Here is a 122,157-nt window from a genome sequence, read left to right as displayed (position 1 = left end):
AAAATATGAATGCTTAGGTAACACACAGTGCCCAAGTTCAGAGAGAACAAAACTGAATGGACATTAATACAAGTTACAGAAGGGAGAACATTGATAACTCTAGGTTCTGAAAAGAGCCCTTAAGTTGTTTAGGATTCCAACTGATTCAGAGCATGTGATGTTTTCAGAAAACAAGAGGAAAATACAAAATAACTGGTGTCACATCTGTTTAGCTCCTGCTCCAGTGATTCTGTGGTTCTTTGTTGTTGTTGGTACAGTGATAAATACAGCAGCATCTAATTCTGTGGTTGTTTCAAGGTGGAGGATCCTAAACCAGTTCTGCAAAGAGCCAAACCAGAATTACTTAGAAAGAATATTCAGGAAGATCAAGATGGAAAGGGATCAGTTCAAAATAGTTTAAAACCCTTTCCTGGAGGGCCAGGCTGCTTCACCTAACACTTGTTCTTGCGTTTATACAAAAAATGATTACAAGTGGCCAACTTAAAAGAGAAGAATGGCATAACCCTCAAATCAATGCCTACAATTCTTCTGAAACAATGAGTGCACACCCCCAAGAGCTTTATTGTTTTGCACATTCAGTTGTCAGGACTGGCCTTTTGCCTCAGGCTTGCAGTGCAGACAATGACTGCCACCTGCAGCACTGGGGACAAACTATGGCCCCAAAGGATTTAGCCTGTACCTGTGATCACTGCAAGCAGAACCTTTCTCACCACCCTTCTCCAGGAACAGAACAGCATTCCACTTCACTTTGCAAGGAAAATTTGTGTTGCTGTCTGTGATTTAAGTAGCATTTGGAGGTGTATATATATACACACACACACACACACACACACATACAAGAGTATCTCAGTGGTAGAAAGTCACTTGAGTAAAATTTACAAGTACTTCTTTAATAATTTTTAGACCAGCAATGAGGTTTCCCATAAACAAATCTGACTTGGAAGACATTCTGACTTGTGCCTGTGCAGAGACAGAATTATCAAGACACTATAAACTTGATTTTCATTTCATCCCTACACTCTCATATTTAAGATGCCTCTTAACTTCCTTAGCCTCAGAATGACACACAATAAGCAAGTTAAACTCAGGAAAAACAGTTTGACTAGCAGTTCCACTACATAGGAGTCTTTCTATTCAAATGTTCATCTACCAAAAAGAAACAATCTAAATTTGCAGCTAACCTATGACATGACTGCTTAGCAAAGTTCCCCATCCAGTGGCCAATGTCGTCGGTGCAGCTCACGTTTCTGGCTCAGAACACGACCCTGCTGCGTGCAACACTTGGCAATGACAGAATGAATGGCTGGACATGGAGAACTATTAGTTGCAGGTCATTTAACACCTGTAAGGGAGCAGAAACAACAGATGAATCACTTTAAACAACTCATTGCTCTCCTAGTGGCTCGTGGATAAGTTGATGTGGAAAAAAAGAGATTTAATATGATATACTATACATTTTAGCTACAAGAAAGGAGACAGGCAGCAAAGCTGGTGAAGGATCTGGAGAATTGGTCTTATGAGGAGCAGCTGAGGATGTTTAACCTAGAGAAAAGGAGTCTGAGAAGACACATGATGACTCTCTACAACTCCCTGGAGGGGAGTTGTAGTCTGGTGGAGGTTGGTCTCTTCTCTCCAGTAATGAACGACAGCACATGAAATGGATTTAAGTTGCGCCAGGGGAGGTTTATATTGGACATGAGGAAGCACATTTTCACTAAGAGGGTTATTAAGCTTTGGAATGGGCTGCCCATGGAGGTGGTGGAGTCACCATCCCTGGAGATATTCAAAAGGGATATGAGGGATATGGTTTAGTGATAGGCTTGGCAGTGTGAAGTGACTGCCTGAACTTGATGATCTTAAAAGGTCTTTTCCAAACATAAGAATTCTGTGACATCACTGGGATTTTTCCCCTTCCCCAGCCCTTCTCAAAGGTTTAACAAACTCCTAATGGGTAGTTTGTTATATATTGACTTCTTATCCAGTGTGCTGCACACACCTTACACATCCAGTTACTATAGGTCAATGTACTCCTATTTTTTTAATAAAAGGAGGCAAGAATCTAGTTACACCCTTAGTAATACCAGGAAGAAAGTGAATTGCACTGCAACGAGTGCAAGGAGAATGTTCCCAGCATTTTCTGAGCAGGCCAGAAATCTTTATAGACACACAGAGCTTAAGCTAGAAATGTACCACTATGCAGACAACACCAAGCAAATGCTTTGAAAGAACCATCGCAGAAAGAGGTTCCATAGGTAAAAAAGAAACCAATACAGGACACAATATGTCTTTGAGAGGAACACATTCCATCTACAAACCTGGAAAGCAGTCTGGAAAGGCCTGCCACATATGGCCCAGGTGTTCTTAGCAGAGCAGTCACTCCCAGGCACTTACTCAGTAGCTAGCTTTAAGGTTTCTCTGCACATTCACGCTCTTCTGGCCTCAGCACGTTGGCTGCCAGTGGCCAATGGCTTGTGTCACGTGAAGGTTGAGCTTGACTAGTCTGTCAGGAGCTGCTGCTGGGGACTTTCACTGAAAACTGCTTCAAAAGTCAAGCATTAGAATTTATGAGAAATTAGGAAGGTGACAGATATCACAGATTGGACACTGCTGTTGATAAACACACTGCAGTTGTGCTAATATATGATCAAAATGGCAGCAATGCTTGTCCTGGGGATTGTCACCTAGACAAAAAGCATGATTCTTACCAAGGTGTCCCTGGCTTGGGTGAGGAAGAAGAGTACAGTCCATCACCTGCCTCACCTGGGTCTTCAGTCTCTTTGGTCCTGCTGCATCTCTCTGAAGCAGCAGAGCAAAAGCATTCAAAACACTAAAAAGGCTAAAAAGCCAAAAAACCTCTCCTCTCCCCTAGGGACTTTGACTTCTCTGTTCATCCCTGGGGTGACATTTGACATGATTTGGGTGGAGAGTTGAGGAACAGTTATTTCTGGTTTAGCACATCCCTCTTTTTGCTCATTTTCATCGTCAGGGGTGTCACGGGGGTGCTAACCTGAGTATCCATTGCATGGCTCATGCAGTTCTCTCACTCTGGGCACCTGTGGCCTTGCTGAAACTGTTTGGAAGCTGCTTTTCTCTCAATCCCAGCATTTGCAGCCAAAACAGAACCATCTTGCCTCCACAAGGCTTCCTCACTCGGCTACTTTTCAGGCTGATCTCTCAAGGCCTCCACCTCCCAGCTCTGCATCACAGAAGCAGGTACTGGCAGTTTTAACCCTTTGAGTGCGATTCCCACAGCTTGCCATTAGCACCTGTTAGTGCCTGCAAGTCCATCACTGCATATCTACAATCATAGAATGGTAGTGTAGTATTAGCCCTATGTAAGCCCAGATGGAAACAAAAGCTTCTGTAGTAGAACAGGGAAGATATTCTGGCATGAAGGCTAGAGATAAAGCAGTGGAAAGTAATCTTTATTATTAAAGAGAATAAAGTCCTTAAAAAGAAGATGGCAGGTTACTACAAAAACATTGATGGTTTTAATAATTCATTTCCAAGACAATCAGCCACAAAGTTAACAAAGTTTTCACTTGGTGGAAGTGACCAGGCTCTTTCTGATCCACTGGCGTTCTCGTACACTGCCCTCTAAAGAATGCTACTTGGGAAAAAGATGGAAATCAGTCTGAAAAGTCTAAATCAGTCTTGGAGCTACTTCCAAGAAAGGCAAACAAGAACTTTAAGAATACATAGGTCATATTTGCCAAGAAAATACTTTCAGTGTTGTCAAAGCAGAAGGTGTCAAAGAAATTTGCACTCAAAAAGGAGGTCTCCTTATGGGCAGAATGCAGAAGAAAACTCCCTTTATTTTAGGAAGCACACATGCTTACAGTGCTCACACAGCCTAAAAATGTTGGTAAGTTGTATGACTGACTGAAAATTGGACAAGTTGTATGTTCACACAGAAGCATGGTCTCGTTGCTTTAGAACCCGCTCGTTTGTCAAACAAGACACAAACTTAGCCGAAGTACCAGTCTCTTACAACATCTGGTCCATGCTGCTCTTCACATTTTCTTTGGTTACACAGAGAAACTTCTTTACTAACTTCAAACGCCAGGTTCTGCACTTGTGTGGAGCTCCTGGAATAAATGAAGCTAAATCAGTTACTCTAAAGGATAACAACTTCTGCTGAACCCCAAAGGCTATGGACATTTGACACCTGGACATTTGTATCATTCTCCTACCATGGAGCCACAAGAAAAACTGTCATATATATTATCTACCCAAAGGCTAAAATTTGGTGAAGGGAAGTCTGCAGCAGGGGGAGATGCTTTATGGTCTATTAATCTTCAAAGTTTTTACCTGTCATCTATTATAGCGAAATGAAGGAAGGGAGGAAAGGAAATAGATCATGCTTCATCTCTTCCTCCTGCTCTCAGTGATACTTTGTATTTGTTGACTCAATACTTAAGGAAAAAACCTTTTCTGTGCACCCTGTCACTTCTAAAGGGTGATACATTTCCATGGTTATTATTTAAGACACACTGCTTCCAGTTTGCCTTTCTGTCTCCTGCAGTTCTCATCTCCTATATACTTGCACTTTCCCAGGGCTATTCTTGGCCATTGAAATTCTCAGTGGAAGTGTCAGGGAATGGCACACAAAACTTGGCCAATTAGAAGAAACAAACAAAATGAAAAGTCCAAACGTCTTTCCTTTGACAGTAGGTAGGGTAGGGATGGAAATACAGATGCCCACTACAGACAGAACTAAACTCGGTGTTGTTCCCTCAGTTAATCCTCTTCCAAGACACATTCTACACACGGTCTGGCAAAACTATGGATTTTCCTCCCAACATTTAGCCAATAAGTCTTTTCACCTGATTCGCTGTAAATACCTTTGAATCTCTTGATCCAGTTTCTGAGAGACTTCTTTAAGGTCTTTCAGTACCCCAAACACTTGTGTGCTTTCTTCTGAGTAGCGTGGCATAATTTCTGCCAGAAGTTCCTGTGTGACAGTTAACTCCTTCTGCAGGCCATCTACAATATCAGATGGTAAAGATCTCATTCAAAAATACAGGCAGTGGCATCAACTCATACAAGATTACTTAACAGCCAAATATCCACAGAAACAAGTGAACTAGGTAATGAAAGCTACTGTTTGTTCAGCTTTCACAATCACCCCAAGAGAAAACTGGGAAAGCTAAGTTATTTTTAGCTATGGAGACTAACAGCAGCAAAACCAGGGGACAGACCTGCTGGAGAGCAGCTCCAGGAGAGAGACCTGGGAGTCCAGGTTGACAGCAAATTAAACGTGAGCAGCAATGTGAGCTCATGGCCAAGAAAGCCAATGGCATCCTGGGGCATCAGGAACAGTGTGGGCAGCAGGTCAAGGGAGGTTCTGCTGCCCCTCTACTCTGTGCTGGGGAGGCCTCATCTGCAGTCCAGTGCCCAGTTCTGGGCTCCCCAGCTCAAGCGGGAAAGAGAACTGCTGGAGAGAGCCCAGCAAGATGCTGAGGGGACTGGAGCATCTTCCTTCTGAGGAAAGGCTGTGGGATCTGGGGCTGTTCAGTCTGGAGAAGAGGAGACTGAGGGGGGAGCTCATTCATATTGACAAGTATCTAACTGCTGGGTGTCAGGAGGTTGGGGCAACACTTTTTTTTCTGTTGTCTCCAGTGACAGGACAAGGGGTGATGGAAAGAATCTGGAACACAAACAGTTCCACTTGAGGAAAAACTGTTTCAGTGTTTGAGTGAGGGAGCCCTGGCCCAGGCTGCCCAGGGAGGCTGTGGAGGCTCCTTCTTGGGATGTTTCCAAACCCACCTGGACACGTTCCTGTGTGACCTGATCTAGGTGGGAGCTGCTTTGGCAGGGGGGCTGGACTGGATGAGCTCTAAAAGTCCCTTCCAACCCCCACTGTACAGCGATTCTACGAGCAGCCTAATAAAATTGCTAATCAAATTTTCATTTAGAATATGTAAAAGACTTTCACATGACAAATGCAAGAGAAAAGCATATTTTATACATCCAAATTTCCCTGGCCACTTACATACATTGCTTTTTGCATATAATCCCAAAATGGAACTGATCCAGTCCTTTCCTTCAGCATTCACCAACCAAAAATAAGTATTTCTTTCAATCTTCCTTACAAAAAAACCAAGTTCTTCAATAAATCTCCTCCATTTGTTTTAAAGTGTAAGCAAGATCGTTGTAGATGGTTTAAGAATCTCATTACTAGCAGATCAGCAGTTTAAAGATATCTTTTTTGTCCAGACTTCAATACAGAACACAAGTACTCATTTATCAAACAAGCACTCTCTGGCTCAAGATATCCCAGGGCACATTTAAACTCTAGTTGTACAGGAAATGTGAGCACGTCTACCCACGTGACTTTATCTCTCAAACACAGAAACAAAAAGAGATCACAGTATGTTTGTAACTCTATAACTTGCTCACTCATTAGGAACTAGAAAGGAAGAGGAATGCCACAAATAGGTAAAACACACACTTTCTTTAGCAATTTTCTGCATGAAAGCTGCCCCAGTTTAGACAGTTTTTCCTGCTGCAAGATAAAAACCTTGTTCAGGTGTGGTTTAGTGGTTAAACAGAGACAAAAATTACTCACAGCAAAACATGTGACTACTGCTGCAGCCCAGTGTCCATACAAGCTGTAAGAGCACATAAATTCCTGCAGTGGCCAGAGAGCCAGCATACCACAAAAAGCTAGCATATCACAAAATCGCTATTTTTTATAAGAAGTTTGATGAATCCAATTGCCATACCAAGGTATGTTTGTGCATCTCCTTCTATGTGAATATTCCTGATGGGTAATTTATGTCTAGCGGCATCCAGCGAAGTAGCAAAGTTTTTATATTGCTCCTTAAACTGTTCACAAACAGCAACAAGGGGGGAAAGTACATCCATCTGAAAGAGAGGCACAAATAGTTTATAAAAAACTCCAAGTACCGCTCTGAAATGCTCATTTACAGAAGAATTTGAGAAGTTTGTGGTAGGATACTCCTCTAATGCTGCTTACTAGATTTTCCTCTACCACCCCAAAATGTCTATGTCAAAACCAATTTCCTTGTTACTGCTGTTGAGAGCTATTAGCAATAGATCAGGTGAAGTGTACTATACATGACACTACAGTTAAGAGTGTATTCATCAGAACACTGAAGTCTTGTTGAATTTTTGCAATGCATATTTATTAAAAGCAAACCTAAGATCAGTTCTGAACATTTGTTATTCCCAAAGAACTACCTTTTAATGTGATGCAACAGAACTAACAAAACACTGACAAAGAGGGGAAGACTTAGCTTCTAAGATCACCTGTTACCAAGAACTTAATTAGAAACTTGCCTTCTTACAATCAGGCCACAACTATCGCTGATGTATAAAAATAAATCAAAGTACAGATGTCCACCTCTCATCTAAAGGTCAACATCTCAAGCTCTAGCTATAACTGTCATTGCCCAGCAGCAGGGTGTTCACACGGCTTAAGACACTTGCAGAGCTTGTAAAGTACTCTGGTGATCAGTGCACTACTGCTGCCCCTTGCAGCTCTAACTTCTCCTTGCCTATGTACACGACACAACCAAGAAAGTGACAAAAGGTCTGTGTTTAGGTTACTAGGAAACATTTCGTGCTACAAGAAGTCAATCTTTATTTTAAGATGCATAAAACCACGTCCCAGGAGACAAGAGAAGCAGAAGAATCTTCTCTGGATAAAGGACTACTTCCTAAGTGAGCTTGTTTCAATAGAGAAGAGGTCCAGACTGTAATAAAGCCTACCTGTTTGTCTAATGCTTCCTCTAGTCTCTGCTCTCTCTCTTTGAGTAGAATTTCACGCTTCAGCTCCCAGAGCTTCTCCTGCTGTCTCTCCTTTTCTTCACATAACCTTAACAAGTTCTCTTCTGTTTTTTTCTCCAGCTCAGCAAGATTTTTTTCTGCCTATTACACACACACACACAAAATATTAACTCAAGTAACACTAGTCTAAGTTACTCTGAATAAACAAGTGTAAGGACCAGACCAGATCAAAGAGCTGCAGTTAAGGAAGCAAAGACCTCATGCAATAAGCACAGGACATTATAGTTAGTGCCCCCTCCATCATCTTCCCTCAACCTCCCAAATGATTTTTGTAAAGGAAAACCAGACATAAAAAGCACTGAGTGAACAAAGAGCAAAAAGTCATTGCTACAACCATGAACCCAACCAAACGCTCTCCTTCAGTCTTCTCAAGACTTCTGCATACCCCTGCTTTGTGAAGAACAAGACCCAGCTTCATAAACTGGCACTGCATTCACTCTAAGAGAGTTTTCAAAGCAAGGAAAATGGTTTTACAAGCATAAACATAGAAAGTCACAAAAATCTAACTGTTACAGGTCAGAAAGCATAGACAAGGCATTAAACAGTTCCTCAATATCAAGTTCTTCCGTCTGAAATACCAAATACTTGACTGACTCTCACCTTTATTCTTAGGTAAGTTAAAAGCAGTGTCAGAGACTCCAGCTCTTCAATCACAACATCATCATTTCCCTTCTAGAAAGAAAAGAACATACTAGAGCAAATTTGGTATTTCAACAATTATTCTTCTAATGTTCAAACAAATCACTGAAAGTTCCATTTGTGCCCAGAATCATCATCGAGTCATCAACAACAGTCTGCTCCAAAGAAGGCTGGGTTATTAAACAATGCACATTCAATACACCTCTGTGCTTCACCCTTTTCTGTAACATTCTCAGCACATTTTTTCAGTGCTAGGTTGAACAAGATCTGCACTTTGAGTCAGGTTGAATCAATGTTGGTTTTCTGAGTAAAAAGGTCAGAAAATATTGAAAGATCTGATCTAATTAACAAGTAGGACAGAAACACAAGAAGAATACACTTGAGGAGATGCTACAAGTGGAGCAGGTTCTTTACCACAGGGAATGGAAGCAAAACTTCAGTCAGTGTTAAGACATCTGATAAACAAGAACATCACCAGCAACACAACAGACATAGCCTCTGACTTCTTCCAGAGGGCTTCAGCTGATTCCAGGACCCCAAAGTTGTTATGGAGATTAAAGATAAACAGAGAACCTTCATTTCACACATTTCAAAAGACACACATGAAAGCAGTGAGACTCACCTTTTTTGCTCGGCTTTTACGTGTCCCAGTAGCTCCTTTGCAAACAGGTTTTGAATGATGAGTCTCTTCACAAGCACTTTTATCTGTGTTGCAACAGAAAAGTTATTGCTCTCTTCTACCAAAGTATACAGGGTGGAACAACACACCATCAGGTCCTTCACATGCAAAGACAACTTCAAGATTATTATGTGTGCTCTGCTTCTGAGTCTGATGACAGGAGATGTGCATCGTGGGAGCATTAAGCTGCAAGTGACAGTTACAGATCCCAGGGAAACAACTGGCCAAAGGGCTGATAATCTGACACTCATCTGTCACAGGAACAAAGAATGGAGAGCACTTTGTTCTTGAAAACTCAATGCTAAACAAAAAGAACCGAGCACCCAGACGATTAAATAAAACAGATGATTAAAATTAAACTCCAAAGGTCTTAATAGCTCTGCTTAAGGACACTTGCAACAACATTCAACTTCCCTTCAGAAGTCCTTTCATGAATCTAGAAGAACAGAAGGTTACTTATCATCAAGTCATGGCACAGACATGAAAAATAATAAACCTGGAACCTGAGTATGAGTGGAAGCTTACCAGTAACAGGTGAAAGATCAAGCTCTGGTCGACTACTTTTATCTTCATCTAATAAAGTGGATTGCAAGTCACCTTTCTCAAAACTGCTTTGGTTTAATGAGCCAGGGACACGACCTGAAGAAAGAAGCTGTTGTCAGACTAAAAGAATTAGAGTAGATTCTGCACAAAGTCACAATTCTGTGTGCTTTCACTAATATTTGGGCACCTTACACAAGCTTCTACATATTTTGTCTCTCTCTCTCTCATTTGCTTCCTCCCTGACTTATCTCAAGATAAGGTGGCTCAGAATGTTATCCTCTGAAACATTTCACAGCTCAACAACAGAGAATAATGTTATTAACTCAGGATTTTCAAGTCACCTGGAGAAAAGTTTTGTTAGAAAATTCTTTTGTGACTCTTGCAAAAGAAACAAAAATGGACTGTCCTGCAGCCAGAGATTCTCAGTCATTTACTCTTGGTTTACTGAAAAGATTAAATAGAAAAGCTGGGTAACTGTGAGGGCACAGTGAAAGCAGAGTTCAAAGTCTTGTGCAGGAGGCAAGAAATAAGGTTAGACAACCCAAAGACTTCATCACAAAACAGTCTCCTATCAGAACATTAACTTTCTATCAGAAGATTCAAAGGAGACTTCAATGCACTTGAGTTTACACCTCTTAATCCCACATCATTTATTAATTCCCTCTGTATCCAGATGCGAGTAAAACAAAAGATCATCTTGTAGCAGCATTTTAGAGTTCTTCAGGGTACCATCAAGTTCTTAAGGGCTGGAAATAAATACACAAAAGAAGAGCTCTTAAATTCTGGTAATACCTACCAGCCGAAGCGCCACGTTTCCGAGGCACTGATCTGGGTTTAGTGGCAGCGGATGTTTTAGCAGTGGATGTCTAAAAAGAATGTACTGAATTACCCTGACAATCAAGAAATGAGTAAGACTGAATATCATTGTCACCGGCAATCTATATTCACTCCGACTTGAACGCTGACAATAAACAACTACAGGCCCAGCTCGTCTTGTTGCTTCGCAAGTCACCTCGAGCTGCCATCCCAGACTGCATCCAGCGCTACACCACGACTCGCTCCGAACCGCGGCGGGTGCTGGTATCGCTTCGGTCTCGCTGCCACACGCCCCAGCCGCCCCTCGCACCATTTCTGACCCCGCGGAGCGCCCCCGAGAGTCGTCCAACTACCTTCTCGCCGTCCTTCTGAAAGCACTGCAGATAGCGCGACTTCACGACCCGTCCTCCTGAGGAAGAAGCGGCGAGAGCTCAGCCGGGCCCGCCGCCCCGCCTCGCCCCTCAGGCGGACCGCGCTCGCCATTCCGCCCAGGTACCTTTCGGCTCCGTCTCGGACACTCGTCCGCTCGCCCCCCTGGCGCTGCGGTTGGGGGCCTGCCCGGACATCCTGCAAACACAAAGCAGTAGACGACAGCGGGCGCAGACGGGGAGCGAGGAGCCGGCCGGCGGGCCGCTACCCCGCTCTCACGCCGCCGCCTCGGCCGCCATCGCGTTCGAACCGCCGCGCGCGCAGCGCCGGCCCCCGCGCGCCCCCTGGCGGCGCGGAGCAGGGACACGAGCCCGGCCGGGCCGCAGGGTCACGGCCCGGGCACGGAGCCCTCCCGCCCCGGCACAGCCCCGCCACGCTCCCCTCGGCGCCAGGGCAAAGCGCGAAGCGACGGGCTGACAACGCCTAAACGTGACTGACCTCGCCGGTTTCGCCTCAGGTCTTGGGCGGGAGGTGGCCATGCTCTGCAGACTCAGCTGACGAACGGCAAGAACGCTACGGGAGGGAATTTCTGCGCCGCCCCACTGAGCTACGGAATCGCTGGAAAAGCGGCAGCGACACCACCGCCTCTGCAGCGGGAGCCCTCACGGTGCCAGGAGGCGACGCTCCCGGCCAGGAACGGCACCGGTGTAGTTTGGTTTTGACAGGAACCTGGCCACTCCCTCTTCCCGCCGCAGGGCCCAGCCCCCGGCTCCCGACATCACCCTTTCCCGAGCCGCGCAGGGAGCCACAGGCGGGGGCGCGGGCCGGGCCGGGGCGAGCCCGGCGCCTCCTCCCGCAGCTCCAGGCGGTGCTTTGCGCCTCCCGGCCTGGCGCGGGGCTGCGCGCATGCGCAGTGCGCTCGAGGCGCTGAATGGGCGCCGCCCTGCCTCCCTGTACCCGGAAGTGGCGAGCGGGGCCTGTGGCGGGCGGCGGCGTTAGTCGCTACCGTTTGACACGGCGGCTGAGGTAAAACAGAGGCGGAGCGCGCCCCTGGGCATCCAGGTTCCTTCTTCCCTTCATTCCCTTCTTTCTCTTTCGTCTCTGTAGCCGGCGTGGTGCCGGTGGCGCTCCTGACGGACGGGGTGCCATCACAGCGGTGCTGTCCCCCGAGGCCCGTGTGGTGGGGCGCTGTGAGGCAGGTGCGGGAGTTCTCGGGCGGGGGGGAGGCGGGAGACGGGCGGGAAGAAATCGTGGAGCTCCAGCAATTCCCTCAGGGGTCTGGAGCCCGGGAGCAGTTCTGGGAGTCCCCCCTTGAGGCGGTGGGTGCTGGAGCGGAGCGGTGCCCGGGAGCAGCAGACTGAAGTTGTGTGGGCTGGTAACCGACGCGATGGCAGATGTGTTGCTGCTCTCTTGTTTTGCGTCTGATGTACCCGAAGAGCCGGCCGTGCCTTAGGGAAGGGACGTGCCTCGCTGCCCGGCTGCGTCTTCGGTCTCTCGGGAGACGTGCAAGGGAAAATCTGCCCATTGATCAGGGCAAGACGCTAATTTCTGTCTCCTGTTTCCTGATCTCTCGACTATGCAGCGTTCTGCTTTTTCGCATGATGTCTTTAACTCTTGGTACGAACAGCCTGTAAGCTTTCATACAAATATCCCAGTGTCTTCCAGAAAGAACCCGTTAAAACTCTCTGGATTCTTTTGTTTCTTTGTTTTATTTTTGGGCAACTCTTGGTGTCAGTGCTGCTGCTGTGTTGAGGTTGTGCTTTATTATGGTGACTGTCGTTGCCTGTCATGTTGTATGCCTCTAGATGGTAGTGATATGGTTTTTAGGTAAGTTTGAGTTAGCAATCTTTGCAAAGTAAAACTTCTGTAATCTGGGAATATGTCGTTGTTGCATGTTTATAGACTAAAAGCAGCAGAACATTATCCTGATTCATTACGGTTGTTACCGTGTGGTTGATACAAGTATGTGTGATCCCTAATGCAAGATGACTTCCCAGTATCATTTTGTTTGTTTTCTGTTACTCCATGAGTATTTTGGCAAAATTTTTACCGAGTTTTATTTGCAAGTTCTTTTTCTGAAAAGTCAGAAGTGCTTTGGATGCAGATAAGTTCAGTATTCCTTGATTTCACCTTCTGGAAATGTGTGGCAGTGTAGCAAAGGGCTGGAGATGATCTCAGACCTCCTGCAAATGCAATTATCCTTTCCAAGATGTCATCAGCATCCTCCCACGTTACTCCTAGAGGTGGACTGGTATCAGTTTATCTACCTCCCTGTTTGCAAATAAGAGTTTGTCATGGGTAATTAGATGCTCTCTGATTTCAAGTTTCTTAGCTGGAATACATGGCTGAAGTACTTGCCCTGAAGTAACAGAGTGAGGTAACCCTGTGTTCTGTTTTAGTACATTAGAGTCACACCCATCCCATTTTAGTAAGTCTTTAGTGTTTTTAACTCAGAATCTTGTCAGGAACAAATCCATTTATTGTAGGGAAAGCAACATGGGGAACTTCAGTTCATAGCAGCTTCAAGATTCATTGTGTGTCTTTTAGAAAAAGAGTTGTTCTTGATCTCTTCTTGTCTTTGAACTCACAGTGAGATTCTCTATCTACTCTACATAAAGTCCAGTAACATTGTCTGTGCTTTTCAGGAGGATGTATCTAAGGCCATTTCCTTAATCATTAGTGTTTACTTACTACCATGGAACTCAGGAGTTGCTGCAGTAACTGGAACTAGTTTTATACAGCTGTACAGTTTGGGTTATGCAAGGTTTGGCTTGAATGTTTTTCTCAATGAAAAGCTTTTTCAGTAGTTGAATGTTGTAGTTTCTGCAGTGACTGGGCACCTGTCTGTGCCAATGGATAATCTAGTCAGAGTGGGAAGACTCATCTGTTTCTGGTTTTCTGTGGAACCTAAAACACTTACAGAACTGAATAATTTAGGAAGACTAAATGCAGCTGATGATAAATCTAAATGAGGTTTACCTAGAAAGTAATGCTTAGTGCAGTCTGGGTTTTCTGACAAATGATGATTCAAACATTAGACCTCTTGAATAATCCTGTATACGATTGTTTGACTCATATGCACGTAGCTGAGTATCACTTAGTCTAACATGGTCTTTCCTTAGCTAGATGGTCCAATACCATGATTCACATATCTCAGGCATTTAAAAAGGAAAAAGTCCTAAAAGATGCAACAGTATGAGCTTTCTCAACAGTCACGGAAAGATTGAAAAATTAGGATTCCACAAAAAGTTTGTGGTTCGGTACTCTTTTTTTTGTTACATTTGGATTTTTGTACTTTGTTCTGTTTTGAAGACTGAAGATGTTTATTAATCAAATTTCTAAGAAGTGAGACCTGCTTATTTTAATATTGAGAAGTGTGAGATGCTGCTAAGTGTTTTTCTCAGTGGATGGCTGTTTTAGTGGGTAACCTGCCTTCTGAACAGTGTAGGAGTGCCTTTATTTCAGAAAAGGAAAATTCAGAGATTTTTGTCTCTAGTATATCATGTTTTCTTGATGTATCACATGACTTCAGTGTGACTTGCCAAGTTGCTTTTATCTAGGCTTTATTGTGGTGCTTGTATCCGATTACCAAGCGAAACTCAATGCAGAGCCTAGAAAAAGATGCATTTCCTTTAATGACCAACAATGTTTAACAATAAAAGTGGGTTTAAAGGTATTTTTGTTGTGTGTACATTCTGCTGATGAACCTCTTTTGTATGAATCGGAAGGAAAAAAAGTAGTTAAACCTCAAGTTTCTTAAGAAAATTTCTTATCAGAGGAAATGCAGTTTTGGACCAGAGAAATTTTTTACTTCCTTTGTTGACAGCTGTAATGCCATTAAGGATAAAATAAAGAAAACTGCAAAAGGTGGTAGAATAGCCTCCAGGGTTCTTTTGGCTTATGTTATTTCCCTCTAACACTCTTGGTTGTTTTGCCTTCTTTCCCCGTTTTCTCAACAAGGCCACATTTCAGTTTCCTCTGAATCATACTGAAGTGTGTGTCTGTAACTCTGACACAACACGTTTTTTGTAAGGTAGTAAAGTTTCACAGGCCTTTAGTGTCACTGTAAGCCTGATAAGGTGTCTTTGTCTTGAGGTTAAACTGCATTTGAATCATTAAGAGGAAGCAGACCTCTGCATCTTTAGGTGCTTTGAGGGCATAGATTGAGATCAGGGTGTCAAGGGTTACAGGAGAGCAGAGAGAAGGTAACTGAGAAGGAAATGTTGTAAGGAAGGTAATTTATTTGACTTTTTCCTGTATTATGTTGCATTACTTGCATTGCAGTGCAGTTTCTCCTTTGTTAGGCATCTGTGGCAGTAACTTCTTTGGCAGGATTGATTACCAAGAGTAATAAGAAATGTATTGTAAATTTGCATGCTTCATTCAGAGCTACTGCTTTTGGAGTAGAAAAGGCCAAGAGCTTCTACTTGAAGAAAACTAAGGATCTAAACTTGTTTAGCTCAATAAAATTTTGATGAGCAAGAAAAATAATGATGTGTTAGTAGAATGCCAGGCAATTTTCAGGTTATATACGAATGTACAAGTGTCTGGAATACTGGGAAAAGAAAGAGTTAAAATTCATTATGCTCAACTAACAGCAACTGTACATCCTTATGATGTAAGGCAAGGGTTGAGGCATTTGCCTTTCTTGTAATGCACAGTTAATTGTGGAAACTTTAGGGTGCCTCCAGTAGCCATTTGGCAGGAAATTCCTTGCTTTGGAAATCAAGGACAGATAACAGCTGATTAGTTTTGAAATTGCAAAATGCTTTCCATTTAAGCAGACTGAGGTGTCTCTTTTCTGGGTAGTCATTGATTTTTCTGATATTTAATAATATTAGAGATCAAATACTCGTGTTTTTACTTTTACGTTGAAAATTACTTCATGAGCAATGTGAGAAGCTTGAATCTTACATCTTGAGGAACACAGCACTGTAAATACATGTGAAAATGTGAAGAACTGGAATATTGTAAAGTTCATCCTCAACCATTTTGCTGTAATGGTAGCTTTCCTTTTTTAGCTTCACTATGATTCATTGACTAAATATGTGACTTCAAATTATGGCCTTATTTAAACTAAACAGATATCCTGAGCTGATTGGGGCAAAGTCCTCTTCTAGTACATTACTGCATTATTAAGTGGACAACGTTGGCTTTAATGTAATAAGAAAGTAATTGGTTTAATGGAGACTTGAACACACTTAGAAAATACCATCCAAATTACCATGTAGAATTGAAATATTTGGCTTTCTATTTCTATTAACAGCAGCAAAAAGTAAAATTCCAGATTCATGATAAATTATGTAACCTACTGCATTTCTTCTGCAGAGTACTGAAGTAGTTACGTGAAGTGTTGCCGGCTTGGTGATTTAAGTGGCAAGTGTAATCCTTCCTCCAGTGATGGACTAAAGAGTTCATCCCCACAATCATTTAGATTATTTTTTGTAGGACCAGTAGATTTTTGTTTTTTCCAAGCAAATGCAAATACGAATTGATAGGTAACATAAAAATAAATGTGGCATTAGGCCATTGCCTTGCCAGCTCATTTTGTTAGTGCTGTTTGCAAAGGATAGAGTAGGGAAAAGTAACAAAATCCTGAAAAGAGGTTTTTAGGTTGGTTGGTTTTGCTTCCATTTTTCTTGACTTGTTGGAATTATCCTTCTGGGATAGTTGGGTAAAGGTGGACTGTAACTGTTACCTTATACCTGGCACTATTTCAGATTTACTTGTCTTCAGTCTCACTTGAAATAAGTCATGTTAAATTGTGTATGTTATACTGGCACAAAGAAACCACTGTCTCAAGGGTGCAAATCATATATCACTCTATCCTTTGACTCACTAATGCTGTGCAGCTGCTGCTCCACTCCTGCCCACAGAACTGATAATCTAATGTTTTGGATAAAAGGTTACCATCAAAGGCTTTGCATGTCTCAACTTTTTCTGACTTTTTTTTGTTTGTTTTCCCTGGCTTACCTAACTCTGCTTGCATCTGTGAAACAGTACTATGGTGAGAAATAATGCTTTGCTGTGTTTTGTGGATGCTGATGAATGTCCTTAGTAAATTTTATGTGCTGTTAAGGGCTTGTGACAAGTAAAATATTTGAAGGGAAACAGGAAGGAGTCTGAATGTGAAGTCTAAAATTAGTTGATGTGCAGCAAATGCCAGCTTCTGCCTCCCACTTATGAAATTCTTTACTATACACATCTTTGGGTTTTCCCATGCGTTGGAAAGGAGCTTCTTATAAAAAAGGTACTGAAAAAATTGAGATAGCTTTGCAGAATTTCCATCTACAGAAAGAATTCAACAGTGGTGGTTGTGCTGCTGTGTTCCTGAGGTTGCTGTTTCACCTGCTGACCAGTATGGTTTCATTATTCCCTTCTACTCCAGTATTTCTCCTTTTGCTTCCAGCCTTCTCTGCACCTGAATTCAGGCTTGTGCTTCCTTGATGAGCCAAATGGCATCAAATAGATATTTCAATTGCTTAAAAAAATGCTAAGTAATTAGAGATAATACAATTAGAAGGAATCCTTCTAATCATCTGTTCAGACCACTCAACGTAAACAAGAGAGTGTTACGGTACCTAATTAACTGTTCTAATGAAGATGTTCATCTGTAATTGGGGACTGGCTAATTTTCTAAACAGGACCTTAGCAATGACGTCTCATCTTCAGTGCCATTTAACTTTTCGCAGTGTAGGGTAGCTTTCTGGTGATGTTTATGTTTTACACTAGCTTGAATGTTTTTAGCTTTGAATTCCAGCAGTGGCTTGTTCCTCCAGACTGCTGATGGTTGCTAAACTCTAGTCCTCCGTGCAAGGACTTAAACTGATAGCAGTCTCCTCTGTGTGTTTCTAATAGACAAAGCTTCTAGAGTATTTTGCTGTTAGGGAGTATTTTCTATCAGATTTTGTAGTTATTGTTGCCATTCTTACTCAGCTACTTCAGTGAGTTTTGGATATATTCTAGATTGGTCACATACCTTTTGAGTACAAGGATAATGTGGCCACCTAACCTAATACTCATGTGATGTTTTTCTGGGAATAAGGTTCACTGTCATGCTTGTAGTGTTGTATTAGAATGCCATTTTAAAATAATTACTTGCTGTGGTTTTCGAACCTATTTGAGACAGCTGCCATCCCTGTGGTATGGGCTGTTTCTTGGATAAATTCCGTGTTACAGATCTATGAACTGAGCTGAAATTTGTTCAGCATTTGTTTTCTTGCTCCTCTACTAACAAGCTATAGAGTTTATCTGGCTTTTTATTGCTTGCTGCCTTGTTAATCTCTCTGTGATATATTTTTTTATTAGTGACTATTTTATTTCCTTGAGAACCATCATGAAAATGTTTACTTGGTCAGGAATCCAGCCTCACTAGGATTTAATCCTCAGTTGCTTGACGATACAGTCCTTATTACCAGAATTCATTAGGTAACCAACTTAGGATCTGGTCAATGTGTGCTCTTTTGCTTTTATGTTCTAATTTGTCACTTGGAATATTGTTTAGTATGAAGTCAGAGATCTGTCTCTTAGAGCAGTATTATGATCATATTTTATGTCCTTTATAGTAAAATAACAAGTAGTTGGAGACCAGCAGGTTTCCCTCAAAGCTCTGTGATGACTAGGTATTCTCAGACAGAAGAATTTAAGTATCATGTTATTTTTTTCTGGGACTCATGTAGTGCATTTTCAGGTAAATAAACTGGCTAACAAAAGCAGAATTGGTTGAAAGGAATCAACATTAATTGAGTGATACTTTTCCTTAAGTGACTTAGAGAATGTAGAGTTTTTTTTCTTCTTAAAGCCTCATAATGAGTATTGAAAGCCTCATAATCAGTATTAAATAATTCAAAGTAGCCTATCTGTTTGAAGTCATTGTTTGCAAGAGCAGTCTCAAATCTTGATGCTGTTGAAAGCAAGGAAATACTGTCTGGATTTGCTATGTGATTAAAAAAAAGGGCAGTGTTATGCCAACTGACTGTTTACTACTGATGTGATTCTATGCTGAAATCATGTTTCAGCAAGTTACTTCTACTGTAATCTTCCATATCGTTGCTATAGAGTGATGGGTGCCTGCTTCAGCTTCCATCAAGTTGTATGATGACTGCATAATCTAGAAGTCTATATGTAGCATAAATACATTAAGGTTGATGTCTGCATGTTACTTTGTCAGAAATCTGCCCTCTTAAGGTTCAGGGGTCTTTCTCTTTCTTGTTTTTCAGTTATACTCACCTGAGCAGACATTATACCAGCTACTGCCATTGCTGCTTACTGTAACTGGCCTGGGTTTTTTACTGATAGAGAAGAGGCCATCTGTGTTCTCTGGAAAGTGTAATACAGGAGTCTTGAGCAATGTACCAGAGACACCTTGGCAGCTGACACAAGGTGAGGTTAAGAAGTGTATACGAGTAAAGTCAGAGGTCAATACCTAGGTTCAGCTCTTCTATACAGGCAAAAAGTTGGTGCCATATTTTATAGGGTGCTCTTTTGGCAAAAATGCTCGCTGAGGGGACTTCCTCTATCATACAAGACAGTGTTTCTGAAACTAGTTGCTGAGGGGGAAAAAAGGAAGTCTGCACAAGGCTGTCTTCCTTGAACCGGCTCACAGACTTGAGAAGAAAATGGTCACTGGTTTGGGTTTGTTTTTTTTCCCTCTGTGCTTCAGATTCATTCTTCCCCATGAGCAGCAGTCTACTGTAGATTCTGCTGTACATTAAGGTGTTTGAGCTTCTAAAGATTAGGAATGCTTACACTTGCATAATTACTTCAAGATACTTCAGACTTGCTGGCTACTGGTCACTGATAGTTAAAGGAAATGGACGAAGGACATTGAGCGCACTGTTCCACCCTTTGTATGACAGTTATTGCAATAAGCTCTCCTTGGTGAATGAAGAAGGAAATTTAACAAGGGAAAAAAAACCCAATCATTGTCAGAGGGATCATACAGCTTGACCAGAGAAGTGCTGTGGTTTGACTTGCTGTCTGTGGCTTGCTCAGCCTTCCTCTTGATGAGTAGCCGGTAAAAATGGTCCAGCTTGCATAGTAGTATTGTCTGTAATCTAACTATTCAGAGTTCCCTTAAAGCACAGCTTTCTACTCTGAGGCTGTTCATGAGGCAGAACTATGTCATATGTTTCTGTGAAGTGATTCATTACTTGCAGTGGAAGTGGCAGCTAAATACTTCCAACTCTACTGATTTTAATTTTAAATGATTGCTCTCTGTGGCCTTATGCAAGTTCCTGTGCAGTTGTTCAGTAGCAAAAAGCAACTTCATTGGCATTTCTCTGCATCTTTTTTTAATATCTGGCATGTAGGTGTATAATTAGAGCATTTTGTTCTTGAAAAAAAAAATGCAACTGATATTCTGGGTATGCAACTTTACAAACTGTTAAAACAAAGGAGGTACTTCATTTTCCTTTGACTATCCATTGATAAGCTAATAAACTGGTGAGCTAAAGCAATATAAGCAAACCTAGTCCTGGTGATGTGAGTGCACCAAATTGCAGCTGAGACAAAAATCACCCATAAAGGCATAGAATGTTACTAAGTCTGGAGGCTTTTAACTTGGTGGTGAAGAGGAAGTTGACTTCCGTGAGGTTGATGTTAGGTTGAAGTTAGATTGCTGGCCTACATCAAGGATGAAAGGAGGAAAAAGCAATGAGAAAGGGTTACTATTGGAGACTCATGAATGAGGCTCCTGAAACCCAGTGAGGAAAAAGTAGATGTGAAAGGCGTAATGGCTTGTGAATTGAGTGGTTTGGTATCTTGTTAACTGAACTGAAAAGCAGCTGCAGTAAGACTGCATTTACGTTGTTGCCTAAAATTGAAGCTAAAAAACATGTTTGAAGCTTCCTACAGCAAGGATGTGGCTTACACAAGTGAGATTATCAGTCTCTTGTCTGGGTAAATTATGCAAGTTCGAAAAATCACTACAGTGTATAGGGTTAGGAGGAGCTGACAGCAGTATTTGCACTGGTCATCTGTAGACGCTGTTTCCTTGAAGCTGTGTGGGGGCAAATACTGTTCCTGACTTGTACCTTTCATGAAAAGTGGTCAGCTGGGGGAAACTAGGTGATGACTAGATGATCTCTAAAGGTGCCTTCCAACCCCTACCATTCTATGAAACAAACCAAAGTGTGGATCTCAGTGTCAGAACTGTCTTCCTACTTGCATCTATGGACTGCTCCTTCTGTCATAGTTATGGCTTCTCTAAGCTGTCACAGCTGATTTAAGAACTGATCAAATTCTGTTTCTACCTCAAGCTGCTTTTGTAGCTTTGTAGGAGGATTTACGTGGGAGGATGAATAAATGTTTGTGTAGCCAAGTGGTGAATTCAGCCAGGGAAATGATCTGGGTGTAAACTAACCTGGGGAAACAAGGAACTTTCATTTGGACATTTTTCCCAGTTCAGTTTGCTTTGTGGCTGTATGAATGTATGAATGCTTGTGCTACTTTAACAGGGAAGAAAGGATGGCATGGAAATAGAAGGAAAGTGAGAAGAGGATAGATCCTGGGGCAGCTGTCCACTCCTTGGGATATGCTAAGCAGACTGAAATAATATCACTTGTGCATGAATAGTGCGTGTGTTCTTTAATAATTTAACTATTTAATAACTTTATTCTCCCCCCCCCCCAAAATAATACCTTGTCATAAACCTCTTGTACACATTTTCTTTAATGGTGTAAGGACCTGACAGATGAGCTGTGATGGATTAAGCTTTGTTCTTTTCTGTCTCCATTCTTACTCTTGTGAAGGTTGCTTCCTCTTTGGTGTGTACACCAGAATGTGGCATTTGTGCTGCAGTTGCTCAGGGAGCAATACCTGCTGTGGTTGAAAGCAAGTCCCTCATGTTTTCACCAAAACCATCTTAAAATAATTGATACTCACCTTCAGCTTAATTGTTCCTTTATCTAAAAAGAGAGAGAGAGAGTGTGTTATTCTTGCCAAGCTCAGGTACTACCCTTTTAGACATTTGTAGTTGAATGAAACTCCCACATCACGGAGCTGCTGACTGCAACACCCCTTCAGTATGATTTCACCTGAAGTAATTTTCTTGCATTGTGCAAAACTATCTCCAGGGTGAGCAAGTTGGGCCCAGCACAGTTCTCTAAATTAAACTATGTCCACATTTATTCACAGCTTTTGTACAAGGTAAACTACAAAGTGCTTTATGGTTAGAGTACCATCAAGGCTGAGGTTCCAGCACAGAGCATCCTGTACTCATTGAAGTATTTTGCTGTAAAAAGGACATGTTCTCTTTTTGGAGTAGGATAATTCTCAAAACAAACAGTCACAGAATTTATTTTGATGGCTGGATACAGCCATATCTAAGATTTCTCTCTAGCACAGGTTGTCCACATGTGGAAGCATCACCCCCTTTGAATTACTCAACAAGTGTCAGCCAGTTTCAAAGACAAGGGGAGGATGAAACCAGATACAATCTGTTCCAAGAAAGGAAATGGCTTTTATGTAACTCCCAGTTTTTACACAGAAAAGGCTTAAAACATGATGGTTAAAAAGCCTGATTGCCTGAGCCCTGTCTACACTACAGCTTACACCAGTGTGAGCAGTGGAAGAACAGTGCTACTGGGTTTCATTTTCCATAATGTAAACACATTCAGTAGTAAGTTGGACATAATCAAACACTCTCAGTCCTTACAGGACAGAGAAGAATCTGCCTTTAAAACACAACCCCACAAAATATTATCCAACTTATCCAATTCCTCAAACATTACCACATCTTTCAGCAATACTCAGGCCTGAAGATGGAGAGGTTGCATTTCCCACACTCAGCTTAAAACAAAGGTAGGAAATGATGATGATGATGGTGGTGTCATTTTTTTATCCCTTCCCCAGCTGCCCAGGGTCACTCATTCAGATTTCAAAAGAAAGGATATTCACCGTAAAACATTTCAATAGCAGTTATCTGGGGTCTCTGCATGTCTTGAGGTTCCAAAATTATTAGTCTTGGATGTTTGAGATCACACACATCTCAAAATCACAGTAGCACAACCACCTGAGAAGTTTTACTAGATAAGGAATTAATTCATTTGGTTCCAGTTCCATTATCATCTAAAGCAACTCTCCACGAGACTCTGATGTGCTCTCACTGCATCTCAACTTAGAAACTAGTTCTCAAGCTCAGAATTGTAGGAACTTACCCAGAACTGTTCCATGGCTTCGTGACACAGTTTCTCCTTTCACCACTAACTGAATCTGAACTGTTGTCTCCTTGACAGAGTTAAAGATGGTTACACTTATCGCTTCCTCAACACCAGAGCGGAAAACAGAAGGTGCTGCAATCAAATAGCCCCTGAGAAGCAAAATTGGAAGCAGACAGTCAAGAACAGCAACAAGAGTGTGATTCTTATTTGTATGTCACTCTATGCATAACATAAACAACCCTCAGTATTTAAAGGCAGTAATAGTGACCTTTACTGCACACGTTATAAATACATTCATTTATACACTCTGTAGAAACACACTAAACCTGTAACTAACCATAAAAAAGCTGAAGTTCGGGAAAGAATAAAGAGATACCTGAGCCTCCAATAGAGTTTTGTAGATAATGTCTCATTTGGAAAGGACTCAGATACTTCTAACATTTTTATCTCAGTTACTTTTCATCACTCCCCTTACAGAGTTAACTTGTCACAAAGAAGAGGAGACTCTCAGTGATGATATTCAGCACTTTCTGGATGTCAGACTCACATCAACCTACCACATCTAAACTTCCAATTTCTACAGAAGGAGCTCAGAAACTACAACTACAAGACTGGGCTCAAATTCTAACATGTTTTTGTTCAAACAATTCTATCTTCCAAGTTTAAAAGTGGGCAAAAAGGACTTATTTTAGCTGGCACATACAGAGTTTTAAAGCCACCCCAGACGACCTCCCATCTGCACTACAGTCCTTGTGCTGCTGAATGGAATCTATACCATTCCTGAATGGCACCATGCCATGGACTTGTCAACTCGAAGGATTACAGACTCTGAGCTCTTTGATGCACTGGGCTGTAAGCAACACATTTATATTCTCTTCATGACACACCTTTCTGCTTTTTCTTCAGCCCCAAAGGATTTTTTACATGAGGCAATTCCTCATATGACTCTTGAAGCCCTATTTCTCAGCCCATGCCTTTTTACAGCTCCATGAGACAGTTTGGTTTAGTTCATGATTCATTGTCACTCTGGGATGAAGATGATGATGATTTACAGCCCTTAAATCACCTTTTATCAAATTCCAGCCCCCTGTTTCTCACTCAGCAGGCCTCATTGCCATGGAGATCTCATTACCCCCAAAGGAAGTTCAGATCTCTGTGGCATTTGAGTTTAATTGCACTGGGTATTTACAGATTCAAAACCTTGTGGTTGCCAGGTTTGAAAATTCATCAGAACAATAACAAATAACAACTAAAAGTTACTACTTTGTCTGTAAATTCTTGGTAAGAAAGAAGCTGCAGAGGGAGTACCATCTGCATCCAGGATGAAATGATTAGATTAAAACTGTCAGAGAAGCACAGCACTGCAGTGCCATATGTGAAGCACATGTATTCACATTGTTCTAAACTGCTGTGGCTCTTTCTGAAGCATCAACCCATCGGCACAGATACTGAAATCACTTCATGAGGAGCGTTTGGACATTAAATATTTAACTTGGCAATTTAACAGTTAACTTGACAGTGACTGGACAGATCCTTGAAGCACATTTCACTAACAGCTCTGCCAGATCACACCAAAACTTGGTAGAAAGAGATATTTACTACTAAGCAAATGAAAATAGGCTGTGGGTGGCTCTTCATTAATGCAGCTATTCATGGTGTTGATGGGCTAGAATAAGCCATAGATAAAGGAAAGAAAGCAGCAAACCTTGATCAACGTTAACCTAAACACTCCAGAAGGAGCTGAGGACTCAATTCCTAAAAGCCAGAAAGCTTTCCCCGCAGGGAAATGTGACTTTCCACACAAGAATCCTTCACGTGCTCTTACGGAGCAACCATCATTACCTTCAACCATCCCAAACCCAACAGCAGCCCCTGCGCAACACCCCGGATTCCTTAAAGAATTGTTTGCAGAAGAAAGCTTTGCAGCCGCTTGCTGGAGCAGCTAGAGGCAGGTATTTCTCCGGAGACTTTCTTTTCTTCCCCCCTCTCCTTTCTCTGTGCTGTGCACTTTTGCACCGGCGAGCACAAACGTGCTGCTGGGCTCAGGAGCAGCCGCCGCTCGCCTCCCCGACCTCAGCTCCTCGACGTGACTTTTCGCAGGCTTTGTTAAGTAGCTGGGGCAACCACTCCCGGAGCCCCTCGCAGAGAGGAGGGAGGCTCATCCCTTCCTCTCCTTCCCCATCACCCCTTCCAGGGAGCCCGCCGCAGGCTGCGCGACCTTCTCTGGGTACTTACTGCCTCTCCCGGGGCTGGGCTGCGCTCAGGCTGCAGAGGGTCAGGAGGACCCCCCCGACGCAGCCGGGCTCTTGGCGGGGCATGGTGCTGCGGGGCCCCAGGCCACGGCACTCTCCGAGGCCAGGAGGAGCCTTTTGTTCGCGGCGAGCGCAGCCCGAGCCTCCCCCGCCGCCCCGCTCCCGGGCTCGGCTCCCCGGTGCCTCCGGCCCCCGCCCCCGCCGCGTCCCCGCCCCCGGGCCGCCCCCTCCTGGCCCCGGTGCCCGCTCGGCTGCGGCCCCGGCTCTTTGTCTGCGGCTCCCCGCCTGCTCCTGACGGCGTGCACCGGGGGAGGGGGCCGGGCCCCGCACCTCCGCCTCCCGGCGCCGGGGCTCGGCTTGGCGCTGCCCGCTCCCAGGTGCGCTGCGCGCCCGGCCCCCGCGGGCTCCCGGCTGCAGCCGCCGCTCCTCGCCGCAGCCCCGACAGCCGAGCCCGGCCGGCATCTGCTCCTCAACTGCCGCGCTCAGCAGCACCGGGAGACCATCTGCCCGAGCGCTCTGCCTTCCTCCTCGACGGTGCCACACGCAGACTCCGCAGCTGCGAGAGCTGAGGTGCCTTAAAGCTGCCGTCAAGCCGCACCAGGCCAGAGCAGCCCCTGCGCGCTGCTCCCATCGAGCGAGCTTTTGCACTCCACTGAGCCCCACCAAAGAGCTGCTTTCCAACTGAAAATCCAGTGCCAGGGCTGATGCGACTCCATCCTCCTCTATTCCTAGGCCCTCTCTGTCCATCTCCATCCCTCGGGCCTGACCCGTGGTTACCGGGGTTTGAGACAGGAGGGGGAGCTCTCGACTGCATCAGGCTGAAGAAGGTGAGTCGAGTTGACACAAATGGAGGAAAAGCACACCCAAAGCAAAAGCAAGGATGCAAGGTGACAGAATCAATGCCGTGTCTCACGGAGAGGGATTAAATGCCACATCAAGGAATGATTTCTCCATCCCTTGCCAGAGACAACATGGGCAAGCCAGGATCCCAGGTGTGTGCTTCAGCAGAGCTGCCCTTGCCCCAGCAATAACTGAAAACCCTTAATGTAGGTAGTTTGAACGGATTCTTTCCTCCAATCCTCCACACCTGGCTTAATGTAAACTACCAGGAAAACTGGAAAAAAATATTGAATGCTATTCTTTTCTTTCTCTGTCAGCTCCAGTGTTTGAATCTCAGTTTCATTTCTTCTACCAATCACTGAGCAGCATTTCGTTCAGCAAAAACACAGATTTGTATCCAAAAGGCAGCTCGATTGTTCACCAAAGGCCCTTTCCTCTGGCTTCCAACAGGAAAAACAGCAAATCAAGTTGTTAAAGCTGCCAAATGTGTCAATTACTTTTCACTCTCTTAAAATTATTTCAGTCACCAGCCATTTTATCAGGATCAGTACCAGCAAACATTTGCTGCAAGTCAGTCTCACCCAGAGGAGTGAGGAAGTTTCCCTGACTGCTTCAGCAAATGGACTTCAGAGGCTGATTGGTCCACAGCCAGGAGAGCAACAAAACAGTGCCTCAGGTTTTATCTTGTTTGAAACTTATACTGATTTTAGTATGACTTCTCTTTAGATAAATCACTGACTCCATAGCTTTTTGATAAGTTCAGGTTATCTTCACTAATGGCTGTCACTGCTAGATGTGACTGCATTTCCCTACTTCAGTCTACCTTAAAGCAGTAGCATCATATCATTACTGTGCTGAGGCATAACAAAAGGGAACAGGTTTTATCAAATGAAGGAAAAAATCCCCAAAGAAACTAGGCTATGGCTTTAAAAAGTCTGCCTCACCTGAAAATTCTTTATACCAGGTGACATTCTCAAATCAAAAGGATGATGTGTTTTGCAAGGCTCATCCCAGCTCTTAGGATTGGACACAACACTTAAAAGCCACAGCCACACAAGTTTGGAAGGTTGTAAAGAAATCACCTACATAAACCACTCATCACAGCAACAACCCTTGACTAATTTTTCTCTACAGATCTTGTTTCCAGACTTGTCCTAATTGTCAAGACCAGGGTGGAGAACTAAAGGAGTTTTATTCAATAGAATGATAACAGCAGATTTCTGCTCTCACTACTGAACAAGAAGTTTTTACAGACTGTTCACCACCTTGGGAAAGGCCATTTGGATTTCTTTTCAATGGGATTTTTCTCACTAAAGCTCATCTGTGGGAGGAGCTGCAGAATGACTTGGAGCAGTTTCCAGCCTTTAATATGACGTAAGCTGAATGAATTTTGCTCACTGTTGTGCTATTTAAGCAAAACTGCTCCTCTCTTGCTCACTTCACTGCTCATGTATCTTTACAAAACAACTCTACAGCACCGACCAGGAGACTCTTTCATCTGCCCCAAATCGAGGGCACATGAAAGAAAAGCACAAAGTCAACCAGAGGCCCTCCCAACACATCTTTTCTCTCCATGTGTAAAGTAAATCACCATTCTGTGATTCTGGGATGTATTTTGCTAGATTATGCTTATTAGTTGGACAGGAATGCTCTCCACAAACCCTGCGGTGCTATTCTCTGGGATGATGTCAGGTCAGTTGACATTAGGCTGTTTTTATGTAGAATTAAGCACAATGGCCACCATTCTGTCTTTTTGAGAGCTGTATTTTTCCACAAATGTTTCACTGGAACATTAGTTTTCTTTTTCTCTGTACTAAATGCAACGATGGCACAGCTGAGATCCAACATTTGCTTTTGCCAGCTCTGTTAAGCCTGGGTTGCACTTCTGTTTACAATATTCTTAATAAAATAACTCTGGTTTATAATGCATCTGGGCCTTTGAAACTCAACTAGAAATGGAAATAGCCTGACTCATCTACATTTAAGAGCGTGGATTCTTCCTTACTGCTGGATTCTCCTTCAGCTTATTCAAACTCATTCAGACTCTGGAAGCAGAAAGATCATTTCCCAACCAAACCAGCTAAGCTCTGAGAAGCAACTTAGAAGAGCACATTGAAGTGGGAATGTTGGGGGTTTTTAAAATCAAAATAGCAAAGAGAAAGCAAAATGTGGTGTGTCCAGATTCTTTTTCAGCTTCGTCATATTCTCATATAGAACCACAAAACCCGTATATCTCAGTATTTTCCTGCCTGCAAAGTAGCAATACTGATGTCAGCCTCCTCCCTCAGAGTGATACTTAAAAGCATGTTGGAATCCTTTGATTGAAGACAATAAGGAGGTAAAATGAAAATGGAGCACCTCTGCTGCTGTCATGGTGTGGCAGCCTACAACTCGTGTGCAATACCTCACTAATCTAAACAAGGCCTTTGATAGTAGTCCTGCAGAGATCAGGTATGTTCTGGATGAAACAACACTATGCTTGCAAAAGAACAGTTACCTCTACACCTAATGCATGTCTCTATAGAGCAGACCCACAAACAGCTCCTTATAGACTCCTGCCCAAGATCTAAGGGGTACATACCAAAAAACCCCATAAGGTGCCACTAAACAGCCATTCTGTAGCCATCCACGTTGTATCTCTGAATAAAGCTCTGTGGATAGAGCAGTGACACGATTCAGCAACGAATTCATCACTGCAGCAGAGCACACTTCTAAAATGAAGCTCCAGCACCTTCAGCACAATGCTGTAACAGTTTTGAACACAGACCAGTGTATTTCTACACCTAAGAAATCACAGCTAGAAATTATCATGACATGGCATATGGCCTTTTAACTCATTGTTAACTTTTTTTAAAGGAGAAATTTCTTCCAAATTGAAGAGTTTGTATTTGATGTTTAGTGAGTACAAGAAATACCAGGCAATGATAGTCTCTAAAGACTGCAAACTCATATTCTAATTATGAAAGTATGTGCAATGCTGCAAATAAGGCTAGAACCAGAGATACCATTTCAAACCATTTAGTTACTGAAATGGAATTTTCTGTGCCTGCCAAATGAATCCTATTCAGTGTGATGCAACAGGTGTTGGAATTCCAGCAGCCGCCTGCAACCCACATCTGGTAATAGTTAGGGGTTTAAAGGAAGTTCTGTAAGAACTGCTTATGTATAAAAACTATTCATCAGTCAAATCTGTGAGCCACATTCACCCACCCGTGTGCACAGCACATACTTCACATTTTTATTTCATTAACAACAAAAAAGGTGATTCTGGTCCTCAGGAAATGTCAGGAATGTCAGGCACTTGTCCAGGTGGAAAGCATGCAGGGGGTTGCTGTGGCTCTACTGGTGTGGCAGAAAGGTGAGGGAGGGACTGCAGTTCATTGAAAAAGGTGTGAATGCCTCTGTATTGGTTCTGACAAGGTCTAACTGACATCCTGACCACTTGTACATTCTCATCCTTATTCTGCAGAAACAAGAATTCCCCCACTGTGTCTCATCCACCCTGCAAAGTTAAAACCACCAGCCAGGTATTTGGCAAACAAAACCCAGTTAACACTAAGCTGTAAATGACACCAATTCTTGAGTGCTGTTACCCTCAGCCTCCTTTCACTTTTGTCCCCCTCAACTGCAAATTCCAATCAATATGAGTACTCATAAGAATCAAGTGGTAGGATGAGGATATTAATAATGAGCCTTTGTTAACTGCCTCTGCATGAGTGTTATCACTAACTTCTCACACAAATAACCAGACCTAAAGGCACAGGAGGTAATAATTAAAGACTGTGAGAATACACTTGTAAATGGTGCATGTAAGAAAAGATGCTGCAATAAAAACAAGACTAGCAGTTATTCATGTTTGCATCAAGTTCTGTAAACACTAGATTTCAGCAGAAGGTGAAAAATAAACAACAGACAAGTCCTCAGCTTTAGGGAAGCCAGAATCACTCGTCCCCCTTCCCAATAGAAGTACACTCATGTCAGTCACTACGTACCACCAGCCAAGATTAAGGTCTTAGTTAATTTTTACAGCATTATATTCATGGTAAAAAAACCCACCAAAACCCTACACCCATTGCTTTAACTCTTAGGTTTGTTCTCCCTTTCTGTTTCTGTGACAGCCTCCTTTCTGTTAGTCATAGATATCTGATATAGAAACTGATAACTGAAAGAAGTGTCCCACCAGCCTGGCCATCCTACTGCAAGCTTACCAGCAATGATGATGTCTTTAACAGAAATGACATCAGTCCAGAGACAAAGCGGTAGAAACAAGACTGATCCTGCCTCCTGGGAATACAAGCACCTGTAGAACAAAATTACAAGGATCATTAAAGAGCCCACTGAAATTAAGAATGTATTCTGAGTAGCATATCACATGATAATGATATCAAGGATGGAATTATTACCTAGTTGTGTCAAAAATACTTATTAATCACCTACAGAACGGGAGAGGCTGATCTTTCACAGTAATGTAACATTTTAATTCCTTACAAAATGACTTCAAAAGTCCTAAGAAATCATTCATCTGGTCAGATGCTCACTTAGAACAGAGCACTGTGCTTAATGAGACAGCTGTCAGTAAGGAATTACTTTCCAGTTTTCTTTTCAGCCTCTACATATGACTGATGCAACAGAGGTTTGTGCATAGTCTGGTGTTTTATACAGAAGTAAGGGATCTAGAAAGGTTGTGACGTCTCCATACCTGAGAGTGATTGAAAATTCAACTGGACACTTTTATAACTAGGAAAAGGAGAGGTAGAGGTAGGAAGGGGTAGAGGTGTCCTTTTACCATACAAACCATATTAAGGTGAGCAATTGGATCTTATTCAGTTATGTCAAGACAAGTTTCTCAAAACAAAGAGTTCAAGGCTCTCGACATCTTTGGGTACTTTGGCCTGTACAGACACTGCCTATGCTCTGCCCACGATACACTGAAGTTGTGGAAGTGTACTGACATCACTTTACACTCCAACTAATAAGCTTCATCCTGGTTTAGCAGAGGATCAGTGATGCACTCCTAGAGTTGCTCGATACCATTTAACTTCCTGAAATACTGTCTAAAAAGTTCTGAAGAAATACACACCAAAACCTCACAGCTGAAAAGTGCCACACAGAGAATATAATCACGGGTAGTAGTCCTGAAAACTCTATTGTTCAATCACGTTTAACTTCCCATCCCCACATAGAATAGATATTAAACCAAGGAATTAAGTTTTGATATCCTACAGGTCATCTCCAAGTACACATTATCTGTAAAAACAAAAGTTCCATCTTGAGAGGCAGCTGACATTTGCTCCCCTACCATAGGACATTTAAGATCTTGAAATAGCAGGAAACTTGAGAGCTCTTGCATACACATTATCACAGGAATACTTTAAAAGAAACTCATCATTTTGAGACTATTCTGCAAAACTTATCCTCCATCCCCGTGCTTGCTTTACAGACCACACACAAATGCACTGGAAGAAACAACTGAAAATCATTCCTGAGAGTTGAACAGGAATGTAAGCACTGGAAATGCTCTTAATCAGTGTGGGTCAGTGGTGCCTTTCAGAGCTGTTCCATCTTCTGTTGCTGTGGAGCTCTTCTCATGTCCTGAAAATCACAGTCCAGCCAGTAGTTTTGTTTATCACATTCAGTATGAGTTTCCAGATCTCTGACAGAGGGATGTCTGCTCCAAGGCAGGGAAGGCTGCAGTAATCCCAGAAGTTCTCATTAGCCTAACATGCAGAAATATCTGCTGGGGCCATGAGCTGCTTACTTGCTGCTGATGAGCAAGGATTCAGCTCCATTTGAAGCTAGTGTGAACAAGGAACTGTAGATTTGGGAGTAATGGTGAAGAGACAAGTGAGGCTTCAGCTATAGTGTGCCAGAGGCAAGAGAGATGCTCCTTCCTGTTGATTCCTGCTGACCCTATGGCAGAGAGCAGAAGAATTACAGTAAAAAAGGCTTTATCTCAGTCCTCTCGAGCTGGTGGTGGGCAAACAGTCAGGCAACACCAGTGCAACTGGAGAGCATGTGGTCAGAGCTCCCCAAGAAAGAAAAGAATGCAGGCAGTGCAAACTTAGCTTAACATGATCTTTGCCAACTGCTTTTCAGACCATTAGAGTTTTGCAGGAGGTAAATGCATTTCAGTGCTTCTCCCTTCCCACCCAGGCACTCAGCTGCCTCATTTCACAATTGCTTTCAGTTTTTGGAAGAGGAAAAAAAGCCCCTCAACCCACCACCTTAGGAGACAAGAAAGTTAACAATTACTCAATAAGAACTCTGGCCTAAAATATGAATGCTTAGGTAACACACAGTGCCCAAGTTCAGAGAGAACAAAACTGAATGGACATTAATACAAGTTACAGAAGGGAGAACATTGATAACTCTAGGTTCTGAAAAGAGCCCTTAAGTTGTTTAGGATTCCAACTGATTCAGAGCATGTGATGTTTTCAGAAAACAAGAGGAAAATACAAAATAACTGGTGTCACATCTGTTTAGCTCCTGCTCCAGTGATTCTGTGGTTCTTTGTTGTTGTTGGTACAGTGATAAATACAGCAGCATCTAATTCTGTGGTTGTTTCAAGGTGGAGGATCCTAAACCAGTTCTGCAAAGAGCCAAACCAGAATTACTTAGAAAGAATATTCAAGAAGATCAAGATGGAAAGGGATCAGTTCAAAATAGTTTAAAACCCTTTCCTGGAGGGCCAGGCTGCTTCACCTAACACTTGTTCTTGCGTTTATACAAAAAATGATTACAAGTGGCCAACTTAAAAGAGAAGAATGGCATAACCCTCAAATCAATGCCTACAATTCTTCTGAAACAATGAGTGCACACCCCCAAGAGCTTTATTGTTTTGCACATTCAGTTGTCAGGACTGGCCTTTTGCCTCAGGCTTGCAGTGCAGACAATGACTGCCACCTGCAGCACTGGGGACAAACTATGGCCCCAAAGGATTTAGCCTGTACCTGTGATCACTGCAAGCAGAACCTTTCTCACCACCCTTCTCCAGGAACAGAACAGCATTCCACTTCACTTTGCAAGGAAAATTTGTGTTGCTGTCTGTGATTTAAGTAGCATTTGGAGGTGTATATATATACACACACACACACACACACACATACAAGAGTATCTCAGTGGTAGAAAGTCACTTGAGTAAAATTTACAAGTACTTCTTTAATAATTTTTAGACCAGCAATGAGGTTTCCCATAAACAAATCTGACTTGGAAGACATTCTGACTTGTGCCTGTGCAGAGACAGAATTATCAAGACACTATAAACTTGATTTTCATTTCATCCCTACACTCTCATATTTAAGATGCCTCTTAACTTCCTTAGCCTCAGAATGACACACAATAAGCAAGTTAAACTCAGGAAAAACAGTTTGACTAGCAGTTCCACTACATAGGAGTCTTTCTATTCAAATGTTCATCTACCAAAAAGAAACAATCTAAATTTGCAGCTAACCTATGACATGACTGCTTAGCAAAGTTCCCCATCCAGTGGCCAATGTCGTCGGTGCAGCTCACGTTTCTGGCTCAGAACACGACCCTGCTGCGTGCAACACTTGGCAATGACAGAATGAATGGCTGGACATGGAGAACTATTAGTTGCAGGTCATTTAACACCTGTAAGGGAGCAGAAACAACAGATGAATCACTTTAAACAACTCATTGCTCTCCTAGTGGCTCGTGGATAAGTTGATGTGGAAAAAAAGAGATTTAATATGATATACTATACATTTTAGCTACAAGAAAGGAGACAGGCAGCAAAGCTGGTGAAGGATCTGGAGAATTGGTCTTATGAGGAGCAGCTGAGGATGTTTAACCTAGAGAAAAGGAGTCTGAGAAGACACATGATGACTCTCTACAACTCCCTGGAGGGGAGTTGTAGTCTGGTGGAGGTTGGTCTCTTCTCTCCAGTAATGAACGACAGCACATGAAATGGATTTAAGTTGCGCCAGGGGAGGTTTATATTGGACATGAGGAAGCACATTTTCACTAAGAGGGTTATTAAGCTTTGGAATGGGCTGCCCATGGAGGTGGTGGAGTCACCATCCCTGGAGATATTCAAAAGGGATATGAGGGATATGGTTTAGTGATAGGCTTGGCAGTGTGAAGTGACTGCCTGAACTTGATGATCTTAAAAGGTCTTTTCCAAACATAAGAATTCTGTGACATCACTGGGATTTTTCCCCTTCCCCAGCCCTTCTCAAAGGTTTGACAAACTCCTAATGGGTAGTTTGTTATATATTGACTTCTTATCCAGTGTGCTGCACACACCTTACACATCCAGTTACTATAGGTCAATGTACTCCTATTTTTTTAATAAAAGGAGGCAAGAATCTAGTTACACCCTTAGTAATACCAGGAAGAAAGTGAATTGCACTGCAACGAGTGCAAGGAGAATGTTCCCAGCATTTTCTGAGCAGGCCAGAAATCTTTATAGACACACAGAGCTTAAGCTAGAAATGTACCACTATGCAGACAACACCAAGCAAATGCTTTGAAAGAACCATCGCAGAAAGAGGTTCCATAGGTAAAAAAGAAACCAATACAGGACACAATATGTCTTTGAGAGGAACACATTCCATCTACAAACCTGGAAAGCAGTCTGGAAAGGCCTGCCACATATGGCCCAGGTGTTCTTAGCAGAGCAGTCACTCCCAGGCACTTACTCAGTAGCTAGCTTTAAGGTTTCTCTGCACATTCACGCTCTTCTGGCCTCAGCACGTTGGCTGCCAGTGGCCAATGGCTTGTGTCACGTGAAGGTTGAGCTTGACTAGTCTGTCAGGAGCTGCTGCTGGGGACTTTCACTGAAAACTGCTTCAAAAGTCAAGCATTAGAATTTATGAGAAATTAGGAAGGTGACAGATATCACAGATTGGACACTGCTGTTGATAAACACACTGCAGTTGTGCTAATATATGATCAAAATGGCAGCAATGCTTGTCCTGGGGATTGTCACCTAGACAAAAAGCATGATTCTTACCAAGGTGTCCCTGGCTTGGGTGAGGAAGAAGAGTACAGTCCATCACCTGCCTCACCTGGGTCTTCAGTCTCTTTGGTCCTGCTGCATCTCTCTGAAGCAGCAGAGCAAAAGCATTCAAAACACTAAAAAGGCTAAAAAGCCAAAAAACCTCTCCTCTCCCCTAGGGACTTTGACTTCTCTGTTCATCCCTGGGGTGACATTTGACATGATTTGGGTGGAGAGTTGAGGAACAGTTATTTCTGGTTTAGCACATCCCTCTTTTTGCTCATTTTCATCGTCAGGGGTGTCACAGGGGTGCTAACCTGAGTATCCATTGCATGGCTCATGCAGTTCTCTCACTCTGGGCACCTGTGGCCTTGCTGAAACTGTTTGGAAGCTGCTTTTCTCTCAATCCCAGCATTTGCAGCCAAAACAGAACCATCTTGCCTCCACAAGGCTTCCTCACTCGGCTACTTTTCAGGCTGATCTCTCAAGGCCTCCACCTCCCAGCTCTGCATCACAGAAGCAGGTACTGGCAGTTTTAACCCTTTGAGTGCGATTCCCACAGCTTGCCATTAGCACCTGTTAGTGCCTGCAAGTCCATCACTGCATATCTACAATCATAGAATGGTAGTGTAGTATTAGCCCTATGTAAGCCCAGATGGAAACAAAAGCTTCTGTAGTAGAACAGGGAAGATATTCTGGCATGAAGGCTAGAGATAAAGCAGTGGAAAGTAATCTTTATTATTAAAGAGAATAAAGTCCTTAAAAAGAAGATGGCAGGTTACTACAAAAACATTGATGGTTTTAATAATTCATTTCCAAGACAATCAGCCACAAAGTTAACAAAGTTTTCACTTGGTGGAAGTGACCAGGCTCTTTCTGATCCACTGGCGTTCTCGTACACTGCCCTCTAAAGAATGCTACTTGGGAAAAAGATGGAAATCAGTCTGAAAAGTCTAAATCAGTCTTGGAGCTACTTCCAAGAAAGGCAAACAAGAACTTTAAGAATACATAGGTCATATTTGCCAAGAAAATACTTTCAGTGTTGTCAAAGCAGAAGGTGTCAAAGAAATTTGCACTCAAAAAGGAGGTCTCCTTATGGGCAGAATGCAGAAGAAAACTCCCTTTATTTTAGGAAGCACACATGCTTACAGTGCTCACACAGCCTAAAAATGTTGGTAAGTTGTATGACTGACTGAAAATTGGACAAGTTGTATGTTCACACAGAAGCATGGTCTCGTTGCTTTAGAACCCGCTCGTTTGTCAAACAAGACACAAACTTAGCCGAAGTACCAGTCTCTTACAACATCTGGTCCATGCTGCTCTTCACATTTTCTTTGGTTACACAGAGAAACTTCTTTACTAACTTCAAACGCCAGGTTCTGCACTTGTGTGGAGCTCCTGGAATAAATGAAGCTAAATCAGTTACTCTAAAGGATAACAACTTCTGCTGAACCCCAAAGGCTATGGACATTTGACACCTGGACATTTGTATCATTCTCCTACCATGGAGCCACAAGAAAAACTGTCATATATATTATCTACCCAAAGGCTAAAATTTGGTGAAGGGAAGTCTGCAGCAGGGGGAGATGCTTTATGGTCTATTAATCTTCAAAGTTTTTACCTGTCATCTATTATAGGGAATGAAGGAAGGGAGGAAAGGAAATAGATCATGCTTCATCTCTTCCTCCTGCTCTCAGTGATACTTTGTATTTGTTGACTCAATACTTAAGGAAAAAACCTTTTCTGTGCACCCTGTCACTTCTAAAGGGTGATACATTTCCATGGTTATTATTTAAGACACACTGCTTCCAGTTTGCCTTTCTGTCTCCTGCAGTTCTCATCTCCTATATACTTGCACTTTCCCAGGGCTATTCTTGGCCATTGAAATTCTCAGTGGAAGTGTCAGGGAATGGCACACAAAACTTGGCCAATTAGAAGAAACAAACAAAATGAAAAGTCCAAACGTCTTTCCTTTGACAGTAGGTAGGGTAGGGATGGAAATACAGATGCCCACTACAGACAGAACTAAACTCGGTGTTGTTCCCTCAGTTAATCCTCTTCCAAGACACATTCTACACACGGTCTGGCAAAACTATGGATTTTCCTCCCAACATTTAGCCAATAAGTCTTTTCACCTGATTCGCTGTAAATACCTTTGAATCTCTTGATCCAGTTTCTGAGAGACTTCTTTAAGGTCTTTCAGTACCCCAAACACTTGTGTGCTTTCTTCTGAGTAGCGTGGCATAATTTCTGCCAGAAGTTCCTGTGTGACAGTTAACTCCTTCTGCAGGCCATCTACAATATCAGATGGTAAAGATCTCATTCAAAAATACAGGCAGTGGCATCAACTCATACAAGATTACTTAACAGCCAAATATCCACAGAAACAAGTGAACTAGGTAATGAAAGCTACTGTTTGTTCAGCTTTCACAATCACCCCAAGAGAAAACTGGGAAAGCTAAGTTATTTTTAGCTATGGAGACTAACAGCAGCAAAACCAGGGGACAGACCTGCTGGAGAGCAGCTCCAGGAGAGAGACCTGGGAGTCCAGGTTGACAGCAAATTAAACGTGAGCAGCAATGTGAGCTCGTGGCCAAGAAAGCCAATGGCATCCTGGGGCATCAGGAACAGTGTGGGCAGCAGGTCAAGGGAGGTTCTGCTGCCCCTCTACTCTGTGCTGGGGAGGCCTCATCTGCAGTCCAGTGCCCAGTTCTGGGCTCCCCAGCTCAAGCGGGAAAGAGAACTGCTGGAGAGAGCCCAGCAAGATGCTGAGGGGACTGGAGCATCTTCCTTCTGAGGAAAGGCTGTGGGATCTGGGGCTGTTCAGTCTGGAGAAGAGGAGACTGAGGGGGGAGCTCATTCATATTGACAAGTATCTAACTGCTGGGTGTCAGGAGGTTGGGGCAACACTTTTTTTTCTGTTGTCTCCAGTGACAGGACAAGGGGTGATGGAAAGAATCTGGAACACAAACAGTTCCACTTGAGGAAAAACTGTTTCAGTGTTTGAGTGAGGGAGCCCTGGCCCAGGCTGCCCAGGGAGGCTGTGGAGGCTCCTTCTTGGGATGTTTCCAAACCCACCTGGACACGTTCCTGTGTGACCTGATCTAGGTGGGAGCTGCTTTGGCAGGGGGGCTGGACTGGATGAGCTCTAAAAGTCCCTTCCAACCCCCACTGTACAGCGATTCTACGAGTAGCCTAATAAAATTGCTAATCAAATTTTCATTTAGAATATGTAAAAGACTTTCACATGACAAATGCAAGAGAAAAGCATATTTTATACATCCAAATTTCCCTGGCCACTTACATACATTGCTTTTTGCATATAATCCCAAAATGGAACTGATCCAGTCCTTTCCTTCAGCATTCACCAACCAAAAATAAGTATTTCTTTCAATCTTCCTTACAAAAAAACCAAGTTCTTCAATAAATCTCCTCCATTTGTTTTAAAGTGTAAGCAAGATCGTTGTAGATGGTTTAAGAATCTCATTACTAGCAGATCAGCAGTTTAAAGATATCTTTTTTGTCCAGACTTCAATACAGAACACAAGTACTCATTTATCAAACAAGCACTCTCTGGCTCAAGATATCCCAGGGCACATTTAAACTCTAGTTGTACAGGAAATGTGAGCACGTCTACCCACGTGACTTTATCTCTCAAACACAGAAACAAAAAGAGATCACAGTATGTTTGTAACTCTATAACTTGCTCACTCATTAGGAACTAGAAAGGAAGAGGAATGCCACAAATAGGTAAAACACACACTTTCTTTAGCAATTTTCTGCATGAAAGCTGCCCCAGTTTAGACAGTTTTTCCTGCTGCAAGATAAAAACCTTGTTCAGGTGTGGTTTAGTGGTTAAACAGAGACAAAAATTACTCACAGCAAAACATGTGACTACTGCTGCAGCCCAGTGTCCATACAAGCTGTAAGAGCACATAAATTCCTGCAGTGGCCAGAGAGCCAGCATACCACAAAAAGCTAGCATATCACAAAATCGCTATTTTTTATAAGAAGTTTGATGAATCCAATTGCCATACCAAGGTATGTTTGTGCATCTCCTTCTATGTGAATATTCCTGATGGGTAATTTATGTCTAGCGGCATCCAGCGAAGTAGCAAAGTTTTTATATTGCTCCTTAAACTGTTCACAAACAGCAACAAGGGGGGAAAGTACATCCATCTGAAAGAGAGGCACAAATAGTTTATAAAAAACTCCAAGTACCGCTCTGAAATGCTCATTTACAGAAGAATTTGAGAAGTTTGTGGTAGGATACTCCTCTAATGCTGCTTACTAGATTTTCCTCTACCACCCCAAAATGTCTATGTCAAAACCAATTTCCTTGTTACTGCTGTTGAGAGCTATTAGCAATAGATCAGGTGAAGTGTACTATACATGACACTACAGTTAAGAGTGTATTCATCAGAACACTGAAGTCTTGTTGAATTTTTGCAATGCATATTTATTAAAAGCAAACCTAAGATCAGTTCTGAACATTTGTTATTCCCAAAGAACTACCTTTTAATGTGATGCAACAGAACTAACAAAACACTGACAAAGAGGGGAAGACTTAGCTTCTAAGATCACCTGTTACCAAGAACTTAATTAGAAACTTGCCTTCTTACAATCAGGCCACAACTATCGCTGATGTATAAAAATAAATCAAAGTACAGATGTCCACCTCTCATCTAAAGGTCAACATCTCAAGCTCTAGCTATAACTGTCATTGCCCAGCAGCAGGGTGTTCACATGGCTTAAGACACTTGCAGAGCTTGTAAAGTACTCTGGTGATCAGTGCACTACTGCTGCCCCTTGCAGCTCTAACTTCTCCTTGCCTATGTACACGACACAACCAAGAAAGTGACAAAAGGTCTGTGTTTAGGTTACTAGGAAACATTTCGTGCTACAAGAAGTCAATCTTTATTTTAAGATGCATAAAACCACGTCCCAGGAGACAAGAGAAGCAGAAGAATCTTCTCTGGATAAAGGACTACTTCCTAAGTGAGCTTGTTTCAATAGAGAAGAGGTCCAGACTGTAATAAAGCCTACCTGTTTGTCTAATGCTTCCTCTAGTCTCTGCTCTCTCTCTTTGAGTAGAATTTCACGCTTCAGCTCCCAGAGCTTCTCCTGCTGTCTCTCCTTTTCTTCACATAACCTTAACAAGTTCTCTTCTGTTTTTTTCTCCAGCTCAGCAAGATTTTTTTCTGCCTATTACACACACACACACAAAATATTAACTCAAGTAACACTAGTCTAAGTTACTCTGAATAAACAAGTGTAAGGACCAGACCAGATCAAAGAGCTGCAGTTAAGGAAGCAAAGACCTCATGCAATAAGCACAGGACATTATAGTTAGTGCCCCCTCCATCATATTCCCTCAACCTCCCGAATGATTTTTGTAAAGGAAAACCAGACATAAAAAGCACTGAGTGAACAAAGAGCAAAAAGTCATTGCTACAACCATGAACCCAACCAAACGCTCTCCTTCAGTCTTCTCAAGACTTCTGCATACCCCTGCTTTGTGAAGAACAAGACCCAGCTTCATAAACTGGCACTGCATTCACTCTAAGAGAGTTTTCAAAGCAAGGAAAATGGTTTTACAAGCATAAACATAGAAAGTCACAAAAATCTAACTGTTACAGGTCAGAAAGCATAGACAAGGCATTAAACAGTTCCTCAATATCAAGTTCTTCCGTCTGAAATACCAAATACTTGACTGACTCTCACCTTTATTCTTAGGTAAGTTAAAAGCAGTGTCAGAGACTCCAGCTCTTCAATCACAACATCATCATTTCCCTTCTAGAAAGAAAAGAACATACTAGAGCAAATTTGGTATTTCAACAATTATTCTTCTAATGTTCAAACAAATCACTGAAAGTTCCATTTGTGCCCAGAATCATCATCGAGTCATCAACAACAGTCTGCTCCAAAGAAGGCTGGGTTATTAAACAATGCACATTCAATACACCTCTGTGCTTCACCCTTTTCTGTAACATTCTCAGCACATTTTTTCAGTGCTAGGTTGAACAAGATCTGCACTTTGAGTCAGGTTGAATCAATGTTGGTTTTCTGAGTAAAAAGGTCAGAAAATATTGAAAGATCTGATCTAATTAACAAGTAGGACAGAAACACAAGAAGAATACACTTGAGGAGATGCTACAAGTGGAGCAGGTTCTTTACCACAGGGAATGGAAGCAAAACTTCAGTCAGTGTTAAGACATCTGATAAACAAGAACATCACCAGCAACACAACAGACATAGCCTCTGACTTCTTCCAGAGGGCTTCAGCTGATTCCAGGACCCCAAAGTTGTTATGGAGATTAAAGATAAACAGAGAACCTTCATTTCACACATTTCAAAAGACACACATGAAAGCAGTGAGACTCACCTTTTTTGCTCGGCTTTTACGTGTCCCAGTAGCTCCTTTGCAAACAGGTTTTGAATGATGAGTCTCTTCACAAGCACTTTTATCTGTGTTGCAACAGAAAAGTTATTGCTCTCTTCTACCAAAGTATACAGGGTGGAACAACACACCATCAGGTCCTTCACATGCAAAGACAACTTCAAGATTATTATGTGTGCTCTGCTTCTGAGTCTGATGACAGGAGATGTGCATCGTGGGAGCATTAAGCTGCAAGTGACAGTTACAGATCCCAGGGAAACAACTGGCCAAAGGGCTGATAATCTGACACTCATCTGTCACAGGAACAAAGAATGGAGAGCACTTTGTTCTTGAAAACTCAATGCTAAACAAAAAGAACCGAGCACCCAGACGATTAAATAAAACAGATGATTAAAATTAAACTCCAAAGGTCTTAATAGCTCTGCTTAAGGACACTTGCAACAACATTCAACTTCCCTTCAGAAGTCCTTTCATGAATCTAGAAGAACAGAAGGTTACTTATCATCAAGTCATGGCACAGACATGAAAAATAATAAACCTGGAACCTGAGTATGAGTGGAAGCTTACCAGTAACAGGTGAAAGATCAAGCTCTGGTCGACTACTTTTATCTTCATCTAATAAAGTGGATTGCAAGTCACCTTTCTCAAAACTGCTTTGGTTTAATGAGCCAGGGACACGACCTGAAGAAAGAAGCTGTTGTCAGACTAAAAGAATTAGAGTAGATTCTGCACAAAGTCACAATTCTGTGTGCTTTCACTAATATTTGGGCACCTTACACAAGCTTCTACATATTTTGTCTCTCTCTCTCTCATTTGCTTCCTCCCTTACTTATCTCAAGATAAGGTGGCTCAGAATGTTATCCTCTGAAACATTTCACAGCTCAACAACAGAGAATAATGTTATTAACTCAGGATTTTCAAGTCACCTGGAGAAAAGTTTTGTTAGAAAATTCTTTTGTGACTCTTGCAAAAGAAACAAAAATGGACTGTCCTGCAGCCAGAGATTCTCAGTCATTTACTCTTGGTTTACTGAAAAGATTAAATAGAAAAGCTGGGTAACTGTGAGGGCACAGTGAAAGCAGAGTTCAAAGTCTTGTGCAGGAGGCAAGAAATAAGGTTAGACAACCCAAAGACTTCATCACAAAACAGTCTCCTATCAGAACATTAACTTTCTATCAGAAGATTCAAAGGAGACTTCAATGCACTTGAGTTTACACCTCTTAATCCCACATCATTTATTAATTCCCTCTGTATCCAGATGCGAGTAAAACAAAAGATCATCTTGTAGCAGCATTTTAGAGTTCTTCAGGGTACCATCAAGTTCTTAAGGGCTGGAAATAAATACACAAAAGAAGAGCTCTTAAATTCTGGTAATACCTACCAGCCGAAGCGCCACGTTTCCGAGGCACTGATCTGGGTTTAGTGGCAGCGGATGTTTTAGCAGTGGATGTCTAAAAAGAATGTACTGAATTACCCTGACAATCAAGAAATGAGTAAGACTGAATATCATTGTCACCGGCAATCTATATTCACTCCGACTTGAACGCTGACAATAAACAACTACAGGCCCAGCTCGTCTTGTTGCTTCGCAAGTCACCTCGAGCTGCCATCCCAGACTGCATCCAGCGCTACACCACGACTCGCTCCGAACCGCGGCGGGTGCTGGTATCGCTTCGGTCTCGCTGCCACACGCCCCAGCCGCCCCTCGCACCATTTCTGACCCCGCGGAGCGCCCCCGAGAGTCGTCCAACTACCTTCTCGCCGTCCTTCTGAAAGCACTGCAGATAGCGCGACTTCACGACCCGTCCTCCTGAGGAAGAAGCGGCGAGAGCTCAGCCGGGCCCGCCGCCCCGCCTCGCCCCTCAGGCGGACCGCGCTCGCCATTCCGCCCAGGTACCTTTCGGCTCCGTCTCGGACACTCGTCCGCTCGCCCCCCTGGCGCTGCGGTTGGGGGCCTGCCCGGACATCCTGCAAACACAAAGCAGTAGACGACAGCGGGCGCAGACGGGGAGCGAGGAGCCGGCCGGCGGGCCGCTACCCCGCTCTCACGCCGCCGCCTCGGCCGCCATCGCGTTCGAACCGCCGCGCGCGCAGCGCCGGCCCCCGCGCGCCCCCTGGCGGCGCGGAGCAGGGACACGAGCCCGGCCGGGCCGCAGGGTCACGGCCCGGGCACGGAGCCCTCCCGCCCCGGCACAGCCCCGCCACGCTCCCCTCGGCGCCAGGGCAAAGCGCGAAGCGACGGGCTGACAACGCCTAAACGTGACTGACCTCGCCGGTTTCGCCTCAGGTCTTGGGCGGGAGGTGGCCATGCTCTGCAGACTCAGCTGACGAACGGCAAGAACGCTACGGGAGGGAATTTCTGCGCCGCCCCACTGAGCTACGGAATCGCTGGAAAAGCGGCAGCGACACCACCGCCTCTGCAGCGGGAGCCCTCACGGTGCCAGGAGGCGACGCTCCCGGCCAGGAACGGCACCGGTGTAGTTTGGTTTTGACAGGAACCTGGCCACTCCCTCTTCCCGCCGCAGGGCCCAGCCCCCGGCTCCCGACATCACCCTTTCCCGAGCCGCGCAGGGAGCCACAGGCGGGGGCGCAGGTCGGGCCGGGCCGGGGCGAGCCCGGCGCCTCCTCCCGCAGCTCCAGGCGGTGCTTTGCGCCTCCCGGCCTGGCGCGGGGCTGCGCGCATGCGCAGTGCGCTCGAGGCGCTGAATGGGCGCCGCCCTGCCTCCCTGTACCCGGAAGTGGCGAGCGGGGCCTGTGGCGGGCGGCGGCGTTAGTCGCTACCGTTTGACACGGCGGCTGAGGTAAAACAGAGGCGGAGCGCGCCCCTGGGCATCCAGGTTCCTTCTTCCCTTCATTCCCTTCTTTCTCTTTCGTCTCTGTAGCCGGCGTGGTGCCGGTGGCGCTCCTGACGGACGGGGTGCCATCACAGCGGTGCTGTCCCCCGAGGCCCGTGTGGTGGGGCGCTGTGAGGCAGGTGCGGGAGTTCTCGGGGCGGGGGGGAGGCGGGAGACGGGCGGGAAGAAATCGTGGAGCTCCAGCAATTCCCTCAGGGGTCTGGAGCCCGGGAGCAGTTCTGGGAGTCCCCCCTTGAGGCGGTGGGTGCTGGAGCGGAGCGGTGCCCGGGAGCAGCAGACTGAAGTTGTGTGGGCTGGTAACCGACGCGATGGCAGATGTGTTGCTGCTCTCTTGTTTTGCGTCTGATGTACCCGAAGAGCCGGCCGTGCCTTAGGGAAGGGACGTGCCTCGCTGCCCGGCTGCGTCTTCGGTCTCTCGGGAGACGTGCAAGGGAAAATCTGCCCATTGATCAGGGCAAGACGCTAATTTCTGTCTCCTGTTTCCTGATCTCTCGACTATGCAGCGTTCTGCTTTTTCGCATGATGTCTTTAACTCTTGGTACGAACAGCCTGTAAGCTTTCATACAAATATCCCAGTGTCTTCCAGAAAGAACCCGTTAAAACTTTCTGGATTCTTTTGTTTCTTTGTTTTATTTTTGGGCAACTCTTGGTGTCAGTGCTGCTGCTGTGTTGAGGTTGTGCTTTATTATGGTGACTGTCATTGCCTGTCATGTTGTATGCCTCTAGATGTTTGTATCTTGCTAGTGATATGGTTTTTAGGTAAGTTTGAGTTAGCAATCTTTGCAAAGTAAAACTTCTGTAATCTGGGAATATGTCGTTGTTGCATGTTTATAGACTAAAAGCAGCAGAACATTATCCTGATTCATTACGGTTGTTACCGTGTGGTTGATACAAGTATGTGTGATCCCTAATGCAAGATGACTTCCCAGTATCATTTTGTTTGTTTTCTGTTACTCCATGAGTATTTTGGCAAAATTTTTACCGAGTTTTATTTGCAAGTTCTTTTTCTGAAAAGTCAGAAGTGCTTTGGATGCAGATAAGTTCAGTATTCCTTGATTTCACCTTCTGGAAATGTGTGGCAGTGTAGCAAAGGGCTGGAGATGATCTCAGACCTCCTGCAAATGCAATTATCCTTTCCAAGATGTCATCAGCATCCTCCCACGTTACTCCTAGAGGTGGACTGGTATCAGTTTATCTACCTCCCTGTTTGCAAATAAGAGTTTGTCATGGGTAATTAGATGCTCTCTGATTTCAAGTTTCTTAGCTGGAATACATGGCTGAAGTACTTGCCCTGAAGTAACAGAGTGAGGTAACCCTGTGTTCTGTTTTAGTACATTAGAGTCACACCCATCCCATTTTAGTAAGTCTTTAGTGTTTTTAACTCAGAGTCTTGTCAGGAACAAATCCATTTATTGTAGGGAAAGCAACATGGGGAACTTCAGTTCATAGCAGCTTCAAGATTCATTGTGTGTCTTTTAGAAAAAGAGTTGTTCTTGATCTCTTCTTGTCTTTGAACTCACAGTGAGATTCTCTATCTACTCTACATAAAGTCCAGTAACATTGTCTGTGCTTTTCAGGAGGATGTATCTAAGGCCATTTCCTTAATCATTAGTGTTTACTTACTACCATGGAACTCAGGAGTTGCTGCAGTAACTGGAACTAGTTTTATACAGCTGTACAGTTTGGGTTATGCAAGGTTTGGCTTGAATGTTTTTCTCAATGAAAAGCTTTTTCAGTAGTTGAATGTTGTAGTTTCTGCAGTGACTGGGCACCTGTCTGTGCCAATGGATAATCTAGTCAGAGTGGGAAGACTCATCTGTTTCTGGTTTTCTGTGGAACCTAAAACAGTTACAGAACTGAATAATTTAGGAAGACTAAATGCAGCTGATGATAAATCTAAATGAGGTTTACCTAGAAAGTAATGCTTAGTGCAGTCTGGGTTTTCTGACAAATGATGATTCAAACATTAGACCTCTTGAATAATCCTGTATACGATTGTTTGACTCATATGCACGTAGCTGAGTATCACTTAGTCTAACATGGTCTTTCCTTAGCTAGATGGTCCAATACCATGATTCACATATCTCAGGCATTTAAAAAGGAAAAAGTCCTAAAAGATGCAACAGTATGAGCTTTCTCAACAGTCACGGAAAGATTGAAAAATTAGGATTCCACAAAAAGTTTGTGGTTCGGTACTCTTTTTTTTGTTACATTTGGATTTTTGTACTTTGTTCTGTTTTGAAGACTGAAGATGTTTATTAATCAAATTTCTAAGAAGTGAGACCTGCTTATTTTAATATTGAGAAGTGTGAGATGCTGCTAAGTGTTTTTCTCAGTGGATGGCTGTTTTAGTGGGTAACCTGCCTTCTGAACAGTGTAGGAGTGCCTTTATTTCAGAAAAGGAAAATTCAGAGATTTTTGTCTCTAGTATATCATGTTTTCTTGATGTATCACATGACTTCAGTGTGACTTGCCAAGTTGCTTTTATCTAGGCTTTATTGTGGTGCTTGTATCCGATTACCAAGCGAAACTCAATGCAGAGCCTAGAAAAAGATGCATTTCCTTTAATGACCAACAATGTTTAACAATAAAAGTGGGTTTAAAGGTATTTTTGTTGTGTGTACATTCTGCTGATGAACCTCTTTTGTATGAATCGGAAGGAAAAAAAGTAGTTAAACCTCAAGTTTCTTAAGAAAATTTCTTATCAGAGGAAATGCAGTTTTGGACCAGAGAAATTTTTTACTTCCTTTGTTGACAGCTGTAATGCCATTAAGGATAAAATAAAGAAAACTGCAAAAGGTGGTAGAATAGCCTCCAGGGTTCTTTTGGCTTATGTTATTTCCCTCTAACACTCTTGGTTGTTTTGCCTTCTTTCCCCGTTTTCTCAACAAGGCCACATTTCAGTTTCCTCTGAATCATACTGAAGTGTGTGTCTGTAACTCTGACACAACACGTTTTTTGTAAGGTAGTAAAGTTTCACAGGCCTTTAGTGTCACTGTAAGCCTGATAAGGTGTCTTTGTCTTGAGGTTAAACTGCATTTGAATCATTAAGAGGAAGCAGACCTCTGCATCTTTAGGTGCTTTGAGGGCATAGATTGAGATCAGGGTGTCAAGGGTTACAGGAGAGCAGAGAGAAGGTAACTGAGAAGGAAATGTTGTAAGGAAGGTAATTTATTTGACTTTTTCCTGTATTATGTTGCATTACTTGCATTGCAGTGCAGTTTCTCCTTTGTTAGGCATCTGTGGCAGTAACTTCTTTGGCAGGATTGATTACCAAGAGTAATAAGAAATGTATTGTAAATTTGCATGCTTCATTCAGAGCTACTGCTTTTGGAGTAGAAAAGGCCAAGAGCTTCTACTTGAAGAAAACTAAGGATCTAAACTTGTTTAGCTCAATAAAATTTTGATGAGCAAGAAAAATAATGATGTGTTAGTAGAATGCCAGGCAATTTTCAGGTTATATACGAATGTACAAGTGTCTGGAATACTGGGAAAAGAAAGAGTTAAAATTCATTATGCTCAACTAACAGCAACTGTACATCCTTATGATGTAAGGCAAGGGTTGAGGCATTTGCCTTTCTTGTAATGCACAGTTAATTGTGGAAACTTTAGGGTGCCTCCAGTAGCCATTTGGCAGGAAATTCCTTGCTTTGGAAATCAAGGACAGATAACAGCTGATTAGTTTTGAAATTGCAAAATGCTTTCCATTTAAGCAGACTGAGGTGTCTCTTTTCTGGGTAGTCATTGATTTTTCTGATATTTAATAATATTAGAGATCAAATACTCGTGTTTTTACTTTTACGTTGAAAATTACTTCATGAGCAATGTGAGAAGCTTGAATCTTACATCTTGAGGAACACAGCACTGTAAATACATGTGAAAATGTGAAGAACTGGAATATTGTAAAGTTCATCCTCAACCATTTTGCTGTAATGGTAGCTTTCCTTTTTTAGCTTCACTATGATTCATTGACTAAATATGTGACTTCAAATTATGGCCTTATTTAAACTAAACAGATATCCTGAGCTGATTGGGGCAAAGTCCTCTTCTAGTACATTACTGCATTATTAAGTGGACAACGTTGGCTTTAATGTAATAAGAAAGTAATTGGTTTAATGGAGACTTGAACACACTTAGAAAATACCATCCAAATTACCATGTAGAATTGAAATATTTGGCTTTCTATTTCTATTAACAGCAGCAAAAAGTAAAATTCCAGATTCATGATAAATTATGTAACCTACTGCATTTCTTCTGCAGAGTACTGAAGTAGTTACGTGAAGTGTTGCCGGCTTGGTGATTTAAGTGGCAAGTGTAATCCTTCCTCCAGTGATGGACTAAAGAGTTCATCCCCACAATCATTTAGATTATTTTTTGTAGGACCAGTAGATTTTTGTTTTTTCCAAGCAAATGCAAATACGAATTGATAGGTAACATAAAAATAAATGTGGCATTAGGCCATTGCCTTGCCAGCTCATTTTGTTAGTGCTGTTTGCAAAGGATAGAGTAGGGAAAAGTAACAAAATCCTGAAAAGAGGTTTTTAGGTTGGTTGGTTTTGCTTCCATTTTTCTTGACTTGTTGGAATTATCCTTCTGGGATAGTTGAGTAAAGGTGGCCTGTAACTGTTACCTTATACCTGGCACTATTTCAGATTTACTTGTCTTCAGTCTCACTTGAAATAAGTCATGTTAAATTGTGTATGTTATACTGGCACAAAGAAACCACTGTCTCAAGGGTGCAAATCATATATCACTCTATCCTTTGACTCACTAATGCTGTGCAGCTGCTGCTCCACTCCTGCCCACAGAACTGATAATCTAATGTTTTGGATAAAAGGTTACCATCAAAGGCTTTGCATGTCTCAACTTTTTCTGACTTTTTTTTGTTTGTTTTCCCTGGCTTACCTAACTCTGCTTGCATCTGTGAAACAGTACTATGGTGAGAAATAATGCTTTGCTGTGTTTTGTGGATGCTGATGAATGTCCTTAGTAAATTTTATGTGCTGTTAAGGGCTTGTGACAAGTAAAATATTTGAAGGGAAACAGGAAGGAGTCTGAATGTGAAGTCTAAAATTAGTTGATGTGCAGCAAATGCCAGCTTCTGCCTCCCACTTATGAAATTCTTTACTATACACATCTTTGGGTTTTCCCATGCGTTGGAAAGGAGCTTCTTATAAAAAAGGTACTGAAAAAATTGAGATAGCTTTGCAGAATTTCCATCTACAGAAAGAATTCAACAGTGGTGGTTGTGCTGCTGTGTTCCTGAGGTTGCTGTTTCACCTGCTGACCAGTATGGTTTCATTATTCCCTTCTACTCCAGTATTTCTCCTTTTGCTTCCAGCCTTCTCTGCACCTGAATTCAGGCTTGTGCTTCCTTGATGAGCCAAATGGCATCAAATAGATATTTCAATTGCTTAAAAAAATGCTAAGTAATTAGAGATAATACAATTAGAAGGAATCCTTCTAATCATCTGTTCAGACCACTCAACGTAAACAAGAGAGTGTTACGGTACCTAATTAACTGTTCTAATGAAGATGTTCATCTGTAATTGGGGACTGGCTAATTTTCTAAACAGGACCTTAGCAATGACGTCTCATCTTCAGTGCCATTTAACTTTTCGCAGTGTAGGGTAGCTTTCTGGTGATGTTTATGTTTTACACTAGCTTGAATGTTTTTAGCTTTGAATTCCAGCAGTGGCTTGTTCCTCCAGACTGCTGATGGTTGCTAAACTCTAGTCCTCCGTGCAAGGACTTAAACTGATAGCAGTCTCCTCTGTGTGTTTCTAATAGACAAAGCTTCTAGAGTATTTTGCTGTTAGGGAGTATTTTCTATCAGATTTTGTAGTTATTGTTGCCATTCTTACTCAGCTACTTCAGTGAGTTTTGGATATATTCTAGATTGGTCACATACCTTTTGAGTACAAGGATAATGTGGCCACCTAACCTAATACTCATGTGATGTTTTTCTGGGAATAAGGTTCACTGTCATGCTTGTAGTGTTGTATTAGAATGCCATTTTAAAATAATTACTTGCTGTGGTTTTCGAACCTATTTGAGACAGCTGCCATCCCTGTGGTATGGGCTGTTTCTTGGATAAATTCCGTGTTACAGATCTATGAACTGAGCTGAAATTTGTTCAGCATTTGTTTTCTTGCTCCTCTACTAACAAGCTATAGAGTTTATCTGGCTTTTTATTGCTTGCTGCCTTGTTAATCTCTCTGTGATATATTTTTTTATTAGTGACTATTTTATTTCCTTGAGAACCATCATGAAAATGTTTACTTGGTCAGGAATCCAGCCTCACTAGGATTTAATCCTCAGTTGCTTGACGATACAGTCCTTATTACCAGAATTCATTAGGTAACCCACTTAGGATCTGGTCAATGTGCTCTTTTGCTTTTATGTTCTAATTTGTCACTTGGAATATTGTTTAGTATGAAGTCAGAGATCTGTCTCTTAGAGCAGTATTATGATCATATTTTATGTCCTTTATAGTAAAATAACAAGTAGTTGGAGACCAGCAGGTTTCCCTCAAAGCTCTGTAATGACTAGGTATTCTCAGACAGAAGAATTTAAGTATCATGTTATTTTTTTCTGGGACTCATGTAGTGCATTTTCAGGTAAATAAACTGGCTAACAAAAGCAGAATTGGTTGAAAGGAATCAACAGTAATTGAGTGATACTTTTCCTTAAGTGACTTAGAGAATGTAGAGTTTTTTTCTTCTTAAAGCCTCATAATGAGTATTGAAAGCCTCATAATCAGTATTAAATAATTCAAAGTAGCCTATCTGTTTGAAGTCATTGTTTGCAAGAGCAGTCTCAAATCTTGATGCTGTTGAAAGCAAGGAAATACTGTCTGGATTTGCTATGTGATTAAAAAAAAGGGCAGTGTTATGCCAACTGACTGTTTACTACTGATGTGACTCTATGCTGAAATCATGTTTCAGCAAGTTACTTCTACTGTAATCTTCCATATCGTTGCTATAGAGTGATGGGTGCCTGCTTCAGCTTCCATCAAGTTGTATGATGACTGCATAATCTAGAAGTCTATATGTAGCATAAATACATTAAGGTTGATGTCTGCATGTTACTTTGTCAGAAATCTGCCCTCTTAAGGTTCAGGGGTCTTTTTCTTTCTTGTTTTTCAGTTATACTCACCTGAGCAGACATTATACCAGCTACTGCCATTGCTGCTTACTGTAACTGGCCTGGGTTTTTTACTGATAGAGAAGAGGCCATCTGTGTTCTCTGGAAAGTGTAATACAGGAGTCTTGAGCAATGTACCAGAGACACCTTGGCAGCTGACACAAGGTGAGGTTAAGAAGTGTATACGAGTAAAGTCAGAGGTCAATACCTAGGTTCAGCTCTTCTATACAGGCAAAAAGTTGGTGCCATATTTTATAGGGTGCTCTTTTGGCAAAAATGCTCGCTGAGGGGACTTCCTCTATCATACAAGACAGTGTTTCTGAAACTAGTTGCTGAGGGGGAAAAAAGGAAGTCTGCACAAGGCTGTCTTCCTTGAACCGGCTCACAGACTTGAGAAGAAAATGGTCACTGGTTTGGGTTTGTTTTTTTTCCCTCTGTGCTTCAGATTCATTCTTCCCCATGAGCAGCAGTCTACTGTAGATTCTGCTGTACATTAAGGTGTTTGAGCTTCTAAAGATTAGGAATGCTTACACTTGCATAATTACTTCAAGATACTTCAGACTTGCTGGCTACTGGTCACTGATAGTTAAAGGAAATGGACGAAGGACATTGAGCGCACTGTTCCACCCTTTGTATGACAGTTATTGCAATAAGCTCTCCTTGGTGAATGAAGAAGGAAATTTAACAAGGGAAAAAAAACCCAATCATTGTCAGAGGGATCATACAGCTTGACCAGAGAAGTGCTGTGGTTTGACTTGCTGTCTGTGGCTTGCTCAGCCTTCCTCTTGATGAGTAGCCGGTAAAAATGGTCCAGCTTGCATAGTAGTATTGTCTGTAATCTAACTATTCAGAGTTCCCTTAAAGCACAGCTTTCTACTCTGAGGCTGTTCATGAGGCAGAACTATGTCATATGTTTCTGTGAAGTGATTCATTACTTGCAGTGGAAGTGGCAGCTAAATACTTCCAACTCTACTGATTTTAATTTTAAATGATTGCTCTCTGTGGCCTTATGCAAGTTCCTGTGCAGTTGTTCAGTAGCAAAAAGCAACTTCATTGGCATTTCTCTGCATCTTTTTTTAATATCTGGCATGTAGGTGTATAATTAGAGCATTTTGTTCTTGAAAAAAAAAATGCAACTGATATTCTGGGTATGCAACTTTACAAACTGTTAAAACAAAGGAGGTACTTCATTTTCCTTTGACTATCCATTGATAAGCTAATAAACTGGTGAGCTAAAGCAATATAAGCAAACCTAGTCCTGGTGATGTGAGTGCACCAAATTGCAGCTGAGACAAAAATCACCCATAAAGGCATAGAATGTTACTAAGTCTGGAGGCTTTTAACTTGGTGGTGAAGAGGAAGTTGACTTCCGTGAGGTTGATGTTAGGTTGAAGTTAGATTGCTGGCCTACATCAAGGATGAAAGGAGGAAAAAGCAATGAGAAAGGGTTACTATTGGAGACTCATGAATGAGGCTCCTGAAACCCAGTGAGGAAAAAGTAGATGTGAAAGGCGTAATGGCTTGTGAATTGAGTGGTTTGGTATCTTGTTAACTGAACTGAAAAGCAGCTGCAGTAAGACTGCATTTACGTTGTTGCCTAAAATTGAAGCTAAAAAACATGTTTGAAGCTTCCTACAGCAAGGATGTGGCTTACACAAGTGAGATTATCAGTCTCTTGTCTGGGTAAATTATGCAAGTTCGAAAAATCACTACAGTGTATAGGGTTAGGAGGAGCTGACAGCAGTATTTGCACTGGTCATCTGTAGACGCTGTTTCCTTGAAGCTGTGTGGGGGCAAATACTGTTCCTGACTTGTACCTTTCATGAAAAGTGGTCAGCTGGGGGAAACTAGGTGATGACTAGATGATCTCTAAAGGTGCCTTCCAACCCCTACCATTCTATGAAACAAACCAAAGTGTGGATCTCAGTGTCAGAACTGTCTTCCTACTTGCATCTATGGACTGCTCCTTCTGTCATAGTTATGGCTTCTCTAAGCTGTCACAGCTGATTTAAGAACTGATCAAATTCTGTTTCTACCTCAAGCTGCTTTTGTAGCTTTGTAGGAGGATTTACGTGGGAGGATGAATAAATGTTTGTGTAGCCAAGTGGTGAATTCAGCCAGGGAAATGATCTGGGTGTAAACTAACCTGGGGAAACAAGGAACTTTCATTTGGACATTTTTCCCAGTTCAGTTTGCTTTGTGGCTGTATGAATGTATGAATGCTTGTGCTACTTTAACAGGGAAGAAAGGATGGCATGGAAATAGAAGGAAAGTGAGAAGAGGATAGATCCTGGGGCAGCTGTCCACTCCTTGGGATATGCTAAGCAGACTGAAATAATATCACTTGTGCATGAATAGTGCGTGTGTTCTTTAATAATTTAACTATTTAATAACTTTATTCTCCCCCCCCCCCAAAATAATACCTTGTCATAAACCTCTTGTACACATTTTCTTTAATGGTGTAAGGACCTGACAGATGAGCTGTGATGGATTAAGCTTTGTTCTTTTCTGTCTCCATTCTTACTCTTGTGAAGGTTGCTTCCTCTTTGGTGTGTACACCAGAATGTGGCATTTGTGCTGCAGTTGCTCAGGGAGCAATACCTGCTGTGGTTGAAAGCAAGTCCCTCATGTTTTCACCAAAACCATCTTAAAATAATTGATACTCACCTTCAGCTTAATTGTTCCTTTATCTAAAAAGAGAGAGAGAGAGTGTGTTATTCTTGCCAAGCTCAGGTACTACCCTTTTAGACATTTGTAGTTGAATGAAACTCCCACATCACGGAGCTGCTGACTGCAACACCCCTTCAGTATGATTTCACCTGAAGTAATTTTCTTGCATTGTGCAAAACTATCTCCAGGGTGAGCAAGTTGGGCCCAGCACAGTTCTCTAAATTAAACTATGTCCACATTTATTCACAGCTTTTGTACAAGGTAAACTACAAAGTGCTTTATGGTTAGAGTACCATCAAGGCTGAGGTTCCAGCACAGAGCATCCTGTACTCATTGAAGTATTTTGCTGTAAAAAGGACATGTTCTCTTTTTGGAGTAGGATAATTCTCAAAACAAACAGTCACAGAATTTATTTTGATGGCTGGATACAGCCATATCTAAGATTTCTCTCTAGCACAGGTTGTCCACATGTGGAAGCATCACCCCCTTTGAATTACTCAACAAGTGTCAGCCAGTTTCAAAGACAAGGGGAGGATGAAACCAGATACAATCTGTTCCAAGAAAGGAAATGGCTTTTATGTAACTCCCAGTTTTTACACAGAAAAGGCTTAAAACATGATGGTTAAAAAGCCTGATTGCCTGAGCCCTGTCTACACTACAGCTTACACCAGTGTGAGCAGTGGAAGAACAGTGCTACTGGGTTTCATTTTCCATAATGTAAACACATTCAGTAGTAAGTTGGACATAATCAAACACTCTCAGTCCTTACAGGACAGAGAAGAATCTGCCTTTAAAACACAACCCCACAAAATATTATCCAACTTATCCAATTCCTCAAACATTACCACATCTTTCAGCAATACTCAGGCCTGAAGATGGAGAGGTTGCATTTCCCACACTCAGCTTAAAACAAAGGTAGGAAATGATGATGATGATGGTGGTGTCATTTTTTTATCCCTTCCCCAGCTGCCCAGGGTCACTCATTCAGATTTCAAAAGAAAGGATATTCACCGTAAAACATTTCAATAGCAGTTATCTGGGGTCTCTGCATGTCTTGAGGTTCCAAAATTATTAGTCTTGGATGTTTGAGATCACACACATCTCAAAATCACAGTAGCACAACCACCTGAGAAGTTTTACTAGATAAGGAATTAATTCATTTGGTTCCAGTTCCATTATCATCTAAAGCAACTCTCCACGAGACTCTGATGTGCTCTCACTGCATCTCAACTTAGAAACTAGTTCTCAAGCTCAGAATTGTAGGAACTTACCCAGAACTGTTCCATGGCTTCGTGACACAGTTTCTCCTTTCACCACTAACTGAATCTGAACTGTTGTCTCCTTGACAGAGTTAAAGATGGTTACACTTATCGCTTCCTCAACACCAGAGCGGAAAACAGAAGGTGCTGCAATCAAATAGCCCCTGAGAAGCAAAATTGGAAGCAGACAGTCAAGAACAGCAACAAGAGTGTGATTCTTATTTGTATGTCACTCTATGCATAACATAAACAACCCTCAGTATTTAAAGGCAGTAATAGTGACCTTTACTGCACACGTTATAAATACATTCATTTATACACTCTGTAGAAACACACTAAACCTGTAACTAACCATAAAAAAGCTGAAGTTCGGGAAAGAATAAAGAGATACCTGAGCCTCCAATAGAGTTTTGTAGATAATGTCTCATTTGGAAAGGACTCAAGATACTTCTAACATTTTTATCTCAGTTACTTTTCATCATTCCCCTTACAGAGTTAACTTGTCACAAAGAAGAGGAGACTCTCAGTGATGATATTCAGCACTTTCTGGATGTCAGACTCACATCAACCTACCACATCTAAACTTCCAGTTTCTACAGAAGGAGCTCAGAAACTACAACTACAAGACTGGGCTCAAATTCTAACATGTTTTTGTTCAAACAATTCTATCTTCCAAGTTTAAAAGTGGGCAAAAAGGACTTATTTTAGCTGGCACATACAGAGTTTTAAAGCCACCCCAGACGACCTCCCATCTGCACTACAGTCCTTGTGCTGCTGAATGGAATCTATACCATTCCTGAATGGCACCATGCCATGGACTTGTCAACTCGAAGGATTACAGACTCTGAGCTCTTTGATGCACTGGGCTGTAAGCAACACATTTATATTCTCTTCATGACACACCTTTCTGCTTTTTCTTCAGCCCCAAAGGATTTTTTACATGAGGCAATTCCTCATATGACTCTTGAAGCCCTATTTCTCAGCCCATGCCTTTTTACAGCTCCATGAGACAGTTTGGTTTAGTTCATGATTCATTGTCACTCTGGGATGAAGATGATGATGATTTACAGCCCTTAAATCACCTTTTATCAAATTCCAGCCCCCTGTTTCTCACTCAGCAGGCCTCATTGCCATGGAGATCTCATTACCCCCAAAGGAAGTTCAGATCTCTGTGGCATTTGAGTTTAATTGCACTGGGTATTTACAGATTCAAAACCTTGTGGTTGCCAGGTTTGAAAATTCATCAGAACAATAACAAATAACAACTAAAAGTTACTACTTTGTCTGTAAATTCTTGGTAAGAAAGAAGCTGCAGAGGGAGTACCATCTGCATCCAGGATGAAATGATTAGATTAAAACTGTCAGAGAAGCACAGCACTGCAGTGCCATATGTGAAGCACATGTATTCACATTGTTCTAAACTGCTGTGGCTCTTTCTGAAGCATCAACCCATCGGCACAGATACTGAAATCACTTCATGAGGAGCGTTTGGACATTAAATATTTAACTTGGCAATTTAACAGTTAACTTGACAGTGACTGGACAGATCCTTGAAGCACATTTCACTAACAGCTCTGCCAGATCACACCAAAACTTGGTAGAAAGAGATATTTACTACTAAGCAAATGAAAATAGGCTGTGGGTGGCTCTTCATTAATGCAGCTATTCATGGTGTTGATGGGCTAGAATAAGCCATAGATAAAGGAAAGAAAGCAGCAAACCTTGATCAACGTTAACCTAAACACTCCAGAAGGAGCTGAGGACTCAATTCCTAAAAGCCAGAAAGCTTTCCCCGCAGGGAAATGTGACTTTCCACACAAGAATCCTTCACGTGCTCTTACGGAGCAACCATCATTACCTTCAACCATCCCAAACCCAACAGCAGCCCCTGCGCAACACCCCGGATTCCTTAAAGAATTGTTTGCAGAAGAAAGCTTTGCAGCCGCTTGCTGGAGCAGCTAGAGGCAGGTATTTCTCCGGAGACTTTCTTTTCTTCCCCCCTCTCCTTTCTCTGTGCTGTGCACTTTTGCACCGGCGAGCACAAACGTGCTGCTGGGCTCAGGAGCAGCCGCCGCTCGCCTCCCCGACCTCAGCTCCTCGACGTGACTTTTCGCAGGCTTTGTTAAGTAGCTGGGGCAACCACTCCCGGAGCCCCTCGCAGAGAGGAGGGAGGCTCATCCCTTCCTCTCCTTCCCCCATCACCCCTTCCAGGGAGCCCGCCGCAGGCTGCGCGACCTTCTCTGGGTACTTACTGCCTCTCCCGGGGCTGGGCTGCGCTCAGGCTGCAGAGGGTCAGGAGGACCCCCCAGACGCAGCCGGGCTCTTGGCGGGGCATGGTGCTGCGGGGCCCCAGGCCACGGCACTCTCCGAGGCCAGGAGGAGCCTTTTGTTCGCGGCGAGCGCAGCCCGAGCCTCCCCCGCCGCCCCGCTCCCGGGCTCGGCTCCCCGGTGCCTCCGGCCCCCGCCCCCGCCGCGTCCCCGCCCCCGGGCCGCCCCCTCCTGGCCCCGGTGCCCGCTCGGCTGCGGCCCCGGCTCTTTGTCTGCGGCTCCCCGCCTGCTCCTGACGGCGTGCACCGGGGGAGGGGGCCGGGCCCCGCACCTCCGCCTCCCGGCGCCGGGGCTCGGCTTGGCGCTGCCCGCTCCCAGGTGCGCTGCGCGCCCGGCCCCCGCGGGCTCCCGGCTGCAGCCGCCGCTCCTCGCCGCAGCCCCGACAGCCGAGCCCGGCCGGCATCTGCTCCTCAACTGCCGCGCTCAGCAGCACCGGGAGACCATCTGCCCGAGCGCTCTGCCTTCCTCCTCGACGGTGCCACACGCAGACTCCGCAGCTGCGAGAGCTGAGGTGCCTTAAAGCTGCCGTCAAGCCGCACCAGGCCAGAGCAGCCCCTGCGCGCTGCTCCCATCGAGCGAGCTTTTGCACTCCACTGAGCCCCACCAAAGAGCTGCTTTCCAACTGAAAATCCAGTGCCAGGGCTGATGCGACTCCATCCTCCTCTATTCCTAGGCCCTCTCTGTCCATCTCCATCCCTCGGGCCTGACCCGTGGTTACCGGGGTTTGAGACAGGAGGGGGAGCTCTCGACTGCATCAGGCTGAAGAAGGTGAGTCGAGTTGACACAAATGGAGGAAAAGCACACCCAAAGCAAAAGCAAGGATGCAAGGTGACAGAATCAATGCCGTGTCTCACGGAGAGGGATTAAATGCCACATCAAGGAATGATTTCTCCATCCCTTGCCAGAGACAACATGGACAAGCCAGGATCCCAGGTGTGTGCTTCAGCAGAGCTGCCCTTGCCCCAGCAATAACTGAAAACCCTTAATGTAGGTAGTTTGAACGGATTCTTTCCTCCAATCCTCCACACCTGGCTTAATGTAAACTACCAGGAAAACTGGAAAAAAATATTGAATGCTATTCTTTTCTTTCTCTGTCAGCTCCAGTGTTTGAATCTCAGTTTCATTTCTTCTACCAATCACTGAGCAGCATTTCGTTCAGCAAAAACACAGATTTGTATCCAAAAGGCAGCTCGATTGTTCACCAAAGGCCCTTTCCTCTGGCTTCCAACAGGAAAAACAGCAAATCAAGTTGTTAAAGCTGCCAAATGTGTCAATTACTTTTCACTCTCTTAAAATTATTTCAGTCACCAGCCATTTTATCAGGATCAGTACCAGCAAACATTTGCTGCAAGTCAGTCTCACCCAGAGGAGTGAGGAAGTTTCCCTGACTGCTTCAGCAAATGGACTTCAGAGGCTGATTGGTCCACAGCCAGGAGAGCAACAAAACAGTGCCTCAGGTTTTATCTTGTTTGAAACTTATACTGATTTTAGTATGACTTCTCTTTAGATAAATCACTGACTCCATAGCTTTTTGATAAGTTCAGGTTATCTTCACTAATGGCTGTCACTGGTAGATGTGACTGCATTTCCCTACTTCAGTCTACCTTAAAGCAGCAGCATCATATCATTACTGTGCTGAGGCATAACAAAAGGGAACAGGTTTTATCAAATGAAGGAAAAAATCCCCAAAGAAACTAGGCTATGGCTTTAAAAAGTCTGCCTCACCTGAAAATTCTTTATACCAGGTGACATTCTCAAATCAAAAGGATGATGTGTTTTGCAAGGCTCATCCCAGCTCTTAGGATTGGACACAACACTTAAAAGCCACAGCCACACAAGTTTGGAAGGTTGTAAAGAAATCACCTACATAAACCACTCATCACATCAACAACCCTTGACTAATTTTTCTCTACAGATCTTGTTTCCAGACTTGTCCTAATTGTCAAGACCAGGGTGGAAAACTAAAGGAGTTTTATTCAATAGAATGATAACAGCAGATTTCTGCTCTCACTACTGAACAAGAAGTTTTTACAGACTGTTCACCACCTTGGGAAAGGCCATTTGGATTTCTTTTCAATGGGATTTTTCTCACTAAAGCTCATCTGTGGGAGGAGCTGCAGAATGACTTGGAGCAGTTTCCAGCCTTTAATATGACGTAAGCTGAATGAATTTTGCTCACTGTTGTGCTATTTAAGCAAAACTGCTCCTCTCTTGCTCACTTCACTGCTCATGTATCTTTACAAAACAACTCTACAGCACCGACCAGGAGACTCTTTCATCTGCCCCAAATCGAGGGCACATGAAAGAAAAGCACAAAGTCAACCAGAGGCCCTCCCAACACATCTTTTCTCTCCATGTGTAAAGTAAATCACCATTCTGTGATTCTGGGATGTATTTTGCTAGATTATGCTTATTAGTTGGACAGGAATGCTCTCCACAAACCCTGCGGTGCTATTCTCTGGGATGATGTCAGGTCAGTTGACATTAGGCTGTTTTTATGTAGAATTAAGCACAATGGCCACCATTCTGTCTTTTTGAGAGCTGTATTTTTCCACAAATGTTTCACTGGAACATTAGTTTTCTTTTTCTCTGTACTAAATGCAACGATGGCACAGCTGAGATCCAACATTTGCTTTTGCCAGCTCTGTTAAGCCTGGGTTGCACTTCTGTTTACAATATTCTTAATAAAATAACTCTGGTTTATAATGCATCTGGGCCTTTGAAACTCAACTAGAAATGGAAATAGCCTGACTCATCTACATTTAAGAGCGTGGATTCTTCCTTACTGCTGGATTCTCCTTCAGCTTATTCAAACTCATTCAGACTCTGGAAGCAGAAAGATCATTTCCCAACCAAACCAGCTAAGCTCTGAGAAGCAACTTAGAAGAGCACATTGAAGTGGGAATGTTGGGGGTTTTTAAAATCAAAATAGCAAAGAGAAAGCAAAATGTGGTGTGTCCAGATTCTTTTTCAGCTTCGTCATATTCTCATATAGAACCACAAAACCCGTATATCTCAGTATTTTCCTGCCTGCAAAGTAGCAATACTGATGTCAGCCTCCTCCCTCAGAGTGATACTTAAAAGCATGTTGGAATCCTTTGATTGAAGACAATAAGGAGGTAAAATGAAAATGGAGCACCTCTGCTGCTGTCATGGTGTGGCAGCCTACAACTCGTCTGCAATACCTCACTAATCTAAACAAGGCCTTTGATAGTAGTCCTGCAGAGATCAGGTATGTTCTGGATGAAACAACACTATGCTTGCAAAAGAACAGTTACCTCTACACCTAATGCATGTCTCTATAGAGCAGACCCACAAACAGCTCCTTATAGACTCCTGCCCAAGATCTAAGGGGTACATACCAAAAAACCCCATAAGGTGCCACTAAACAGCCATTCTGTAGCCATCCACGTTGTATCTCTGAATAAAGCTCTGTGGATAGAGCAGTGACACGATTCAGCAACGAATTCATCACTGCAGCAGAGCACACTTCTAAAATGAAGCTCCAGCACCTTCAGCACAATGCTGTAACAGTTTTGAACACAGACCAGTGTATTTCTACACCTAAGAAATCACAGCTAGAAATTATCATGACATGGCATATGGCCTTTTAACTCATTGTTAACTTTTTTTAAAGGAGAAATTTCTTCCAAATTGAAGAGTTTGTATTTGATGTTTAGTGAGTACAAGAAATACCAGGCAATGATAGTCTCTAAAGACTGCAAACTCATATTCTAATTATGAAAGTATGTGCAATGCTGCAAATAAGGCTAGAACCAGAGATACCATTTCAAACCATTTAGTTACTGAAATGGAATTTTCTGTGCCTGCCAAATGAATCCTATTCAGTGTGATGCAACAGGTGTTGGAATTCCAGCAGCCGCCTGCAACCCACATCTGGTAATAGTTAGGGGTTTAAAGGAAGTTCTGTAAGAACTGCTTATGTATAAAAACTATTCATCAGTCAAATCTGTGAGCCACATTCACCCACCCGTGTGCACAGCACATACTTCACATTTTTATTTCATTAACAACAAAAAAGGTGATTCTGGTCCTCAGGAAATGTCAGGAATGTCAGGCACTTGTCCAGGTGGAAAGCATGCAGGGGGTTGCTGTGGCTCTACTGGTGTGGCAGAAAGGTGAGGGAGGGACTGCAGTTCATTGAAAAAGGTGTGAATGCCTCTGTATTGGTTCTGACAAGGTCTAACTGACAACCTGACCACTTGTACATTCTCATCCTTATTCTGCAGAAACAAGAATTCCCCCACTGTGTCTCATCCACCCTGCAAAGTTAAAACCACCAGCCAGGTATTTGGCAAACAAAACCCAGTTAACACTAAGCTGTAAATGACACCAATTCTTGAGTGCTGTTACCCTCAGCCTCCTTTCACTTTTGTCCCCCTCAACTGCAAATTCCAATCAATATGAGTACTCATAAGAATCAAGTGGTAGGATGAGGATATTAATAATGAGCCTTTGTTAACTGCCTCTGCATGAGTGTTATCACTAACTTCTCACACAAATAACCAGACCTAAAGGCACAGGAGGTAATAATTAAAGACTGTGAGAATACACTTGTAAATGGTGCATGTAAGAAAAGATGCTGCAATAAAAACAAGACTAGCAGTTATTCATGTTTGCATCAAGTTCTGTAAACACTAGATTTCAGCAGAAGGTGAAAAATAAACAACAGACAAGTCCTCAGCTTTAGGGAAGCCAGAATCACTCGTCCCCCTTCCCAATAGAAGTACACTCATGTCAGTCACTACGTACCACCAGCCAAGATTAAGGTCTTAGTTAATTTTTACAGCATTATATTCATGGTAAAAAAACCCACCAAAACCCTACACCCATTGCTTTAACTCTTAGGTTTGTTCTCCCTTTCTGTTTCTGTGACAGCCTCCTTTCTGTTAGTCATAGATATCTGATATAGAAACTGATAACTGAAAGAAGTGTCCCACCAGCCTGGCCATCCTACTGCAAGCTTACCAGCAATGATGATGTCTTTAACAGAAATGACATCAGTCCAGAGACAAAGCGGTAGAAACAAGACTGATCCTGCCTCCTGGGAATACAAGCATCTGTAGAACAAAATTACAAGGATCATTAAAGAGCCCACTGAAATTAAGAATGTATTCTGAGTAGCATATCACATGATAATGATATCAAGGATGGAATTATTACCTAGTTGTGTCAAAAATACTTATTAATCACCTACAGAACGGGAGAGGCTGATCTTTCACAGTAATGTAACATTTTAATTCCTTACAAAATGACTTCAAAAGTCCTAAGAAATCATTCATCTGGTCAGATGCTCACTTAGAACAGAGCACTGTGCTTAATGAGACAGCTGTCAGTAAGGAATTACTTTCCAGTTTTCTTTTCAGCCTCTACATATGACTGATGCAACAGAGGTTTGTGCATAGTCTGGTGTTTTATACAGAAGTAAGGGATCTAGAAAGGTTGTGACGTCTCCATACCTGAGAGTGATTGAAAATTCAACTGGACACTTTTATAACTAGGAAAAGGAGAGGTAGAGGTAGGAAGGGGTAGAGGTGTCCTTTTACCATACAAACCATATTAAGGTGAGCAATTGGATCTTATTCAGTTATGTCAAGACAAGTTTCTCAAAACAAAGAGTTCAAGGCTCTCGACATCTTTGGGTACTTTGGCCTGTACAGACACTGCCTATGCTCTGCCCACGATACACTGAAGTTGTGGAAGTGTACTGACATCACTTTACACTCCAACTAATAAGCTTCATCCTGGTTTAGCAGAGGATCAGTGATGCACTCCTAGAGTTGCTCGATACCATTTAACTTCCTGAAATACTGTCTAAAAAGTTCTGAAGAAATACACACCAAAACCTCACAGCTGAAAAGTGCCACACAGAGAATATAATCACGGGTAGTAGTCCTGAAAACTCTATTGTTCAATCACGTTTAACTTCCCATCCCCACATAGAATAGATATTAAACCAAGGAATTAAGTTTTGATATCCTACAGGTCATCTCCAAGTACACATTATCTGTAAAAACAAAAGTTCCATCTTGAGAGGCAGCTGACATTTGCTCCCCTACCATAGGACATTTAAGATCTTGAAATAGCAGGAAACTTGAGAGCTCTTGCATACACATTATCACAGGAATACTTTAAAAGAAACTCATCATTTTGAGACTATTCTGCAAAACTTATCCTCCATCCCCGTGCTTGCTTTACAGACCACACACAAATGCACTGGAAGAAACAACTGAAAATCATTCCTGAGAGTTGAACAGGAATGTAAGCACTGGAAATGCTCTTAATCAGCGTGGGTCAGTGGTGCCTTTCAGAGCTGTTCCATCTTCTGTTGCTGTGGAGCTCTTCTCATGTCCTGAAAATCACAGTCCAGCCAGTAGTTTTGTTTATCACATTCAGTATGAGTTTCCAGATCTCTGACAGAGGGATGTCTGCTCCAAGGCAGGGAAGGCTGCAGTAATCCCAGAAGTTCTCATTAGCCTAACATGCAGAAATATCTGCTGGGGCCATGAGCTGCTTACTTGCTGCTGATGAGCAAGGATTCAGCTCCATTTGAAGCTAGTGTGAACAAGGAACTGTAGATTTGGGAGTAATGGTGAAGAGACAAGTGAGGCTTCAGCTATAGTGTGCCAGAGGCAAGAGAGATGCTCCTTCCTGTTGATTCCTGCTGACCCTATGGCAGAGAGCAGAAGAATTACAGTAAAAAAGGCTTTATCTCAGTCCTCTCGAGCTGGTGGTGGGCAAACAGTCAGGCAACACCAGTGCAACTGGAGAGCATGTGGTCAGAGCTCCCCAAGAAAGAAAAGAATGCAGGCAGTGCAAACTTAGCTTAACATGATCTTTGCCAACTGCTTTTCAGACCATTAGAGTTTTGCAGGAGGTAAATGCATTTCAGTGCTTCTCCCTTCCCACCCAGGCACTCAGCTGCCTCATTTCACAATTGCTTTCAGTTTTTGGAAGAGGAAAAAAAGCCCCTCAACCCACCACCTTAGGAGACAAGAAAGTTAACAATTACTCAATAAGAACTCTGGCCTAAAATATGAATGCTTAGGTAACACACAGTGCCCAAGTTCAGAGAGAACAAAACTGAATGGACATTAATACAAGTTACAGAAGGGAGAACATTGATAACTCTAGGTTCTGAAAAGAGCCCTTAAGTTGTTTAGGATTCCAACTGATTCAGAGCATGTGATGTTTTCAGAAAACAAGAGGAAAATACAAAATAACTGGTGTCACATCTGTTTAGCTCCTGCTCCAGTGATTCTGTGGTTCTTTGTTGTTGTTGGTACAGTGATAAATACAGCAGCATCTAATTCTGTGGTTGTTTCAAGGTGGAGGATCCTAAACCAGTTCTGCAAAGAGCCAAACCAGAATTACTTAGAAAGAATATTCAAGAAGATCAAGATGGAAAGGGATCAGTTCAAAATAGTTTAAAACCCTTTCCTGGAGGGCCAGGCTGCTTCACCTAACACTTGTTCTTGCGTTTATACAAAAAATGATTACAAGTGGCCAACTTAAAAGAGAAGAATGGCATAACCCTCAAATCAATGCCTACAATTCTTCTGAAACAATGAGTGCACACCCCCAAGAGCTTTATTGTTTTGCACATTCAGTTGTCAGGACTGGCCTTTTGCCTCAGGCTTGCAGTGCAGACAATGACTGCCACCTGCAGCACTGGGGACAAACTATGGCCCCAAAGGATTTAGCCTGTACCTGTGATCACTGCAAGCAGAACCTTTCTCACCACCCTTCTCCAGGAACAGAACAGCATTCCACTTCACTTTGCAAGGAAAATTTGTGTTGCTGTCTGTGATTTAAGTAGCATTTGGAGGTGTATATATATACACACACACACACACACACACATACAAGAGTATCTCAGTGGTAGAAAGTCACTTGAGTAAAATTTACAAGTACTTCTTTAATAATTTTTAGACCAGCAATGAGGTTTCCCATAAACAAATCTGACTTGGAAGACATTCTGACTTGTGCCTGTGCAGAGACAGAATTATCAAGACACTATAAACTTGATTTTCATTTCATCCCTACACTCTCATATTTAAGATGCCTCTTAACTTCCTTAGCCTCAGAATGACACACAATAAGCAAGTTAAACTCAGGAAAAACAGTTTGACTAGCAGTTCCACTACATAGGAGTCTTTCTATTCAAATGTTCATCTACCAAAAAGAAACAATCTAAATTTGCAGCTAACCTATGACATGACTGCTTAGCAAAGTTCCCCATCCAGTGGCCAATGTCGTCGGTGCAGCTCACGTTTCTGGCTCAGAACACGACCCTGCTGCGTGCAACACTTGGCAATGACAGAATGAATGGCTGGACATGGAGAACTATTAGTTGCAGGTCATTTAACACCTGTAAGGGAGCAGAAACAACAGATGAATCACTTTAAACAACTCATTGCTCTCCTAGTGGCTCGTGGATAAGTTGATGTGGAAAAAAAGAGATTTAATATGATATACTATACATTTTAGCTACAAGAAAGGAGACAGGCAGCAAAGCTGGTGAAGGATCTGGAGAATTGGTCTTATGAGGAGCAGCTGAGGATGTTTAACCTAGAGAAAAGGAGTCTGAGAAGACACATGATGACTCTCTACAACTCCCTGGAGGGGAGTTGTAGTCTGGTGGAGGTTGGTCTCTTCTCTCCAGTAATGAACGACAGCACATGAAATGGATTTAAGTTGCGCCAGGGGAGGTTTATATTGGACATGAGGAAGCACATTTTCACTAAGAGGGTTATTAAGCTTTGGAATGGGCTGCCCATGGAGGTGGTGGAGTCACCATCCCTGGAGATATTCAAAAGGGATATGAGGGATATGGTTTAGTGATAGGCTTGGCAGTGTGAAGTGACTGCCTGAACTTGATGATCTTAAAAGGTCTTTTCCAAACATAAGAATTCTGTGACATCACTGGGATTTTTCCCCTTCCCCAGCCCTTCTCAAAGGTTTAACAAACTCCTAATGGGTAGTTTGTTATATATTGACTTCTTATCCAGTGTGCTGCACACACCTTACACATCCAGTTACTATAGGTCAATGTACTCCTATTTTTTTAATAAAAGGAGGCAAGAATCTAGTTACACCCTTAGTAATACCAGGAAGAAAGTGAATTGCACTGCAACGAGTGCAAGGAGAATGTTCCCAGCATTTTCTGAGCAGGCCAGAAATCTTTATAGACACACAGAGCTTAAGCTAGAAATGTACCACTATGCAGACAACACCAAGCAAATGCTTTGAAAGAACCATCGCAGAAAGAGGTTCCATAGGTAAAAAAGAAACCAATACAGGACACAATATGTCTTTGAGAGGAACACATTCCATCTACAAACCTGGAAAGCAGTCTGGAAAGGCCTGCCACATATGGCCCAGGTGTTCTTAGCAGAGCAGTCACTCCCAGGCACTTACTCAGTAGCTAGCTTTAAGGTTTCTCTGCACATTCACGCTCTTCTGGCCTCAGCACGTTGGCTGCCAGTGGCCAATGGCTTGTGTCACGTGAAGGTTGAGCTTGACTAGTCTGTCAGGAGCTGCTGCTGGGGACTTTCACTGAAAACTGCTTCAAAAGTCAAGCATTAGAATTTATGAGAAATTAGGAAGGTGACAGATATCACAGATTGGACACTGCTGTTGATAAACACACTGCAGTTGTGCTAATATATGATCAAAATGGCAGCAATGCTTGTCCTGGGGATTGTCACCTAGACAAAAAGCATGATTCTTACCAAGGTGTCCCTGGCTTGGGTGAGGAAGAAGAGTACAGTCCATCACCTGCCTCACCTGGGTCTTCAGTCTCTTTGGTCCTGCTGCATCTCTCTGAAGCAGCAGAGCAAAAGCATTCAAAACACTAAAAAGGCTAAAAAGCCAAAAAACCTCTCCTCTCCCCTAGGGACTTTGACTTCTCTGTTCATCCCTGGGGTGACATTTGACATGATTTGGGTGGAGAGTTGAGGAACAGTTATTTCTGGTTTAGCACATCCCTCTTTTTGTTCATTTTCATCGTCAGGGGTGTCACAGGGGTGCTAACCTGAGTATCCATTGCATGGCTCATGCAGTTCTCTCACTCTGGGCACCTGTGGCCTTGCTGAAACTGTTTGGAAGCTGCTTTTCTCTCAATCCCAGCATTTGCAGCCAAAACAGAACCATCTTGCCTCCACAAGGCTTCCTCACTCGGCTACTTTTCAGGCTGATCTCTCAAGGCCTCCACCTCCCAGCTCTGCATCACAGAAGCAGGTACTGGCAGTTTTAACCCTTTGAGTGCGATTCCCACAGCTTGCCATTAGCACCTGTTAGTGCCTGCAAGTCCATCACTGCATATCTACAATCATAGAATGGTAGTGTAGTATTAGCCCTATGTAAGCCCAGATGGAAACAAAAGCTTCTGTAGTAGAACAGGGAAGATATTCTGGCATGAAGGCTAGAGATAAAGCAGTGGAAAGTAATCTTTATTATTAAAGAGAATAAAGTCCTTAAAAAGAAGATGGCAGGTTACTACAAAAACATTGATGGTTTTAATAATTCATTTCCAAGACAATCAGCCACAAAGTTAACAAAGTTTTCACTTGGTGGAAGTGACCAGGCTCTTTCTGATCCACTGGCGTTCTCGTACACTGCCCTCTAAAGAATGCTACTTGGGAAAAAGATGGAAATCAGTCTGAAAAGTCTAAATCAGTCTTGGAGCTACTTCCAAGAAAGGCAAACAAGAACTTTAAGAATACATAGGTCATATTTGCCAAGAAAATACTTTCAGTGTTGTCAAAGCAGAAGGTGTCAAAGAAATTTGCACTCAAAAAGGAGGTCTCCTTATGGGCAGAATGCAGAAGAAAACTCCCTTTATTTTAGGAAGCACACATGCTTACAGTGCTCACACAGCCTAAAAATGTTGGTAAGTTGTATGACTGACTGAAAATTGGACAAGTTGTATGTTCACACAGAAGCATGGTCTCGTTGCTTTAGAACCCGCTCGTTTGTCAAACAAGACACAAACTTAGCCGAAGTACCAGTCTCTTACAACATCTGGTCCATGCTGCTCTTCACATTTTCTTTGGTTACACAGAGAAACTTCTTTACTAACTTCAAACGCCAGGTTCTGCACTTGTGTGGAGCTCCTGGAATAAATGAAGCTAAATCAGTTACTCTAAAGGATAACAACTTCTGCTGAACCCCAAAGGCTATGGACATTTGACACCTGGACATTTGTATCATTCTCCTACCATGGAGCCACAAGAAAAACTGTCATATATATTATCTACCCAAAGGCTAAAATTTGGTGAAGGGAAGTCTGCAGCAGGGGGAGATGCTTTATGGTCTATTAATCTTCAAAGTTTTTACCTGTCATCTATTATAGGGAATGAAGGAAGGGAGGAAAGGAAATAGATCATGCTTCATCTCTTCCTCCTGCTCTCAGTGATACTTTGTATTTGTTGACTCAATACTTAAGGAAAAAACCTTTTCTGTGCACCCTGTCACTTCTAAAGGGTGATACATTTCCATGGTTATTATTTAAGACACACTGCTTCCAGTTTGCCTTTCTGTCTCCTGCAGTTCTCATCTCCTATATACTTGCACTTTCCCAGGGCTATTCTTGGCCATTGAAATTCTCAGTGGAAGTGTCAGGGAATGGCACACAAAACTTGGCCAATTAGAAGAAACAAACAAAATGAAAAGTCCAAACGTCTTTCCTTTGACAGTAGGTAGGGTAGGGATGGAAATACAGATGCCCACTACAGACAGAACTAAACTCGGTGTTGTTCCCTCAGTTAATCCTCTTCCAAGACACATTCTACACACGGTCTGGCAAAACTATGGATTTTCCTCCCAACATTTAGCCAATAAGTCTTTTCACCTGATTCGCTGTAAATACCTTTGAATCTCTTGATCCAGTTTCTGAGAGACTTCTTTAAGGTCTTTCAGTACCCCAAACACTTGTGTGCTTTCTTCTGAGTAGCGTGGCATAATTTCTGCCAGAAGTTCCTGTGTGACAGTTAACTCCTTCTGCAGGCCATCTACAATATCAGATGGTAAAGATCTCATTCAAAAATACAGGCAGTGGCATCAACTCATACAAGATTACTTAACAGCCAAATATCCACAGAAACAAGTGAACTAGGTAATGAAAGCTACTGTTTGTTCAGCTTTCACAATCACCCCAAGAGAAAACTGGGAAAGCTAAGTTATTTTTAGCTATGGAGACTAACAGCAGCAAAACCAGGGGACAGACCTGCTGGAGAGCAGCTCCAGGAGAGAGACCTGGGAGTCCAGGTTGACAGCAAATTAAACGTGAGCAGCAATGTGAGCTCGTGGCCAAGAAAGCCAATGGCATCCTGGGGCATCAGGAACAGTGTGGGCAGCAGGTCAAGGGAGGTTCTGCTGCCCCTCTACTCTGTGCTGGGGAGGCCTCATCTGCAGTCCAGTGCCCAGTTCTGGGCTCCCCAGCTCAAGCGGGAAAGAGAACTGCTGGAGAGAGCCCAGCAAGATGCTGAGGGGACTGGAGCATCTTCCTTCTGAGGAAAGGCTGTGGGATCTGGGGCTGTTCAGTCTGGAGAAGAGGAGACTGAGGGGGGAGCTCATTCATATTGACAAGTATCTAACTGCTGGGTGTCAGGAGGTTGGGGCAACACTTTTTTTTCTGTTGTCTCCAGTGACAGGACAAGGGGTGATGGAAAGAATCTGGAACACAAACAGTTCCACTTGAGGAAAAACTGTTTCAGTGTTTCAGTGAGGGAGCCCTGGCCCAGGCTGCCCAGGGAGGCTGTGGAGGCTCCTTCTTGGGATGTTTCCAAACCCACCTGGACACGTTCCTGTGTGACCTGATCTAGGTGGGAGCTGCTTTGGCAGGGGGGCTGGACTGGATGAGCTCTAAAAGTCCCTTCCAACCCCCACCGTACAGCGATTCTACGAGTAGCCTAATAAAATTGCTAATCAAATTTTCATTTAGAATATGTAAAAGACTTTCACATGACAAATGCAAGAGAAAAGCATATTTTATACATCCAAATTTCCCTGGCCACTTACATACATTGCTTTTTGCATATAATCCCAAAATGGAACTGATCCAGTCCTTTCCTTCAGCATTCACCAACCAAAAATAAGTATTTCTTTCAATCTTCCTTACAAAAAAACCAAGTTCTTCAATAAATCTCCTCCATTTGTTTTAAAGTGTAAGCAAGATCGTTGTAGATGGTTTAAGAATCTCATTACTAGCAGATCAGCAGTTTAAAGATATCTTTTTTGTCCAGACTTCAATACAGAACACAAGTACTCATTTATCAAACAAGCACTCTCTGGCTCAAGATATCCCAGGGCACATTTAAACTCTAGTTGTACAGGAAATGTGAGCACGTCTACCCACGTGACTTTATCTCTCAAACACAGAAACAAAAAGAGATCACAGTATGTTTGTAACTCTATAACTTGCTCACTCATTAGGAACTAGAAAGGAAGAGGAATGCCACAAATAGGTAAAACACACACTTTCTTTAGCAATTTTCTGCATGAAAGCTGCCCCAGTTTAGACAGTTTTTCCTGCTGCAAGATAAAAACCTTGTTCAGGTGTGGTTTAGTGGTTAAACAGAGACAAAAATTACTCACAGCAAAACATGTGACTACTGCTGCAGCCCAGTGTCCATACAAGCTGTAAGAGCACATAAATTCCTGCAGTGGCCAGAGAGCCAGCATACCACAAAAAGCTAGCATATCACAAAATCGCTATTTTTTATAAGAAGTTTGATGAATCCAATTGCCATACCAAGGTATGTTTGTGCATCTCCTTCTATGTGAATATTCCTGATGGGTAATTTATGTCTAGCGGCATCCAGCGAAGTAGCAAAGTTTTTATATTGCTCCTTAAACTGTTCACAAACAGCAACAAGGGGGGAAAGTACATCCATCTGAAAGAGAGGCACAAATAGTTTATAAAAAACTCCAAGTACCGCTCTGAAATGCTCATTTACAGAAGAATTTGAGAAGTTTGTGGTAGGATACTCCTCTAATGCTGCTTACTAGATTTTCCTCTACCACCCCAAAATGTCTATGTCAAAACCAATTTCCTTGTTACTGCTGTTGAGAGCTATTAGCAATAGATCAGGTGAAGTGTACTATACATGACACTACAGTTAAGAGTGTATTCATCAGAACACTGAAGTCTTGTTGAATTTTTGCAATGCATATTTATTAAAAGCAAACCTAAGATCAGTTCTGAACATTTGTTATTCCCAAAGAACTACCTTTTAATGTGATGCAACAGAACTAACAAAACACTGACAAAGAGGGGAAGACTTAGCTTCTAAGATCACCTGTTACCAAGAACTTAATTAGAAACTTGCCTTCTTACAATCAGGCCACAACTATCGCTAATGTATAAAAATAAATCAAAGTACAGATGTCCACCTCTCATCTAAAGGTCAACATCTCAAGCTCTAGCTATAACTGTCATTGCCCAGGAGCAGGGTGTTCACACGGCTTAAGACACTTGCAGAGCTTGTAAAGTGCTCTGGTGATCAGTGCACTACTGCTGCCCCTTGCAGCTCTAACTTCTCCTTGCCTATGTACACGACACAACCAAGAAAGTGACAAAAGGTCTGTGTTTAGGTTACTAGGAAACATTTCGTGCTACAAGAAGTCAATCTTTATTTTAAGATGCATAAAACCACGTCCCAGGAGACAAGAGAAGCAGAAGAATCTTCTCTGGATAAAGGACTATTTCCTAAGTGAGCTTGTTTCAATAGAGAAGAGGTCCAGACTGTAATAAAGCCTACCTGTTTGTCTAATGCTTCCTCTAGTCTCTGCTCTCTCTCTTTGAGTAGAATTTCACGCTTCAGCTCCCAGAGCTTCTCCTGCTGTCTCTCCTTTTCTTCACATAACCTTAACAAGTTCTCTTCTGTTTTTTTCTCCAGCTCAGCAAGATTTTTTTCTGCCTATTACACACACACACACAAAATATTAACTCAAGTAACACTAGTCTAAGTTACTCTGAATAAACAAATGTAAGGACCAGACCAGATCAAAGAGCTGCAGTTAAGGAAGCAAAGACCTCATGCAATAAGCACAGGACATTATAGTTAGTGCCCCCTCCATCATCTTCCCTCAACCTCCCAAATGATTTTTGTAAAGGAAAACCAGACATAAAAAGCACTGAGTGAACAAAGAGCAAAAAGTCATTGCTACAACCATGAACCCCAAACGCTCTCCTTCAGTCTTCTCAAGACTTCTGCATACCCCTGCTTTGTGAAGAACAAGACCCAGCTTCATAAACTGGCACTGCATTCACTCTAAGAGAGTTTTCAAAGCAAGGAAAATGGTTTTACAAGCATAAACATAGAAAGTCACAAAAATCTAACTGTTACAGGTCAGAAAGCATAGACAAGGCATTAAACAGTTCCTCAATATCAAGTTCTTCCGTCTGAAACACCAAATACTTGACTGACTCTCACCTTTATTCTTAGGTAAGTTAAAAGCAGTGTCAGAGACTCCAGCTCTTCAATCACAACATCATCATTTCCCTTCTAGAAAGAAAAGAACATACTAGAGCAAATTTGGTATTTCAACAATTATTCTTCTAATGTTCAAACAAATCACTGAAAGTTCCATTTGTGCCCAGAATCATCATCGAGTCATCAACAACAGTCTGCTCCAAAGAAGGCTGGGTTATTAAACAATGCACATTCAATACACCTCTGTGCTTCACCCTTTTCTGTAACATTCTCAGCACATTTTTTCAGTGCTAGGTTGAACAAGATCTGCACTTTGAGTCAGGTTGAATCAATGTTGGTTTTCTGAGTAAAAAGGTCAGAAAATATTGAAAGATCTGATCTAATTAACAAGTAGGACAGAAACACAAGAAGAATACACTTGAGGAGATGCTACAAGTGGAGCAGGTTCTTTACCACAGGGAATGGAAGCAAAACTTCAGTCAGTGTTAAGACATCTGATAAACAAGAACATCACCAGCAACACAACAGACATAGCCTCTGACTTCTTCCAGAGGGCTTCAGCTGATTCCAGGACCTCAAAGTTGTTATGGAGATTAAAGATAAACAGAGAACCTTCATTTCACACATTTCAAAAGACACACATGAAAGCAGTGAGACTCACCTTTTTTGCTCGGCTTTTACGTGTCCCAGTAGCTCCTTTGCAAACAGGTTTTGAATGATGAGTCTCTTCACAAGCACTTTTATCTGTGTTGCAACAGAAAAGTTATTGCTCTCTTCTACCAAAGTATACAGGGTGGAACAACACACCATCAGGTCCTTCACATGCAAAGACAACTTCAAGATTATTATGTGTGCTCTGCTTCTGAGTCTGATGACAGGAGATGTGCATCGTGGGAGCATTAAGCTGCAAGTGACAGTTACAGATCCCAGGGAAACAACTGGCCAAAGGGCTGATAATCTGACACTCATCTGTCACAGGAACAAAGAATGGAGAGCACTTTGTTCTTGAAAACTCAATGCTAAACAAAAAGAACCGAGCACCCAGACGATTAAATAAAACAGATGATTAAAATTAAACTCCAAAGGTCTTAATAGCTCTGCTTAAGGACACTTGCAACAACATTCAACTTCCCTTCAGAAGTCCTTTCATGAATCTAGAAGAACAGAAGGTTACTTATCATCAAGTCATGGCACAGACATGAAAAATAATAAACCTGGAACCTGAGTATGAGTGGAAGCTTACCAGTAACAGGTGAAAGATCAAGCTCTGGTCGACTACTTTTATCTTCATCTAATAAAGTGGATTGCAAGTCACCTTTCTCAAAACTGCTTTGTTTTAATGAGCCAGGGACACGACCTGAAGAAAGAAGCTGTTGTCAGACTAAAAGAATTAGAGTAGATTCTGCACAAAGTCACAATTCTGTGTGCTTTCACTAATATTTGGGCACCTTACACAAGCTTCTACATATTTTGTCTCTCTCTCTCTCATTTGCTTCCTCCCTGACTTATCTCAAGATAAGGTGGCTCAGAATGTTATCCTCTGAAACATTTCACAGCTCAACAACAGAGAATAATGTTATTAACTCAGGATTTTCAAGTCACCTGGAGAAAAGTTTTGTTAGAAAATTCTTTTGTGACTCTTACAAAAGAAACAAAAATGGACTGTCCTGCAGCCAGAGATTCTCAGTCATTTACTCTTGGTTTACTGAAAAGATTAAATAGAAAAGCTGGGTAACTGTGAGGGCACAGTGAAAGCAGAGTTCAGAGTCTTGTGCAGGAGGCAAGAAATAAGGTTAGACAACCCAAAGACTTCATCACAAAACAGTCTCCTATCAGAACATTAACTTTCTATCAGAAGATTCAAAGGAGACTTCAATGCACTTGAGTTTACACCTCTTAATCCCACATCATTTATTAATTCCCTCTGTATCCAGATGCGAGTAAAACAAAAGATCATCTTGTAGCAGCATTTTAGAGTTCTTCAGGGTACCATCAAGTTCTTAAGGGCTGGAAATAAATACACAAAAGAAGAGCTCTTAAATTCTGGTAATACCTACCAGCCGAAGCGCCACGTTTCCGAGGCACTGATCTGGGTTTAGTGGCAGCGGATGTTTTAGCAGTGGATGTCTAAAAAGAATGTACTGAATTACCCTGACAATCAAGAAATGAGTAAGACTGAATATCATTGTCACCGGCAATCTATATTCACTCCGACTTGAACGCTGACAATAAACAACTACAGGCCCAGCTCGTCTTGTTGCTTCGCAAGTCACCTCGAGCTGCCATCCCAGACTGCATCCAGCGCTACACCACGACTCGCTCCGAACCGCGGCGGGTGCTGGTATCGCTTCGGTCTCGCTGCCACACGCCCCAGCCGCCCCTCGCACCATTTCTGACCCCGCGGAGCGCCCCCGAGAGTCGTCCAACTACCTTCTCGCCGTCCTTCTGAAAGCACTGCAGATAGCGCGACTTCACGACCCGTCCTCCTGAGGAAGAAGCGGCGAGAGCTCAGCCGGGCCCGCCGCCCCGCCTCGCCCCTCAGGCGGACCGCGCTCGCCATTCCGCCCAAGTACCTTTCGGCTCCGTCTCGGACACCCGTTCGCTCGCCCCCCTGGCGCTGCGGTTGGGGGCCTGCCCGGACATCCTGCAAACACAAAGCAGTAGACGACAGCGGGCGCAGACGGGGAGCGAGGAGCCGGCCGGCGGGCCGCTGCCCCGCTCTCACGCCGCCGCCTCGGCCGCCATCGCGTTCGAACCGCCGCGCGCGCAGCGCCGGCCCCCGCGCGCCCCCTGGCGGCGCGGAGCAGGGACACGAGCCCGGCCGGGCCGCAGGGTCACGGCCCGGGCACGGAGCCCTCCCTCCCCGGCACAGCCCCGCCACGCTCCCCTCGGCGCCAGGGCAAAGCGCGAAGCGACGGGCTGACAACGCCTAAACGTGACTGACCTCGCCGGTTTCGCCTCAGGTCTTGGGCGGGAGGTGGCCATGCTCTGCAGACTCAGCTGACGAACGGCAAGAACGCTACGGGAGGGAATTTCTGCGCCGCCCCACTGAGCTACGGAATCGCTGGAAAAGCGGCAGCGACACCACCGCCTCTGCAGCGGGAGCCCTCACGGTGCCAGGAGGCGACGCTCCCGGCCAGGAACGGCACCGGTGTAGTTTGGTTTTGACAGGAACCTGGCCACTCCCTCTTCCCGCCGCAGGGCCCAGCCCCCGGCTCCCGACATCACCCTTTCCCGAGCCGCGCAGGGAGCCACAGGCGGGGGCGCAGGTCGGGCCGGGCCGGGGCGAGCCCGGCGCCTCCTCCCGCAGCTCCAGGCGGTGCTTTGCGCCTCCCGGCCTGGCGCGGGGCTGCGCGCATGCGCAGTGCGCTCGAGGCGCTGAATGGGCGCCGCCCTGCCTCCCTGTACCCGGAAGTGGCGAGCGGGGCCTGTGGCGGGCGGCGGCGTTAGTCGCTACCGTTTGACACGGCGGCTGAGGTAAAACAGAGGCGGAGCGCGCCCCTGGGCATCCAGGTTCCTTCTTCCCTTCATTCCCTTCTTTCTCTTTCGTCTCTGTAGCCGGCGTGGTGCCGGTGGCGCTCCTGACGGACGGGGTGCCATCACAGCGGTGCTGTCCCCCGAGGCCCGTGTGGTGGGGCGCTGTGAGGCAGGTGCGGGAGTTCTCGGGGCGGGGGGGAGGCGGGAGACGGGCGGGAAGAAATCGTGGAGCTCCAGCAATTCCCTCAGGGGTCTGGAGCCCGGGAGCAGTTCTAGGAGTCCCCCCTTGAGGCGGTGGGTGCTGGAGCGGAGCGGTGCCCGGGAGCAGCAGACTGAAGTTGTGTGGGCTGGTAACCGACGCGATGGCAGATGTGTTGCTGCTTTCTTGTTTTGCGTCTGATGTACCCGAAGAGCCGGCCGTGCCTTAGGGAAGGGACGTGCCTCGCTGCCCGGCTGCGTCTTCGGTCTCTCGGGAGACGTGCAAGGGAAAATCTGCCCATTGATCAGGGCAAGACGCTAATTTCTGTCTCCTGTTTCCTGATCTCTCGACTATGCAGCGTTCTGCTTTTTCGCATGATGTCTTTAACTCTTGGTACGAACAGCCTGTAAGCTTTCATACAAATATCCCAGTGTCTTCCAGAAAGAACCCGTTAAAACTTTCTGGATTCTTTTGTTTCTTTGTTTTATTTTTGGGCAACTCTTGGTGTCAGTGCTGCTGCTGTGTTGAGGTTGTGCTTTATTATGGTGACTGTCATTGCCTGTCATGTTGTATGCCTCTAGATGTTTGTATCTTGCTAGTGATATGGTTTTTAGGTAAGTTTGAGTTAGCAATCTTTGCAAAGTAAAACTTCTGTAATCTGGGAATATGTCGTTGTTGCATGTTTATAGACTAAAAGCAGCAGAACATTATCCTGATTCATTACGGTTGTTACCGTGTGGTTGATACAAGTATGTGTGATCCCTAATGCAAGATGACTTCCCAGTATCATTTTGTTTGTTTTCTGTTACTCCATGAGTATTTTGGCAAAATTTTTACCGAGTTTTATTTGCAAGTTCTCTTTCTGAAAAGTCAGAAGTGCTTTGGATGCAGATAAGTTCAGTATTCCTTGATTTCACCTTCTGGAAATGTGTGGCAGTGTAGCAAAGGGCTGGAGATGATCTCAGACCTCCTGCAAATGCAATTATCCTTTCCAAGATGTCATCAGCATCCTCCCACGTTACTCCTAGAGGTGGACTGGTATCAGTTTATCTACCTCCCTGTTTGCAAATAAGAGTTTGTCATGGGTAATTAGATGCTCTCTGATTTCAAGTTTCTTAGCTGGAATACATGGCTGAAGTACTTGCCCTGAAGTAACAGAGTGAGGTAACCCTGTGTTCTGTTTTAGTACATTAGAGTCACACCCATCCCATTTTAGTAAGTCTTTAGTGTTTTTAACTCAGAGTCTTGTCAGGAACAAATCCATTTATTGTAGGGAAAGCAACATGGGGAACTTCAGTTCATAGCAGCTTCAAGATTCATTGTGTGTCTTTTAGAAAAAGAGTTGTTCTTGATCTCTTCTTGTCTTTGAACTCACAGTGAGATTCTCTATCTACTCTACATAAAGTCCAGTAACATTGTCTGTGCTTTTCAGGAGGATGTATCTAAGGCCATTTCCTTAATCATTAGTGTTTACTTACTACCATGGAACTCAGGAGTTGCTGCAGTAACTGGAACTAGTTTTATACAGCTGTACAGTTTGGGTTATGCAAGGTTTGGCTTGAATGTTTTTCTCAATGAAAAGCTTTTTCAGTAGTTGAATGTTGTAGTTTCTGCAGTGACTGGGCACCTGTCTGTGCCAATGGATAATCTAGTCAGAGTGGGAAGACTCATCTGTTTCTGGTTTTCTGTGGAACCTAAAACACTTACAGAACTGAATAATTTAGGAAGACTAAATGCAGCTGATGATAAATCTAAATGAGGTTTACCTAGAAAGTAATGCTTAGTGCAGTCTGGGTTTTCTGACAAATGATGATTCAAACATTAGACCTCTTGAATAATCCTGTATACGATTGTTTGACTCATATGCACGTAGCTGAGTATCACTTAGTCTAACATGGTCTTTCCTTAGCTAGATGGTCAAATACCATGATTCACATATCTCAGGCATTTAAAAAGGAAAAAGTCCTAAAAGATGCAACAGTATGAGCTTTCTCAACAGTCACGGAAAGATTGAAAAATTAGGATTCCACAAAAAGTTTGTGGTTCGGTACTCTTTTTTTTGTTACATTTGGATTTTTGTACTTTGTTCTGTTTTGAAGACTGAAGATGTTTATTAATCAAATTTCTAAGAAGTGAGACCTGCTTATTTTAATATTGAGAAGTGTGAGATGCTGCTAAGTGTTTTTCTCCGTGGATGGCTGTTTTAGTGGGTAACCTGCCTTCTGAACAGTGTAGGAGTGCCTTTATTTCAGAAAAGGAAAATTCAGAGATTTTTGTCTCTAGTATATCATGTTTTCTTGATGTATCACATGACTTCAGTGTGACTTGCCAAGTTGCTTTTATCTAGGCTTTATTGTGGTGCTTGTATCCGATTACCAAGCGAAACTCAATGCAGAGCCTAGAAAAAGATGCATTTCCTTTAATGACCAACAATGTTTAACAATAAAAGTGGGTTTAAAGGTATTTTTGTTGTGTGTACATTCTGCTGATGAACCTCTTTTGTATGAATCGGAAGGAAAAAAAGTAGTTAAACCTCAAGTTTCTTAAGAAAATTTCTTATCAGAGGAAATGCAGTTTTGGACCAGAGAAATTTTTTACTTCCTTTGTTGACAGCTGTAATGCCATTAAGGATAAAATAAAGAAAACTGCAAAAGGTGGTAGAATAGCCTCCAGGGTTCTTTTGGCTTATGTTATTTCCCTCTAACACTCTTGGTTGTTTTGCCTTCTTTCCCCGTTTTCTCAACAAGGCCACATTTCAGTTTCCTCTGAATCATACTGAAGTGTGTGTCTGTAACTCTGACACAACACGTTTTTTGTAAGGTAGTAAAGTTTCACAGGCCTTTAGTGTCACTGTAAGCCTGATAAGGTGTCTTTGTCTTGAGGTTAAACTGCATTTGAATCATTAAGAGGAAGCAGACCTCTGCATCTTTAGGTGCTTTGAGGGCATAGATTGAGATCAGGGTGTCAAGGGTTACAGGAGAGCAGAGAGAAGGTAACTGAGAAGGAAATGTTGTAAGGAAGGTAATTTATTTGACTTTTTCCTGTATTATGTTGCATTACTTGCATTGCAGTGCAGTTTCTCCTTTGTTAGGCATCTGTGGCAGTAACTTCTTTGGCAGGATTGATTACCAAGAGTAATAAGAAATGTATTGTAAATTTGCATGCTTCATTCAGAGCTACTGCTTTTGGAGTAGAAAAGGCCAAGAGCTTCTACTTGAAGAAAACTAAGGATCTAAACTTGTTTAGCTCAATAAAATTTTGATGAGCAAGAAAAATAATGATGTGTTAGTAGAATGCCAGGCAATTTTCAGGTTATATACGAATGTACAAGTGTCTGGAATACTGGGAAAAGAAAGAGTTAAAATTCATTATGCTCAACTAACAGCAACTGTACATCCTTATGATGTAAGGCAAGGGTTGAGGCATTTGCCTTTCTTGTAATGCACAGTTAATTGTGGAAACTTTAGGGTGCCTCCAGTAGCCATTTGGCAGGAAATTCCTTGCTTTGGAAATCAAGGACAGATAACAGCTGATTAGTTTTGAAATTGCAAAATGCTTTCCATTTAAGCAGACTGAGGTGTCTCTTTTCTGGGTAGTCATTGATTTTTCTGATATTTAATAATATTAGAGATCAAATACTCGTGTTTTTACTTTTACGTTGAAAATTACTTCATGAGCAATGTGAGAAGCTTGAATCTTACATCTTGAGGAACACAGCACTGTAAATACATGTGAAAATGTGAAGAACTGGAATATTGTAAAGTTCATCCTCAACCATTTTGCTGTAATGGTAGCTTTCCTTTTTTAGCTTCACTATGATTCATTGACTTAATATGTGACTTCAAATTATGGCCTTATTTAAACTAAACAGATATCCTGAGCTGATTGGGGCAAAGTCCTCTTCTAGTACATTACTGCATTATTAAGTGGACAACGTTGGCTTTAATGTAATAAAAAAGTAATTGGTTTAATGGAGACTTGAACACACTTAGAAAATACCATCCAAATTACCATGTAGAATTGAAATATTTGGCTTTCTATTTCTATTAACAGCAGCAAAAAGTAAAATTCCAGATTCATGATAAATTATGTAACCTACTGCATTTCTTCTGCAGAGTACTGAAGTAGTTACGTGAAGTGTTGCCGGCTTGGTGATTTAAGTGGCAAGTGTAATCCTTCCTCCAGTGATGGACTAAAGAGTTCATCCCCACAATCATTTAGATTATTTTTTGTAGGACCAGTAGATTTTTGTTTTTTCCAAGCAAATGCAAATACGAATTGATAGGTAACATAAAAATAAATGTGGCATTAGGCCATTGCCTTGCCAGCTCATTTTGTTAGTGCTGTTTGCAAAGGATAGAGTAGGGAAAAGTAACAAAATCCTGAAAAGAGGTTTTTAGGTTGGTTGGTTTTGCTTCCATTTTTCTTGACTTGTTGGAATTATCCTTCTGGGATAGTTGGGTAAAGGTGGACTGTAACTGTTACCTTATACCTGGCACTATTTCAGATTTACTTGTCTTCAGTCTCACTTGAAATAAGTCATGTTAAATTGTGTATGTTATACTGGCACAAAGAAACCACTGTCTCAAGGGTGCAAATCATATATCACTCTATCCTTTGACTCACTAATGCTGTGCAGCTGCTGCTCCACTCCTGCCCACAGAACTGATAATCTAATGTTTTGGATAAAAGGTTACCATCAAAGGCTTTGCATGTCTCAACTTTTTCTGACTTTTTTTTGTTTGTTTTCCCTGGCTTACCTAACTCTGCTTGCATCTGTGAAACAGTACTATGGTGAGAAATAATGCTTTGCTATGTTTTGTGGATGCTGATGAATGTCCTTAGTAAATTTTATGTGCTGTTAAGGGCTTGTGACAAGTAAAATATTTGAAGGGAAACAGGAAGGAGTCTGAATGTGAAGTCTAAAATTAGTTGATGTGCAGCAAATGCCAGCTTCTGCCTCCCACTTATGAAATTCTTTACTATACACATCTTTGGGTTTTCCCATGCGTTGGAAAGGAGCTTCTTATAAAAAAGGTACTGAAAAAATTGAGATAGCTTTGCAGAATTTCCATCTACAGAAAGAATTCAACAGTGGTGGTTGTGCTGCTGTGTTCCTGAGGTTGCTGTTTCACCTGCTGACCAGTATGGTTTCATTATTCCCTTCTACTCCAGTATTTCTCCTTTTGCTTCCAGCCTTCTCTGCACCTGAATTCAGGCTTGTGCTTCCTTGATGAGCCAAATGGCATCAAATAGATATTTCAATTGCTTAAAAAAATGCTAAGTAATTAGAGATAATACAATTAGAAGGAATCCTTCTAATCATCTGTTCAGACCACTCAACGTAAACAAGAGAGTGTTACGGTACCTAATTAACTGTTCTAATGAAGATGTTCATCTGTAATTGGGGACTGGCTAATTTTCTAAACAGGACCTTAGCAATGACGTCTCATCTTCAGTGCCATTTAACTTTTCGCAGTGTAGGGTAGCTTTCTGGTGATGTTTATGTTTTACACTAGCTTGAATGTTTTTAGCTTTGAATTCCAGCAGTGGCTTGTTCCTCCAGACTGCTGATGGTTGCTAAACTCTAGTCCTCCGTGCAAGGACTTAAACTGATAGCAGTCTCCTCTGTGTGTTTCTAATAGACAAAGCTTCTAGAGTATTTTGCTGTTAGGGAGTATTTTCTATCAGATTTTGTAGTTATTGTTGCCATTCTTACTCAGCTACTTCAGTGAGTTTTGGATATATTCTAGATTGGTCACATACTTTTTGAGTACAAGGATAATGTGGCCACCTAACCTAATACTCATGTGATGTTTTTCTGGGAATAAGGTTCACTGTCATGCTTGTAGTGTTGTATTAGAATGCCATTTTAAAATAATTACTTGCTGTGGTTTTCGAACCTATTTGAGACAGCTGCCATCCCTGTGGTATGGGCTGTTTCTTGGATAAATTCCGTGTTACAGATCTATGAACTGAGCTGAAATTTGTTCAGCATTTGTTTTCTTGCTCCTCTACTAACAAGCTATAGAGTTTATCTGGCTTTTTATTGCTTGCTGCCTTGTTAATCTCTCTGTGATATATTTTTTTATTAGTGACTATTTTATTTCCTTGAGAACCATCATGAAAATGTTTACTTGGTCAGGAATCCAGCCTCACTAGGATTTAATCCTCAGTTGCTTGACGATACAGTCCTTATTACCAGAATTCATTAGGTAACCCACTTAGGATCTGGTCAATGTGCTCTTTTGCTTTTATGTTCTAATTTGTCACTTGGAATATTGTTTAGTATGAAGTCAGAGATCTGTCTCTTAGAGCAGTATTATGATCATATTTTATGTCCTTTATAGTAAAATAACAAGTAGTTGGAGACCAGCAGGTTTCCCTCAAAGCTCTGTGATGACTAGGTATTCTCAGACAGAAGAATTTAAGTATCATGTTATTTTTTTCTGGGACTCATGTAGTGCATTTTCAGGTAAATAAACTGGCTAACAAAAGCAGAATTGGTTGAAAGGAATCAACAGTAATTGAGTGATACTTTTCCTTAAGTGACTTAGAGAATGTAGAGTTTTTTTCTTCTTAAAGCCTCATAATGAGTATTGAAAGCCTCATAATCAGTATTAAATAATTCAAAGTAGCCTATCTGTTTGAAGTCATTGTTTGCAAGAGCAGTCTCAAATCTTGATGCTGTTGAAAGCAAGGAAATACTGTCTGGATTTGCTATGTGATTAAAAAAAAGGGCAGTGTTATGCCAACTGACTGTTTACTACTGATGTGACTCTATGCTGAAATCATGTTTCAGCAAGTTACTTCTACTGTAATCTTCCATATCGTTGCTATAGAGTGATGGGTGCCTGCTTCAGCTTCCATCAAGTTGTATGATGACTGCATAATCTAGAAGTCTATATGTAGCATAAATACATTAAGGTTGATGTCTGCATGTTACTTTGTCAGAAATCTGCCCTCTTAAGGTTCAGGGGTCTTTTTCTTTCTTGTTTTTCAGTTATACTCACCTGAGCAGACATTATACCAGCTACTGCCATTGCTGCTTACTGTAACTGGCCTGGGTTTTTTACTGATAGAGAAGAGGCCATCTGTGTTCTCTGGAAAGTGTAATACAGGAGTCTTGAGCAATGTACCAGAGACACCTTGGCAGCTGACACAAGGTGAGGTTAAGAAGTGTATACGAGTAAAGTCAGAGGTCAATACCTAGGTTCAGCTCTTCTATACAGGCAAAAAGTTGGTGCCATATTTTATAGGGTGCTCTTTTGGCAAAAATGCTCGCTGAGGGGACTTCCTCTATCATACAAGACAGTGTTTCTGAAACTAGTTGCTGAGGGGGAAAAAAGGAAGTCTGCACAAGGCTGTCTTCCTTGAACCGGCTCACAGACTTGAGAAGAAAATGGTCACTGGTTTGGGTTTGTTTTTTTTCCCTCTGTGCTTCAGATTCATTCTTCCCCATGAGCAGCAGTCTACTGTAGATTCTGCTGTACATTAAGGTGTTTGAGCTTCTAAAGATTAGGAATGCTTACACTTGCATAATTACTTCAAGATACTTCAGACTTGCTGGCTACTGGTCACTGATAGTTAAAGGAAATGGACGAAGGACATTGAGCGCACTGTTCCACCCTTTGTATGACAGTTATTGCAATAAGCTCTCCTTGGTGAATGAAGAAGGAAATTTAACAAGGGAAAAAAAACCCAATCATTGTCAGAGGGATCATACAGCTTGACCAGAGAAGTGCTGTGGTTTGACTTGCTGTCTGTGGCTTGCTCAGCCTTCCTCTTGATGAGTAGCCGGTAAAAATGGTCCAGCTTGCATAGTAGTATTGTCTGTAATCTAACTATTCAGAGTTCCCTTAAAGCACAGCTTTCTACTCTGAGGCTGTTCATGAGGCAGAACTATGTCATATGTTTCTGTGAAGTGATTCATTACTTGCAGTGGAAGTGGCAGCTAAATACTTCCAACTCTACTGATTTTAATTTTAAATGATTGCTCTCTGTGGCCTTATGCAAGTTCCTGTGCAGTTGTTCAGTAGCAAAAAGCAACTTCATTGGCATTTCTCTGCATCTTTTTTTAATATCTGGCATGTAGGTGTATAATTAGAGCATTTTGTTCTTGAAAAAAAAAATGCAACTGATATTCTGGGTATGCAACTTTACAAACTGTTAAAACAAAGGAGGTACTTCATTTTCCTTTGACTATCCATTGATAAGCTAATAAACTGGTGAGCTAAAGCAATATAAGCAAACCTAGTCCTGGTGATGTGAGTGCACCAAATTGCAGCTGAGACAAAAATCACCCATAAAGGCATAGAATGTTACTAAGTCTGGAGGCTTTTAACTTGGTGGTGAAGAGGAAGTTGACTTCCGTGAGGTTGATGTTAGGTTGAAGTTAGATTGCTGGCCTACATCAAGGATGAAAGGAGGAAAAAGCAATGAGAAAGGGTTACTATTGGAGACTCATGAATGAGGCTCCTGAAACCCAGTGAGGAAAAAGTAGATGTGAAAGGCGTAATGGCTTGTGAATTGAGTGGTTTGGTATCTTGTTAACTGAACTGAAAAGCAGCTGCAGTAAGACTGCATTTACGTTGTTGCCTAAAATTGAAGCTAAAAAACATGTTTGAAGCTTCCTACAGCAAGGATGTGGCTTACACAAGTGAGATTATCAGTCTCTTGTCTGGGTAAATTATGCAAGTTCGAAAAATCACTACAGTGTATAGGGTTAGGAGGAGCTGACAGCAGTATTTGCACTGGTCATCTGTAGACGCTGTTTCCTTGAAGCTGTGTGGGGGCAAATACTGTTCCTGACTTGTACCTTTCATGAAAAGTGGTCAGCTGGGGGAAACTAGGTGATGACTAGATGATCTCTAAAGGTGCCTTCCAACCCCTACCATTCTATGAAACAAACCAAAGTGTGGATCTCAGTGTCAGAACTGTCTTCCTACTTGCATCTATGGACTGCTCCTTCTGTCATAGTTATGGCTTCTCTAAGCTGTCACAGCTGATTTAAGAACTGATCAAATTCTGTTTCTACCTCAAGCTGCTTTTGTAGCTTTGTAGGAGGATTTACGTGGGAGGATGAATAAATGTTTGTGTAGCCAAGTGGTGAATTCAGCCAGGGAAATGATCTGGGTGTAAACTAACCTGGGGAAACAAGGAACTTTCATTTGGACATTTTTCCCAGTTCAGTTTGCTTTGTGGCTGTATGAATGTATGAATGCTTGTGCTACTTTAACAGGGAAGAAAGGATGGCATGGAAATAGAAGGAAAGTGAGAAGAGGATAGATCCTGGGGCAGCTGTCCACTCCTTGGGATATGCTAAGCAGACTGAAATAATATCACTTGTGCATGAATAGTGCGTGTGTTCTTTAATAATTTAACTATTTAATAACTTTATTCTCCCCCCCCCCCAAAATAATACCTTGTCATAAACCTCTTGTACACATTTTCTTTAATGGTGTAAGGACCTGACAGATGAGCTGTGATGGATTAAGCTTTGTTCTTTTCTGTCTCCATTCTTACTCTTGTGAAGGTTGCTTCCTCTTTGGTGTGTACACCAGAATGTGGCATTTGTGCTGCAGTTGCTCAGGGAGCAATACCTGCTGTGGTTGAAAGCAAGTCCCTCATGTTTTCACCAAAACCATCTTAAAATAATTGATACTCACCTTCAGCTTAATTGTTCCTTTATCTAAAAAGAGAGAGAGAGAGTGTGTTATTCTTGCCAAGCTCAGGTACTACCCTTTTAGACATTTGTAGTTGAATGAAACTCCCACATCACGGAGCTGCTGACTGCAACACCCCTTCAGTATGATTTCACCTGAAGTAATTTTCTTGCATTGTGCAAAACTATCTCCAGGGTGAGCAAGTTGGGCCCAGCACAGTTCTCTAAATTAAACTATGTCCACATTTATTCACAGCTTTTGTACAAGGTAAACTACAAAGTGCTTTATGGTTAGAGTACCATCAAGGCTGAGGTTCCAGCACAGAGCATCCTGTACTCATTGAAGTATTTTGCTGTAAAAAGGACATGTTCTCTTTTTGGAGTAGGATAATTCTCAAAACAAACAGTCACAGAATTTATTTTGATGGCTGGATACAGCCATATCTAAGATTTCTCTCTAGCACAGGTTGTCCACATGTGGAAGCATCACCCCCTTTGAATTACTCAACAAGTGTCAGCCAGTTTCAAAGACAAGGGGAGGATGAAACCAGATACAATCTGTTCCAAGAAAGGAAATGGCTTTTATGTAACTCCCAGTTTTTACACAGAAAAGGCTTAAAACATGATGGTTAAAAAGCCTGATTGCCTGAGCCCTGTCTACACTACAGCTTACACCAGTGTGAGCAGTGGAAGAACAGTGCTACTGGGTTTCATTTTCCATAATGTAAACACATTCAGTAGTAAGTTGGACATAATCAAACACTCTCAGTCCTTACAGGACAGAGAAGAATCTGCCTTTAAAACACAACCCCACAAAATATTATCCAACTTATCCAATTCCTCAAACATTACCACATCTTTCAGCAATACTCAGGCCTGAAGATGGAGAGGTTGCATTTCCCACACTCAGCTTAAAACAAAGGTAGGAAATGATGATGATGATGGTGGTGTCATTTTTTTATCCCTTCCCCAGCTGCCCAGGGTCACTCATTCAGATTTCAAAAGAAAGGATATTCACCGTAAAACATTTCAATAGCAGTTATCTGGGGTCTCTGCATGTCTTGAGGTTCCAAAATTATTAGTCTTGGATGTTTGAGATCACACACATCTCAAAATCACAGTAGCACAACCACCTGAGAAGTTTTACTAGATAAGGAATTAATTCATTTGGTTCCAGTTCCATTATCATCTAAAGCAACTCTCCACGAGACTCTGATGTGCTCTCACTGCATCTCAACTTAGAAACTAGTTCTCAAGCTCAGAATTGTAGGAACTTACCCAGAACTGTTCCATGGCTTCGTGACACAGTTTCTCCTTTCACCACTAACTGAATCTGAACTGTTGTCTCCTTGACAGAGTTAAAGATGGTTACACTTATCGCTTCCTCAACACCAGAGCGGAAAACAGAAGGTGCTGCAATCAAATAGCCCCTGAGAAGCAAAATTGGAAGCAGACAGTCAAGAACAGCAACAAGAGTGTGATTCTTATTTGTATGTCACTCTATGCATAACATAAACAACCCTCAGTATTTAAAGGCAGTAATAGTGACCTTTACTGCACACGTTATAAATACATTCATTTATACACTCTGTAGAAACACACTAAACCTGTAACTAACCATAAAAAAGCTGAAGTTCGGGAAAGAATAAAGAGATACCTGAGCCTCCAATAGAGTTTTGTAGATAATGTCTCATTTGGAAAGGACTCAAGATACTTCTAACATTTTTATCTCAGTTACTTTTCATCATTCCCCTTACAGAGTTAACTTGTCACAAAGAAGAGGAGACTCTCAGTGATGATATTCAGCACTTTCTGGATGTCAGACTCACATCAACCTACCACATCTAAACTTCCAGTTTCTACAGAAGGAGCTCAGAAACTACAACTACAAGACTGGGCTCAAATTCTAACATGTTTTTGTTCAAACAATTCTATCTTCCAAGTTTAAAAGTGGGCAAAAAGGACTTATTTTAGCTGGCACATACAGAGTTTTAAAGCCACCCCAGACGACCTCCCATCTGCACTACAGTCCTTGTGCTGCTGAATGGAATCTATACCATTCCTGAATGGCACCATGCCATGGACTTGTCAACTCGAAGGATTACAGACTCTGAGCTCTTTGATGCACTGGGCTGTAAGCAACACATTTATATTCTCTTCATGACACACCTTTCTGCTTTTTCTTCAGCCCCAAAGGATTTTTTACATGAGGCAATTCCTCATATGACTCTTGAAGCCCTATTTCTCAGCCCATGCCTTTTTACAGCTCCATGAGACAGTTTGGTTTAGTTCATGATTCATTGTCACTCTGGGATGAAGATGATGATGATTTACAGCCCTTAAATCACCTTTTATCAAATTCCAGCCCCCTGTTTCTCACTCAGCAGGCCTCATTGCCATGGAGATCTCATTACCCCCAAAGGAAGTTCAGATCTCTGTGGCATTTGAGTTTAATTGCACTGGGTATTTACAGATTCAAAACCTTGTGGTTGCCAGGTTTGAAAATTCATCAGAACAATAACAAATAACAACTAAAAGTTACTACTTTGTCTGTAAATTCTTGGTAAGAAAGAAGCTGCAGAGGGAGTACCATCTGCATCCAGGATGAAATGATTAGATTAAAACTGTCAGAGAAGCACAGCACTGCAGTGCCATATGTGAAGCACATGTATTCACATTGTTCTAAACTGCTGTGGCTCTTTCTGAAGCATCAACCCATCGGCACAGATACTGAAATCACTTCATGAGGAGCGTTTGGACATTAAATATTTAACTCGGCAATTTAACAGTTAACTTGACAGTGACTGGACAGATCCTTGAAGCACATTTCACTAACAGCTCTGCCAGATCACACCAAAACTTGGTAGAAAGAGATATTTACTACTAAGCAAATGAAAATAGGCTGTGGGTGGCTCTTCATTAATGCAGCTATTCATGGTGTTGATGGGCTAGAATAAGCCATAGATAAAGGAAAGAAAGCAGCAAACCTTGATCAACGTTAACCTAAACACTCCAGAAGGAGCTGAGGACTCAATTCCTAAAATCCAGAAAGCTTTCCCCGCAGGGAAATGTGACTTTCCACACAAGAATCCTTCACGTGCTCTTACGGAGCAACCATCATTACCTTCAACCATCCCAAACCCAACAGCAGCCCCTGCGCAACACCCCGGATTCCTTAAAGAATTGTTTGCAGAAGAAAGCTTTGCAGCCGCTTGCTGGAGCAGCTAGAGGCAGGTATTTCTCCGGAGACTTTCTTTTCTTCCCCCCTCTCCTTTCTCTGTGCTGTGCACTTTTGCACCGGCGAGCACAAACGTGCTGCTGGGCTCAGGAGCAGCCGCCGCTCGCCTCCCCGACCTCAGCTCCTCGACGTGACTTTTCGCAGGCTTTGTTAAGTAGCTGGGGCAACCACTCCCGGAGCCCCTCGCAGAGAGGAGGGAGGCTCATCCCTTCCTCTCCTTCCCCATCACCCCTTCCAGGGAGCCCGCCGCAGGCTGCGCGACCTTCTCTGGGTACTTACTGCCTCTCCCGGGGCTGGGCTGCGCTCAGGCTGCAGAGGGTCAGGAGGACCCCCCAGACGCAGCCGGGCTCTTGGCGGGGCATGGTGCTGCGGGGCCCCAGGCCACGGCACTCTCCGAGGCCAGGAGGAGCCTTTTGTTCGCGGCGAGCGCAGCCCGAGCCTCCCCCGCCGCCCCGCTCCCGGGCTCGGCTCCCCGGTGCCTCCGGCCCCCGCCCCCGCCGCGTCCCCGCCCCCGGGCCGCCCCCTCCTGGCCCCGGTGCCCGCTCGGCTGCGGCCCCGGCTCTTTGTCTGCGGCTCCCCGCCTGCTCCTGACGGCGTGCACCGGGGGAGGGGGCCGGGCCCCGCACCTCCGCCTCCCGGCGCCGGGGCTCGGCTTGGCGCTGCCCGCTCCCAGGTGCGCTGCGCGCCCGGCCCCCGCGGGCTCCCGGCTGCAGCCGCCGCTCCTCGCCGCAGCCCCGACAGCCGAGCCCGGCCGGCATCTGCTCCTCAACTGCCGCGCTCAGCAGCACCGGGAGACCATCTGCCCGAGCGCTCTGCCTTCCTCCTCGACGGTGCCACACGCAGACTCCGCAGCTGCGAGAGCTGAGGTGCCTTAAAGCTGCCGTCAAGCCGCACCAGGCCAGAGCAGCCCCTGCGCGCTGCTCCCATCGAGCGAGCTTTTGCACTCCACTGAGCCCCACCAAAGAGCTGCTTTCCAACTGAAAATCCAGTGCCAGGGCTGATGCGACTCCATCCTCCTCTATTCCTAGGCCCTCTCTGTCCATCTCCATCCCTCGGGCCTGACCCGTGGTTACCGGGGTTTGAGACAGGAGGGGGAGCTCTCGACTGCATCAGGCTGAAGAAGGTGAGTCGAGTTGACACAAATGGAGGAAAAGCACACCCAAAGCAAAAGCAAGGATGCAAGGTGACAGAATCAATGCCGTGTCTCACGGAGAGGGATTAAATGCCACATCAAGGAATGATTTCTCCATCCCTTGCCAGAGACAACATGGGCAAGCCAGGATCCCAGGTGTGTGCTTCAGCAGAGCTGCCCTTGCCCCAGCAATAACTGAAAACCCTTAATGTAGGTAGTTTGAACGGATTCTTTCCTCCAATCCTCCACACCTGGCTTAATGTAAACTACCAGGAAAACTGGAAAAAAATATTGAATGCTATTCTTTTCTTTCTCTGTCAGCTCCAGTGTTTGAATCTCAGTTTCATTTCTTCTACCAATCACTGAGCAGCATTTCGTTCAGCAAAAACACAGATTTGTATCCAAAAGGCAGCTCGATTGTTCACCAAAGGCCCTTTCCTCTGGCTTCCAACAGGAAAAACAGCAAATCAAGTTGTTAAAGCTGCCAAATGTGTCAATTACTTTTCACTCTCTTAAAATTATTTCAGTCACCAGCCATTTTATCAGGATCAGTACCAGCAAACATTTGCTGCAAGTCAGTCTCACCCAGAGGAGTGAGGAAGTTTCCCTGACTGCTTCAGCAAATGGACTTCAGAGGCTGATTGGTCCACAGCCAGGAGAGCAACAAAACAGTGCCTCAGGTTTTATCTTGTTTGAAACTTATACTGATTTTAGTATGACTTCTCTTTAGATAAATCACTGACTCCATAGCTTTTTGATAAGTTCAGGTTATCTTCACTAATGGCTGTCACTGCTAGATGTGACTGCATTTCCCTACTTCAGTCTACCTTAAAGCAGCAGCATCATATCATTACTGTGCTGAGGCATAACAAAAGGGAACAGGTTTTATCAAATGAAGGAAAAAATCCCCAAAGAAACTAGGCTATGGCTTTAAAAAGTCTGCCTCACCTGAAAATTCTTTATACCAGGTGACATTCTCAAATCAAAAGGATGATGTGTTTTGCAAGGCTCATCCCAGCTCTTAGGATTGGACACAACACTTAAAAGCCACAGCCACACAAGTTTGGAAGGTTGTAAAGAAATCACCTACATAAACCACTCATCACATCAACAACCCTTGACTAATTTTTCTCTACAGATCTTGTTTCCAGACTTGTCCTAATTGTCAAGACCAGGGTGGAAAACTAAAGGAGTTTTATTCAATAGAATGATAACAGCAGATTTCTGCTCTCACTACTGAACAAGAAGTTTTTACAGACTGTTCACCACCTTGGGAAAGGCCATTTGGATTTCTTTTCAATGGGATTTTTCTCACTAAAGCTCATCTGTGGGAGGAGCTGCAGAATGACTTGGAGCAGTTTCCAGCCTTTAATATGACGTAAGCTGAATGAATTTTGCTCACTGTTGTGCTATTTAAGCAAAACTGCTCCTCTCTTGCTCACTTCACTGCTCATGTATCTTTACAAAACAACTCTACAGCACCGACCAGGAGACTCTTTCATCTGCCCCAAATCGAGGGCACATGAAAGAAAAGCACAAAGTCAACCAGAGGCCCTCCCAACACATCTTTTCTCTCCATGTGTAAAGTAAATCACCATTCTGTGATTCTGGGATGTATTTTGCTAGATTATGCTTATTAGTTGGACAGGAATGCTCTCCACAAACCCTGCGGTGCTATTCTCTGGGATGATGTCAGGTCAGTTGACATTAGGCTGTTTTTATGTAGAATTAAGCACAATGGCCACCATTCTGTCTTTTTGAGAGCTGTATTTTTCCACAAATGTTTCACTGGAACATTAGTTTTCTTTTTCTCTGTACTAAATGCAACGATGGCACAGCTGAGATCCAACATTTGCTTTTGCCAGCTCTGTTAAGCCTGGGTTGCACTTCTGTTTACAATATTCTTAATAAAATAACTCTGGTTTATAATGCATCTGGGCCTTTGAAACTCAACTAGAAATGGAAATAGCCTGACTCATCTACATTTAAGAGCGTGGATTCTTCCTTACTGCTGGATTCTCCTTCAGCTTATTCAAACTCATTCAGACTCTGGAAGCAGAAAGATCATTTCCCAACCAAACCAGCTAAGCTCTGAGAAGCAACTTAGAAGAGCACATTGAAGTGGGAATGTTGGGGGTTTTTAACATCAAAATAGCAAAGAGAAAGCAAAATGTGGTGTGTCCAGATTCTTTTTCAGCTTCGTCATATTCTCATATAGAACCACAAAACCCGTATATCTCAGTATTTTCCTGCCTGCAAAGTAGCAATACTGATGTCAGCCTCCTCCCTCAGAGTGATACTTAAAAGCATGTTGGAATCCTTTGATTGAAGACAATAAGGAGGTAAAATGAAAATGGAGCACCTCTGCTGCTGTCATGGTGTGGCAGCCTACAACTCGTGTGCAATACCTCACTAATCTAAACAAGGCCTTTGATAGTAGTCCTGCAGAGATCAGGTATGTTCTGGATGAAACAACACTATGCTTGCAAAAGAACAGTTACCTCTACACCTAATGCATGTCTCTATAGAGCAGACCCACAAACAGCTCCTTATAGACTCCTGCCCAAGATCTAAGGGGTACATACCAAAAAACCCCATAAGGTGCCACTAAACAGCCATTCTGTAGCCATCCACGTTGTATCTCTGAATAAAGCTCTGTGGATAGAGCAGTGACACGATTCAGCAACGAATTCATCACTGCAGCAGAGCACACTTCTAAAATGAAGCTCCAGCACCTTCAGCACAATGCTGTAACAGTTTTGAACACAGACCAGTGTATTTCTACACCTAAGAAATCACAGCTAGAAATTATCATGACATGGCATATGGCCTTTTAACTCATTGTTAACTTTTTTTAAAGGAGAAATTTCTTCCAAATTGAAGAGTTTGTATTTGATGTTTAGTGAGTACAAGAAATACCAGGCAATGATAGTCTCTAAAGACTGCAAACTCATATTCTAATTATGAAAGTATGTGCAATGCTGCAAATAAGGCTAGAACCAGAGATACCATTTCAAACCATTTAGTTACTGAAATGGAATTTTCTGTGCCTGCCAAATGAATCCTATTCAGTGTGATGCAACAGGTGTTGGAATTCCAGCAGCCGCCTGCAACCCACATCTGGTAATAGTTAGGGGTTTAAAGGAAGTTCTGTAAGAACTGCTTATGTATAAAAACTATTCATCAGTCAAATCTGTGAGCCACATTCACCCACCCGTGTGCACAGCACATACTTCACATTTTTATTTCATTAACAACAAAAAAGGTGATTCTGGTCCTCAGGAAATGTCAGGAATGTCAGGCACTTGTCCAGGTGGAAAGCATGCAGGGGGTTGCTGTGGCTCTACTGGTGTGGCAGAAAGGTGAGGGAGGGACTGCAGTTCATTGAAAAAGGTGTGAATGCCTCTGTATTGGTTCTGACAAGGTCTAACTGACATCCTGACCACTTGTACATTCTCATCCTTATTCTGCAGAAACAAGAATTCCCCCACTGTGTCTCATCCACCCTGCAAAGTTAAAACCACCAGCCAGGTATTTGGCAAACAAAACCCAGTTAACACTAAGCTGTAAATGACACCAATTCTTGAGTGCTGTTACCCTCAGCCTCCTTTCACTTTTGTCCCCCTCAACTGCAAATTCCAATCAATATGAGTACTCATAAGAATCAAGTGGTAGGATGAGGATATTAATAATGAGCCTTTGTTAACTGCCTCTGCATGAGTGTTATCACTAACTTCTCACACAAATAACCAGACCTAAAGGCACAGGAGGTAATAATTAAAGACTGTGAGAATACACTTGTAAATGGTGCATGTAAGAAAAGATGCTGCAATAAAAACAAGACTAGCAGTTATTCATGTTTGCATCAAGTTCTGTAAACACTAGATTTCAGCAGAAGGTGAAAAATAAACAACAGACAAGTCCTCAGCTTTAGGGAAGCCAGAATCACTCGTCCCCCTTCCCAATAGAAGTACACTCATGTCAGTCAGTACGTACCACCAGCCAAGATTAAGGTCTTAGTTAATTTTTACAGCATTATATTCATGGTAAAAAAACCCACCAAAACCCTACACCCATTGCTTTAACTCTTAGGTTTGTTCTCCCTTTCTGTTTCTGTGACAGCCTCCTTTCTGTTAGTCATAGATATCTGATATAGAAACTGATAACTGAAAGAAGTGTCCCACCAGCCTGGCCATCCTACTGCAAGCTTACCAGCAATGATGATGTCTTTAACAGAAATGACATCAGTCCAGAGACAAAGCGGTAGAAACAAGACTGATCCTGCCTCCTGGGAATACAAGCATCTGTAGAACAAAATTACAAGGATCATTAAAGAGCCCATTGAAATTAAGAATGTATTCTGAGTAGCATATCACATGATAATGATATCAAGGATGGAATTATTACCTAGTTGTGTCAAAAATACTTATTAATCACCTACAGAACGGGAGAGGCTGATCTTTCACAGTAATGTAACGTTTTAATTCCTTACAAAATGACTTCAAAAGTCCTAAGAAATCATTCATCTGGTGAGATGCTCACTTAGAACAGAGCACTGTGCTTAATGAGACAGCTGTCAGTAAGGAATTACTTTCCAGTTTTCTTTTCAGCCTCTACATATGACTGATGCAACAGAGGTTTGTGCATAGTCTGGTGTTTTATACAGAAGTAAGGGATCTAGAAAGGTTGTGACGTCTCCATACCTGAGAGTGATTGAAAATTCAACTGGACACTTTTATAACTAGGAAAAGGAGAGGTAGAGGTAGGAAGGGGTAGAGGTGTCCTTTTACCATACAAACCATATTAAGGTGAGCAATTGGATCTTATTCAGTTATGTCAAGACAAGTTTCTCAAAACAAAGAGTTCAAGGCTCTCGACATCTTTGGGTACTTTGGCCTGTACAGACACTGCCTATGCTCTGCCCACGATACACTGAAGTTGTGGAAGTGTACTGACACCACTTTACACTCCAACTAATAAGCTTCATCCTGGTTTAGCAGAGGATCAGTGATGCACTCCTAGAGTTGCTCGATACCATTTAACTTCCTGAAATACTGTCTAAAAAGTTCTGAAGAAATACACACCAAAACCTCACAGCTGAAAAGTGCCACACAGAGAATATAATCACGGGTAGTAGTCCTGAAAACTCTATTGTTCAATCACGTTTAACTTCCCATCCCCACATAGAATAGATATTAAACCAAGGAATTAAGTTTTGATATCCTACAGGTCATCTCCAAGTACACATTATCTGTAAAAACAAAAGTTCCATCTTGAGAGGCAGCTGACATTTGCTCCCCTACCATAGGACATTTAAGATCTTGAAATAGCAGGAAACTTGAGAGCTCTTGCATACACATTATCACAGGAATACTTTAAAAGAAACTCATCATTTTGAGACTATTCTGCAAAACTTATCCTCCATCCCCGTGCTTGCTTTACAGACCACACACAAATGCACTGGAAGAAACAACTGAAAATCATTCCTGAGAGTTGAACAGGAATGTAAGCACTGGAAATGCTCTTAATCAGTGTGGGTCAGTGGTGCCTTTCAGAGCTGTTCCATCTTCTGTTGCTGTGGAGCTCTTCTCATGTCCTGAAAATCACAGTCCAGCCAGTAGTTTTGTTTATCACATTCAGTATGAGTTTCCAGATCTCTGACAGAGGGATGTCTGCTCCAAGGCAGGGAAGGCTGCAGTAATCCCAGAAGTTCTCATTAGCCTAACATGCAGAAATATCTGCTGGGGCCATGAGCTGCTTACTTGCTGCTGATGAGCAAGGATTCAGCTCCATTTGAAGCTAGTGTGAACAAGGAACTGTAGATTTGGGAGTAATGGTGAAGAGACAAGTGGGGCTTCAGCTATAGTGTGCCAGAGGCAAGAGAGATGCTCCTTCCTGTTGATTCCTGCTGACCCTATGGCAGAGAGCAGAAGAATTACAGTAAAAAAGGCTTTATCTCAGTCCTCTCGAGCTGGTGGTGGGCAAACAGTCAGGCAACACCAGTGCAACTGGAGAGCATGTGGTCAGAGCTCCCCAAGAAAGAAAAGAATGCAGGCAGTGCAAACTTAGCTTAACATGATCTTTGCCAACTGCTTTTCAGACCATTAGAGTTTTGCAGGAGGCAAATGCATTTCAGTGCTTCTCCCTTCCCACCCAGGCACTCAGCTGCCTCATTTCACAATTGTTTTCAGTTTTTGGAAGAGAAAAAAAAGCCCCTCACCCCACCACCTCAGGAGACAAGAAAGTTAACAATTACTCAATAAGAACTCTGGCCTAAAATATGAATGCTTAGGTAACACACAGTGCCCAAGTTCAGAGAGAACAAAACTGAATGGACATTAATACAAGTTACAGAAGGGAGAACATTGATAACTCTAGGTTCTGAAAAGAGCCCTTAAGTTGTTTAGGATTCCAACTGATTCAGAGCATGTGATGTTTTCAGAAAACAAGAGGAAAATACAAAATAACTGGTGTCACATCTGTTTAGCTCCTGCTCCAGTGATTCTGTGGTTCTTTGTTGTTGTTGGTACAGTGATAAATACAGCAGCATCTAATTCTGTGGTTGTTTCAAGGTGGAGGATCCTAAACCAGTTCTGCAAAGAGCCAAACCAGAATTACTTAGAAAGAATATTCAAGAAGATCAAGATGGAAAGGGATCAGTTCAAAATAGTTTAAAACCCTTTCCTGGAGGGCCAGGCTGCTTCACCTAACACTTGTTCTTGCGTTTATACAAAAAATGATTACAAGTGGCCAACTTAAAAGAGAAGAATGGCATAACCCTCAAATCAATGCCTACAATTCTTCTGAAACAATGAGTGCACACCCCCAAGAGCTTTATTGTTTTGCACATTCAGTTGTCAGGACTGGCCTTTTGCCTCAGGCTTGCAGTGCAGACAATGACTGCCACCTGCAGCACTGGGGACAAACTATGGCCCCAAAGGATTTAGCCTGTACCTGTGATCACTGCAAGCAGAACCTTTCTCACCACCCTTCTCCAGGAACAGAACAGCATTCCACTTCACTTTGCAAGGAAAATTTGTGTTGCTGTCTGTGATTTAAGTAGCATTTGGAGGTGTATATATACACACACACACACACACACACACATACAAGAGTATCTCAGTGGTAGAAAGTCACTTGAGTAAAATTTACAAGTACTTCTTTAATAATTTTTAGACCAGCAATGAGGTTTCCCATAAACAAATCTGACTTGGAAGACATTCTGACTTGTGCCTGTGCAGAGACAGAATTATCAAGACACTATAAACTTGATTTTCATTTCATCCCTACACTCTCATATTTAAGATGCCTCTTAACTTCCTTAGCCTCAGAATGACACACAATAAGCAAGTTAAACTCAGGAAAAACAGTTTGACTAGCAGTTCCACTACATAGGAGTCTTTCTATTCAAATGTTCATCTACCAAAAAGAAACAATCTAAATTTGCAGCTAACCTATGACATGACTGCTTAGCAAAGTTCCCCATCCAGTGGCCAATGTCGTCGGTGCAGCTCACGTTTCTGGCTCAGAACACGACCCTGCTGCGTGCAACACTTGGCAATGACAGAATGAATGGCTGGACATGGAGAACTATTAGTTGCAGGTCATTTAACACCTGTAAGGGAGCAGAAACAACAGATGAATCACTTTAAACAACTCATTGCTCTCCTAGTGGCTCGTGGATAAGTTGATGTGGAAAAAAAGAGATTTAATATGATATACTATACATTTTAGCTACAAGAAAGGAGACAGGCAGCAAAGCTGGTGAAGGATCTGGAGAATTGGTCTTATGAGGAGCAGCTGAGGATGTTTAACCTAGAGAAAAGGAGTCTGAGAAGACACATGATGACTCTCTACAACTCCCTGGAGGGGAGTTGTAGTCTGGTGGAGGTTGGTCTCTTCTCTCCAGTAATGAACGACAGCACATGAAATGGATTTAAGTTGCGCCAGGGGAGGTTTATATTGGACATGAGGAAGCACATTTTCACTAAGAGGGTTATTAAGCTTTGGAATGGGCTGCCCATGGAGGTGGTGGAGTCACCATCCCTGGAGATATTCAAAAGGGATATGAGGGATATGGTTTAGTGATAGGCTTGGCAGTGTGAAGTGACTGCCTGAACTTGATGATCTTAAAAGGTCTTTTCCAAACATAAGAATTCTGTGACATCACTGGGATTTTTCCCCTTCCCCAGCCCTTCTCAAAGGTTTAACAAACTCCTAATGGGTAGTTTGTTATATATTGACTTCTTATCCAGTGTGCTGCACACACCTTACACATCCAGTTACTATAGGTCAATGTACTCCTATTTTTTTAATAAAAGGAGGCAAGAATCTAGTTACACCCTTAGTAATACCAGGAAGAAAGTGAATTGCACTGCAACGAGTGCAAGGAGAATGTTCCCAGCATTTTCTGAGCAGGCCAGAAATCTTTATAGACACACAGAGCTTAAGCTAGAAATGTACCACTATGCAGACAACACCAAGCAAATGCTTTGAAAGAACCATCGCAGAAAGAGGTTCCATAGGTAAAAAAGAAACCAATACAGGACACAATATGTCTTTGAGAGGAACACATTCCATCTACAAACCTGGAAAGCAGTCTGGAAAGGCCTGCCACATATGGCCCAGGTGTTCTTAGCAGAGCAGTCACTCCCAGGCACTTACTCAGTAGCTAGCTTTAAGGTTTCTCTGCACATTCACGCTCTTCTGGCCTCAGCACGTTGGCTGCCAGTGGCCAATGGCTTGTGTCACGTGAAGGTTGAGCTTGACTAGTCTGTCAGGAGCTGCTGCTGGGGACTTTCACTGAAAACTGCTTCAAAAGTCAAGCATTAGAATTTATGAGAAATTAGGAAGGTGACAGATATCACAGATTGGACACTGCTGTTGATAAACACACTGCAGTTGTGCTAATATATGATCAAAATGGCAGCAATGCTTGTCCTGGGGATTGTCACCTAGACAAAAAGCATGATTCTTACCAAGGTGTCCCTGGCTTGGGTGAGGAAGAAGAGTACAGTCCATCACCTGCCTCACCTGGGTCTTCAGTCTCTTTGGTCCTGCTGCATCTCTCTGAAGCAGCAGAGCAAAAGCATTCAAAACACTAAAAAGGCTAAAAAGCCAAAAAACCTCTCCTCTCCCCTAGGGACTTTGACTTCTCTGTTCATCCCTGGGGTGACATTTGACATGATTTGGGTGGAGAGTTGAGGAACAGTTATTTCTGGTTTAGCACATCCCTCTTTTTGCTCATTTTCATCGTCAGGGGTGTCACAGGGGTGCTAACCTGAGTATCCATTGCATGGCTCATGCAGTTCTCTCACTCTGGGCACCTGTGGCCTTGCTGAAACTGTTTGGAAGCTGCTTTTCTCTCAATCCCAGCATTTGCAGCCAAAACAGAACCATCTTGCCTCCACAAGGCTTCCTCACTCGGCTACTTTTCAGGCTGATCTCTCAAGGCCTCCACCTCCCAGCTCTGCATCACAGAAGCAGGTACTGGCAGTTTTAACCCTTTGAGTGCGATTCCCACAGCTTGCCATTAGCACCTGTTAGTGCCTGCAAGTCCATCACTGCATATCTACAATCATAGAATGGTAGTGTAGTATTAGCCCTATGTAAGCCCAGATGGAAACAAAAGCTTCTGTAGTAGAACAGGGAAGATATTCTGGCATGAAGGCTAGAGATAAAGCAGTGGAAAGTAATCTTTATTATTAAAGAGAATAAAGTCCTTAAAAAGAAGATGGCAGGTTACTACAAAAACATTGATGGTTTTAATAATTCATTTCCAAGACAATCAGCCACAAAGTTAACAAAGTTTTCACTTGGTGGAAGTGACCAGGCTCTTTCTGATCCACTGACGTTCTCGTACACTGCCCTCTAAAGAATGCTACTTGGGAAAAAGATGGAAATCAGTCTGAAAAGTCTAAATCAGTCTTGGAGCTACTTCCAAGAAAGGCAAACAAGAACTTTAAGAATACATAGGTCATATTTGCCAAGAAAATACTTTCAGTGTTGTCAAAGCAGAAGGTGTCAAAGAAATTTGCACTCAAAAAGGAGGTCTCCTTATGAGCAGAATGCAGAAGAAAACTCCCTTTATTTTAGGAAGCACACATGCTTACAGTGCTCACACAGCCTGAAAATGTTGGTAAGTTGTATGACTGACTGAAAATTGGACAAGTTGTATGTTCACACAGAAGCATGGTCTCGTTGCTTTAGAACCCGCTCGTTTGTCAAACAAGACACAAACTTAGCCGAAGTACCAGTCTCTTACAACATCTGGTCCATGCTGCTCTTCACATTTTCTTTGGTTACACAGAGAAACTTCTTTACTAACTTCAAACGCCAGGTTCTGCACTTGTGTGGAGCTCCTGGAATAAATGAAGCTAAATCAGTTACTCTAAAGGATAACAACTTCTGCTGAACCCCAAAGGCTATGGACATTTGACACCTGGACATTTGTATCATTCTCCTACCATGGAGCCACAAGAAAAACTGTCATATATATTATCTACCCAAAGGCTAAAATTTGGTGAAGGGAAGTCTGCAGCAGGGGGAGATGCTTTATGGTCTATTAATCTTCAAAGTTTTTACCTGTCATCTATTATAGGGAAATGAAGGAAGGGAGGAAAGGAAATAGATCATGCTTCATCTCTTCCTCCTGCTCTCAGTGATACTTTGTATTTGTTGACTCAATACTTAAGGAAAAAACCTTTTCTGTGCACCCTGTCACTTCTAAAGGGTGATACATTTCCATGGTTATTATTTAAGACACACTGCTTCCAGTTTGCCTTTCTGTCTCCTGCAGTTCTCATCTCCTATATACTTGCACTTTCCCAGGGCTATTCTTGGCCATTGAAATTCTCAGTGGAAGTGTCAGGGAATGGCACACAAAACTTGGCCAATTAGAAGAAACAAACAAAATGAAAAGTCCAAACGTCTTTCCTTTGACAGTAGGTAGGGTAGGGATGGAAATACAGATGCCCACTACAGACAGAACTAAACTCGGTGTTGTTCCCTCAGTTAATCCTCTTCCAAGACACATTCTACACACGGTCTGGCAAAACTATGGATTTTCCTCCCAACATTTAGCCAATAAGTCTTTTCACCTGATTCGCTGTAAATACCTTTGAATCTCTTGATCCAGTTTCTGAGAGACTTCTTTAAGGTCTTTCAGTACCCCAAACACTTGTGCACTTTCTTCTGAGTAGCATGGCATAATTTCTGCCAGAAGTTCCTGTGTGACAGTTAACTCCTTCTGCAGGCCATCTACAATATCAGATGGTAAAGATCTCATTCAAAAATACAGGCAGTGGCATCAACTCATACAAGATTACTTAACAGCCAAATATCCACAGAAACAAGTGAACTAGGTAATGAAAGCTACTGTTTGTTCAGCTTTCACAATCACCCCAAGAGAAAACTGGGAAAGCTAAGTTATTTTTAGCTATGGAGACTAACAGCAGCAAAACCAGGGGACAGACCTGCTGGAGAGCAGCTCCAGGAGAGAGACCTGGGAGTCCAGGTTGACAGCAAATTAAACGTGAGCAGCAATGTGAGCTCGTGGCCAAGAAAGCCAATGGCATCCTGGGGCATCAGGAACAGTGTGGGCAGCAGGTCAAGGGAGGTTCTGCTGCCCCTCTACTCTGTCCTGGGGAGGCCTCATCTGCAGTCCAGTGCCCAGTTCTGGGCTCCCCAGCTCAAGCGGGAAAGAGAACTGCTGGAGAGAGCCCAGCAAGATGCTGAGGGGACTGGAGCATCTTCCTTCTGAGGAAAGGCTGTGGGATCTGGGGCTGTTCAGTCTGGAGAAGAGGAGACTGAGGGGGGAGCTCATTCATATTGACAAGTATCTAACTGCTGGGTGTCAGGAGGTTGGGGCAACACTTTTTTTTCTGTTGTCTCCAGTGACAGGACAAGGGGTGATGGAAAGAATCTGGAACACAAACAGTTCCACTTGAGGAAAAACTGTTTCAGTGTTTCAGTGAGGGAGCCCTGGCCCAGGCTGCCCAGGGAGGCTGTGGAGGCTCCTTCTTGGGATGTTTCCAAACCCACCTGGACACGTTCCTGTGTGACCTGATCTAGGTGGGAGCTGCTTTGGCAAGGGAGCTGGACTGGATGAGCTCTAAAAGTCCCTTCCAACCCCCACCGTACAGCGATTCTACGAGCAGCCTAATAAAATTGCTAATCAAATTTTCATTTAGAATATGTAAAAGACTTTCACATGACAAATGCAAGAGAAAAGCATATTTTATACATCCAAATTTCCCTGGCCACTTACATACATTGCTTTTTGCATATAATCCCAAAATGGAACTGATCCAGTCCTTTCCTTCAGCATTCACCAACCAAAAATAAGTATTTCTTTCAATCTTTCTTACAAAAAAACCAAGTTCTTCAATAAATCTCCTCCATTTGTTTTAAAGTGTAAGCAAGATCGTTGTAGATGGTTTAAGAATCTCATTACTAGCAGATCAGCAGTTTAAAGATATCTTTTTTGTCCAGACTTCAATACAGAACACAAGTACTCATTTATCAAACAAGCACTCTCTGGCTCAAGATATCCCAGGGCACATTTAAACTCTAGTTGTACAGGAAATGTGAGCACGTCTACCCACGTGACTTTATCTCTCAAACACAGAAACAAAAAGAGATCACAGTATGTTTGTAACTCTATAACTTGCTCACTCATTAGGAACTAGAAAGGAAGAGGAATGCCACAAATAGGTAAAACACACACTTTCTTTAGCAATTTTCTGCATGAAAGCTGCCCCAGTTTAGACAGTTTTTCCTGCTGCAAGATAAAAACCTTGTTCAGGTGTGGTTTAGTGGTTAAACAGAGACAAAAATTACCCACAGCAAAACATGTGACTACTGCTGCAGCCCAGTGTCCATACAAGCTGTAAGAGCACATAAATTCCTGCAGTGGCCAGAGAGCCAGCATACCACAAAAAGCTAGCATATCACAAAATCGCTATTTTTTATAAGAAGTTTGATGAATCCAATTGCCATACCAAGGTATGTTTGTGCATCTCCTTCTATGTGAATATTCCTGATGGGTAATTTATGTCTAGCGGCATCCAGCGAAGTAGCAAAGTTTTTATATTGCTCCTTAAACTGTTCACAAACAGCAACAAGGGGGGAAAGTACATCCATCTGAAAGAGAGGCACAAATAGTTTATAAAAAACTCCAAGTACCGCTCTGAAATGCTCATTTACAGAAGAATTTGAGAAGTTTGTGGTAGGATACTCCTCTAATGCTGCTTACTAGATTTTCCTCTACCACCCCAAAATGTCTATGTCAAAACCAATTTCCTTGTTACTGCTGTTGAGAGCTATTAGCAATAGATCAGGTGAAGTGTACTATACATGACACTACAGTTAAGAGTGTATTCATCAGAACACTGAAGTCTTGTTGAATTTTTGCAATGCATATTTATTAAAAGCAAACCTAAGATCAGTTCTGAACATTTGTTATTCCCAAAGAACTACCTTTTAATGTGATGCAACAGAACTAACAAAACACTGACAAAGAGGGGAAGACTTAGCTTCTAAGATCACCTGTTACCAAGAACTTAATTAGAAACTTGCCTTCTTACAATCAGGCCACAACTATCGCTAATGTATAAAAATAAATCAAAGTACAGATGTCCACCTCTCATCTAAAGGTCAACATCTCAAGCTCTAGCTATAACTGTCATTGCCCAGCAGCAGGGTGTTCACATGGCTTAAGACACTCGCAGAGCTTGTAAAGTACTCTGGTGATCAGTGCACTACTGCTGCCCCTTGCAGCTCTAACTTCTCCTTGCCTATGTACACGACACAACCAAGAAAGTGACAAAAGGTCTGTGTTTAGGTTACTAGGAAACATTTCGTGCTACAAGAAGTCAATCTTTATTTTAAGATGCATAAAACCACGTCCCAGGAGACAAGAGAAGCAGAAGAATCTTCTCTGGATAAAGGACTACTTCCTAAGTGAGCTTGTTTCAATAGAGAAGAGGTCCAGACTGTAATAAAGCCTACCTGTTTGTCTAATGCTTCCTCTAGTCTCTGCTCTCTCTCTTTGAGTAGAATTTCACGCTTCAGCTCCCAGAGCTTCTCCTGCTGTCTCTCCTTTTCTTCACATAACCTTAACAAGTTCTCTTCTGTTTTTTTCTCCAGCTCAGCAAGATTTTTTTCTGCCTATTACACACACACACACACAAAATATTAACTCAAGTAACACTAGTCTAAGTTACTCTGAATAAACAAGTGTAAGGACCAGACCAGATCAAAGAGCTGCAGTTAAGGAAGCAAAGACCTCATGCAATAAGCACAGGACATTATAGTTAGTGCCCCCTCCATCATCTTCCCTCAACCTCCCGAATGATTTTTGTAAAGGAAAACCAGACATAAAAAGCACTGAGTGAACAAAGAGCAAAAAGTCATTGCTACAACCATGAACCCCAAACGCTCTCCTTCAGTCTTCTCAAGACTTCTGCATACCCCTGCTTTGTGAAGAACAAGACCCAGCTTCATAAACTGGCACTGCATTCACTCTAAGAGAGTTTTCAAAGCAAGGAAAATGGTTTTACAAGCATAAACATAGAAAGTCACAAAAATCTAACTGTTACAGGTCAGAAAGCATAGACAAGGCATTAAACAGTTCCTCAATATCAAGTTCTTCCGTCTGAAACACCAAATACTTGACTGACTCTCACCTTTATTCTTAGGTAAGTTAAAAGCAGTGTCAGAGACTCCAGCTCTTCAATCACATCATCATCATTTCCCTTCTAGAAAGAAAAGAACATACTAGAGCAAATTTGGTATTTCAACAATTATTCTTCTAATGTTCAAACAAATCACTGAAAGTTCCATTTGTGCCCAGAATCATCATCGAGTCATCAACAACAGTCTGCTCCAAAGAAGGCTGGGTTATTAAACAATGCACATTCAATACACCTCTGTGCTTCACCCTTTTCTGTAACATTCTCAGCACATTTTTTCAGTGCTAGGTTGAACAAGATCTGCACTTTGAGTCAGGTTGAATCAATGTTGGTTTTCTGAGTAAAAAGGTCAGAAAATATTGAAAGATCTGATCTAATTAACAAGTAGGACAGAAACACAAGAAGAATACACTTGAGGAGATGCTACAAGTGGAGCAGGTTCTTTACCACAGGGAATGGAAGCAAAACTTCAGTCAGTGTTAAGACATCTGATAAACAAGAACATCACCAGCAACACAACAGACATAGCCTCTGACTTCTTCCAGAGGGCTTCAGCTGATTCCAGGACCCCAAAGTTGTTATGGAGATTAAAGAAAAACAGAGAACCTTCATTTCACACATTTCAAAAGACACACATGAAAGCAGTGAGACTCACCTTTTTTGCTCGGCTTTTACGTGTCCCAGTAGCTCCTTTGCAAACAGGTTTTGAATGATGAGTCTCTTCACAAGCACTTCTATCTGTGTTGCAACAGAAAAGTTATTGCCCTCTTCTACCAAAGTATACAGGGTGGAACAACACACCATCAGGTCCTTCACATGCAAAGACAACTTCAAGATTATTATGTGTGCTCTGCTTCTGAGTCTGATGACACGAGATGTGCATCGTGGGAGCATTAAGCTGCAAGTGACAGTTACAGATCCCAGGGAAACAACTGGCCAAAGGGCTGATAATCTGACACTCATCTGTCACAGGAACAAAGAATGGAGAGCACTTTGTGCTTGAAAACTCAATGCTAAACAAAAAGAACCGAGCACCCAGACAATTAAATAAAACAGATGATTAAAATTAAACTCCAAAGGTCTTAATAGCTCTGCTTAAGGACACTTGCAACAACATTCAACTTCCCTTCAGAAGTCCTTTCATGAATCTAGAAGAACAGAAGGTTACTTATCATCAAGTCATGGCACAGACATGAAAAATAATAAACCTGGAACCTGAGTATGAGTGGAAGCTTACCAGTAACAGCTGGAAGATCAAGCTCTGGTCGACTACCTTTATCTTCATCTAATAAAGTGGACTGCAAGTCACCTTTCTCAAAACTGCTTTGGTTTAATGAGCCAGGGACACAACCTGAAGAAAGAAGCTGTTGTCAGTCTAAAAGAATTAGAATAGATTCTGCACAAAGTCACAATTCTGTGTGCTTTCTCTAATATTTGGCCACCTTACACAAGCTTCTACATATTTTGTCTCTCTCTCTCTCATTTGCTTCCTCCCTGACTTATCTCGAGATAAGGTGGCTCAGAATGTTATCCTCTGAAACATTTCACAGCTCAACAACAGAGAATAATGTTATTAACTCAGGATTTTCAAGTCACCTGGAGAAAAGTTTTGTTAGAAAATTCTTTTGTGACTCTTGCAAAAGAAACAAAAATGGACTGTCCTGCAGCCAGAGATTCTCAGTCATTTACTCTTGGTTTACTGAAAAGATTAAATAGAAAAGCTGGGTAACTGTGAGGGCACAGTGAAAGCAGAGTTCAAAGTCTTGTGCAGGAGGCAAGAAATAAGGTTAGACAACCCAAAGACTTCATCACAAAACAGTCTCCTATCAGAACATTAACTTTCTATCAGAAGATTCAAAGGAGACTTCAATGCACTTGAGTTTACACCTCTTAATCCCACATCATTTATTAATTCCCTCTGTATCCAGATGCGAGTAAAACAAAAGATCATCTTGTAGCAGCATTTTAGAGTTCTTCAGGGTACCATCAAGTTCTTAAGGGCTGGAAATAAATACACAAAAGAAGAGCTCTTAAATTCTGGTAATACCTACCAGCCGAAGCGCCACGTTTCCAAGGCACTGATCTGGGTTTAGTGGCAGCGGATGTTTTAGCAGTGGATGTCTAAAAAGAATGTACTGAATTACCCTGACAATCAAGAAATGAGTAAGACTGAATATCATTGTCACCGGCAATCTATATTCACTCCGACTTGAACGCTGACAATAAACAACTACAGGCCCAGCTCGTCTTGTTGCTTCGCAAGTCACCTCGAGCTGCCATCCCAGACTGCATCCAGCGCTACACCACGACTCCCTCCGAACCGCGGCGGGTGCTGGTATCGCTTCGGTCTCGCTGCCACACGCCCCAGCCGCCCCTCGCACCATTTCTGACCCCGCGGAGCGCCCCCGAGAGTCGTCCAACTACCTTCTCGCCGTCCTTCTGAAAGCACTGCAGATAGCGCGACTTCACGACCCGTCCTCCTGAGGAAGAAGCGGCGAGAGCTCAGCCGGGCCCGCCGCCCCGCCTCGCCCCTCAGGCGGACCGCGCTCGCCATTCCGCCCAGGTACCTTTCGGCTCCGTCTCGGACACCCGTTCGCTCGCCCCCCTGGCGCTGCGGTTGGGGGCCTGCCCGGACATCCTGCAAACACAAAGCAGTAGACGACAGCGGGCGCAGACGGGGAGCGAGGAGCCGGCCGGCGGGCCGCTGCCCCGCTCTCACGCCGCCGCCTCGGCCGCCATCGCGTTCGAACCGCCGCGCGCGCAGCGCCGGCCCCCGCGCGCCCCCTGGCGGCGCGGAGCAGGGACACGAGCCCGGCCGGGCCGCAGGGTCACGGCCCGGGCACGGAGCCCTCCCTCCCCGGCACAGCCCCGCCACGCTCCCCTCGGCGCCAGGGCAAAGCGCGAAGCGACGGGCTGACAACGCCTAAACGTGACTGACCTCGCCGGTTTCGCCTCAGGTCTTGGGCGGGAGGTGGCCATGCTCTGCAGACTCAGCTGACGAACGGCAAGAACGCTACGGGAGGGAATTTCTGCGCCGCCCCACTGAGCTACGGAATCGCTGGAAAAGCGGCAGCGACACCACCGCCTCTGCAGCGGGAGCCCTCACGGTGCCAGGAGGCGACGCTCCCGGCCAGGAACGGCACCGGTGTAGTTTGGTTTTGACAGGAACCTGGCCACTCCCTCTTCCCGCCGCAGGGCCCAGCCCCCGGCTCCCGACATCACCCTTTCCCGAGCCGCGCAGGGAGCCACAGGCGGGGGCGCGGGCCGGGCCGGGGCGAGCCCGGCGCCTCCTCCCGCAGCTCCAGGCGGTGCTTTGCGCCTCCCGGCCTGGCGCGGGGCTGCGCGCATGCGCAGTGCGCTCGAGGCGCTGAATGGGCGCCGCCCTGCCTCCCTGTACCCGGAAGTGGCGAGCGGGGCCTGTGGCGGGCGGCGGCGTTAGTCGCTACCGTTTGACACGGCGGCTGAGGTAAAACAGAGGCGGAGCGCGCCCCTGGGCATCCAGGTTCCTTCTTCCCTTCATTCCCTTCTTTCTCTTTCGTCTCTGTAGCCGGCGTGGTGCCGGTGGCGCTCCTGACGGACGGGGTGCCATCACAGCGGTGCTGTCCCCCGAGGCCCGTGTGGTGGGGCGCTGTGAGGCAGGTGCGGGAGTTCTCGGGGCGGGGGGGAGGCGGGAGACGGGCGGGAAGAAATCGTGGAGCTCCAGCAATTCCCTCAGGGGTCTGGAGCCCGGGAGCAGTTCTGGGAGTCCCCCCTTGAGGCGGTGGGTGCTGGAGCGGAGCGGTGCCCGGGAGCAGCAGACTGAAGTTGTGTGGGCTGGTAACCGACGCGATGGCAGATGTGTTGCTGCTTTCTTGTTTTGCGTCTGATGTACCCGAAGAGCCGGCCGTGCCTTAGGGAAGGGACGTGCCTCGCTGCCCGGCTGCGTCTTCGGTCTCTCGGGAGACGTGCAAGGGAAAATCTGCCCATTGATCAGGGCAAGACACTAATTTCTGTCTCCTGTTTCCTGATCTCTCGACTATGCAGCGTTCTGCTTTTTCGCATGATGTCTTTAACTCTTGGTACGAACAGCCTGTAAGCTTTCATACAAATATCCCAGTGTCTTCCAGAAAGAACCCGTTAAAACTTTCTGGATTCTTTTGTTTCTTTGTTTTATTTTTGGGCAACTCTTGGTGTCAGTGCTGCTGCTGTGTTGAGGTTGTGCTTTATTATGGTGACTGTCATTGCCTGTCATGTTGTATGCCTCTAGATGTTTGTATCTTGCTAGTGATATGGTTTTTAGGTAAGTTTGAGTTAGCAATCTTTGCAGAGTAAAACTTCTGTAATCTGGGAATATGTCGTTGTTGCATGTTTATAGACTAAAAGCAGCAGAACATTATCCTGATTCATTACTGTTGTTACCGTGTGGTTGATACAAGTATGTGTGATCCCTAATGCAAGATGACTTCCCAGTATCATTTTGTTTGTTTTCTGTTACTCCATGAGTATTTTGGCAAAATTTTTACCGAGTTTTATTTGCAAGTTCTCTTTCTGAAAAGTCAGAAGTGCTTTGGATGCAGATAAGTTCAGTATTCCTTGATTTCACCTTCTGGAAATGTGTGGCAGTGTAGCAAAGGGCTGGAGATGATCTCAGACCTCCTGCAAATGCAATTATCCTTTCCAAGATGTCATCAGCATCCTCCCACGTTACTCCTAGAGGTGGACTGGTATCAGTTTATCTACCTCCCTGTTTGCAAATAAGAGTTTGTCATGGGTAATTAGATGCTCTCTGATTTCAAGTTTCTTAGCTGGAATACATGGCTGAAGTACTTGCCCTGAAGTAACAGAGTGAGGTAACCCTGTGTTCTGTTTTAGTACATTAGAGTCACACCCATCCCATTTTAGTAAGTCTTTAGTGTTTTTAACTCAGAGTCTTGTCAGGAACAAATCCATTTATTGTAGGGAAAGCAACATGGGGAACTTCAGTTCATAGCAGCTTCAAGATTCATTGTGTGTCTTTGAGAAAAAGAGTTGTTCTTGATCTCTTCTTGTCTTTGAACTCACAGTGAGATTCTCTATCTACTCTACATAAAGTCCAGTAACATTGTCTGTGCTTTTCAGGAGGATGTATCTAAGGCCATTTCCTTAATCATTAGTGTTTACTTACTACCATGGAACTCAGGAGTTGCTGCAGTAACTGGAACTAGTTTTATACAGCTGTACAGTTTGGGTTATGCAAGGTTTGGCTTGAATGTTTTTCTCAATGAAAAGCTTTTTCAGTAGTTGAATGTTGTAGTTTCTGCAGTGACTGGGCACCTGTCTGTGCCAATGGATAATCTAGTCAGAGTGGGAAGACTCATCTGTTTCTGGTTTTCTGTGGAACCTAAAACACTTACAGAACTGAATAATTTAGGAAGACTAAATGCAGCTGATGATAAATCTAAATGAGGTTTACCTAGAAAGTAATGCTTAGTGCAGTCTGGGTTTTCTGACAAATGATGATTCAAACATTAGACCTCTTGAATAATCCTGTATACGATTGTTTGACTCATATGCACGTAGCTGAGTATCACTTAGTCTAACATGGTCTTTCCTTAGCTAGATGGTCAAATACCATGATTCACATATCTCAGGCATTTAAAAAGGAAAAAGTCCTAAAAGATGCAACAGTATGAGCTTTCTCAACAGTCACGGAAAGATTGAAAAATTAGGATTCCACAAAAAGTTTGTGGTTCGGTACTCTTTTTTTTGTTACATTTGGATTTTTGTACTTTGTTCTGTTTTGAAGACTGAAGATGTTTATTAATCAAATTTCTAAGAAGTGAGACCTGCTTATTTTAATATTGAGAAGTGTGAGATGCTGCTAAGTGTTTTTCTCAGTGGATGGCTGTTTTAGTGGGTAACCTGCCTTCTGAACAGTGTAGGAGTGCCTTTATTTCAGAAAAGGAAAATTCAGAGATTTTTGTCTCTAGTATATCATGTTTTCTTGATGTATCACATGACTTCAGTGTGACTTGCCAAGTTGCTTTTATCTAGGCTTTATTGTGGTGCTTGTATCCGATTACCAAGCGAAACTCAATGCAGAGCCTAGAAAAAGATGCATTTCCTTTAATGACCAACAATGTTTAACAATAAAAGTGGGTTTAAAGGTATTTTTGTTGTGTGTACATTCTGCTGATGAACCTCTTTTGTATGAATCGGAAGGAAAAAAAGTAGTTAAACCTCAAGTTTCTTAAGAAAATTTCTTATCAGAGGAAATGCAGTTTTGGACCAGAGAAATTTTTTACTTCCTTTGTTGACAGCTGTAATGCCATTAAGGATAAAATAAAGAAAACTGCAAAAGGTGGTAGAATAGCCTCCAGGGTTCTTTTGGCTTATGTTATTTCCCTCTAACACTCTTGGTTGTTTTGCCTTCTTTCCCCGTTTTCTCAACAAGGCCACATTTCAGTTTCCTCTGAATCATACTGAAGTGTGTGTCTGTAACTCTGACACAACACGTTTTTTGTAAGGTAGTAAAGTTTCACAGGCCTTTAGTGTCACTGTAAGCCTGATAAGGTGTCTTTGTCTTGAGGTTAAACTGCATTTGAATCATTAAGAGGAAGCAGACCTCTGCATCTTTAGGTGCTTTGAGGGCATAGATTGAGATCAGGGTGTCAAGGGTTACAGGAGAGCAGAGAGAAGGTAACTGAGAAGGAAATGTTGTAAGGAAGGTAATTTATTTGACTTTTTCCTGTATTATGTTGCATTACTTGCGTTGCAGTGCAGTTTCTCCTTTGTTAGGCATCTGTGGCAGTAACTTCTTTGGCAGGATTGATTACCAAGAGTAATAAGAAATGTATTGTAAATTTGCATGCTTCATTCAGAGCTACTGCTTTTGGAGTAGAAAAGGCCAAGAGCTTCTACTTGAAGAAAACTAAGGATCTAAACTTGTTTAGCTCAATAAAATTTTGATGAGCAAGAAAAATAATGATGTGTTAGTAGAATGCCAGGCAATTTTCAGGTTATATACGAATGTACAAGTGTCTGGAATACTGGGAAAAGAAAGAGTTAAAATTCATTATGCTCAACTAACAGCAACTGTACATCCTTATGATGTAAGGCAAGGGTTGAGGCATTTGCCTTTCTTGTAATGCACAGTTAATTGTGGAAACTTTAGGGTGCCTCCAGTAGCCATTTGGCAGGAAATTCCTTGCTTTGGAAATCAAGGACAGATAACAGCTGATTAGTTTTGAAATTGCAAAATGCTTTCCATTTAAGCAGACTGAGGTGTCTCTTTTCTGGGTAGTCATTGATTTTTCTGATATTTAATAATATTAGAGATCAAATACTCGTGTTTTTACTTTTACGTTGAAAATTACTTCATGAGCAATGTGAGAAGCTTGAATCTTACATCTTGAGGAACACAGCGCTGTAAATACATGTGAAAATGTGAAGAACTGGAATATTGTAAAGTTCATCCTCAACCATTTTGCTGTAATGGTAGCTTTCCTTTTTTAGCTTCACTATGATTCATTGACTAAATATGTGACTTCAAATTATGGCCTTATTTAAACTAAACAGATATCCTGAGCTGATTGGGGCAAAGTCCTCTTCTAGTACATTACTGCATTATTAAGTGGACAACGTTGGCTTTAATGTAATAAGAAAGTAATTGGTTTAATGGAGACTTGAACACACTTAGAAAATACCATCCAAATTACCATGTAGAATTGAAATATTTGGCTTTCTATTTCTATTAACAGCAGCAAAAAGTAAAATTCCAGATTCATGATAAATTATGTAACCTACTGCATTTCTTCTGCTGAGTACTGAAGTAGTTACGTGAAGTGTTGCCCGGCTCGGTGATTTAAGTGGCAAGTGTAATCCTTCCTCCAGTGATGGACTAAAGAGTTCATCCCCACAATCATTTAGATTATTTTTTGTAGGACCAGTAGATTTTTGTTTTTTCCAAGCAAATGCAAATACGAATTGATAGGTAACATAAAAATAAATGTGGCATTAGGCCATTGCCTTGCCAGCTCATTTTGTTAGTGCTGTTTGCAAAGGATAGAGTAGGGAAAAGTAACAAAATCCTGAAAAGAGGTTTTTAGGTTGGTTGGTTTTGCTTCCATTTTTCTTGACTTGTTGGAATTATCCTTCTGGGATAGTTGAGTAAAGGTGGCCTGTAACTGTTACCTTATACCTGGCACTATTTCAGATTTACTTGTCTTCAGTCTCACTTGAAATAAGTCATGTTAAATTGTGTATGTTATACTGGCACAAAGAAACCACTGTCTCAAGGGTGCAAATCATATATCACTCTATCCTTTGACTCACTAATGCTGTGCAGCTGCTGCTCCACTCCTGCCCACAGAACTGATAATCTAATGTTTTGGATAAAAGGTTACCATCAAAGGCTTTGCATGTCTCAACTTTTTCTGACTTTTTTTTGTTTGTTTTCCCTGGCTTACCTAACTCTGCTTGCATCTGTGAAACAGTACTATGGTGAGAAATAATGCTTTGCTGTGTTTTGTGGATGCTGATGAATGTCCTTAGTAAATTTTATGTGCTGTTAAGGGCTTGTGACAAGTAAAATATTTGAAGGGAAACAGGAAGGAGTCTGAATGTGAAGTCTAAAATTAGTTGATGTGCAGCAAATGCCAGCTTCTGCCTCCCACTTATGAAATTCTTTACTATACACATCTTTGGGTTTTCCCATGCGTTGGAAAGGAGCTTCTTATAAAAAAGGTACTGAAAAAATTGAGATAGCTTTGCAGAATTTCCATCTACAGAAAGAATTCAACAGTGGTGGTTGTGCTGCTGTGTTCCTGAGGTTGCTGTTTCACCTGCTGACCAGTATGGTTTCATTATTCCCTTCTACTCCAGTATTTCTCCTTTTGCTTCCAGCCTTCTCTGCACCTGAATTCAGGCTTGTGCTTCCTTGATGAGCCAAATGGCATCAAATAGATATTTCAATTGCTTAAAAAAATGCTAAGTAATTAGAGATAATACAATTAGAAGGAATCCTTCTAATCATCTGTTCAGACCACTCAACGTAAACAAGAGAGTGTTACGGTACCTAATTAACTGTTCTAATGAAGATGTTCATCTGTAATTGGGGACTGGCTAATTTTCTAAACAGGACCTTAGCAATGACGTCTCATCTTCAGTGCCATTTAACTTTTCGCAGTGTAGGGTAGCTTTCTGGTGATGTTTATGTTTTACACTAGCTTGAATGTTTTTAGCTTTGAATTCCAGCAGTGGCTTGTTCCTCCAGACTGCTGATGGTTGCTAAACTCTAGTCCTCCGTGCAAGGACTTAAACTGATAGCAGTCTCCTCTGTGTGTTTCTAATAGACAAAGCTTCTAGAGTATTTTGCTGTTAGGGAGTATTTTCTATCAGATTTTGTAGTTATTGTTGCCATTCTTACTCAGCTACTTCAGTGAGTTTTGGATATATTCTAGATTGGTCACATACCTTTTGAGTACAAGGATAATGTGGCCACCTAACCTAATACTCATGTGATGTTTTTCTGGGAATAAGGTTCACTGTCATGCTTGTAGTGTTGTATTAGAATGCCATTTTAAAATAATTACTTGCTGTGGTTTTCGAACCTATTTGAGACAGCTGCCATCCCTGTGGTATGGGCTGTTTCTTGGATAAATTCCGTGTTACAGATCTATGAACTGAGCTGAAATTTGTTCAACATTTGTTTTCTTGCTCCTCTACTAACAAGCTATAGAGTTTATCTGGCTTTTTATTGCTTGCTGCCTTGTTAATCTCTCTGTGATATATTTTTTTATTAGTGACTATTTTATTTCCTTGAGAACCATCATGAAAATGTTTACTTGGTCAGGAATCCAGCCTCACTAGGATTTAATCCTCAGTTGCTTGACGATACAGTCCTTATTACCAGAATTCATTAGGTAACCCACTTAGGATCTGGTCAATGTGCTCTTTTGCTTTTATGTTCTAATTTGTCACTTGGAATATTGTTTAGTATGAAGTCAGAGATCTGTCTCTTAGAGCAGTATTATGATCATATTTTATGTCCTTTATAGTAAAATAACAAGTAGTTGGAGACCAGCAGGTTTCCCTCAAAGCTCTGTAATGACTAGGTATTCTCAGACAGAAGAATTTAAGTATCATGTTATTTTTTTCTGGGACTCATGTAGTGCATTTTCAGGTAAATAAACTGGCTAACAAAAGCAGAATTGGTTGAAAGGAATCAACAGTAATTGAGTGATACTTTTCCTTAAGTGACTTAGAGAATGTAGAGTTTTTTTCTTCTTAAAGCCTCATAATGAGTATTGAAAGCCTCATAATCAGTATTAAATAATTCAAAGTAGCCTATCTGTTTGAAGTCATTGTTTGCAAGAGCAGTCTCAAATCTTGATGCTGTTGAAAGCAAGGAAATACTGTCTGGATTTGCTATGTGATTAAAAAAAAGGGCAGTGTTATGCCAACTGACTGTTTACTACTGATGTGACTCTATGCTGAAATCATGTTTCAGCAAGTTACTTCTACTGTAATCTTCCATATCGTTGCTATAGAGTGATGGGTGCCTGCTTCAGCTTCCATCAAGTTGTATGATGACTGCATAATCTAGAAGTCTATATGTAGCATAAATACATTAAGGTTGATGTCTGCATGTTACTTTGTCAGAAATCTGCCCTCTTAAGGTTCAGGGGTCTTTCTCTTTCTTGTTTTTCAGTTATACTCACCTGAGCAGACATTATACCAGCTACTGCCATTGCTGCTTACTGTAACTGGCCTGGGTTTTTTACTGATAGAGAAGAGGCCATCTGTGTTCTCTGGAAAGTGTAATACAGGAGTCTTGAGCAATGTACCAGAGACACCTTGGCAGCTGACACAAGGTGAGGTTAAGAAGTGTATACGAGTAAAGTCAGAGGTCAATACCTAGGTTCAGCTCTTCTATACAGGCAAAAAGTTGGTGCCATATTTTATAGGGTGCTCTTTTGGCAAAAATGCTCGCTGAGGGGACTTCCTCTATCATACAAGACAGTGTTTCTGAAACTAGTTGCTGAGGGGGAAAAAAGGAAGTCTGCACAAGGCTGTCTTCCTTGAACCGGCTCACAGACTTGAGAAGAAAATGGTCACTGGTTTGGGTTTGTTTTTTTTCCCTCTGTGCTTCAGATTCATTCTTCCCCATGAGCAGCAGTCTACTGTAGATTCTGCTGTACATTAAGGTGTTTGAGCTTCTAAAGATTAGGAATGCTTACACTTGCATAATTACTTCAAGATACTTCAGACTTGCTGGCTACTGGTCACTGATAGTTAAAGGAAATGGACGAAGGACATTGAGCGCACTGTTCCACCCTTTGTATGACAGTTATTGCAATAAGCTCTCCTTGGTGAATGAAGAAGGAAATTTAACAAGGGAAAAAAAACCCAATCATTGTCAGAGGGATCATACAGCTTGACCAGAGAAGTGCTGTGGTTTGACTTGCTGTCTGTGGCTTGCTCAGCCTTCCTCTTGATGAGTAGCCGGTAAAAATGGTCCAGCTTGCATAGTAGTATTGTCTGTAATCTAACTATTCAGAGTTCCCTTAAAGCACAGCTTTCTACTCTGAGGCTGTTCATGAGGCAGAACTATGTCATATGTTTCTGTGAAGTGATTCATTACTTGCAGTGGAAGTGGCAGCTAAATACTTCCAACTCTACTGATTTTAATTTTAAATGATTGCTCTCTGTGGCCTTATGCAAGTTCCTGTGCAGTTGTTCAGTAGCAAAAAGCAACTTCATTGGCATTTCTCTGCATCTTTTTTTAATATCTGGCATGTAGGTGTATAATTAGAGCATTTTGTTCTTGAAAAAAAAAATGCAACTGATATTCTGGGTATGCAACTTTACAAACTGTTAAAACAAAGGAGGTACTTCATTTTCCTTTGACTATCCATTGATAAGCTAATAAACTGGTGAGCTAAAGCAATATAAGCAAACCTAGTCCTGGTGATGTGAGTGCACCAAATTGCAGCTGAGACAAAAATCACCCATAAAGGCATAGAATGTTACTAAGTCTGGAGGCTTTTAACTTGGTGGTGAAGAGGAAGTTGACTTCCGTGAGGTTGATGTTAGGTTGAAGTTAGATTGCTGGCCTACATCAAGGATGAAAGGAGGAAAAAGCAATGAGAAAGGGTTACTATTGGAGACTCATGAATGAGGCTCCTGAAACCCAGTGAGGAAAAAGTAGATGTGAAAGGCGTAATGGCTTGTGAATTGAGTGGTTTGGTATCTTGTTAACTGAACTGAAAAGCAGCTGCAGTAAGACTGCATTTACGTTGTTGCCTAAAATTGAAGCTAAAAAACATGTTTGAAGCTTCCTACAGCAAGGATGTGGCTTACACAAGTGAGATTATCAGTCTCTTGTCTGGGTAAATTATGCAAGTTCGAAAAATCACTACAGTGTATAGGGTTAGGAGGAGCTGACAGCAGTATTTGCACTGGTCATCTGTAGACGCTGTTTCCTTGAAGCTGTGTGGGGGCAAATACTGTTCCTGACTTGTACCTTTCATGAAAAGTGGTCAGCTGGGGGAAACTAGGTGATGACTAGATGATCTCTAAAGGTGCCTTCCAACCCCTACCATTCTATGAAACAAACCAAAGTGTGGATCTCAGTGTCAGAACTGTCTTCCTACTTGCATCTATGGACTGCTCCTTCTGTCATAGTTATGGCTTCTCTAAGCTGTCACAGCTGATTTAAGAACTGATCAAATTCTGTTTCTACCTCAAGCTGCTTTTGTAGCTTTGTAGGAGGATTTACGTGGGAGGATGAATAAATGTTTGTGTAGCCAAGTGGTGAATTCAGCCAGGGAAATGATCTGGGTGTAAACTAACCTGGGGAAACAAGGAACTTTCATTTGGACATTTTTCCCAGTTCAGTTTGCTTTGTGGCTGTATGAATGTATGAATGCTTGTGCTACTTTAACAGGGAAGAAAGGATGGCATGGAAATAGAAGGAAAGTGAGAAGAGGATAGATCCTGGGGCAGCTGTCCACTCCTTGGGATATGCTAAGCAGACTGAAATAATATCACTTGTGCATGAATAGTGCGTGTGTTCTTTAATAATTTAACTATTTAATAACTTTATTCTCCCCCCCCCCCCAAAATAATACCTTGTCATAAACCTCTTGTACACATTTTCTTTAATGGTGTAAGGACCTGACAGATGAGCTGTGATGGATTAAGCTTTGTTCTTTTCTGTCTCCATTCTTACTCTTGTGAAGGTTGCTTCCTCTTTGGTGTGTACACCAGAATGTGGCATTTGTGCTGCAGTTGCTCAGGGAGCAATACCTGCTGTGGTTGAAAGCAAGTCCCTCATGTTTTCACCAAAACCATCTTAAAATAATTGATACTCACCTTCAGCTTAATTGTTCCTTTATCTAAAAAGAGAGAGAGAGAGTGTGTTATTCTTGCCAAGCTCAGGTACTACCCTTTTAGACATTTGTAGTTGAATGAAACTCCCACATCACGGAGCTGCTGACTGCAACACCCCTTCAGTATGATTTCACCTGAAGTAATTTTCTTGCATTGTGCAAAACTATCTCCAGGGTGAGCAAGTTGGGCCCAGCACAGTTCTCTAAATTAAACTATGTCCACATTTATTCACAGCTTTTGTACAAGGTAAACTACAAAGTGCTTTATGGTTAGAGTACCATCAAGGCTGAGGTTCCAGCACAGAGCATCCTGTACTCATTGAAGTATTTTGCTGTAAAAAGGACATGTTCTCTTTTTGGAGTAGGATAATTCTCAAAACAAACAGTCACAGAATTTATTTTGATGGCTGGATACAGCCATATCTAAGATTTCTCTCTAGCACAGGTTGTCCACATGTGGAAGCATCACCCCCTTTGAATTACTCAACAAGTGTCAGCCAGTTTCAAAGACAAGGGGAGGATGAAACCAGATACAATCTGTTCCAAGAAAGGAAATGGCTTTTATGTAACTCCCAGTTTTTACACAGAAAAGGCTTAAAACATGATGGTTAAAAAGCCTGATTGCCTGAGCCCTGTCTACACTACAGCTTACACCAGTGTGAGCAGTGGAAGAACAGTGCTACTGGGTTTCATTTTCCATAATGTAAACACATTCAGTAGTAAGTTGGACATAATCAAACACTCTCAGTCCTTACAGGACAGAGAAGAATCTGCCTTTAAAACACAACCCCACAAAATATTATCCAACTTATCCAATTCCTCAAACATTACCACATCTTTCAGCAATACTCAGGCCTGAAGATGGAGAGGTTGCATTTCCCACACTCAGCTTAAAACAAAGGTAGGAAATGATGATGATGATGGTGGTGTCATTTTTTTTATCCCTTCCCCAGCTGCCCAGGGTCACTCATTCAGATTTCAAAAGAAAGGATATTCACCGTAAAACATTTCAATAGCAGTTATCTGGGGTCTCTGCATGTCTTGAGGTTCCAAAATTATTAGTCTTGGATGTTTGAGATCACACACATCTCAAAATCACAGTAGCACAACCACCTGAGAAGTTTTACTAGATAAGGAATTAATTCATTTGGTTCCAGTTCCATTATCATCTAAAGCAACTCTCCACGAGACTCTGATGTGCTCTCACTGCATCTCAACTTAGAAACTAGTTCTCAAGCTCAGAATTGTAGGAACTTACCCAGAACTGTTCCATGGCTTTGTGACACAGTTTCTCCTTTCACCACTAACTGAATCTGAACTGTTGTCTCCTTGACAGAGTTAAAGATGGTTACACTTATCGCTTCCTCAACACCAGAGCGGAAAACAGAAGGTGCTGCAATCAAATAGCCCCTGAGAAGCAAAATTGGAAGCAGACAGTCAAGAACAGCAACAAGAGTGTGATTCTTATTTGTATGTCACTCTATGCATAACATAAACAACCCTCAGTATTTAAAGGCAGTAATAGTGACCTTTACTGCACACGTTATAAATACATTCATTTATACACTCTGTAGAAACACACTAAACCTGTAACTAACCATAAAAAAGCTGAAGTTCGGGAAAGAATAAAGAGATACCTGAGCCTCCAATAGAGTTTTGTAGATAATGTCTCATTTGGAAAGGACTCAGATACTTCTAACATTTTTATCTCAGTTACTTTTCATCACTCCCCTTACAGAGTTAACTTGTCACAAAGAAGAGGAGACTCTCAGTGATGATATTCAGCACTTTCTGGATGTCAGACTCACATCAACCTACCACATCTAAACTTCCAATTTCTACAGAAGGAGCTCAGAAACTACAACTACAAGACTGGGCTCAAATTCTAACATGTTTTTGTTCAAACAATTCTATCTTCCAAGTTTAAAAGTGGGCAAAAAGGACTTATTTTAGCTGGCACATACAGAGTTTTAAAGCCACCCCAGACGACCTCCCATCTGCACTACAGTCCTTGTGCTGCTGAATGGAATCTATACCATTCCTGAATGGCACCATGCCATGGACTTGTCAACTCGAAGGATTACAGACTCTGAGCTCTTTGATGCACTGGGCTGTAAGCAACACATTTATATTCTCTTCATGACACACCTTTCTGCTTTTTCTTCAGCCCCAAAGGATTTTTTACATGAGGCAATTCCTCATATGACTCTTGAAGCCCTATTTCTCAGCCCATGCCTTTTTACAGCTCCATGAGACAGTTTGGTTTAGTTCATGATTCATTGTCACTCTGGGATGAAGATGATGATGATTTACAGCCCTTAAATCACCTTTTATCAAATTCCAGCCCCCTGTTTCTCACTCAGCAGGCCTCATTGCCATGGAGATCTCATTACCCCCAAAGGAAGTTCAGATCTCTGTGGCATTTGAGTTTAATTGCACTGGGTATTTACAGATTCAAAACCTTGTGGTTGCCAGGTTTGAAAATTCATCAGAACAATAACAAATAACAACTAAAAGTTACTACTTTGTCTGTAAATTCTTGGTAAGAAAGAAGCTGCAGAGGGAGTACCATCTGCATCCAGGATGAAATGATTAGATTAAAACTGTCAGAGAAGCACAGCACTGCAGTGCCATATGTGAAGCACATGTATTCACATTGTTCTAAACTGCTGTGGCTCTTTCTGAAGCATCAACCCATCGGCACAGATACTGAAATCACTTCATGAGGAGCGTTTGGACATTAAATATTTAACTCGGCAATTTAACAGTTAACTTGACAGTGACTGGACAGATCCTTGAAGCACATTTCACTAACAGCTCTGCCAGATCACACCAAAACTTGGTAGAAAGAGATATTTACTACTAAGCAAATGAAAATAGGCTGTGGGTGGCTCTTCATTAATGCAGCTATTCATGGTGTTGATGGGCTAGAATAAGCCATAGATAAAGGAAAGAAAGCAGCAAACCTTGATCAACGTTAACCTAAACACTCCAGAAGGAGCTGAGGACTCAATTCCTAAAATCCAGAAAGCTTTCCCCGCAGGGAAATGTGACTTTCCACACAAGAATCCTTCACGTGCTCTTACGGAGCAACCATCATTACCTTCAACCATCCCAAACCCAACAGCAGCCCCTGCGCAACACCCCGGATTCCTTAAAGAATTGTTTGCAGAAGAAAGCTTTGCAGCCGCTTGCTGGAGCAGCTAGAGG

The 122,157-nt window shown here is 42.7% G+C and overlaps 4 protein-coding genes and 4 long non-coding RNA genes across 15 annotated transcripts; all 8 read right to left on the bottom strand.

Moving 5' to 3' along the window:
- Positions 1-3,404: 3,404 nt before the first annotated feature.
- On the bottom strand, positions 3,405-11,763 carry LOC133627789 (HAUS augmin-like complex subunit 8). 3 transcript variants are annotated; one of them, XM_062014909.1, is made up of 11 exons: positions 11,360-11,763; positions 10,989-11,059; positions 10,846-10,901; positions 10,473-10,542; positions 9,659-9,772; positions 9,077-9,159; positions 8,416-8,487; positions 7,738-7,896; positions 6,729-6,870; positions 4,845-4,986; positions 3,405-4,088 (listed from the first exon to the last, which is right to left on the bottom strand). In XM_062014909.1, the coding sequence occupies exons 1-11, from the start codon at positions 11,398-11,400 to the stop codon at positions 3,968-3,970; spliced, it is 1,071 nt and encodes a 356-aa protein (XP_061870893.1). In that variant the 5' UTR covers positions 11,401-11,763; the 3' UTR covers positions 3,405-3,967. The 3 variants fall into 3 exon arrangements, with proteins under 3 accessions (XP_061870893.1, XP_061870894.1, XP_061870895.1); XM_062014910.1 differs by having other exon boundaries at positions 8,416-8,484; XM_062014911.1 differs by lacking the exons at positions 10,473-10,542; positions 11,360-11,763 and having other exon boundaries at positions 10,846-11,187.
- A 9,751-nt stretch (positions 11,764-21,514) lies between these two features.
- Positions 21,515-24,274, bottom strand: LOC133627800 (uncharacterized). The gene is made up of 2 exons (XR_009820402.1): positions 23,020-24,274; positions 21,515-21,768 (listed from the first exon to the last, which is right to left on the bottom strand). It is a non-coding gene; the product is annotated as an uncharacterized LOC133627800 (long non-coding RNA).
- An 11,513-nt stretch (positions 24,275-35,787) lies between these two features.
- Positions 35,788-44,153, bottom strand: LOC133627786 (HAUS augmin-like complex subunit 8). 3 transcript variants are annotated; one of them, XM_062014899.1, is made up of 11 exons: positions 43,742-44,153; positions 43,371-43,441; positions 43,228-43,283; positions 42,855-42,924; positions 42,041-42,154; positions 41,459-41,541; positions 40,798-40,869; positions 40,120-40,278; positions 39,111-39,252; positions 37,227-37,368; positions 35,788-36,471 (listed from the first exon to the last, which is right to left on the bottom strand). In XM_062014899.1, exons 1-11 carry the CDS (start codon positions 43,780-43,782, stop codon positions 36,351-36,353), a joined length of 1,071 nt encoding a protein of 356 aa, XP_061870883.1. In that variant the 5' UTR covers positions 43,783-44,153; the 3' UTR covers positions 35,788-36,350. The 3 variants fall into 3 exon arrangements, with proteins under 3 accessions (XP_061870883.1, XP_061870884.1, XP_061870885.1); XM_062014900.1 differs by having other exon boundaries at positions 40,798-40,866; XM_062014901.1 differs by lacking the exon at positions 42,855-42,924 and having other exon boundaries at positions 43,228-43,441; positions 43,742-43,760.
- Positions 44,154-53,910: 9,757 nt separating this feature from the next.
- LOC133627806 (uncharacterized) lies at positions 53,911-55,873 on the bottom strand. Its single transcript, XR_009820408.1, has 2 exons — positions 55,416-55,873; positions 53,911-54,164 (listed from the first exon to the last, which is right to left on the bottom strand). It is a non-coding gene; the product is annotated as an uncharacterized LOC133627806 (long non-coding RNA).
- Positions 55,874-68,185: 12,312 nt separating this feature from the next.
- On the bottom strand, positions 68,186-76,549 carry LOC133627790 (HAUS augmin-like complex subunit 8). 3 transcript variants are annotated; one of them, XM_062014912.1, is made up of 11 exons: positions 76,137-76,549; positions 75,766-75,836; positions 75,623-75,678; positions 75,250-75,319; positions 74,436-74,549; positions 73,854-73,936; positions 73,193-73,264; positions 72,518-72,676; positions 71,509-71,650; positions 69,625-69,766; positions 68,186-68,869 (listed from the first exon to the last, which is right to left on the bottom strand). In XM_062014912.1, the coding sequence occupies exons 1-11, from the start codon at positions 76,175-76,177 to the stop codon at positions 68,749-68,751; spliced, it is 1,071 nt and encodes a 356-aa protein (XP_061870896.1). In that variant the 5' UTR covers positions 76,178-76,549; the 3' UTR covers positions 68,186-68,748. The 3 variants fall into 3 exon arrangements, with proteins under 3 accessions (XP_061870896.1, XP_061870897.1, XP_061870898.1); XM_062014913.1 differs by having other exon boundaries at positions 73,193-73,261; XM_062014914.1 differs by lacking the exons at positions 75,250-75,319; positions 75,766-75,836; positions 76,137-76,549 and having other exon boundaries at positions 75,623-75,759.
- A 9,756-nt stretch (positions 76,550-86,305) lies between these two features.
- On the bottom strand, positions 86,306-88,268 carry LOC133627807 (uncharacterized). Its single transcript, XR_009820409.1, has 2 exons — positions 87,811-88,268; positions 86,306-86,559 (listed from the first exon to the last, which is right to left on the bottom strand). It is a non-coding gene; the product is annotated as an uncharacterized LOC133627807 (long non-coding RNA).
- A 9,776-nt stretch (positions 88,269-98,044) lies between these two features.
- On the bottom strand, positions 98,045-108,939 carry LOC133627793 (HAUS augmin-like complex subunit 8). 2 transcript variants are annotated; one of them, XR_009820395.1, is made up of 12 exons: positions 108,534-108,939; positions 108,163-108,233; positions 108,020-108,075; positions 107,647-107,716; positions 106,833-106,946; positions 106,251-106,333; positions 105,590-105,661; positions 104,913-105,071; positions 103,904-104,045; positions 102,020-102,161; positions 99,491-101,263; positions 98,045-98,517 (listed from the first exon to the last, which is right to left on the bottom strand). XR_009820395.1 is itself a non-coding variant. In XM_062014921.1 (11 exons), the coding sequence occupies exons 1-11, from the start codon at positions 108,572-108,574 to the stop codon at positions 101,143-101,145; spliced, it is 1,071 nt and encodes a 356-aa protein (XP_061870905.1). In that variant the 5' UTR covers positions 108,575-108,939; the 3' UTR covers positions 98,045-101,142. The 2 variants fall into 2 exon arrangements, 1 of the variants encoding a protein (XP_061870905.1); XM_062014921.1 differs by having other exon boundaries at positions 98,045-101,263.
- A 9,760-nt stretch (positions 108,940-118,699) lies between these two features.
- LOC133627809 (uncharacterized) lies at positions 118,700-121,460 on the bottom strand. Its single transcript, XR_009820411.1, has 2 exons — positions 120,206-121,460; positions 118,700-118,953 (listed from the first exon to the last, which is right to left on the bottom strand). It is a non-coding gene; the product is annotated as an uncharacterized LOC133627809 (long non-coding RNA).
- Positions 121,461-122,157: the final 697 nt, after the last annotated feature.

This window comes from Colius striatus, chromosome 25, assembly GCF_028858725.1.
Source record: "Colius striatus isolate bColStr4 chromosome 25, bColStr4.1.hap1, whole genome shotgun sequence".
NCBI lineage: Eukaryota > Metazoa > Chordata > Aves > Coliiformes > Coliidae > Colius > Colius striatus.
This window is presented reverse-complemented; position numbering and strand designations above follow the sequence as displayed.

Coding starts and splice junctions, on each gene's coding strand:
- LOC133627789 (XM_062014909.1), bottom strand. CDS start 11,400: ATGGCCACCTCCCGCCCAAGACCTGAGGCGAAACCGGCGAG. Junction 11,060..11,359: donor CCTGAGGCGAAACCGGCGAG/GTCAGTCACGTT, acceptor TTGTGTTTGCAG/GATGTCCGGGCAGGCCCCCA. Junction 9,160..9,658: donor TGATCTTTCACCTGTTACTG/GTAAGCTTCCAC, acceptor GTTGCAACACAG/ATAAAAGTGCTTGTGAAGAG.
- LOC133627786 (XM_062014899.1), bottom strand. CDS start 43,782: ATGGCCACCTCCCGCCCAAGACCTGAGGCGAAACCGGCGAG. Junction 43,284..43,370: donor GTCCGAGACGGAGCCGAAAG/GTACCTGGGCGG, acceptor CTTCTTCCTCAG/GAGGACGGGTCGTGAAGTCG. Junction 40,870..41,458: donor GTAAAAGCCGAGCAAAAAAG/GTGAGTCTCACT, acceptor TTTTCTTTCTAG/AAGGGAAATGATGATGTTGT.
- LOC133627790 (XM_062014912.1), bottom strand. CDS start 76,177: ATGGCCACCTCCCGCCCAAGACCTGAGGCGAAACCGGCGAG. Junction 75,837..76,136: donor CCTGAGGCGAAACCGGCGAG/GTCAGTCACGTT, acceptor TTGTGTTTGCAG/GATGTCCGGGCAGGCCCCCA. Junction 72,677..73,192: donor TAACTTACCTAAGAATAAAG/GTGAGAGTCAGT, acceptor TGTGTGTAATAG/GCAGAAAAAAATCTTGCTGA.
- LOC133627793 (XM_062014921.1), bottom strand. CDS start 108,574: ATGGCCACCTCCCGCCCAAGACCTGAGGCGAAACCGGCGAG. Junction 108,234..108,533: donor CCTGAGGCGAAACCGGCGAG/GTCAGTCACGTT, acceptor TTGTGTTTGCAG/GATGTCCGGGCAGGCCCCCA. Junction 106,947..107,646: donor GAAACGTGGCGCTTCGGCTG/GTAGGTATTACC, acceptor TTCTTTCTTCAG/GTTGTGTCCCTGGCTCATTA.